The sequence below is a fragment of the Primulina eburnea genome, chromosome 8 (assembly GCF_022965805.1).
Source record: "Primulina eburnea isolate SZY01 chromosome 8, ASM2296580v1, whole genome shotgun sequence".
Lineage (NCBI taxonomy): Eukaryota > Viridiplantae > Streptophyta > Magnoliopsida > Lamiales > Gesneriaceae > Primulina > Primulina eburnea.
In genome coordinates this window covers 9437131-9581309 of record NC_133108.1, presented here as the reverse complement: position 1 = coordinate 9581309, position 144179 = coordinate 9437131, and the positions used below count along the sequence as shown (strand labels likewise).

Below are 144179 nucleotides of genomic sequence, written 5' to 3'. Positions count from 1 at the left end.
GAAAATTCTTTTGTGTACGTAGTCTGACTGATGAAAATTCTATTGTTTAACTGTTTGAATTACTGACCAAGAAAGAATGTCGGTTCTTCCATAATCCTTTTCTCGAATTTGTCCTGCATCAGTGTAGTAAACTTCTCGCACTATTTTGAATTAGTAGAACTAAAAATAATATCATCAACATAAATTTGAATTAGCAATGAATAAGGTCCTGTTAACTGAACCTATTGTAAAACCATGATCAAGTAAAAATTGTGATAAATTGTCATACCAGGCTCTTGGTACATATTTTAATCCATATAAATCTTTATTTAATCTAAATACATAATCATGTAAAAAATGATTAACAAAATCGGATGGTTATTCCACACACTTTTTCTTGTAGTTGACCATTTATAAATGTATTTTTTACATCTATTTGATAAACTTTGAATTTCTTGTAGGAAACATATGCAAAAAAATTCGAATTGCTTCCAGTCTGCGTCTTGGTGCAAATGTATCATCAAAATATGTCTTCTTCCTGTCTAAAGCCTTGTTCAACCAATCTAGTTTTGTTTCTGATCAAAGTCTATTGTAGGACCGAGTGCTTACCGCTTTACCAAAAGCAGTAACTAGTAGTAATGGTGCAACTCAAATCTTTTAAACAGGACAACAACTCAAGCACCACGGTTCGATCGCTCTACCAAGCAAGGACAATTATTGCACCCAACAATCTCCCTCCCAATAATTGCACTCCTTGCAATCAATGGGAATCGAACCCGTGACCTTGGCTCTGATACCAATTGTAGGACCGAGTGCTTACCGCTTTACCAAAAGATATAGCTAGTGGTAATGGTGCAACTCAAATCTTTTAAACCGCACAGCAGCACAAGCACCACGGTTCGATTGCTCTACCAAGCAGGGACAATTATTGCACCCAACAATCTCCCTCCCAATAATTGCACTCCTTGCAATCAATGGGAATCGAACCCATGACCTTGGCTCTGATACCACTTGATAGGATCGGTTATCACACTAAGAGTGTTTAGAAGGGGGGGTTGAATAAACACTCACACTTAAAATTGTTCTTTAAGAATATTTGAGTTCAGTTTAGTGTTAAACTGAAACTCAGAATCTTGTTGGTCAACAACAATCAGTTAAACTGGAGTAGTTGCGGAAAGTAACTGACTGAAAGATAGAATACAAAACTGAAATAAATATGCAAGATTTGTTTCTGGATGTTCGGAGAATTTAATTACTCCTACGTCACCCCTTCTATCACAAGGATAGGATATTCACTAAAAGACTTTGATAAAATACAATACTTGTACCAACCCACTTCAGTTTGGACTTACAACTGCCAAAACTGAAACTATTAGTTATACACAATGTTTTCTGTACGTAACTGATATTTGCACAATTGAGTCTAACAACTTTTTAGATAGTGCTAATAAGCTCAGATTGTAGCCTTGGTTGCTACGAGTAATTCAAATGAGAGTGAGCTGAGATTTTGACAGAGTAACAGCAAGCTTAAGATTTGAATGATTTTCACTACTTCATCTGCTGTTCTTCAGTTATATTTATACTTCTTTTTCAACGGTAACTTTGATATGCATTTGAATTCTAGTATCCGTTGATTGTTTCTTCATCATTCCTTGGGCAATGTTTTCTTCATTGATTGTGATACGGCGTCTTAAATGCAATAGCCGAAACACATTGATCTTTGTTGTAGTGATCGAGGTGCGACGCTCTTGTAATTCATTTGTCTCCTTTGGTCTTTCCCGAGATGTCTTCAGTTGAGAAGCTTTTAAGACATTCTGTTTTTAACTGATCATTTTCAACTGATCATTTTACTTCGTATCATTGTGTCAAATGTCTTCAGTTGCCGAATATGCTTGTGCACATCAGTTGATTCATATTTTGTTAATTGATTGATTTACGTTTTGTCAAACTCCAGAATCTTGTTTCCAACAATTTCCCCCTTTATGGTGTTTGACAAAACCAAGTGATTTAAGATCGGATAGTTGAGCTCTTTGTAGACTATGCAGATTAATTATAAAATAACCGGGTTTCTTGTAGATAACATAAAAACTGAAAATATAATATCTGGATTCCTTGTAGATAACATAAACTGAGAGTAATTCGATTATATCTTCTTCAGCTGCTTTGTCCAGAGAAGGGGGGGGGGGGGGGTTGAATAAACACTCACACTTAAAATTGTACTTTAAGAATATTTGAGTTCAGTTTAGTGTTAAACTGAAACTCGGAATCTTGTTGGTCAACAACAATCAGTTAAACTGGAGTAGTTGCGGAAAGTAACTGACTGAAAGATAGAATACAAAACTGAAATAAATATGCAAGATTTGTTTCTGGATGTTCGGAGAATTTAATTACTCCTACGTCACCCCTTCTATCACAAGGATATGATATTCACTAAAAGACTTTGATCAAATACAATACTTGTACCAACCCACTTCAGTTTGGACTTACAACTGCCAAAACTGAAACTATTAGTTATACACAATGTTTTCAGTACGTAACTGATATTTGCACAATTGAGTCTAACAACTTTTTAGAGAGTGCTAATAAGCTCAGATTGTAGCCTTGGTTGCTACGAGTAATTCAAATGAGAGTGAGCTGAGATTTTGACAGAGTAACAGCAAGCTTAAGATTTGAATGATTGTCACTACTTCATCTGCTGTTCTTCAGTTATATTTATACTTCTTTTTCAACGGTAACTTTGATATGCATTTGAATTCTAGTATCCGTTGATTGTTTCTTCATCATTCCTTGGGCAATGTTTTCTTCATTGATTGTGATACGGCGTCTTAAATGCAATAGCCGAAACACATTGTTCTATGTTGTAGTGATCGAGGTGCGACGCTCTTGTAATTCATTTGTCTCCTTTGGTCTTTCCCGAGATGTCTTCAGTTGAGAAGCTTTTAAGACATTCTGTTTTTAACTGATCATTTTCAACCGATCATTTTACTTCGTATCATTGTGTCAAATGTCTTCAGTTGCCGAATATGCTTGTGCACATCAGTTGATTCATATTTTGTTAATTGATTGATTTACGTTTTGTCAAACTCCAGAATCTTGTTTCCAACAATTTCCCCCTTTATGGTGTTTGACAAAACCAAGTGATTTAAGATCGGATAGTTGAGCTCTTTGTAGACTATGCAGCTGAATTATAAAATAACTGGGTTTCTTGTAGATAACATAAAAACTGAAAATATAATATCTGGATTCCTTGTAGATAACATAAACTGAGAGTAATTCGATTATATCTTCTTCAGCTGCTTTGTCCAGAGAAGGGGGGGGGGGGGGGGGGGGGGTTGAATAAACACTCACACTTAAAATTGTACTTTAAGAATATTTGAATTCAGTTTAGTGTTAAACTGAAACTCGGAATCTTGTTGGTCAACAACAATCAGTTAAACTGGAGTAGTTGCGAAAAGTAAATGACTGAAAGATAGAATACAAAACTGAAATAAATATGCAAGAGTTGTTTCTGGATGTTCGGAGAATTTAATTACTCCTACGTCACCCCTTCTATCACAAGGATAGGATATTCACTAAAAGACTTTGATCAAATACAATACTTGTACAGACCCACTTCAGTTTGGACTTACAACTGCCAAAACTGAAACTCTTAGTTATACACAATGTTTTCAGTACGTAACTGATATTTGCACAATTGAGTCTAACAACTTTTTAGAGAGTGCTAATAAGCTCAGATTGTAGCCTTGATTGCTACGAGTAATTCAAATGAGAGTGAGCTGAGATTTTGACAGAGTAACAGCAAGCTTAAGATTTGAATGATTGTCACTACTTCATCTGCTGTTCTTCAGTTATATTTATACTTCTTTTTCAACGGTAACTTTGATATGCATTTGAATTCTAGTATCCGTTGATTGTTTCTTCATCATTCCTTGGGCAATGTTTTCTTCATTGATTGTGATACGGCGTCTTAAATGCAATAGCCGAAACACATTGTTCTATGCTGTAGTGATCGAGGTGCGACGCTCTTGTAATTCGTTTGTCTCCTTTGGTCTTTCCCGAGATGTCTTCAGTTGAGAAGCTTTTAAGACATTCTGTTTTTAACTGATCATTTTCAACTGATCATTTTACTTCGTATCATTGTGTCAAATGTCTTCAGTTGCCGAATATGCTTGTGCACATCAGTTGATTCATATTTTGTTAATTGATTGATTTACGTTTTGTCAAACTCCAGAATCTTGTTTCCAACAAAGTCCCATCTTAATTCAGTTTTTTTTCTATAGACCCATCAAGTTCCGATGACTAATTGATGTGTTGGTCTTGGAACCAAATTTTATACTTTGTTTCTATCAAACTGATTTATTTTGTATTGCATTGTTTCTATCCAAATATTGTCTATTATTGTTTCATCAATCTTCTCGGGCTCCAATTGTGAGATAAAAACATGTAAGAACTCATTTAGCATTTGTTTTCTTGTCTTTGGTGGGGCTCAGTTGGGTTCTCATCAGTCTGGTTGTCAACATTCTGAACATCATCAGTCTGGTTCAAATTGGTTTTGCTAATATCAGTATACTCACAAAAAATCTCATCTAATCTAACTGATTGATCAAGTATATCTGGTTTAGGTAACTGAAGAGTTCTCTTGTTTACATTGATCTCATCTTTATTTTCATTATCTAGATTGATATCTTCCATTTGATTAATTAGATCCTTTGGGTTAGTTTGTTTGTATGTCAACTCTGTTTCATCAAAAGCAATATGCATGGTTTCTTCAACATTTAAATTCTTTTTGTTAAATACTTGAAAGGCCTTACTCATTGCCAAATATCCCAGAAAATATCAACATTTGATTTAGCATCGAACACATTCTAATGATTTTTATCATTATTATAATTGTAATATGTGGTGCATCCAAAAACGTGAAAATATGTCATGACAGAATCGATTAAGGGGATCATCGTTGAGCTACAATATCTAGGTTCTTGAAATATTGAATACCGATAAATTAAATCGAGTTTGATTTTCAAACCAAGCAAAAGACACTCAAAATAATCCTTAGTAGAAACCGATTAAATATTTTGTAAAGCATTTAAAATATATGCAAGTTGAATGAGTAAAAATATTTAGGTTGAATCATTTTATCAAACACTTGGTATGCAATATTTTGGTATTTGAAGAACACATAAAATACTTCAACAATGCATCTTTAAAAAATAGTGGAAATGAATAGTAAATACAATAAATAAATAGCCACGAATTTATTTGTGGATGTTCGGAGATTAACAACTCCTACGTCGCACCTTTTTTCCCTTGGGAAGGATCCACTAGAATACTTTGATTAATAAAACATATTTTACAAACTTATTTCAAATTAGGACTTATCTCTGGCCTAATTGAAACTCCTAGCACACTCTCGATTGGAGGCCGCAACCTCACAATCTACATAATGTTTAACGTTTCTTATGACAAGACTACAAACACAATCTTTAATGTCTTTGTGTGGAGACTCACTCAACTAAACTTTGAGGTTCAACTCTCTTGTATATGTGTGAGTGATTCTATGTGAGAAATTCATCCTTTACAGTTTACATCTCAAATGTATCCTCATACAAGAGCTTGTGCTCTCAACTAGCAGATTTCTTCATGCTAACTGTCCATGCTTTGAATCCTTTTCAAAAGAGCCTTATTTGATCTTCGAGATGTTGTATTTATAGGCCCCAACAATGATATATACATTAGACACAAGAATATGACCGTTTGAAAAGTTTCTGTACTGTTTCTGAAATTTCAAAGGTCAAATTCACCTTCTTGGACATTTTCTAGAGCTTAAGCTGGTCGTTCAGCGGTTGAAACTAGTCAGCATTGAAACAGAACTAGTCAGCAGCTCAATCTGGTGTGCTTGCTGATTTCAGTTTGTACAAAACCAGTAGTTTCATCCTCATTTATCAGCATCTTAAGCTTAAACTCAGACTTTGAATTCTAAAGATGTTTATAAATCATTTTCGTATATTTCTAACCCATAATGAATCGCTTCATTCCAATAAACGAGATGAGAGATATGGCCAAAATACTGCAACTGCTCATACCCAACTGATTGCTGTTTTCGTGCAATCAGTTTCGTCATTAAGTGAACAGTTTGGCATATATAACATCCAATTTTTTTCCCAACTGACGTGAAATACGAATTGTTCCAAATTGTTTTGATCGGTCAAGTTGGAATATTGTCATTTGAATCATCTAGCTGAGAGATATCATCAAAATACAGAAACTAGCCAGAAATTCAGTTTGGCTAAACTCAGTTTCAGTTTCCTTCTTGTGTTGATAATTTCACACTTGAGTAAATATGACTGAAACACAATAACAAGTTTTGTTAACATCAAAATAAAGATTGTGAAAATGAAATATTCTAACAATCTCTCCTTTTTTTATGATAACAAAACATGGATAAAAAATCGATTCAACTAACATATTTCTCCCCCTTTTTGTGTGAATCAAAAAATCATATTTTCAAGACATTTTAAGTACAAAATTTTCTCCCCCTCAATATTTATAAATAATCTCTTCATTAAAATTATAGTGAGTTATCCCTCTATATTTTTTAATGTTTGAAATTTATAAAAGTAGAGTAGTAACTTACCAATTTTCTTCATGGCTCATTTTCTGCTGCAGCACATGTTCTCTGCATTCAAGGAATAAACTTGTTTTTTCTCAAGCATAAATAGGCTGCAAATTTTATACGTAATCCTCTACGAGTCTAGTTTGCAACGCAAAAATCAGTTTGTCATTTGGACACTCGATCAAGGAGATATGTCATTTTCTCCACGGTCGCTGCAAGCTGCACGAAAATTCAGTTTTGCATATATAAAAATCTGAAATTTTTCGAATTTTAAACATCAAAATCAGTTTCAATGTTCTTTCAAGAACAATCCGCTCCGATACCACTTGACATGATCAATTAGGGGGATCATCGTTGAGCTACGTTCAGTTCTTGAAATATTGAACACCGATGAATTAAATTGAGTTTTGTTTTCAAACCAAGCGGAAGACATTCAAAATAATCATTCGTAAAAACCGATTAAATATTTTCTAAATCATTTAAAATATATGCAAGTTGAATGAGTATAAATATTTAGGTTGAAGTATTTTATCAAACACTTGGTATGCAACATGTCATACGAGGAAATGCCTATACAAATTTTAGGTAGGCAAGAAAGAAGGCTCAGGAATAAGATTATTCAAAATGTCAAAGTCAAGTGGTTAAATCTATAGAACCCGTAAATCAGTCTACGTATAACCCATGCATAATTCTAGATTTTTAAATTTAATTGACTTCATTGCATGATTATTTTAAATGCATTTCTTTGAAGTTAATTATTTTATTATTTCAGTTCAGTAGTTGATTTTTAGCATTTCAGTTATTTCAGTAAGACCGGACCAGAGTTGGAGTTTTGAGATAGAATTTAAGATTCGAGAAATATTTCCAGAAGTTAAATTAGTTAGCAAGTAAGTTCATTTAAGTTAGTAAGAAGGTGTGAGGATTTAATTTAAGTTGCTTGAGGTGATTAAGAAATCAGCCCATTTAAGTTGCATAATTAAGAGGTTAGCTCACTAAATTAATTAAAGAATTAGTGAGGCTTTTAGAGATTATTAATTTACTTGATAATAAAATTCTCCCCTACCTTTTAATATAGAATTTCGGCCCACCCCATAGTTGCTAGAAGACTCATTTCCAACTCATCACTTTGACCTCTTCTTGATGTTTAATTAGTAGGATAATTCTAGGATTTTTGGGAGCACCATTTAATTAATTATTAGAGCTTATCCTAGACTACATTAGCAAGCTAATTTCGGCCACTTCCCTCTAGAAGCACCCTAGTGATCACTTGATATCAAACTACAATTCAAATTCAAAATTCAAATGAGGAGACTTAGTTTTGATTCTCCCCTATATTGTGCAACCATCCCCTCACTCCCATAACCATCATTTCCACTCCCTCCCCACCGATATTCAGAGTGATATTCAGAGGTATAGTCGTGAGTTTCATAGCCAAGGAAAGGGAGAGGAAAAAAAATCGAGAGCTAGTGAGCAAACAAGAGAAGCGCTTCAATCCTCCGCGTCGCGTCGTCGTTGTTTCTTTTCGTTTCAATTTCAAACGAATCCAAGGCATGTATATACTTTTCTAAACCCCAATCAAGTCATATTAGCAAGTATTTTTCCAGTACATGATCAGATTTCATCATGCAAAAATCGAACACATATCAGATTTTTCAAAAGAAAATAAATGCAGATTTCGGCCTTCCTTGTGCAGTTCACGGTTTCCCTTTGTTTTGTGGTTTCAGGTGGATGGATCGACTCCAGGCTCCCAAGGCGACTTATAGACTTGTAGTAGGATGCATTAGGACCATGATGGTCCATTCTTTCAGCTCCCATGCTTGCTGGAAATCGAGATTTACAGCAGCTCTCCATCGGTGTCATTTTGAGTTTCATAATTTCAGTTTCTTGTCTTGAGGGTTTGATCTGATCTTGGCTGCCCCAAGGGCTCTTAGCCATGGTTGGATCACTCCCCTAGCAAGTCTAAGACGTGGCTAAGTCGCCCTTTTGGTGGCTTGGTCCATGGATCATCGGTTTTTATACAAAACGTTAGAACAACCCCCTCTCCCCCTTCGGCTTTCTCATTGTACAACACATGCATTTCGAATTGTGTGGTTTGATGTGGATCTTGGTTGGCCTATGGCCCTTAACCACGGTTCATATCATGCCCCTAGATGTCTAGATCGTGCCATGGTCAATCAAATGGCCACTGGAACGACACGAGACATCCATCGAAGTAACACACTACACACGCATACAAAAGCATTCTCGGTTGGAGTTTCGGTTTTGTTTCTGGTATGGTTCGAATTGTGGCTGGCCAAAAGCCCTTAGCCATGGTTCAAATCATTCCTTAGGATGTTGGTAAGGGTCTCTGGTCGGTGGTTCACGCCCCAATGGCCGATAGTGAAAGGGATCGATATAAGGTGTTCAAAATCGCAACGGAAGCACAAAATATTTTATTCTTCATGAAAACCGAAATTTTGGTAGAAGATTTTTCAAAAATGAACACCATGTACTAGTTGTGCAAGCATATACAAAAATCTCAACTTTCATGCATAGGGTGTTGAGAAAATATACCTATCAATCTTAAAAGATTGATGTTTGGCACCAACTTAGTTGTCAAGCAACTAAGCTCTTGATGGGATGAAGATCTTCAAGCCTCCAAGCCTCCTTCTTTCCTTCAAAATCAAGCCCACCACTAACTAGCTAGAACCCCTCATAATTTGCACTAGAAAATTAAGAGGATTTTTCAAAGAGAAGAATTTTGTTTCTCCAACAATTGAAGAACAAAAGAAGAAAAATTTTTGGGAGAGAAAAAGCTTGAAGTTTCGGCCATCTCAAGTCAAGAATGAGGGAGGATGAGTCTCTTTGGTTGTGGGAAAAGTTGGTCCAAAAAGTTGCATGCCATGCCAATTTTTTATTCAAAAGTATTCCCCAACCTTTCACCTTCCAAGCATGCATTGTGACTTGGGCTTGTAATTTTAAATTGTCTCAAACATATTTGAGCTCAATTAGACTTTACTTGATTTTACTCAAGCCCACTAGTTAAATAATTATTTCCAATTGGGCTCTACAAGGCCCAATGTAATTTAATTAATTCAACACTTGAATTAATTTAATTATTTGGACTCTACTAGGTCCACTAGTGTTTAATTAATTCAACACTTGAATTAATTTAATTAGTTCATAATAATGTTTATGAAAATCACAATTTTCAAATACATTATTCACTTGGCCAAATTTTAATTTAGGAACACTTCCATAAATCAAAATTTACATTTCTCTCATAGAAGTCATACTTCTATTTTTCCTTACGCCTATAAACTCATTTATAAGCCGTTCAACGCATTGAACTATTTTCTCCTTTATAGAAGTCATACTTCTAATTTTCCTTACGCTTATAAACTCCTTTATAAGCCGTTCAACACATTGAACTATTTTCACTTCTCAACGGGATCTAGAAAGCTAGTACTTGTGTGGCCCTCAATGGTTCATTGATACAACTAGCCGTGGGTTCACATCTCCATGTGATTCGGACTAAACATGTCCTTATATGAGCATACCCCAATTGCTCCATTCTTACTTATCAACTCCTTGATAATAAGAACGTCAGAACTCAAGTCTGATAGTACCCAACCAATCATGTTAAACGCCTAGCAGCATCGCTTACATGATTCCCTAGGTATCAAATGATAGTGCCTGCAAGAACCATTCAATTATGGTTAGCGTACAGTACGGTCCCTTCAACTCATATATCCCGATCGATTCGACAACCATTGGTCCATCGAGAGTTGTCAATGAATCGATACTATGTGTCATGTCGTAGTTGCATCAATGGTGTAATCTATGAAACCCCTTTCATAATTACAACCATACTCTGGCCAGATATTTCAACCTACATACACATGATAACACATAGGATATCCATACCCGAAGGTAAGCGGTGAATCCCCGAATACAATGCATCGACTCCTATATATTTCGACATGACACCCAACCTTGCCACCTGATGACCCCATAAGAGTCGGTAAACAAGTCAAAGTGAAATGCTAGCACATAGAGTCTCAATGTTGTCCCGGGTCATAAGGACTAATGGTGTACAACCATAAACTAGGACGTTTCCACTCGATAAGTGAGAACCACTTGGAAAGTCCTTTAATGGAGGGTTGTTCAGTGCACTCTACCAGGAGCACCTATCTGCATGCTCGGACATCACAATATCCCCTACCAATGAAACATGGTACTCACATCGCAGATACTAGTCTCTAACTCCAGCGGCCTATATCCTTCTTAGTGGCGGCTGAATCGACTAGGAACCGTTTAGAATATACAGTATTACAAATATGAGTTTCATGATACCCATCATATGAGCATCTCATATTCTTTCTACCATTTGTATATTCAAGGGCTTTATCTATGCAACTAGCATGGGTATACAGATAAAGATGTGCCAAAATAATAATTTCAAATATTACTAAAATAAAGACTGCTTATACATAGAGTTTCATTGTGAACACTCGGCAAAAACTTGGCTCGACGGGCACCTACTCTAACAGATAGACTCGAAACCAACACAAGACGAACAAGTGCACAGCTGCTGTATTTTGACAGCAAGTATGCTGCTGTTCAGAGGCGTCGTTTGAGTTCTTGGTTGGCTTTTAGCCCATGGCCTTGGACTGGACAGTGCCTCATTGAGTTAGGAAGGTCATGTTTTTGACCGTTCGTCATTCGGATCATTTTTGAGGTCGTACAAGAATTTACGGTGCGATGTGCCAAATTGACTCTCGAAAGAGCGTTTCGTGTTTTGGCCTCCATTTCACCTAGATTTCGACCCTAATCATTTTAGAAGCATTATTTCAGTATTTTTAGCGTATTTTAATCATGACTAAATTACGGTTCAGTGTTGGTTCGGGTTTGGTTCAGAGTCATGATTAAATACAAAGTCATTAGGCGTCATAGTCGCATCTTTTGTACGTAAATTTCATAGTTGGGCAAGTTTTAGCATTTGCATATTTTTCATAGCACAGTTAGGTTGCAGCGAGCCTGGGGACGATCCAATCCAATCCAGTTGGTAAATTACAGGATTTTTCATTATGCCAGTTAAATTATATTACGTGCATGAAAATAGAAAATGATTATTTTTGAGATGTATGCGATATGGCTTGTGGTTCATTCACTATGTGGGAGTGTTATTTTATACGGTCGCCAGTGACCGATCAGTTCAGTATGGTACCACCTGGTCGCCAATGACCGGCCAGCTCAGTTCAGTTTCAGCTTCCCCGGTAGCCAGTTACCGATCAGTTTCAGCTTAGTGCAGTGGCCACAGGCGTAAAACATAATCTCAACAGAAAATTTTACCAGTTATTTCAGTACAGGCTCCAAGGAGCAAACATTTTTACTGTGATTATCAGTTCAGTTATGCACGTATTATAATTGCTTAGTACAGTTTATTTTCAGCATGAGTACAGATTATTTTCAGCATGCCTCATGACATGAAATTTTATCCCATGCATGTCTTACTTCAGATTTTACTCGTTACCTGCGATATATGCATGCTGAGTCTTTAGGCTCACTAGACTTAATTGTTGTAGGTACTGATGAGGCCAGGGCCGAGGGCGGGGACCAGTGAGCCAGCTTGGGTCGGCAGTAGTGGCACCCGAGGACCTCAGTGCAGCAGTTGTTATTTTATTCCGCAAACAATTTTTATCAGTCGTGGATATTTTTAAATTGAAATTTTTGGCAAACTTTATTTTCTTCCGCTGCTTTATTTTTAAACATTGAACTGGATTTATCAGTTGATTTTATGAATAAGGCCATTTAAGTTCTTTTGAAAAGAAAAATTTTAATTTTCCGCAAATCTTCAAGCGAGGAGTTAGAGGGCCTTTACAAAATCATTCAAAGGAGGAAGGTACTTGGAAAAATGAGACGGACATGAGGAGCCGTTATCCGGAGTTATTCGGAAAGTCTTAATTTCAAGAAAAAATTTCATTTAAGGAGAGAGGAATTGTAAGGTCCAAAATACGATAACGTAATCTAACTACATGAAATTTTAAGAAAACTGAAAAATGTTTAATTAAATTATTTTAATTGTATTTATTAAATTTGGTAGGTATGTTTACATGTTAAAAATATGATTTTCTAATAGGATACATAAAACGGTGTTTTAAGTGTTATTCGAGACGCGATCAATGAACGAAGACCGGGGACCGTAAAGGAAAAATATTTTTATTAAATTATTATGATGAGACCTAGGCTCCTTTGCTTGAGCTATAGCTCCCGTGTTGTCACACAACACCGGGACAGGAGCAACTCCATTAGGAATGACGTCCAACTCTTAGACGAAATTCCTTATCCAAACAGCCTCCCTTGCTGCATCTGATGCAGCAATGTATTCGGCCTCTATGCTGGAATCCGCAGTATTGTCTTGCTTGGAACTCTTCCAAGAGACAGCAGCACCATTGAGCATGAATACAAACCCAGAGGTTGACTTCGAGTCATCGATATCGCTTTGGAAGCTAGAGTCGGTATAGCCTTCCAATTATAGTTCTCCACCCCATAGACCAAGAACAATTTATTGGTCCTTCTCAACTACTTGAGGATGTCTTTCACAGCTTTCCAGTGTGGAAGACCAGGGTTCGATTGATATCTACTTACTATAATTAGTGCGAAAGCCACGTCAAGACGTGTAGATATCATCCCATACATGATGCTACCAATCGCAGATGCATAAGGAATGCTTGTCATCGCCACTATCTCTGCATCAGTCTTGAGAGACAGACTTGGTGTAATAGCCGAGCCCAGTGTACGGTACGATTTAAGTTTCGTTTGTTATTTGGGATATTTGATTAGATGTTCAGAGTTGTATTTTTGGGCTATAGTATTGTTAGTTTTATTGTCTTGAGGTGTTAGTTGATGTTGGTTGTTCGTTTCAGCGTTTTGGTTCGATTTGAGTTGCTTGGGAATAGTGCTTTGCCGTGACCAGAGTGCACCCGCGCTCTTAACTGGAGTGCCCCCGCGGTAGAGACCGCACCCGTGCTGCTTGCGTCGCCGCACCCGCGCTGTTCGTGTTCCAGAATTTTGTGGCTGCCGAAACCATTGCGCACCCGCGGTGCTTAGAGGAGCGCACCCGCGGTGAAGGTATGGGCGAGTTTTTAAGCTACTTTTTGGAGTGGTTGGCCATACTTTCCCTTTCTTTTCTCCTCTATTCTCGACATTTCTCTCCATTTCAAGGGTTTTCAGTCATTTCTTTCCTTTCCTATCTTCGATTCAGGCGTTTGTTTGGAATTTCGACTTGAGTTCGACGTTCTCCTTGGTGCTAGGAAGCTTGGGTAAGCTTTTGGTGCGATTCTGTTAAGGTTGTAAATTAAGAGTTGTTTAGGTTGGTTGTTTATGTGGATTTATGGATTATTTAGCTTGTAATCTTGGATATTTAGTTGATATTGGTGTTATTTGTGGATTATTTGTTGTAGGTGGTGATCAAGAGCTAAGTTGAGGTGTTTGTTGTGGTTTGTAAGTGGAATTTCATCCTTTTTGCTCACATGATATTATATGTATTGTGTTTTAAAGGTTTCAAAGTGTTATTCCCTTCCATTGATTCATTGTTATGTATTGATCCCATTGATTATCTATTGGAGGCATTGATGTCTCAATTATTGTTATAAGGGAATACAAGAGAAAAGATATGGTTTCCAAAGTGACGGCTTTAAATGATATTCAGAGTTCAAATGTTTTATTGGATTGATTAATCATAGTCAGAGATTGCATGCAATATTAGATGATCATCGCCCATAGGCTTATATCCCTCAGAGTTATCGGTATTTATATCGATTTGGGATACGAGCACCCCAGAGCAGAGATACTATTGATATCAATCCCCAGAGTAAAAGAGAAATACCATCATATTTTTATGCTATTGCTATGTTATCGATATTCAGAGTTTACAGTTCAGAGTTGATGGTATTTATGATTTCAAAGATATGTTTTACAGAGTTATTGTTCATTGTTATATCAGAGTTCCACTTGCTGAGATTTATTCTCATTCCAGTTATTTCATGTGATGCAGATCAGAGTGGTGCCCCGGGACGTTGACTGTAGATCGGGGGTCATATGCATACACCGTTGGAAGGAGGATTTTTGGCATGATCATAGGAATGATGTTTTGTTTTTGTTATGTCATTTAAATGATCATGTATTTATTTTGTAAAGATATTTAAAGAAATGTATTTTGAAACTCCTTCCGTATTTGAAAAGAAAAATTTTATTTCCGCTGTGTATTTATTTTAAAAGAGAATCGGGGTGTCACACTTGGATAGGGACACGCCATGACACATTGGTAGATGTCCTCTCTTGGACTCATCCATCGAGAACCTCTTCACGATGGTATCAATGTATGTGGACTGGGTGAGACCAAGCAATCTTTTCGATCTATCTCAATAGATCTGTATCCCAATACAAAAGATGCTTCACCCAAGTCCTGCATCGAGAACTTACTCGCTAACCATATCTTAGTTGATTTCAACATTCCTACATCATTCCCAATGATTAGAATGTCATCAACATAAAACACCAGGAATGTCACAACACTCCCACTGACCTTCTTATACACATAGGGTTCCTCAGGATTCTTAGCAAAACGAAACTCTTTGATCGTACTATCGAATCTGAGGTTCCAACTCCTAGATGCCTGCTTTAGACCGTAAATAGATCTCTGAAGTTTGCATACCATATGCTCACTTTCGATAGATGTAAACCCTCCAGGTTTGAGACATGTAAATCTCTTCCTTAATATCCCCATTAAGAAAGGTTGTCTTGACATCTATCTGCCATATCTCATAGTCATACCATGCAGCTATGGCTAGCAAAATCCTTATGGACTTGAACATTGCAACTGGTGAAAAGGTTTCCTCAAAGTCAACTCCTTGTATTTGAGTATATCCTTTTGCCATCAATCGCGCCTTGAAGGTCAATACCTTCCCATCCGCCCCAAGTCCCTATGGGAACCGTTCCCTCAGGTGGATCTATAAGATCCCACACTTGGTTCGAATGCATGGTATTCAACTCAGATTCCATAGCTTCAAGCCATTTGGATGAATCGGCATCAGATAACGCTTCCTTGAAGGTCCTTGGATCACATCCATGGTTAGGCTCATCATGTCCCTCTTCAAGAAGCAGACCATACCTCATAGGTGGTCTCGAGACTCTCTCGGATTTTCTAGGAGCTTGTATCTCCTCTCTTGGCTCTTCGGGTGTGGGTTCTATAATTGTGGGTGTCTCTCGAACCTCTTCGAGTTCTATCATCTCCCATTTTCTATCCAATAGAAATTCCTTTTCCAAAAAGGTTGCATTCCTAGAAACAAACACTTTTGTTTCTTGGGGATGATAGAAATAATATACAACTTAATTCCTTGGATATTCCACAAAGTAACATAAAATGGATCGACTATCCAATTTATCTCCCACTACCTGCTTCATAAGCAGGGTACCCCCATATTCTAATATAAGAATATTTGGGAGGCTTACCCATCCATATCTCATATGGTGTCTGCCTTTGAATGGACATTTAATGGAATATCTTTCAATTTTAAGTTATAGAGATCGTTTTCAAGTTCTCAAGTACCAATTAAACATTCATTCTTGTAAATGTTGCAAACACCTTTGCTAAATAAACAAGAATATCCATCTTTATCACAATAGAAATGGAAATAATGTTTTCACCAAAAAGGTACAAACAAAACATCTCTTAAAAATTAACTTAAAATCATTGTTCAACAATAAGTAAACATTTCTTAAGGTCTTGGCAGCAACTCTTGCTCCATAGCCATTCTCAAGAAGGTCTCACCTTCCCTTAAGCTTTCTACTTCTTCCCATCACCTGTAACCCATTACAGAGATGTGAGTCATAACCGGTATCTAATATCCAAGAAGTAGAGTTAATTGAAATGTTTACTTCAATTTAGAACATACCGTTTCCAGAACTCTTTTGGGTCAGATATTCCTTGCAATTTCGCCTCCAATGTCCATGCTTCTTGCAGTGATGACAAACATCACTAGTCTTCAGCCTTAACGGGTGTGGCTGCCACAACGGGATTCGGAGATTGCCTCATCAAGGGCACGTTCTTCTTGGGACGTTGGAAAGAACTCTTCTTTCCCTTCCCATGTGGATCAATCTTCGTACCAGATAAAGAACCCACATAAAGAACCAACTTCTCTTTCTTGATGGTGGATTCAAACGTAACAAGCATGTTCACCAACTCCTCAAGGGTCGGTTCTAGCTTGTTCATGTTGAAGTTCACCACAAAAGGATCAAATGAGCTAGGCAGCGATAAGAGCAACACGTCGGTGGTCAACTCCGAAGGCAAGATCAGATCCATGCCAACGAGCTTGTCCACGAGCCCAATCACCTTTAGGCCATGCTCATGGACTGAGGCCCCATCTCGCATGCGCAAAGTGATTAGCTCCTTGACGGTAGCATGCCTAAGAGGACGTGTTTGCTCACTAAAGAGCTCCTTGAGGTGCAAATGAATGTCAGCAGCACTCTTCGCACCCTCAAAACACCTCTGCAGCTCATCATTCATAGAAGTCAGCATATAACACCTGGCTATCAAGTCATGGTCACACCATTCCTTGTAAGCCTGCAATTCCTCAGGATTGCAGTCAGTCGGAGCCTCAACAGGGGGCGACTCAGTCATTGTATATGCTACCCTTTCCGAATTCAAGACGATTTTTAGGTTTCTTAGCCAAGTGAGGTAATTAGGTCCAGTTAATATGTTTTTGTCGAGTATTACAGATATTGGATTGCGAATCGATGACATCGTCAATTTGTACTGAAAAGTAAAAAAACAGATAAATGTTGATGACATTTTAAAATATTTAGTAAGATATGAAGTTTGGACTTTTACTTCATAAATATTTGTTCCCACTGTTTTAACATCTTTCACTACCCTCTAGTGAAAACGGGAAACATCTTTCCTCAGTAGGTACGTAAGGTCCAATTAGCGAATTATGATCCCGAATAATATCAGCCAATCACAATTCCTAAAAGGTAGTTTCCAATTGCATCACAATGCAACCCTCTACGTAAACTTTTGTCTCACGTTTGATTAGGACCCAATAATATGACGTCGTTCATCTTCACGTGTCAAGCCTTACCCATCGATGTTGAACCTTAATGGACGGTCGCCATGAGTTCCCCCAATAATATGAGCCGAAATCATGGGAGTTCCACGTAGTTCACATCACCATGTCAATGGATGTCACAGCTTTCCGGCACCCAAAGCTCCCCCAATAATATGAGCCGAGCCCCGAGTACGGGTAGCGTTCATCATGCACCCATTGTCGATGGAAGACATGGAAATTATAAACAAATTTATAATTCCCCTTTTCGGGCTTGATATTAATTTAATTTTAATCTTATTCAAAATGAGGGTTTTTAATTTTGAAAGGTCTCCTCATTAATTTTATTTTAAAAGCTCGCCATGTTTGATCGTATGTTTGCCGGATTCATGCAACTTTGTTATTAACATAATAATAACGCACATACTCATTATTTATAACATATCATGCATATATTATAAACAGTAAACAAACAAGGATGATCAATCGCCCCAATACTAATGGCCCGTGTGAGCTAAACACGGGCCTAGGTCCAATCCTAGGGTAAATGCACGGGATGCAATGCGACTATTACATTAGCTTCCAATATTTACATGTCTTCGATCTTCATAATCATCATGGCCACCATCTTCCAATCTTGATCATCCACTATACTAATATTTACAAATAAATATCCATGGAAAATAGGAATACATCTCATGGGGGTGGGAACGGGCCATAAACCAAGCCCACTTTATAAATTTGATAATTATTACAATCATTCAACACAAAATATCCTAGCATACACCTAGCAAATTAGGCTTGGGCTTTTGATCATCCTTCATGCATAATATCACATATCATACACCATCAATTAATTATCACAATAATTAATTGATCCAATATTATATATCTTGATCCAATCACTAACCGCCACGATTATAAACTAAATTAACAAAGTATACAAACACCTTTGTCTACTTTCCAATTAATTTATTTATAACCGAATTTCTTATAAATCACAATTTACTATAAATAATTAAAGTCCAACTTCAATTATTTATTTTATGAGAAAAAAATTTGCAACTTTTGTAATTTTAAACTTAAGGGCCCAAAAACTTATTTTTCACCAAAAACATTTTTAGCCCATTTAAAATTCACAAACATGTTAGCCATCCAATGGCCCAACAACTCAAGGCCCATGACACTATGATATTCCAAAATACTTTTGGAAACCCTAGCCGTCATCGCCGTCGCGGGAGCTCCGTCGCCATGGATTTGGCACCAACTTAGTTGTCAAGCAACTAAGCTCTTGATGGGATGAAGATCTTCAAGCCTCCAAGCCTCCTTCTTTCCTTCAAAATCAAGCCCACCACTAACTAGCTAGAACCACTCATAATTTGCACTAGAAAATTAAGAGGATTTTTCAAAGAGAAGAATTTTGTTTCTCCAACAATTGAAGAACAAAAGAAGAAAAATTTTTGGGAGAGAAAAAGCTTGAAGTTTCGGCCATCTCAAGTCAAGAATGAGGGAGGATGAGTCTCCTTGGTTGTGGGAAAAGTTGGTCCAAAAAGTTGCATGCCATGCCAATTTTTTATTCAAAAGTATTCCCCAACCTTTCACCTTCCAAGCATGCATTGTGACTTGGGCTTGTAATTTTTACAAGGCCCATGGAATATTTAAATTGTCTCAAACATATTTGAGCTCAATTAGACTTTACTTGATTTTACTCAAGCCCACTAGTTAAATAATTATTTCCAATTGGGCTCTACAAGGCCCAATGTAATTTAATTAATTCAACACTTGAATTAATTTAATTATTTGGACTCTACTAGGTCCACTAGTGTTTAATTAATTCAACACTTGAATTAATTTAATTAGTCCATAATAATGTTTATGAAAATCACAATTTTCAAATACATTATTCACTCGGCCAAATTTTAATTTAGGAACACTTCCATAAATCAAAATTTACATTTCTCTCATAGAAGTCATGCTTCTATTTTTCCTTACGCCTATAAACTCATTTATAAGCCGTTCAACGCATTGAACTATTTTCTCCTTTATAGAAGTCATACTTCTAATTTTCCTTACGCTTATAAACTCCTTTATAAGCCGTTCAACACATTGAACTATTTTCACTTCTCAACGGGATCTAGAAAGCTAGTACTTGTGTGGCCCTCAATGGTTCATTGATACAACTAGCCGTGGGTTCACATCTCCATGTGATTCGGACTAAACATGTCCTTATATGAGCATACCCCAATTGCTCCATTCTTACTTATCAACTCCTTGATAATAAGAACGTCAGAACTCAAGTCTGATAGTACCCAACCAATCATGTTAAACGCCTAGCAGCATCGCTTACATGATTCCCTAGGTATCAAATGATAGTGCCTGCAAGAACCATTCAATTATGGTTAGCGTACAGTACGGTCCCTTCAACTCATATATCCCGATCGATTCGACAACCATTGGTCCATCGAGAGTTGTCAATGAATCGATACTATGTGTCATGTCGTAGTTGCATCAATGTTGTAATCTATGAAACCCCTTTCATAATTACAACCATACTCTGGCCAGAGATTTCAACCTACATACACATGATAACACATAGGATATCCATACCTGAAGGTAAGCGGTGAATCCCCGAATACAATGCATCGACTCCTATATGTTTCGACATGACACCCAACCTTGCCACCTGATGACCCCATAAGAGTCGGTAAACAAGTCAAAGTGAAATGCTAGCACATAGAGTCTCAATGTTGTCCCGGGTCATAAGGACTAATGGTGTACAACCATAAACTAGGACGTTTCCACTCGATAAGTGAGAACCACTTGGAAAGTCCTTTAATGGAGGGTTGTTCAGTGCACTCTACCAGGAGCACCTATCTGTATGCTCAGACATCCCAATGTCCCCTACCAATGAAACATGGTACTCACATCGCAGATACTAGTCTCTAACTCCAGCGGCCTATATCCTTCTTAGTGGCGGCTGAATCGACTAGGAACCGTTTAGAATATACAGTATTACAAATATGAGTTTCATGATACCCATCATATGAGCATCTCATATTCTTTCTACCATTTGTATATTCAAGGGCTTTATCTATGCAACTAGCATGGGTATACAGATAAAGATGTGCCAAAATAATAATTTCAAATATTACTAAAATAAAGACTATTTATACAGAGTTTCATTATGAACACTCGGCCAACACTTGGCTCGACGGGCACCTACTCTAACAGATAGACTCGAAACCAACACAAGACGAACAAGTGCGCAGCTGCTGTATTTTGACAGCAAGTATGCTGCTGTTCAGAGGCGTCGTTTGAGTTCTTGGTTGGGTTTTAGCCCATGGCCTTGGACTGGACAGTGCCTCATTGAGTTAGGAAGGTCATGTTTTTGACCGTTCGTCATTCGGATCATTTTTGAGGTCGTATAAGAATTTACGGTGCGATGTGCCAAATTGACTCTCGAAAGAGCGTTTCGTGTTTTGGCCTCCATTTCACCTAGATTTCGACCCTAATCATTTTAGAAGCATTATTTCAGTATTTTTAGCGTATTTTAATCATGATTAAATGACGATTCAGTGTTGGTTCGTGTTTGGTTCAGAGTCATGATTAAAAACGAAGTCATTAGACGTCATAGTCGCATCTTTTGTACGTAAATTTCATAGTTGGGCAAGTTTTAGCATTTGCATATTTTTCATAGCACAGTTAGGTTGCAGCGAGCCTGGGGACGATCCAATCCAATCCAGTTGGTAAATTACAGGATTTTTCATTATGCCAGTCAAATTATATTACGTGCATGAAAATAGAAAATGATTATTTTTGAGATGTATGCGATATGGCTTGTGGTTCATTCACTATGTGGGAGTGTTATTTTATACGGTCGCCAGTGACCGATCAGTTCAGTATGGTACCACATGGTCGCCAATGACCGGTCAGCTCAGTTCAGTTTCAGCCTCCCCGGTAGCCAGTTACCGATCAGTTTCAGCTTAGTGCAGTGGCCACAGGCGTAAAACATAATCTCAACAGAAAATTTTACCAGTTATTTCAGTACAGGCTCCAAGGAGCAAACATTTTTACTGTGATTATCAGTTTAGTTATGCACGTATTATAATTGCTTAGTACAGTTTATTTTCAGCATGAGTACAGATTATTTTCAGCATGCCTCATGACATGAAATTTTATCCCATGCATGTCTTACTTCAGATTTTACTCGTTACCTGCGATATATGCATGCTGAGTCTTTAGGCTCACTAGACTTAATTGTTGTAGGTACTGATGAGGCCAGGGCCGAGGGCGAGGACCAGTGAGCCAGCTTGGGTCGGCAGTAGTGGCACCCGAGGACCTCAGTGCAGCAGTTGTTATTTTATTCCGCAAACAATTTTTATCAGTCGTGGATATTTTTAAATTGAAATTTTTGGCAAACTTTATTTTCTTCCGCTGCTTTATTTTTAAACATTGAACTGGATTTATCAGTTGATTTTATGAATAAGGCCATTTAAGTTCTTTTAAAAAGAAAATTTTTAATTTTCCGCAAATCTTCAAGCGAGGAGTTAGAGGGCCTTTACAAAATCATTCAAAGGAGGAAGGTACTTGGAAAAATGAGACGGACATGAGGAGCCGTTATCCGGAGTTATTCGGAAAGTCTTAATTTCAAGGAAAAATTTCATTTAAGGAGAGAGGAATTGTAAGGTCCAAAATACGATAACGTAATCTTACTACATGCAATTTTAAGAAAACTGAAAAATGTTTAATTAAATTATTTTAATTGTATTTATTAAATTTGGTAGGTATGTTTACATGTTAAAAATATGATTTTCTAATAGGATACATAAAACGGTGTTTTAAGTGTTATTCGAGACGCGATCAATGAACGAAGACCGGGGACCGTAAAGGAAAAATATTTTTATGAAATTATTATTTTTAATTATTTAATGGATTGTATAATTAATGTGATATTTTTGAAAATGATTCTTTTGAGATATTTTTACGCGTCGAGTCGTATTTTAAATCGGTAATCGAATTTTGACCAAAATAAGGACTTTTTGGGAACTCAGATAATATTTTCGAAAATTTTCCCAAATGAAATATTTTACCTACCCTATAATGGGTCTAACGGGCATATTATAATAAGGTTATTAGGATTAAGCTCCTACCCAATTATTTATATCTAATTAGGAAGTTTTTAAACCACAAAACACTTCAACCACATGTTTAAAACACTAGAAACCTAGGGATTTTTCTCTCTCCATTAGTAGCATACACACACGTGTTTTTTTAGGCAAATCCACGTGAAGTTGAAGGGAAATTTCAGCAAGTTTCTTCCCCCGTCTCTCCGCCAATGTCCCTCGCATCAAGGATTGTTTTTTGTGCGTGAAATACGTAAAGAAATGCCTTAATCTTCCTTCACTCATCGTTCATACAATATTATGTGTATTTAACATGATTGCATGAAAAATATGATATACTTTCTTATATTTTCATTTTTATGGCAAAACATGAACAAAACTTGAGTTTTAACTTTCTAAATTCATGATTATGATGCACAAATAGGCTTCCATGATAGGGCTATTAGGAGGGACTTTTTCAACATATTTAAGGGTCCATTGATGCATATTTAAGGGCTGGACAAGATAGGGCAACATGATGAACGAAAATTTGATTTTTATGGGACTAGTTTTCGGTTTTGAGGGCTAGGAATGAGCAGGACATTTGCTGTTGTATGGTCATGTCTAGGGGTACTGATAGGGTCTATTCATGGTCCTAGATGGCTTGAGGAAAGGCTTGTGCAAGGAGGAAGGGCAGTAGGTATAAGGGTGGTCGTGCACATCATGTAGGATCGGGTTTGGGGGGCTGTGGGTTCTAGGTCCTTTAAGGTTGGTCCAACAGGGTCTCTAGGGGTCGCTCATGGTTCTAAGAGGGTTGGTTAGGGTGTGTACATGGTGGTTAATGGCTGGAGTCAAGGGACATGTCGGTTGATCAAGCTAGGGTTTCAAATAAATGAGTGCAAAATTTTCAGTAGTTGTTAGGCTTGTTCAAGGGTTTAAATTGGCTTGATTTGGGTTTCATAGGGTATGGTTAGCTGTTAATAAGCTATGGTTCAAGTTTGGTTAAGTTTTGAGTCGATTCAAGTTAAAACCGATACGTATGTTTAAGTTTTGAAAACGATTTGGGAAATTTTTCGAGGAGCTTAAGTTACGTCTAAGAAATATTTATTGGTGTATTTTTAAGGTGTTATGTTAAGTTTACATGGAATTGAGTCGACTTTTTAAGGTCCAATGGTAAATTGAGAAAGTTAGGGTTACAAGGGAAAAACGGTCATTTTACATCTGAAAAATGTTAGGCGTCCTGACAGTGCCCTGATGCTGAATTGAATGATAAAATGTTTATTTTGAAAGGTTACGGAATTTGTGATAAAAAAAATATAATTCTAAAAGACGTGTTGTATGTTTGATTTAAAAGAAAATGATATTATTGGATGTATTTTTATAAAGTGATGGAAACGAGGAAAATGTTTTGAAAGAAGTGATTTAATTGTGACGGTAAGGAAATGGGGGTTCGTGAAGGACAAGGCCCAGAGGGAGACCGACGATCGAATTTTCATCGAAAGTATATGATAATATGTAAGGTCAATGCTTAGTTGACAGGTGAGAGTGTCGCTGATTTCTCCGCCGACTATAGGCCAAGGCACATAACGGAAAAGTGGTTAACGTTGCCTCGCTGCCTGGTACCGTGGTTACAGCTGAGATTAATGAACGGAGTTCACCTTAAAGGAAATGTATATGTATATGTTTATGATGAAAGGAAAAAGAGATGATGAAAGGAAAAAACGTTGAAGTCTGCATATTCATGAAAAGCTATATTTTATTAAAAGTATCTTTCACCGTCTCATGTGAACGTATATATATTACTTGTTATCATAGTTAAGGTTTGCTGAGTCAATAGACTCACTAGGTGTTAATGATGCAGGTGACCATGATTTTGATGATGTTGGAGTACCTGATGGTTGAACTACCTGGACTGATGGCGCATATAACTCGAGGACCTTTGCTAGTTTTTCCGCATTAGTATGATTTTAAAGATTGTATGACGTTTATGACTTTTAATGCTTTTGTTGGAACTTTTCAAGTCCGCAATATTGATTTTGATGTTAACAAAACTTGTTATTTTGTTACTAATAATTTACCTTGAGTGTGCAGAAGCTAAGATCACTTACGAGGTGTCAAAATAGCAAACTGAAGACCCAACTGATCGCACAAACTTAATCAGATAAACTGATATGTCAAATGAGCAGTTCAGCTGATTGTTCAGTTGATAGGTGGTTCAGCAGGAGAACCTCAGAAACCTGGCCAGCCGAAAGAGTGTTCAACTGATGAAGAGCCCAGCTGATCAGTTCAACTAACGAGTCAACTGATTTCTCCAGCTCAATTGAAGATCAGTTCAGCTGACTAGTTCGGAGCATCAGTGAGAATCTTTCAGTTGTAGATCAAGACAAACTCATTCAAGTGGATTCCAGCTATACACAAAGGTACAAAGCCATTGTCCAGTCAAAGGACAATAATAAACGTTGCATCAGAGCATTAAAGACAAACGTTCCAGAAGGGTAGTCGAAAAGTCGAGACACAAAGTCCAAAGAACGCATTCAAAATGCAACAGATACAATAAATGAGTCTCACTGTACAATCTAGCTTCACGCCTATAAATGGAAGATGAAGATCAGTGAAGCACATATAGATACAGAGAAACAGAAATAGTGAGAGTGTGGAAAAAGAAAGGGCACGCTTATTTGCCTATCAGCTTTCAGGAAGCATTCATCCCAGAGGGAATACTCAAGCTTTATCAGCTTATTTTAGAAGCCCACTTCTCTCAGTGTGTGAGAACACCTTTTTGATGTATTCATTGTTCAGTTCTCGCACATGAACACACACCACCACTCAAATACAGTATTGCACAAAGACATTAAACTTGTGTATGTAGTCTTTCTCACATAGACGTTAAAGAAGTGTTGGCTGGAATGTGCTGCCTTCAGTCTAGACTAAGAGTTCAGTTAGACAGTGGGTAAGTCCTAAGCTGGGTGGGTTTGTACAAGTAGATGTATAAATCAAAGTATTCTAGTGGATCCTACCCGAGGTGGTAGAAGGGGAGACGTAGGAGCAGTTGAAGTCTCCGAACATCCATAAACATATCTTGTGTATTTAACTGATTAACTGCTGTTTTCAAATTGACTTGATTAGTAGAGCATCTATCAGTTCAGTTCTTACCATAACTGAAATGATATATGTGACAACTGATCCCCCGTTTTTCAGTTATTCTGTTTACATAAGTTAAAACGTTTTCTAATATAACAGTTTTCTTCACGAAGGATTACTTCGAGTTTCTTCCGCTTGGTTTAAACCAAACTCGATTTAATTCAACGGTGTTAACATTCTTAGAACACGAGCTATTGCAACTTATTGAAGAATATTGTGTTTGAATCATCTTAGAAAGTGCCAGCACACACGATCCTTCAATTGGTATCAGAGCTAGTTGTTCTAAGATGAACATTTGAAGAAAACTGTGTTTTAAACTTTGTTAATTTAAAATAGTGTTAAAGCTATTTGAAAATATTTCATACTATTTTCAAAACTATTTTAAAATGTTTATCTATCACTCATTGCGAAGGGTTGAGAGGATTGGTTCTGCAACTAACGTTGTCGCAACTTCTCTTGACTCCTAGCTTTGGTGTTTTAATCAGCCTGCAGGGTCCTGAGCATCATCTGTCAAGATGCACAGCTAAATTGCTCGGTGAACAAGATTTCAGTTGCAAGCCTACCAGTTCATCTGACAAACAAACGAAGCTTACCCATGCTGGGATGTTGGATGATTAAAATGGAAATTAATCACCAGCAGTATAACTCCGCTTCATTGATATATCAGATCAATGCGGTTCAGCATCAGTCGAGTTAATTTGAGTCTGCTCGACCAGTTAGCCTGCAAAGAGATCAAGTTCAAGGCAGTTTAACTCGTTTCTCTAGCTAACTGAACTCACGACTGGTGCAACATTTCTAGCAGTCAAGGCAACCAGTTGTTGGTATATCATGTTCTGTCATACATAAACCGACTGATAACTGATGTTATTTAAAATATGCTATTGTAGTAGCAATTTTCCTTACAACTGATGTACGTACTCCAATGTAAAATACATGAAGGAAGTTTATTTGACTAAATAAACATCATGTTTATCAGTTGTGTTTCGTTGTGACTGAATAAATAATTCCAGACTTCTTGTCTACATTTTTGAATGATTATAACCTCTGAATGGTTGCTTAGATAATTACGTCTCAAATACGAGTTTTTATTCAGTTGTTGAGGGGGTGTTTTCTTTTCTTCAACTGAAGGTGTTTCTTTTAACTCGTTTTTAATTCAGTTCTTGAGGGAAAGATTTTAGCGTCGTTTAAATGTACTCACCATCGAACTTTTAAAAGTTTTTAAAGTGTTTTAATTTTTTTGCCGCTTTAATTGATCGAGTTTTGTGATCATCAAAAAAGGGGAGATTGTTGGAACTTTTCAAGGTCGCAATCTTTATTTTGATGTTAACAAAACTTGTTATTTTGTTACTAACAATTTACTTTAAGTGTGCAGAAGCTAGGATTAGTTACGAGGTTTCTAAACCGCAAACTGAAGACCCAACTGATCGCACAAACTGAATCAGACAAACTGATATGTCAAATGAGCAGTTCAGCTGATTGTCCAGTTGATAGATGGTTCAGCAAGAGAACCTCAGAAGCCTGGCCAACCGAAGGAGTGTTCAACTGATGAAGAGCCCAGCTGATCATTTCAACTGATCAAGAGCAAAATCAGTTCAACTAACGAGTCAACTGATTTCGTCAGCCCAATTGAAGATCACTTCAGCTGACTAGTTCGGAGCATCAGTGAGAATCTTTCAGTTGTAGATCAAGAAAAACTCATTCAAGTGGATTCCAGCTATACACAAAGGTACAAAGCCATTCTCCAGTCAAATGACAATAATAAACGTTGCATCAGAGCATTAAAGACAAACGTTCCAGAAGGGTAGTCGAAAATTCGAGACACAAAGTCCAAGGAACGCATTCAAAATGCAACAGATACAATAAATGAGTCTCACTGTACGATCTAGCTTCGTTCCTATAAATAGAAAATGAAGATCAGTGAAGCACATATAGATACAGAGAAACAGAAACAGTGAGAGTGTTGAAAAAGAATGCTTATTTGCCTATCAGCTTTCAGGAAGTATTCTGCCCAGAGGGAATACTCAAACTTTATCAGCTTAGTTTAGAAGCTTACTTCCCTCAGTGTGTGAGAACATCTTTATGGTGTATTCATTGTTCAATTCTCACATACGAACACACACTACCACTCAAATACAGTCTTGCACAAAGTCAATAAAATTGTGTATGTAGTCTTTCTCACATAGACGTTAAAGAAGTGTTGGCTGGAATGTGCTGCATTCAGTCTAGACTAAGAGTTCAGTTAGACAGTGGGTAAGTCCTAAGCAGGGTGGGTTTGTACAAGTAGATGTATAAATTAAAGTATTCTAGTGGATCCTACCCGAGGTGGTAGAAGGGGTGACGTAGGAGCAGTTGAAGTCTCCGAACATCCATAAACGTATCTTGTGTATTTAACAGATTAACTGATATTTTCAAATTGACTTGATCAGTTAGAGTTTCCATCAGTTCAGTTCTTACCATACTGAACTAATATATACGACAACTGATCTCCTGCTTTTCAGTTATTCAGTTTACATCACGTTTTCTAATATAAAAATTTTCTTCACGAAGGATTACTTTGAGTTTATTCCGCTTGGTTTTAAACCAAACTCGATTTAATTCATCGGTGTTAACATTTTTAGAACACGAGCTATTGCAACTCATTGGAGAATATTGTTTTTGAAGCATCTTCGAAGGTGCTAGCACACACGATCCTTCAGCTTTTGAGATGATTTAAGACTTTTTGTTATTTTGAAAAATGCTAGTTTTAGGTATAGTTTGTTGATTTACGAGTTTACGATATGCACTGCATAATTTTGGATTTTCAAATAATAGATTGGTTGGTATTTTAAATTATGCAAATATATATTTATATGTAAGTATATTTGGCCGAAAGTATTTTAAGAAAAGAAAGAAAAAAAATTATTTGTTATATTTTAAATAAAACGAGTAGTGGACTTTTCAGATTCAGACTTTGAAGTAAGAATATGATTTGTAGATTGATATGATCGATTAACGTATCAAGAGTGTTTAGAAGAAGGGGAGGGTTGAATAAGGACTCACAATTAAAACTGATCTTTTGAATTTTGAGTTCAGTTTGGTGACAAACTGATTCTCGTAATCTTGTTGGTCAATGACAATCAGTTAAACTAAAGTAGTTGCGGAAAGTAACTGACTGAAAAATAGAATACAAAACTAAAATGAAATGCACAAGGATTGTTTTTGGATGTTCGGAGATTTCAATTACTCCTACGTCACCCCTTCTATCTCAAGGATAGGATTTCCACTAAAAGACTTTGATCGAATACAAGGTTTGTACTGACTCACTTCAGTTTGGACTTATCACTGCCAAAACTGAAACTCTTAGTATTACAAAATGTTCTCAGTGCGTAACTAATCTTAGCACTATCGAATTTAACGATTATTACAAAGTGCTAGAGAGCTCAAATTGTAGCCTTAACTGCTACGAATAAATCAAGTACGAGTGAGATAAGATTTTGGCAGAGTAACAGAAAACTTTGAATAGGGTGATCTCTATATTATTCAGCTGTTCTTCTTTCATATTTATAAGCTTCCCTTTCAACGGTAATTTGAGATATATTTGAATCTTTGTATCCATTGATTGCCACTTCATTATTCCTTGGTAATTGTTTGTTTCATTTATTGTAATGCGGCGTCTTAACTGCAATGCGTTGTTCTATGTTGTATTGATTGAAGTGCGGCGTTTCATATTCAGTTGCAGTCTTCTAGGTCTCTTTGTCGGTTGAATGTTCTTTCCCGAGACATGTTTAGTTGAAGGATACTTAGCTTAAAGGTATACGGCTGAATGTATTGTCTGTCAGTTGACGAGGAGAATAACTGAATTGCGTTTCAGTTGCGTAGATTTGTTCAGTTGCTGAGTTCAGTTTACTCGATCGGTTGCTGAGTTCAGTTGGTTCAGATTTTGTCAAACGCCGGAATTTAGTTTCCAACAATTTCCTCCTTTATGGTGTTTGACAAAACTAGGTAAATAATAACTGAATGTCTGAACTCATTGTAGATAAAATAAGAGATTGATCAACTGAATAATGTACTACACGAATTTGTAGAGATTTTTCTTCAACGAGAAGATTTCTTTTGTTGTTCTAAAGTCTCTTTGATCTCTTCCCCATTTTTGTCAAACACATCCTTCTTCATAGATAGTCTTCGAACGTCAGTGGAAAAAATTTTGACATCTGAGGAGATACTTGAGACAGCAGTTTGTAAAGAAGTCTGCAGCAATTCTATTTTATTAGAAACAGAAGTTTCCAATCGCTCAACTCGTTTGCTGATCATATCCTGAGTTGTAAATAGACTTTGAGCTAGTTCTCTGTTATTTTTCATCTCATCCACAGTTCGGTTAAGAGACTCCATGTTTGCTTGAATGGCTTTCAGTTTTGCTGAATGAGATTCAATGGAAGAATCCAATATGACAGTATGAAAAAATTGTGTGGATTGAATTTTCTTGATTTCAGTAAGCATCTGCTGCATATTGTGCTGCATGTTCTGGATTTCCTCAAGAACAAGATCCATTTTTGTGGATTGAAGAGGAGGTGACTGATCAGATGTTCTTGGTTCATGTGAGACTGGATCAAAGACCACTATGGTCCTATCAGATATTATCGTTTCAGGAACAGTCTGTGCTGGAACATCTGTTTCAGTGATTGTTACTTGGACTGGAGGAGATGAAGATTGATGTTGATCAGCAATTGGGCTTTCCTGCTGAATAAGATCTTCAGTGAGAGGGTCATGAACTGATATTCGTGCTGGTTCATCAGTTGAAAGTTTTTCAGTAGGAATCAACAATGCCTCCATATTTTCAGCAATATGTTGATTTGGTGATTGATTATGCACCATTGTTTGCTCCTTTAGTTCAGAGATTTGGTGATTGATTAGGCACCATTGTTTGCTCCTTTAGTTCAGAATCAGCAGGATGAACTGGTGCTTCTGTTGAGATAGGAATCTCTTGAGTGATTTGATCAGTTGAGTGATCAACTTCTTCAGAAAGGATTCACTAATAATAGATTCTGTCATCACTTCTTGAATAATTTCATCAATGTTGGCAAAAATCAACTCAGTTTCAGAGTACAGCTGATGTTCCACAGCAGATGATTGTGGCACATCCTGAACTGTTTCTTCAGTTGTAACAATAGTTTGTTCTGAGGGTGACCTTTTCTGTTGAGAGGAGGGTTCCTCTTCTTCTTCTTCTTCTTCTTCTTCAGAGGCTTCCTCAGTAAGAACTAACTCCTGATCCATTTCCCACATTTTTATCTGAGCTTGCAAGCTAGTAAGATCTGTATCTTGCTGAGTGATCACAGCTCGATCATTATAAGTAGTTGGATTGGTGGGAAAGTAGTTTGCCTTCAATTTCTTAAGCAGTTGAGATAGCTTCTTAGCTCGAATTTGGTCAAAAAAATAAGTTTTTCTCTCCAAAGCTTGAACAATTGTGGGAGCTTGGACTATCTTGAGGACAATTGCTTCCAGTTTGATAAACTTATTCAGCTAGGATTTCTTTTTCAGCTGCTTAGCAAAAATTTTAGTTCTGTAACCGGTCCAGGCATCATAGGATTGAAGTTTTGATGCTGCAAAATTATTGACCTGTTCCCAGACAAGGTCAATATGAGTTTGAACGGAATTGGATGGCCTGGGCTCTTCAATCAATTTGCCTTTGCCTTTTTCAGTACTGAGGATGTGTGGAATTTCCAATCCAATATGAGTAGTATCCACCAGTTCTCTAATCTTTATACCTTTGGGTCTGGCAGGTGCTAGAACAGTAGGTTGATTGATATGAATTAGAGGAGCTTTGATCCTAACTGTTTTCTTTGTTGCACCAGCTGAGATTTCTGGTGGGATGAACTTCAGGAGAACTGCTTTGATAGGCTGTTGGGCATTTGAATATTTCAGCCTTTCAGTAGGAATAGATTCTGCTGTGGTTGGTAATTTTGCCTTTTGTGTTCTTGGTTTCTTGGCAACTTTTGGAGAGGGCGTCTTCTCGGATTCGGATTCACTGATAATCAGTTTTCTTTTAACTGTCTTCAGTTGAGCCAATGTCTTGGCTTGTTTAACTGATTTGGGACCACCATGTTGCATCCCAATCTCTTTCTTGATCTTCACGAACTGATCAAAAGAAATATCTAATTTAGTCTTGGGTGGCAGAACATTCTTCCCATTGAAGATTTTGAATTTTGATAATCGCTCAGAATCATCAGCCATCAACCCTTTTACTTTCATCAAATAGCTCAGCGGCACTGAAAATCCTTTGGATTGCTTGGTGGAGGAAAACATATTCTTCAAGATACTGAAAATAAGTTGCTTCCAGTTTAATTTTCTTACAGTCATAATAACCATAATAGCTTGAAATTTTTCCAAAGTCTGGGCAGCAAATGATCTTGTCTTAGCCAATAGCCCTTTGGCTACGATATCAGCCAGCAACTGAACTTCATGCTTCAGTTCCTTCTTAAGATCGGAAACTTTGATTTCCCGTCCATCAGCAGAGAGTGCAGTTTGCATTTCTTCAATATTTGATGCTTTAGCATCAGCAAAGTGTACAAGTCCTTCAGAAGGTAATGAAAATATTTCTCCAAGAGAATCTTCAGAAATGGTCACCAACTGACCATTAATAGTAGAAATGATGTTTCCATCAGAGTCGATATTTCCATTTGAGTAGAGGTCCTGGAGTTCTTTTGGGTAAATCTTCTGCGAGTATTGCCCTAAGTATATCCTCAGCCCAGCTAATTCAAGCTTCAAAAATACATTTTTCACATCGACTTCTTCGACTGATAAAACTGATTCAAAGTTGATAGCCATAGCGTTCAATAGATGAGCAGGGATCTGATTTGCCATTGCTGAGAGTAAGGAAACTTGAAATTTTACGAAATATAAGCTCTGAGTGTATGAGATTGCTCTGACAGATGATGTACGCGTAAGAAAGAAAACTAAATCGAAGCGGGGAATCATTTATATGTATGTGACTGTTTAAATTCTGGACACGTGTCAGTCCATCAAAAATTTTGAAGAAAAACGTGTGTACGTGTGCTGTAAGCGTGTGTACAATTTAAACGGTTCAAATGCTTCCACGTTTTTTTAAAATAAGATACATCATTAGATAGCAGACAGTCACGTCACTTGATTTGGAATATAATATGATTAATTAGTTAAATTATATGAGAAAATTAGTGAAATACCCAACTGAACGATCAGTTATAAGACTGTGTCCTTTCAGTTGAGAGTTTACTAACATTTGTCTTCTCAGTTAACCTCTTAAAACCATTATTCCCCCTTAATATATGCATATGATAATGAAAGTGACGATATAAAATAAAATTAAAGATCAGAAAGATTGTCGTTTGCTGAAACATTGATGGCCCTTCAGCTTCCATGATTTTCGCCTATAAATAGAAGTAACACGGTTAGTTTCAGTCATATTAGTAAAAATATTCAAGACAAAAAGAATGGCAGATGCGAGTAGCTCGAGTGCTTTGCCGTTTGCTCTGGAGATCAGGAAGGCTGATATAGAAGATGAAGTCTTCTATCTTCACTACTGGGAAAGGTTACACAAGCTTGAGTTCCTGTATAATACTGGAGAGGCTACCACTCCCAAACTGGTGGCAGAGTTGAGAAAAGTGCGGGAGCACTTGAACATAGCTGTGTGGGTGGATGTCTTTAAGGATGGTCATATCTATCAGCTAATGCTTCGAAAAGAGATGAAAATCCTTAAGCGCATAGCTGATTCTCAGAGCTTTGTCAAGACATCTACTGGACCTTTATCCGCTTGGTTGAAAATGTGGATAAGTGTTGTAGAGGAAAAATATGATGATGTAATTCAAGCAAACGTTTATGGTTGAATGAAGTATTTATATGTTCTTAACTTTGTTCTTCTCTTTCTGCAAATGATAAATTTCATCAGTTGTTATATATGAATTGCGAACTTAAGCAGATGAACTGATGAAAGACTAACTGATATAAGTTGACTATGAACTGAAGTCAGTTAAGCATTAAGTAATAGATGACAAACTGATATAAGTTGATAATTAACAACTGATAAATAAAAAGCCTGGGTAAAATAGGAAAAACGCTTCGGTTGACTTGAGACTCTTTGGTTTCTTCAACATTTAATGTCATCTGTCTATAAATAAGACGAGAGAGAAAAAATGTGAGACAATAACAGTTCAATATGTCGGATTCAAGTAATTCTGATGCATGCAGCAGTACGCATGTTCATGTTACTGAACAATCAAGGCTTTATTTAAAGAGTTGAAGAAAAAGATTGAAGAATATGTTTTGAAGAAGGTGATGTCAACATGGTTCAAAATTCATGACTTGCAGAGGATAAGTCGTAGTGGTGCTGCTCCTTCTCGTGCTCAAGCAGCAACAACAAGAAGATATATTAATCGTTTTGAAGTTAGGCATGTTACAGACCTGGTTGATGACAATGTTCTGTTACATGCAATGCTATGGAAGGAATGACATGTGATTGAGAAGATTTCTACAACTGAATCATTTTCTAGAATCCGAATGTATGGGTTGAATGATTGGATTAGAGAATGACAAGATTCAGTTGGTTCTGAGATTTCTTTTGTAAGATGGAATCGATTTTATTCTTAATAAAGTATCATTTTCGATTTGTTGTTGTGTTCTTATTTTTTGCAAATAATTTTATTAGTAAAACAGCATCAATAATGATTTTAAGACAAGTCAATTAAACCAAGAATATTGCGAAAGTGAGAAAACTAGTCTCGGGTAATGGTTTGGTGAAGATGTCAGTTGCTTGTTGCTCAGTTGAGATATACTCCAGTCTAATGTCCTTCTTCAAAGCATGATATCTAATGAAGTGATGCCTGACATCTATGTGCTTGGTCCTTAAGTGAAGAACTGGATTATAGGTGATGTCAATTGTGCTCGTATTGTCACAAAATATGGGCGATTCATTTGTAATTACTCCATAATCTTTCAGTTGTTGCTGGATCCAGATCAGTTGTGCACAATATCTACCAGTAGCAAGATATTCTGCTTCAGTTGTTGAGGTAGCTATGGATGTCTGCTTTTTGCTGAACCAAGGGATCAGTCTGTCTCCTAGAAATTGACAAGATCCACTTGTACTTTTACGATCAAGCTTACATCCTGCATAATCTGCATCTGAATATCCAACTAAATTGAAAGTAGAGTCTTTAGAATACCATAACCCAACATTTTGTGTACCCTTAAGGTATCTCAAAATTCTTTTAGCAGCTGAGAAATGTGATTGCTTAGGATTTGCTTGAAATCTAGCACACATACAGACAACAAATACAATATCAGGACGACTGGCAGTTAAGTACAACAATGAACCTATTAAATCTCGATATAATATCACCTCAACTGATATTCCCCCTTGATCAGTGTCCAATTTTATTGATGAGCTCATGGGAGTATTTGCAACTGAACATGATTCCATGCCAAATTTCTTCAGCAGCTCCTTTGTATATTTAGTCTGGTTGATGAAAATACCAGTCTCCATTTGCTTCACTTGCAGTCCAAGAAAGAATGTCAGTTCACCTATCATGCTCATTTCGAACTTTTCCTGCATCAACTTAGCAAATTTCTCGCATAATTTGGGTTTAGTTGACCCAAATATGATATCATCAACATAAATTTGAACAAGTAAACTGTGATTATTCTTGGAAAATTTGAACAAGGTCCTATCAACTGATCCAACAGAAAAATTATGATCAGTTAGAAATTTTGAAAGAGTTTCGTACCAAGCTCTGGGAGCTTGTTTAAGACCATATAAGACTTTGTTCAAATGATATACATGATCAGGAAAGTTGTGATTTACAAAACCTGAGGGTTGTTCAACATATACTTCATCTTTTGAATCAGTTGAGAATTTTTTACTATAACCAATCCCATTTCTTCTAGCCTTACTCATATTCTTAGTAGGTTGCTCAATCAGTTTACTGGGCACAATTTGTTCTTGTACCACTGTTGCTTTGACAAAGTGAATGTATTTCCCTTTCTCTATTTTTAGCTTTGGTTGAGTGTCACTTAGATACATTTCTCCTTGAGTGTTGAATCCTAAACCAGTTTTATCAGAAAATGATTTTTGTGAATTCTGCATCTCATTCAGTGCAGTAGATGACTTGTTCCAAGACTGAATGAGCTCAGTCTGTTTTGAGTTTTCAAGAGTCATCTTCTGGATTAATGACTGATTTTTGTCTCTCTCTGTTTTTAACTCAGCAATTTCCCTTTTTAGACTCAAGCCATCAACTGATTCATCAGTTTTGGTTTTATTGTCTGTGAGAGTAGTTTTCTTTGCTTTGATTTTTTCAAATGATGGTGCAAGCTTTTGATGCTCATTTACCATGTCATGTAGCGTTAGAATGAGTTCTTCTCGTGTGAAATCAGTTGAGCTAAAATCAAATACCTGTGGGCTAGATGATTCTTCTTCTGCATCATTTGCCATCAAGCACTTGTCTTCCTCATCATCACTAGAGCTGCATGAGCTTTCTGGTTCTGACTCCTCACTGTCAGTTTCTGCCCATTTGGATTTGTTTTCTTCAGCTAAGAGTACCTCATGTTTCTTTCTGAAGGACTTCTTATCTTCCTTGGGTCTTCTTTTGTGCTAATAAGATTTCTTTCTTCTATTAGTTGAGCCTTGACTGTCCTTCTTGGGTTTAGGACAATCAGCAATAAAGTGACATGATTTGCCACATTTGTAGCAGGCATTTGATTCATCTTTCGAGCTATTCCTTGATTCTTTCTCATGAACCTTCCAAATTTTTTGATGAACAATTACAGAGCATCATTGCTCAACTGATCAGCATATTTCTTGGCTGAACTTATTGGTTCTGTTCTGACAGCAGCTAGAGCAGTTGTGGCTGTAGGAGTAGATGATTCTCTTTCTCTGGTTTGCAGCTCAAATTCATAAGCCTTTAAATTAGCAAACAGATCATGAAGTTCAATCTGGTTCAGATCTTTGGACTCCCTCATTCCATGGTCTTGACATCTCATTCCTTGGGAAGACCTCTCATTGTCTTCAGTGCAATCTCTTCGTTGGTATACACTTTTCCAAGTGCATTTAACTCATTGATGATACTGCTTACTCTTTCATCATACTCGTGCATTGATTCTCCTGCTTTCATTTTGATGTTATCAAACTTTTGAACAGCAACAGAAAGTTTATTTTCTTTGGTTTGATAATTTCTATCACACTGCTGGATCAGCTTTTCCAAAATTTCTTTGGCTCTCTTACACATCTTTATTTTGCTGAAGGTTGCTTTTTCCAGCGTCTTGTACAGAATGTCTTTAGCCACGTTATCAAGTTTTGCTTTTCTTTTATCTTCAGTTGTCCATTCATCTCTGGGATTGTTTTTGGATGTTCGGAGATTTCAATTACTCCTACGTCACCCCTTCTATCTCTAGGATAGGATTTCCACTAAAAGACTTTGATCGAATACAAGGTTTGTACTGACTCACTTCAGTTTGGACTTATCACTGCCAAAAACTGAAACTCTTAGTATTACAAAATGTTCTCAGTGCGTAACTAATCTTAGCACTATCGAATTTAACGATTATTACAAAGTGCTAGTGATCTCAAATTGTAGCCTTAACTGCTACGAATAAATCAAGTGCGAGTGAGATAAGATTTTGGCAGAGTAACAGAAAACTTTGAATAGGGTGATCTCTATATTATTCAGCTGTTCTTCTTTCATATTTATTAGCTTCCCTTTCAACGGTAATTTGAGATATATTTGAATCTTTGTATCCGTTGATTGCCACTTCATTATTCCTTGGTAATTGTTTGTTTCATTTATTGTAATGCGGCGTCTTAACTGCAATGCGTTGTTCTATGTTGTATTGATTGAAGTGCGGCGTTTCATATTCAGTTGTAGTCTTCTATGTCTCTTTGTCGGTTGAATGTTCTTTCCCGAGACATGTTTAGTTGAAGGATGCTTAGCTTAAAGGTATACGGCTGAATGTATTGCCTGTCAGTTGACGAGGAGAATAACTGAATTGCGTTTCAGTTGCGTAGATTAGTTCAGTTGCTGAGTTCAGTTTACTCGATCAGTTGCTGAGTTCAGTTTACTCGATCAGTTGGTTCGTATTTTCAGTTGGTTCAGATTTTGTCAAACGCCGGAGTTCAGTTTCCAACATACTTGCAATTTTTTTGAAATCAATAATTTATAACATTTTTTCCAAAGATATATCTTCATCATCTTCATATTAGATCTCTTTTTGTTTCACTATTATCATTTCGGGGTTGGATCATGTCATTTTGTTTGAATATTTTGGATTTTTTGAAAATATGCAATGATTTACCAATTGCTTTATCAATTGAACGATTAGATACTCTGTGGGGACCCGGGCTCTAACTCAATTCTTTTGGGATTTATTGGATCTTTGCTCGAAAATGTGGGTCAAAATTTTGTTTTTAACATTAATTCAAATATATAATCAAAGCATCACATGTCTTTATAATAATTAAACAACATCATGTACATACATGTCTGTTTAGTACAATCATACACTAGTGTTCAAATCCCAACTACAAACATAAGTAGTAACAGTCTACTAGGAAACACTAGAAATCTTCAACGCCCGAGATCTCCACGCTATCGTCAATCTCTCATCTAGCTCGAGACCCAGATCCTGCCCCACCTGTTGTCATGCACACATACAGACACGACAACAGCCGGATAACTCCGGTGAGAACATATCCCAGTATAAAACATGGATGCATGCAATGTAATAATCATGTACAAAGGCATAGCATATATCAGGTAACATGAATTAAAATCTAAACATGTAAAGGAATACAAATCTGTATTCAACATCAAATTCTTGACTCAATTCGTTTCTAATCTAGGGATCTCGGTGTGAATAAGACGGTCTGTCACCTACCCAACCACTCGGGGTGACGGTACGTCTTATTCCTAGACTTCGGTCAACTCTGTATCGAGGGTCTACACATAGAGAAAATCTGCTACTATGCGTCGTTACACCGAAACGTCTAGTTTTGGCCGATCTGCCAATATCTCCTATCTCAGGACTCAATGTAAATCAATAAACAAGACATTACATAATCAAATGTAATAACAATCTAGTATGTGATTTAGGGAAACTCGTATCAAATCTGAACCGAGTTGTGCAATCCCGTGACCAAATGAATTATACCTTTCTTGTCGAATGGTCGGCGTCGTAGTCGAAAGCTCGAACTCAAGATGGCCAATACAAATCTGAAATGGCAATGTGTAGACACCTTCTAAAAAAATATATCTCAATCAACTCAATGTACAAATCTGTAATTGATTTCAATACAATTCAACGGCGTAACGGCGTGATTTCTCGATACCGATAACTCAATCTCAACATAACAATATCACAATCAATCCCAATAACTCATAATCTCATCCAACACAAATATGTATACCGAATTCTGCATAATATTCACATAATACATGCTGTAATTTCGAAACAGTACATACGGCATCTGAAAATCGATCCGTTTACGTTTCTACAATGCTCCTAAACTCAAGAACACATATTCCTAACAAACTCACAATTCTTCCAACATATGAATTTCGAAACATGCTGAAAATAAACAATACTTACATCCTTAACTAGCTCTTGTTGCAAGGATCACAATTCCGGACTCGGAATTAAAATCGGATCACTAAATCATTCAAAGTCACAAGTTCTAGATTGAAAGAAATGGAAGTTCTCCCTTTGCATGCTCTCGGTTCTCTCTCTGTCTGAATGAGAATGAAGATTCAGCAGTTTCACATATATATATATATATATATATATATATATATATATATATATATATATATATATATATATATATATATATATATATATATATATATATATATACATGCCATGTGTCAAGCCAAGGAACAAAGGTGGCATTCCCGCATGCAGCACCGCGGGCGCGGTGATTCCCTTAGCGCGGGTGCGCTCATGCTTCGGCAGCCCTTTCATTTTCTGAAATTAGTGACCGCGGGTGCGGTGCTGTACAAGACCGCGGGTGCGGTATGGTTTCGAATAAAATTCTTATTTTCTATCCCTGCACCGCGGGTGCGGTGTTGCTTCGGCAGCACATTCACAATTCCAGAATTAATAACCGCGGGTGCACTCTTGTTCTAAGCGCGGGTGCGGTCTAGCAAACTCATAATTTCTCATGTCTTTCTCCCCTCATTGCACGTCATGCATTCTCATATATTCCGAGTCTCACGTCAATAAAGACTAATGAATCTCGAGCCTTACATTTCTCCCCCTCTAAGAAATGATTTCGCTCGAAATCGCAGGCAATCTATCAAAGCACGAACATAAGAAATATAATCAAAACTGAATATTTACTTACATCATATGAATAACTCGGGATGTTTCTATCTCATCTCTGATTCTGTCTCCCAAGTTGCTTCTTCGATGCCATGACGACTCCATTGGACTTTTACTAGCGGAATAGTCTTCGTTCTGAGCTTCTTTTCTTTCCGATCAAGAATTTGTATCGGTCTTTCAACATAGCTCAGAGTCTGATCTAACTCGGCTTCGTCAAGCTGAATAACATGAGAATCATCTGGCATATATTTGCGCAACATCGATACATGGAATACGTCATGTATTCCCGACAAAGAAGGAGGAAGAGCAAGTCTGTTAGCTCGATCGCCAATCTTTTCAAGAATCTCATACGGACCGACGTATCTAGGAGACAACTTCCCGCACTTGCCAAATCTGACAACGCCTCTGAAAGGTGAAATCTTCAAAAATACTCTGTCTCCCTGTTCAAATATCAACGGTCTGCGTCTGATATTGGCGTATTTCGCTTGCCTATCCTGTGCTATCTTCATTCGCTTCTGAATGATCTTTACTTTCTCGGTCATCTCACGAATCATATCAGGCCCCAACTCTGGTACCTCAGAGATATCATCCCAGTACAACGGAGATCTGCACTTCTTTCCGTATAAAGCTTCGAACGGTGCCATCTCAATGCTAGTCTGATAGCTGTTGTTGTATGAAAATTCACACAACAGCAATGAATCTTGCCAACTAGTACCAAAATATAGTACTACAGCTCTCAGCATGTCCTCTAAAGTCTGGATAGTCTGCTCTGACTGTCCGTCTGTCTGAGGATGATAAGCAGTGCTCAGGCATAAAGTCGTACCTAGAGCCTGCTGCAAACTGTGTCAAAAGTGAGAAGTGAATCGTGGATCACGATCTGATACGATCGACTTCGGCACACTGTGCAATCTAACGACCTCTCTGACATACAACTCTGCCATCTGATCGTGTCGATAGGTCATTCTGTACGGAATAAAGCACGCTGATTTGGTCAGTCTGTCAATCACAATCCAAATCGCGTCACAGCCCCGCGAAGATCAAGGTAACTTCGTCACGAAATCCATGGAAATGTGATCCCATTTCCATTCAGGAATAGATAAACTCTGAAGTAAACCTCCGGGCTTCTTTCTTTCTGCCTTCACCTGCTGGCAATTCAGGCATTTAGACACAAAGTCTGCAATGTCGGTCTTCATCTGTTTCCACCAGAATTGTGTTTTCAGATCAATATACATCTTCCTGCCACCAGGATGAATGCTGAACCGACTACAGTGTGCTTCTGCCATGATCTGTCGTCTCAAATCGGGAACATCTGGCACTACTAGACGGTTATTCACATACAAAACAGAATCTCTAACCTGATACTCTGATATATGACCAGCTCTGACCATATCAATCGATTTCTGAACGCTCGGATCAGTTCTCTGCGCCTCTTTGACCCTCAAAATCAAATCTGGCTCAATCTGAATCATAGCAAGTCGCAACGGTCTACTCTCTGTATCAAATGTCAATCCAGACAAGCAACAATCCTCTACTAAATTTGATACACCTACTGTCGACAAGGAAAGAGCACATACCTTTCGACTCAAGGCGTCTGCTGCTGCATTCGACTTCCCTGGATAGTACTTGATCTCGCAATCAAAATCTTTCAGCAGATCAAGCCATCGTCGCTGCCTCATGTTCAACTCTGACTGAGAAAAAAAGTACTTCAAGCTCTTATGATCGGAATAGATCTCAAATTTCTCGCCATACAAATAATGACGCCAGATCTTCAAGGCAAATACAATCGCCGCCAATTCAAGATCATGAATCGGGTAACGAGTCTCGTGCGGCTTCAGCTGTCTAGAGGCGTACGCTATCACGTGCCCTCGCTGCATAAGAACACATCCTAGCCCTCTGTGAGATGCGTCACAATATACAACAAACTCACCTGTACCTGAAGGAATCGTCAAGACAGGCGCACTAGTCAGCCTCTTCTTCAACTCTACAAAACTGGCTTCACAATCTTCGGACCATACAAATGGCATATTCTTCTGTGTCAACTGGGTGATAGGCTTCGCTATACTGGAGAAATCTCGAATAAAACGACGATAATACCCGGCTAGACCCATGAAACTGCGTATCTCCGGCACAGAAGTCGGTCTCGGCCAACTTATCACAGCCTCAACTTTACTCGGATCTACCGCAATACCATCTCCAGATATAATGTGCCCCAAAAAGACAACCTGTTTCAGCCAGAATTCGCACTTGGACAATTTGGCGTATAACTGCTCTTTTCTCAAAGTCTGTAATACAATCCTCAGATGATCTGCATGCTCAGTCAGACTCTTCGAATAAACCAAAATATCATCAATGAACACAATCACAAAATCATCTAAATATCTCTGAAAGATGCGGTTCATCAAACTCATAAATACCGCTGGTGCATTCGTCAAACCGAAAGGCATAACAATAAACTCGTAATGTCCATACCTGGTTCGGAATGCAGTCTTCGGTATATCAACGTCTCTTACTCTGAGCTGATGATACCCTGATCTCAGATCAATCTTCGAGTATACAGTAGATCCCTGTAACTGATCAAATAAATCGTCGATGCGAGGCAAAGGATACTTGTTCTTTACTGTTGCCTTGTTCAACTGTCTGTAATCAATACATAACCGCATCGAACCATCTTTCTTTCTAACGAAAAGCACTGGAGCACCCCAAGGAGATACACTGGGTCTGATATATCCCTTGGACAGAAGATCTTCCAACTGTGCTTTCAATTCTTTCAGTTCAATAGGCGCCATCCTATACGGAGCTCTCGAAATAGGAACACTGCCTGGCACAAGATCTATGCTAAAATCTACCTCTCGGACTGGAGGCAATCCCGGAATCTCATCTGGAAAAACATCTGCAAACTCGCAAATTACTGGCAGATCTGCCAATACTGGGCCCGACTTCAGTAAATCTACTGAATATACAAGAAAGCCCTCTGCTCCTCTCTGAAGCAATCTAGTCATAGTCAGAGCAGATACTAAGGGAATCCGAGATCTGGAACCCTTTCCGTAGAATTTCCACTCATCTGTCATTTCGGGTCTGAATCTGACAATTTTGTGGAAACAATCTACAGTGGTCCTGTACTTGGTCAACATGTCTATACCAACTATACAGTCAAAATCAGCTAAACCAAGTACTATACAATCTAGATCAATCTCATGCCCCTCAAACTGAAGCATACAATGTCTAACAGTAGTCACAGATATCAAGCCACTTCCCAACGGAGATGTAATAGACACTACAGTAGACATCGACTCGACAGGCAATGAATGTCTCAATGCAAAATGCTCAGATATGAATGTATGGGATGCACCTGTGTCTATCAATACATATGCAGGATAACCGCAAAGAAAACAGTTACCTGCAATGACATCGTCTGGTGCCTCCTGCGCCTGCTCTTCTGTCAGCGCAAATACCCTAGCCTGCAGTCTGGGAGGTTGACTCACTGTCTGACTACCTCCTGGTCTCTGCTGGGTCTGTGTAGATGGTGGCTGGAAGGAGTGTACAGAGGATGCCTGTCTCTCCATCTGTGGCACTGGTGCTGATGACCCTGTACTCTGGAATCGTTGTGCACCTCTTTGGGGACAAACTCTGGCAAAGTGTCCCTGTTGCCTACAAACGTTCCAGCGTCCCATAACTCCTTGACACTGCTCCGTGACATGTCGCCCTCCGCACGAACTGCAATACACGCCACTATAATCTGAACCCTGACCTCTCTGTCGAGATCCACTCGAACTCGATGAACTGCTCCCAGATCGCTTAAACTGCTTGCCCTTAGCCTTCAGAAATTCCTTCTTACCACTACTACTAGATCCACTATCGAAGCGAGGAGGAGGTGGTGGAAACTGAACGGCGGTAGATTGTGGCTGTCTCTGCCCTTGAGCACTGTAAGAAGCGCCTCGCTGCCTGATCAGGCCAGCCTCTTCTCCCTTCACTCGGTTCAGTGCCTCTGAAAAAGTATTAGGCCGTCCCGTGTTCACCAAAGTAAAGACATCTGGATTCAACCCATTGATGAACTGATCGGCCACTGCCTCGTCGTTCCATGCCACATGCAGTGCAAATCGAAGCAATGCAGAAAATTTAGCAACATACTCCTCGATGTTCCACTGTCCCTGCCTCAGATTCGCAAATTCAGCTCCTTTATCTTTTCGGTAGGAGACGGGGAAGAAGCGCTGATAGAACTCATCCTTAAAGACTTTCCACGTAATGTCAATGCCTCGGTGCTCCAAGGCTCTCTTCGCAGTCAACCACCAGCTCTTTGCAACCTCTTGCAGCTGATGCCCTACCAATTTCACACTTCGCTCATCAGTATATGCCAAAGACTCAAACAACATCTCGATATCATCAAGCCAGCTCTCGCACTCTACTGCACTCTCTGTGCCCTTCAGGGTAGGCGGATGGAAAGACTGAAACCTCTTCAATAAGGTCTCCATCGGCGTAGCGGTAACATCCATCTGTGCACCTGATGTGCTACCCTGCTCTGGCTGTGGTATACGTCTAGGTGGCATAAATCTGATTATCAAACTGATTAGTACAAAATCAATATCATCTGTCTCAGCCCTCCTCTGATCATAAACCTCTAATCGAGAATCGGTTCTGATTCAGGCTTGACAAGTATATGCTGTAAATCAATTCAGATACTACAACAACATATAATAGGGAAAGCAATAAATCATAATATGTGCTAGCATGATATAAGCAAGGAAGATGACTCGATCTACCCCGCTCATTCTATTCTATCTCAGTCTACAGAACCTACTGCTCTGATACCACCTGTTGTGGGGACCCGTGCTCTAACTCAACTCTTTTGGGATTTATTGGATCTTTGCTCGAAAATGTGGGTCAAAATTTTGTTTTTAACATTAATTCAAATATATAATCAAAGCATCACATGTCTTTATAATAATTAAACAACATCATGAACATACATGTCTGTTTAGTACAATCATACACTAGTGTTCAAATCACAACTACAAACATAAGTAGTAACAGTCTACTAGGAAACACTAGAAATCTTCAACGCCCGAGATCTCCACGCTATCGTCAATCTCTCATCTAGCTCGAGACCCAGATCCTGCCCCACCTGTTGTCATGAACACATACAGACACGACAACAGCCGGATAACTCCGGTGAGAACATATCCCAGTATAAAACATGGATGCATGCAATGTAATAATCATGTACAAAGGTATAGCATATATCAGGTAACATGAATTAAAATCTAAACATGTAAAGGAATACAAATCTGTATTCAACATCAAATTCTTGACTCAATTTGTTTCTAATCTAGGGATCTCGGTGTGAATAAGACGGTCTGTCACCTACCCAACCACTCGGGGTGACGGTACGTCTTATTCCTAGACTTCGGTCAACTCTGTATCGAGGGTCTACACATAGAGAAAATCTGCTACTATGCGTCGATACACCGAAACGTCTAGTTTTGGCCGATCTGCCAATATCTCCTATCTCAGGACTCAATGTAAATCAATAAACAAGACATTACATAATCAAATGTAATAACAATCTAGTATGTGATTTAGGGAAACTCGTATCAAATCTGAACCGAGTTGTGCAATCCCGTGACCACATGAATTATACCTTTCTTGTCGAATGGTCGGCGTCGTAGTCGAAAGCTCGAACTCAAGATGGCCAATACAAATCTGAAATGGCAATGTGTAGACACCTTCTATCAAAATACATCTCAATCAACTCAATGTACAAATCTGTAATTGATTTCAATACAATTCAACAGCGTAACGGCGTGATTTCTTGATACCGATAACTCAATCTCAACATAACAATATCACAATCAATCCCAATAACTCATAATCTCATCCAACACAAATATGTATACCGAATTCTGCATAATATTCACATAATACATGCTGTAATTTCGAAACAGTACATACGGCGTCTGAAAATCGATCCGTTTACGTTTCTACAATGCTCCTAAACTCAAGAACACATATTCCTAACAAACTCACAATTCTTCCAACATATGAATTTCGAAACATGCTGAAAATAAAAAATACTTACATCCTTAGCTAGCTCTTGTTGCAAGGATCACAATTCCGGACTCGGAATTAAAATTGGATCACTAAATCATTCAAAATCACAAGTTCTAGATTGAAAGAAATGGAAGTTCTCCCTTTGCATGCTCTCGGTTCTCTCTCTGTCTGAATGAGAATGAAGATTCAGCAGCTTCACATATATATATATATATATATATATATACATGCCATGTGTCAAGCCAAGGAACAAAGGTGGCATTCCCGCATGCAGCACCGCGGGTGCGGTGATTCCCTTAGCGCGGGTGCGCTCATGCTTCGGCAGCCCTTTCATTTTCTGAAATTAGTGACCGCGGGTGCGGTGCTGTACAAGACCGCGGGTGCGGTATGGTTTCGAATAAAATTCTTATTTTCTATCCCTGCACCGCGGGTGCGGTGCTTCCTAGACCGCGGGTGCGGTGTTGCTTCGGCAGCACATTCACAATTCCAGAATTAATAACCGCGGGTGCACTCTTGTTCTAAGCGCGGGTGCGGTCTAGCAAACTCATAATTTCTCATGTCTTTCTCCCCTCATTGCACGTCATGCATTCTCATATATTCCGAGTCTCACGTCAATAAAGACTAATGAATCTCGAGCCTTACATACTCCCTCTTAACAGATATGACCATGGTTTCTCAAAAATAAGTTTCAAATTTGCTACATTTGAATTTTTTTTAAAAACGTGGATCATTTGTTTTGTTAACACATTTTTTTTCCTACTAAAATCGAATAAAAAAATATTTTCATAATATATATTGTAGTTGTCGCCATCATAATTCACAGTAAATCTCCGTCTGTTATCCCTTTTATATGTTATTGCATTATATGTTTCAAATTGAAAACTCCACTGTCCAAACTTATTAAAGTTGTTTTATTATGGTAAGTTTGCAGATTGAGCTCATAAGTAGCCGGACAAGTGAGTGCCTGAGACATCATTTATCCGGTCAACTAGAAGCCCGAGATCTCGGATGAATTCTAGGGTTATGGCTCTCACTCGGAATGCCTCGATAATAGTACCGCACTTGAGTGTGAGAGCAGGTGATATATTATCTTGATAAGCGTGCTTGACAGAATCATTCGGATTTGACGTGATGGAAATGACAGATCGACATGACAGGAACTTTATATTAGATGGCTATAAGTGGTAAGCAGGCATTGAAAACAAAGCCATCATTATCTTCCTTCCTATAAATAGCAGGTTTGCTTTGCATTAAATCCACTCACACGTATATACACCAGTGACATTATTTTTCTGTAAAGATACATTAGTTTTCTTCATTTTCCACCTGCTGACTTGAGCATCGGAGTGGCCACGCCGGACACCTCTCCGACGCCCATTCACGTGTTTGTCTTCCTGTTTCCAGGACATCATTACAGCCCTAATCTAGAGAGATACTCTCAATTTGGGATATATCTTGGGGCTCACTTTTCACTCATCAACTTCTTATCGGATTCGGAGGATTGCCCGACCTAGCTCGTCTTATTCACTCGGATCATATCATTAGCGCCGTCTGTGGAAAATTGAGCTCAAGGCGTAGATATGGCTCTCACTAGAAGAACAAACCAAGAAAACTCTCGGGTTCCTGGAGATAACCCACATCTCTCTGGTCAAGGTGGCCCTCCACTCACTGGACCTCAACCCACTATAACTTTGTCACCCAAATAATTGGCCCGGATTGTATCCGATGTCATCGAGAAGGCCATAGAAAAAAATGACTCTTCTCATCATTCTACCCAGCCAGAGCGTGAGCAGGAGCGAGATCAAGGGGGCGGAGAAGAGGAGGTAAGAGCGGAGGAGAGCGAGTCCAGTGCTAGTTCCAAATCCCCTACTGTAGCTAAAGAACTGGAGGAGTTAAAGAGGAAAATGAAGATCTTAGAGGGGCAGGTTGGAGGTCGGAATAGTACTCGGGTAGTCACTAAAAGATGTCCTTTTTCTGATGTCATCATCTGAGAACCTCTACCAGGGCACTTCAAATCCGCAAAGATAAAGGATTATGATGGGAGTGCCGACCTTGAAGAACATTTCGCCTGATTCAAAAATATGACTATGTTACATAGTTATGGGGATATGATTAGGTGTAAAGTGTTTTTGACTACTCTGGTTGACTCAGCCCAAATATGGTTTGAAGGACTGTCCCCTCAAAGTATCCAGTCTTTTGAAGACTTCCAAAAAATGTTCTTACATCACTTTAGTAGCAGCAATAAGTACAAAAGAACCACTTTCAGCTTGTTCGAAGTAAAGTAGAGCCCTGAAGAAATTCTAAAGGCATACATCCGGAGATTCCATCGAGTCGCTTTGGATGTTCCCTCATGTGCCCCTGAAATAAAAACTACTACATTTACCTAGGGTTTACGGGAGGGAGAGTTTTTTCGGTCGTTAACCATGAAATCGCTCGGGGACTTTGAGGATCTTTTGGCCCGGGCAGAAAAGTACATTAATATGGATGAAGCACAGAAGAAGAAGCGATATGCTTTAAAAAGAGAGAGAGAGGTGATTGGATGGCCAGACCCAAGGAGAGAGTTCAGAAGAGGGTCAACTCCGGGCATTTTTCCCATCATGTGCCTCTAAAAAATTTCCGGGATAGGGATGTCCAAGAATGCAGCTCGGAAAGATCACGGGACCTGAACCCCAATCCACAATCTATTAGATCTGAAAAGAAGGAAATTTGTACCCTTCACAAAGTATGTTTTCATGACACAAGTGAATGTCAAATGTTGAAAAAAAAAATACATCCATCCTGCTGTCCCAGGATACAACCCATCAAACAGAAGGACGAGATTGCCACCATGGACAACTCAGCTTCCAAGACCTAGTTCACGAGAAGATTAGAGAGGTGCCCTGAGCAGAAGAAGAAATCAGGAACCAGAGCGGAAGAAGGCCTCATCCCCTACCTTAAGGGTGATAAAAATGATTTTTGGAGGCTCGACGGATGGTGATTCTAATCGGGCTCGAAAGGCACGAGGTAAGAGAGATTTCTTGGAAGTCAAGGGAGCAAGGAAGAATGAATTGGTCATCAGTTTTGGCCCGAATGATCTCCAGGGAGTCAGCCTTCCACATAATGACGTCCTGGTAATCCAAGCTCGAGTTTCTAACTATGATGTCTTGAGGATCTTTATGGATTCGGGTAGTTCTGTTAACGTCATCTTCAAGGAAGCCCTAGTACAAATGGATTTACAAAGGTACCAGTTAGGGCCAATAGAACCCGCTTTTTCTCGATTTTGCTGGTCACGCCGTTTACCTATAGGGAGAAATTATTTTGCCTTTGACCTTGGGCACCCGAGAAATGAGAAAAATTGTCATAACCACTTTTACAGTTGTGGATGCCCCTTCATCATACAATATTATCTTGGTCGACCGGCTATGAACGAACTGAAAGTTGTAGCATCCACTTATCACCAGAAGATACAATTTCCAGTCGAAAATCAGGTAGTAGAAGTACGGGGAGATCAACCCTCTTCTCGGAAATGCTATGTGGAAACAGTCCTGGTGGACCAAAACAAGGCAAGGCGGGAGAAAAAGGAAGGAGGTCGTACTGAGGAGGTGGAAAGGATAACGAAGAAGGGAAAAGTACATTTTTGGCAGAGGAAGAGCAAGAGGTGGTGGAGATTATGCCGGAAAAGAGATCCGGGTGGCTCGAGATCTTGGCTTATCCACCCAGATCAGTCTATTAAACTGTTTAAGAACTAACGTTATTGTTTTTTCCTGATCACAACAGGAATTGGTTGGGATTTCATCCCTAGTGGCTAAGCATAGTTTGAATATCATACCGGGATCTCAGCCTGTGAAACAAAAAAAGAAACACTTTGGCCTTGAGAAAGACAAAGTGATTGAAGTGCAGGTCTAGGAATTGTTGCAAGCCGGCCACATTCGAGAAATACAATTTCCTATTTGGCTCTGAATGTAGTGATGGTTCCTAAGGTTGCAGGAAAGTGGATGATGTGTGTAGATTTCATGGATCTTAACAAGGCTTACCCCAAGGATCATTATCATCTTCTCCAGATTGATCAGCCGGTGGATTCCAATTCTAGCTACGAATTGCTCAGTTTTGTGGACTCTTATCAGGGATACCACCAAATTCTCCTGGCCAAGACCGATCAAGACAAGGCCAGTTTTATTACCTCGGGAGGCACATTTTGCTATGTAGTCATGTCTTTCGGGTTAAAGAATGTCAGAGCAACATATCAGTGCTTAATGAATCGAGTATTTGTGAAGCAATTGGAAGGAACAATGAAGTGTACGTAGATGATATACTGGGAAATTCCCGGGAGATTTCTTGTTTTATTCCTGATTTGGAAGAAACGCTTGCCACTCTCAGCATTATGAGATTAAGCCCAACCCGGAAAAATGCATCTTTGGAGTGAAGAGTGGTAAGTTTTTGAGTTTCGTGTTTACTGATCGTGGAATCGAAGTAAATCCCAAAAAGTCAAGTCAGTACTGGACATGTCATCCCCTCGATCCGTCTGAGAGGTACAGAAGCTAACCAGGAGGATTGCTGCACTTTCCTGGTTCATATCCCGATCTGCGCATAGAAGTTATCCATTCTTGCAGATCCTACGGAGGCACAAAAATTTGGTTGAAATGAAAAGTGTGAACAACCATTTAAAGATCTCAAGAGTCACCTAGCTGAGCTTCCAGTCTTGGTAAAGCCTGAGCCTGGGGAAAAATTATTTGTTTACTTATCCACCACGAAGTATGTTGTCAGTTCGATGCTTATATGAGAAGAGGGCTCTGACTAGAAGCCTGTGTATTATGTCAGCCATGCTCTCAGGAGAGCTGAGCTCAGTTACAATGAAGTGGAAAAGATAGCTCGGCCCTGTTCATGACTGCTCAGAAATTACGACCTTATTTTCTCTCGCATCCGATCATTGTGCTCACCAAAATTCCTCTTGGGAGGATCATGACTCACACGGAGGTTTATGGAAGAATGGTAAAATGGACAATAGATCTAGGAGAATATGATATTGAATACAAGCCCAGGGTCGCCATCAAAGCACAATAGTTGTCAGATTTTCTTTCGGAAATGATTTAGCCAGATGAGGAAGAAGTATGGAGAGTATTTGTATATGGAACAACAATTCTAGTCAGATGTGGAGTCGGAGTAGTGATAATAGCACCCTCGGGAGAAAAAATTAAGTTGGCCTTGAGAATTGACTCTCGGGTCACCAACAACGAAGCAAAATACAAGGTTGTTCTCGCTGGCATACGTGCTGCCCTAGAAATAGGAGCCTCTTGAGTCATTCTTTACTCCGATTCACAATTGGTTACTCAACAGATAAAGGGATTTTATGAAGCCAAGGATGACAAAATGCTCAAGTACTTAAAACTCATTAAAACCCAGTCATGATCTTTAGTGGATAGGAGCAATGAAAACATCCCTCGAAATTAGAACGGTAAAGCAGATGCTTTGGCTAAAATGGCGGCCTCTTTGTCAGAAGACAATACTCGAGAGGTATTACATGTCACTCGGCTGATTCTCTCTACTGAGGAGGAAGTGATACCGATGCAAGAGGATTCATGGATGACAGATTTGATCAAATTCATTGCCCATAATAAATTACCCGAGGATCGAGATCAAGCCCAGAAGATCAAAAAACAAGCTCCCATATTCGTTCTTTTGAATAAAATCTTATACAGGATATCATACCAGGGACCTTTGTTAAAATTCTTAGCTATGGAAGAGGTAGAATATGTCCTCCGGGAAATACATGAGGGATGTTGCGGGGAGCATCTCGAGAGAACTGTGTTGTCCTGGGAAGCAATATTGGCCGGATTCTGGTGGACCAGCATAGGCCAAAACTCTTCCCAGGTGGTTCGAGCATGTGAATGGTGTCAACATCATTCCAACTTTCAGCACAGCCCGACCACTCCTATGAAGCCTATTTTGGCATATTGTCCCTTTGACCAATGGGTATGGACATTGTGGGACCTTTCCCAGTAGTTCGAGCTCAAAAGAAGTTTCTCTTGGTAGCAAAAGACTACTTATCAAAATAGGTCGAGGCTGAACCTCTAGCTAAAATCACCGAGGGGGAAGTGTTGAAGTTTCTATGGAAAAACATTGTATGCCGGTTCAGAGGCCCAGAAAATTAATTTAATAAATGGAAGGCAGTTTCAAGGAAAGAAGATAACGTGCTGGTGTCAAGAGATGAAGATCACTCAGTCTTTCACCTAAGTTGCTTTTCCCCAAGCAAATGGGTAGACAGATGTAATAAACTGAATTATTTTGCAGGCTTTGAAAACTAGATTGCAAGGAAAAGAAAAAGACTGGGTGGAGGAGCTACCTAGTGTTCTCTGGGCATACAGGACTACACCACGAGCGCCCAAGAAACTCCTTTCAATTTTGTTTATGGTTCTGAAACAGTATTACCCGTGGAAATTGGGCAATCTTCCACCCGGGTAGAATCTTACCCGGACGATAATGATCAAAGTCGGGCAATGGAACTAGATTTGGTGGAAGAGAAAAGAGAACGCAGATGGTTCGGATGGAAGCTTATAGGGGTCGGGTTATGAAATCATACAATAAGAAAGTCCGGATCCGGGACTTTCATATATGAGATTTAGTATTGAAGAAGGTAAATCGAGCTGGAGATGTGGGCAAGCTAGAAGCGCGATGGGAAGGACCCTTTAAAATTACTCGGAAAGTTAGCTCGGGAGTGTTATACCTAGAAGATGCTCAGGGACGCTCTCTTAAGATACCGTGGAATATGTTTCATTTGAAAAATTATTATGCTTAAGGGAACTTGGTAATGTAATTTATTCAATAAAATAAAATAATCATTCAACAAGTTGTAGCATAAAGTCCAGGGACCCGTACCCTGACTCGGAGCTCCGTTCCCCGATCCTTTATTAAGTCCAGGGACCCGTGCCCTTGGCTCGAGGCTCCGTACCCCGATTACTTATTAAGTCCAGGTACTCATACCCTGGCCTGGGCTACATACCCTGATCAATTTATCAACTTCAGGGATCCGTACGCTGACCTGAGGTTTCATACCCTGGACATTTATTAAAACCAAGGACTCATACCTCGGCTCGAAGGCAGGAGTCCTTGGTCACTTCTTAAAAATCCCGGTTATTTTCCAACAATTAGAAAAAATTATGAGATTTAACATTCCACAAAGAACAATGTATGAGTGAGAAGAATCCGATTATTTTTAAGACATGGTATTTTGAAAATCCAAGGTATTCTCAATCTATATATGAAAAAGAAGACATGTAAAAGAAAAAGATTTCATTAATAAAATACAATAAAGGGAACTGGAAGGGAAAAAGTTTACAATCCTATTCTAAAATTATTTGACTCGAGCCCGGCTGCTCCTCTCCTTTTATGTCTTCCTTCCTCTCAGAATCTTTGGGAAAAGATGTTATGGCTCGATCAAAGTTGGGAAAGTCTTCCCTATCCTCCGGAAGAAGCCTGTCCTCTTCAAATTGTTCTTGGAACTTGTCAAAGTCGGTCCGGAAGAAAGAGTAAGCATGATTCTCAATGACCATCTTGAACTTAGGAGACTGAAGGAAGGAAGCTCGCAGAGGCTGCCAGGGCAGTCTCAGCAGCAGTTTCCCGGGACATTTGGTTCTCTATCTCGTCGGTCAAAGAATCACTCTTTGACTCTAAGGCAGAGATATGCCTCTGTAATGTTTCCTCCCGAGTGAGGCCGAATTCAACGTCATCCCGGGCCTTTTTCAGATCTGTATGAGCCACTGATAGTTGCTGATGGGTTGTATCCAAAGTATCGCAGAGGCCCGCGACCATTTCTTTGTGAACTGATCGAACCCGGGACAATTCCCCTTGCAGTTGCTCATAAAGCTCTTGGGTGGTCCGGGCTTGATCACCTTCCTTTGTAGCCACCACGGTTACTTCTTCGAAAGACGAGACCATCATTTGAACACCCTGTCCAACAATAGTTAGTAAAAAAAAAGTAAAAAAGGAAGAGAATAAATTAGGAGTAGAACTTACATAAAGGATACGGTTAGATCCCTCAAAGATCTTGGGGGTTGGGAGATAACCCTTCAGATGTGCCTCCTCAGCAGAAAGAAGCATCTGCTGAAGGAGCTTGAATCCAGTGGAGGAATCTCCCTCCAAGAAAAGATTCCCTCGGATTCCTTGCGGGCTGGAGTGGAGGGGATCGGTGAGTTGTTGGGTCTGAAGAAGATGAGTAGATTGGGTTGCTCGGGAGGTGCCTTGGTCTCCGCCTTTATTGCCCACAAGGAGGACTAGCTCCGGGCTTGCCATCGCTTTTATTTTCCTCTGGATAAGAGGAACGTGATCCGTCGATTCCCCCAGAGAATTAGCTCGAGCCGTTCCTCCTTCTTTTGGAGCTTCTATCCTGGCAGCCTCTGTTTCGGCCTAGTATACGATTGAGTTTCCACTGGGTGGACTAATTTCTTCTCAACAATAGCTTTCCGAGCTACCAGTTTTCTCAACTTGGTAGATTTCTCGGCTGCCCACCTTCTTGCAAAGGCTTCATGCATTTCTGGATTATCTGCATCAAAAGAGAAAAGAAGATAAGGACAAAAATAAAGCAGACAGAAAGAATAGAAGGCGAGGAAGTGCAAGGAAAAAATTACCGGGTCGAGCGCCGATCCAGCCGATCCAGCCACTTCATCAATTACCCTGTCTATAGGGTCCTCATACTGGGCACTCAACCCGTAAGATACTAGATTCTCTTCAGTCAACAGGGAGGAAGAAGCCCACCAGCTCTTAACTCCTAATGTATGGCTCTTCAAACTTATAGCCTCGAGGGATATCGGGTTGGGTAGGAAGACTAGGCAAGAAGCCGGTTAAGCATTGGGTATGAGACGAAATAGTGATGTAGAAAAACTTACCTTTCCATCCCTTCAGAGAGGAAGGGATGTCATCAAGGAACCAGCTCTTTAATCGAGCAGACAGAGAAAGCATTTTCGCCAAAACGGCAAACAAAACAATAATGAATAACAAGGGGGTTAATGAGAAGGTTGTGCATCCTGAAAAGGATATCGGCCGAGAGAATAATTCGGAAAGAGTTTGGATGAAATTGGTTTATAGGAACTCCTAGAAAATGAGCTACCTCAACATAAAAGGAGGGGAGAGGAAATCAGAGGCGACTACGAATTTGATCTTTAAAAAAAGTGAAGAAACCTTCCGGGGGGCGGTCAGCTCGATCGGAGGGACCAGAGAGCCGGATCTGGAAGGAATAAAGGATAGATCCTAAAGCTCTAAGATCTTCCTCCGCCCTTGGGCGAAGAATGCTTCCCATGGTGGAAAACCAAGAGGCACTCAGGGCATCAGAGGGAAGGGAACTGGTAGCCAGGGCTTTACCTTTTTCTTCCTTGGATACCCGGGATGGACCAGAGGGAGTGGGTTTGGTTCTTTGAGCTTTGGTTTTTTGGATAAGCGATTGAAAGAAGGGTTTTTCTATAGAAGAGGAAGAAGCGGAGCATGCTGTTGCAGACTCGTACTCATGCGAGCCGCGCACATTTTCTCCGGAGGTAGAAGAGGTAGAATTTGACATTTTGGGAAAACGTGGAAGAAAGAAACTTACAGTGCGTGATGAGTTGAAGAGCAAGAAGTAATCAGAGACTTGAAATCGTTGGAGAGAAGAGAGTAACGCCAGAAATTGGGAGCCTGGTGCAAGGAACTACAATGTAAAAGCTCTGAATCGCGAAAAATTGTGAAAAGTAGAAGATGGTTTGATTTATATGAATAATTTGTGGTTGATCTGCACCGTTGATCATTGGGTTAATGGACAGATAAGATACCTTGGAAATTGTGCAGAGATATAAAAAGAAAGTCTCGGAAATCAAGGCATCTCAGACTGTTCGCCTCCTCGGAATTCGAAGCGTTATGGGCCGTTCAAATTCTAGGACACACGTCATCATGAAGTCATCCCTACCCACCTAAGAATACAAAACGACAAAAATTTTCTGTGACCGGGAACGAAGGAGTGATCGGGAATAAAAAATTAATCAGGACAACGAGAAAGACTATGGCCCGACTATTTAAAGGAGTGGTGATAACCCCGGAAGAGCCGGGTCATGGATGACTCGGGACAGTAAATGGATAGCCTCGATCATGGTTATTTTGCAGAAGGAGCTCATAAGTAGTAGGGCATGTGAGTGCCCGAGACGTCATTTGCCCGGACAACCAGAAGCCAAAGATCTCGTATGAATTCTTGGGTTATTGCTCTCTACACGAGATACCTGGGTAATAGTACCGCACTCGAGTGCGAGATCAGATGATATCTTATCTCGATAAGATTGACTGACAGAATCATACTGATTTGACGTGATGGAAAGGACAGATTGACCTGACAAGAACTTGATATTAGATGTCTATAAGTGGTAAGTAGACACTGAAAACAAGACCATCATTATCTTCCTTCCCATAAATAGCAAGTTAGCTTTGCAGTAAATCCACTCACACATATTGTAACGTCCCAAAAATTTGAAGGTTCACGTAAACCACATCCATGCAAGGTATCAAACTTCTTGTATGTTTAATTAAATGGATGTTTATTGCATGAATAAGTGTTTTAATTCATGGTTTATTGAAGTTTCATGCATAAGGGATTTTAGTAGTTTTTGCGCTCGAACAAGAAACAAAGACAGGGGATAATTAAGGAAAAATATTTGATATGATCTATTAAGTAGGTGAAAGAGTGTTTAGAAGGAGGGGTGGGTTGAATAAACACTCTCAATTTTCACAATCTTTTCGAATATTGAGTCAGTTTGGTGATAAACTGAAACTCGGGGAATCTTATTAGTCGATAACAATCAGTTAACAGTAATATTGTGGAAATAAACTGACTGATAGAATAAAACTGAAATAAAGACACACAGAATTTTACAGATATTCGGAGATTTCAAATACTCCTACGTCACCCCTTCTATCTCGAAGATAGGATTTTCACTAAAAGACTTTGATCAATACAAACAGTTGTACATATTCACTTCAGTATTGGAATTAACAATGCCAAACTGAAACTCTTAGTTACAACACGATTTACAGTGTTCAATCTGAAATGAAATCACTCAGCACAACTGAAAATAATAACAGTCTGTGTTTATAAGCTCGAGATATAGCCTTGAATGCTATAAGTTATATAATAAGCGTGAGCTTTGAAAAGAGTAGAAAGCTTTGTAAAGATCTCAGCAGAGTAACAACTTAGTTAATGGAATATTCTTCTTCTTAGCTGCTCTTCTCCGCTTCTTATAGGCTTCGCTTCCAACGGTAACATTCAATGTGATTTGAATCTTTCTATCTGTTGTTTGACATGTCAACATTCTTCTAACAATCGTACACTGTAGCATTTTTGAAATGTGGCGTTCATGTTGTTAGTTGCAGTCTGCTTTGTACTATTGTCGGTTGAACGTATTTTTCTTGACGTGTACAGCTGGAAGATCATATGTTAAGCAATAGCTTATAAGCTCACAACTGATTATAGCAACTGATCGGTTTCCAACTGATCAGTCAGTTGTCTGCGTAAGTTCAGTTTAGTTGGTTCAGTCGCCTTCGATAATTTGCGCTTCAATATTCAGTATAGGCGACTGTCAGTTTGCATAATTTAGATCAGTTAGTTCAATCGTTTAAACATTCAGTTTGTCAAACATCCAAAATTTAGTTCCTACAATATTTTTATTAAATAATTAGTTTTAATTATTTAATATATGGTGTATTTAAGTGTGATTTCCGAAAATGGGCCTTGGTGGAATATTTTGACTCGACGGGTCATATTTTAAACCGGTACGCAAATTTTAGCGAGTCGGATGACTTTCAGAGTTCGGGCAGTATTTTCAAAAACATACCTAGAAAAATATTTTTCAGGAGTGTTTTTTAGCTTGACGGGTTTATTTAATTGTTCAATGGTCCTAAAGCCATTTTAACCCCTTTATTTTTTAATTAAGGATCCCTTTAACATTAATATTGTATTTAATACCCTACACTCAAACCCTAATTATTCCACCCTCATTTGGCCGCCCTCTCCGTACCATTCAGCAGCAGCCTCATCTCGATTTTTCCAGCAGCAAGCCTTCGCTTATCCCAAGCTTTTCTAGAAAAGCTTCTTCATCTCTCCGGTGCATGCATGTTCTACGCGTTTGTAGCAAAGTTTTCGAGCGTATTATACGAAAAAGCACGCCTTATACCTTCTTTTTCTCATAAACCACATCATGATATGCATTTTTAATAGTTTTTGCATGATATTATGTTGATCCATTGAATTACATGGTGTTACTCGATTTTTACATGAAAATATGCATTTACTCGGTTGGGTGCTCACATTTTTCTTTATGCATGAAAGAGGTTGCTAGGTTAAGTCTTGTAAGGGCTGTGCACATTCAGATCAAGGGTGTCTAGATTCTAGAGTTAGATTTGAATCGAGCCATGAAAGAGCCGATCGAATCCTAGGGTGTTTGGTGATGCTTAGACGATCGGGTGAGGAAAAGAAGAGGGGCTCGGTTGCATGGGTTGAACCAGGACATGGTTCGGGTCTTGGTGGGTCCAAGCCGTGGTCTAGGGAGGTCCATGCATGGCTGGTTGCGAGCCGAGAGTGGAATGAGTAGGCATGCTTCGTGTAAGGGCTCGAGTGAGTTGTGGTTGTAGTATCATGCACGTCCGCGTGTATGGGGGCTATAGCCTTGGGTTGTTTGGTCCAAGAGAGGGTCCATAGGTTTGGTCTTGGACCTTGGGTGGTCTGGTTTAGGGCTGATCTGGCTTAGTGTGGGCTAGGTTCGAATATTAGAGGGTTAGGTGCATCAGGGTTTGTTGTTGGCTAAGAGCAGAATTTTCCAGCAGCTATATGGCCTTTTCTGAGAGTCTTAGGTGGTCTGAAACAAGTTTTTTTAGGGGCTTGTATGGTGTGTTTAAGGTGTGTTTGAGTGGGAAAAGTTTGGTTGAGTTTCGGGTTGATTTGAGTTAAAACCGGGACGCCGGTCCAAGTTTTAAAACGAATCATATAAGTTATGAAACGGGCTCGAGGTTATGCCCATTAAATGATTATAAATATGTTTTGAGGTTTTCGTAGGTGTTTGGTTGATTTCGGGTCGAAATTTTGAGGTCCAAGGGTAAAACGGTCATTTAGGGTTTTCAGGGACAAAATGGTCATTTTGCACGCGGGTCGAGTTAGAAGTCCTGACAATGTCCTGATCAAAAATTGACATGTTTTAAATGTATACGATATCATGAACATGACTTTTTATGTAAATATGAAAAATACGTTGCATGCTTGATTTTAAGAAAATTTACGTATATGCGTGATTTTTATAAGTGATGTATACGATGACATATTTTTGAAGGAAGAGAGTTGGTTGTGACTAATATGAATATGATAATACGATGACATGTAAGGCCAAGGTTCAGTAGATGGGTAATACAGTCGCTGATGTCCTCGCCGTCGGGTACCACGGTTATACGTAGATAAATGCATTGAATAGAGCTGATACGAAAGTCACAACTAATGAACGGGATTCAAATAAGAAAACAAACACGTATATGATGATATGTTGAGACATGTTTTGACACGCTATGCTATGATACGATTTGTTTAAAATCATGTGTAGAGCCCAAAATCATTATACGTAAAACCCGTGCATTTATTTAAATTGCTAAATTATTTATTTAGTTTTAAGATGATTTTTAGCGATGTATGATAGATTTTTTTGCATTATTTTAAATTTTTACATGTTTATTTGATGCACATTAAAATTTTTTCTTTAGTTTTATATTTCAAACGAATATTCGATGCGGGATTGAGAAAAGAGACCGTGACGATTTAGGTGATTTATGAAAATGGGGTATTTTATTGTTCAGTCAAGAATTTAGTATTTTAAATGATTTATGACGTTTTTAGCATTTTTTAAAGCCAAATTTATTTATTAGGTGATTTTAAGATTTTAAATCTTTCAAAATGCTAAATTGACTAGTTGTAGATTTTAAATTTTTAAATATTTGTTTCTTTTGTATTTTATTTAAATTAGAGTATTTTAGTAAATTTAATATTGTATTAGAATTTTATTAACTTGTTAATTGGTTTAACATTTTAATTAACATGATTAATTAATTAATTAAGCAATTTTTCCATAATTAACACACACGTTACAATATACTCACCCACTCGGCACACACAACACACACACATACATGTTCATTTTCTTTGAGGGAGAGCAAGTGTTCTTTGATTTTTCAGCAGTCACCACCTCATCCCCTTCTCCAATAAATTCTCAGCAGATTTTCGGTCATTTTTCTTCAAGAAATCGCGCAGCAAACGTCACCCGATCGTCCCCCGAATTCCACCGCGCTGGTATTCGTCATCTTGGAGCGTTTAGACGAAAAAGCATGTATATTATTTCGTTTTTGCATCGATCTTGTCATATTATATGTTTTGATGTTTATTGTGTACAAAAATCCATGTATGTTATGCAAAGTTTGAGCAAAAATGATTGGATCGATTTTGGAACGATTTTTTTTTAGATCTAAAAAACCGAGTTTGCTGTCATTTTGATCATTGAGAATTTTCGGTCGATTTTCTGGAAAAAAATCTTTCAACATATAAAACATAGTACTTTTTTATACCTTCTATTTGACAGTAAATTCGTAATTTTTGGACAAGAAACGAGTGAGTTATGATTTTTCTCGTGTGACTGCTCAAATTGTGTTGTTATGAAAACGTGTTCTTTACGTGTTCTTGAGTATTATTTGTTGCAGGCTTCAATGGGACCCGTTGGTTGATCGTTGCTGTATTTAGGTATATTGGGTATGATGGTGATTCGTTTTGTGTCGTCAGTCACTTGATTGCATTAGAAGTCGTAGGAAGAATTTTGGTGTCAAAAATTCGTGTTTATGGGTTGTGTTTCTTTGTATGTTGTGCGTCGTTGTTTTGGGGCATTTTTGTGAGTTTGGTTCATTGCCATAGCGTCCTAGGATGGATCTTGTTGCATCGGTTAGAGTTGATTGGGCATGGCTTAGAGTTTGCATCAAGATTGTTCATTTGGGTTCGAGTTTGCGCAAATTTAGCGCCACAGCGCTCTATGGGGAGCGTCGCAGTGCCCAAATTTTGCAAGCCTAGCGCCGTGGCGCCACAAAGCCTCGCGCCATGGCGCCACGGCGCTACCCTTTTGGCGCCACAACGCTAGAGCTGCGGCCCTGCTAGCGCCGTAGCACAACAATGTCCAATGCCTAGGCACTTGTCCATGATTTCAAACCACTATTCTAGGACCATGTCTTTCATGTTTGGGGAAATGTTCGCACTTCATATAGAGATTGTTTCGGGGTTCGATGTAATTTTTTAGTACGATGATTAAACGAGGTCAAGTCCCGAGTGATTTAGAACGTCATAAGTCAATTTTTTATTTCGGTGGTTAGCACGACTATTACATCTCAGTTATGGAAATTAAGTGCATGAAAACGTGTTAGTATGTGGAGCAGTAGCCCAAGCGAGATCCAACAAATCCCTCAACGCAATGTAAGTATTTTTGAAGTGCAAAAGAAAATGTTTATGTTTTTGAGGTATGTGAAATGTCTTGTGATCAAATATGAACGGGTTTGGAAGCCAGTGAACGTGGCCGAGGACCTCTTCACCCCGGTAAAGCATGACCGGGTTTAGATCAGGATTGAAATGCGGTAAAGTATGACCAGGGACCAATCCACCCGGTAAAGCATGACCGAGGATCTCATGTATGTGGTAGTGGACATCCCTGCCTGCCCAGTACTGTGGTTTAGTCTGATCAGGTGCATTTATGTATGGGTCACTTGCTTTGAAACATATCTCTACGCAAAATGATGATGTTTATGTATGTCCAAGTATATATGATGCAATCATGTTTATGTAAAGTTTTACGATATGATGGCACGTCTATATTTATGTAACTACGTTCAAGTTTAAGTATGTACGCTCTATTTTAAAATACATGTGGTTTTATTATGTATTATTTGATATGCTCGGTTTATACATATTGAGTTTTAAGACTCACTAGACTTGATCGATGCAGGTGAGGACGAGTATGTAGAGACGAGAAGTGGGACCAGTGAGTTGGCTCGGATTGGACGGAGGCTAAACCGAGGACCGTTTACATTTTAAGGACTTTATGCATGTTTCAAATACGTTGATTTTCATGAGATTATTTTACGTTGTTTAAACAAATACTTTTTGCAGACTTTGTTGGTAATCATTTTTTTATTTCAAAATTTTCAAACGAGCAGTTTATTTTTATCGCAATGTGAAAGATTATTATCTATTTAAGAAAATTTTATTTTCCCGCAAATTTCAAGTAGTTAAAAAAAATACCGTACATTACGGTTGGTATCGGAGTGGTGTTCTTGTAAAGGGTTATGCCTACTGCCAGTTGCGAGAAGCTCACGAAGTCACACCTCAAGTCCGTAAGTTTTAAAGTTTTAAATTCTTTCATGTAGTAAGCACCAAGTCTTAATTTCAGCATGTACATGTTTAAGTTCAAATTACGTGCATCTTATGATATTGATATTATGACGTTGCGATAGGGAGACAGCAGCGTGGCAGAATTTTTCAGGAAGTTTGAGAGGGGGTGTCACTTCGTGCCCCTGATTGCAAATTATGCCCGGGTGAAGCTGAGGCATTTTATTGATGGTTTGCTGCCAATCTTGCACCGTCATTTTAGAGTTTCTGGTCCTACCACCTATGCTATCGCCATGTCGAGAGCCTTGGCGGCAGATCATGATCAGAAAGACATTGAGAATGACAGATAGAGCAAGAGGCCCTATCAGGCACCTCAGCAGTAGCAGCAGCAGTTTAAGAGTCCTTTCTAGGGACAGCAGGGGAAGAGACCGTTTCAAGGACCGCCGAAAGGCAAGGGTCCTATTCCGCAGAAGAAGACTCTTTAGAGGCCTAATGAGTACCCGGTGTGCCCGAAGTGCAACCACCAGCATGCGGGACCGTGTTTATGGGGATCGGGCAAATGCTTCAAGTATGGAGCCAGTGATCATATGGTGAAGGACTGCCTGCAGTGGTGACAGCCGACCCAGGGGAGAGTGTTAGCCATGCAGACTCAGGACGCGAACCCAGACACGACTCTTCTGACCGGTAACCTATTTAATTTAGCACCATATTATTTCTGCTATGTATGTTTCTAATTTGTTTTGAGATTATTAGTGTGATGTTTCGTATTTTTGGTGACATGGGATAGAAATTTCCAACTACGCATGAGGTTAAGATTTTTATTTGGAATATAAGTTTTAAGTTTTTGTGTGTTGTGCTAACGTCTCTCAGGAAATATTTTCATAGAGAGAGTCACCACGAAGGCCTTGATAGATTCTGGGTCCACTCACACTTTTATCTCAGAGACGTTCGCTAATCATTTGGATGTCAAGTTCATTGGACCCGACGTGAACTATTTAGTGACAGTCCCATTAGAGGAAGAGTTATCAGCTACTAGCGTGGTCAGAGACATTGATCTTGAACTGCAGGGCCACCTAGTTTATGCCGATCTGATTGTGTTGCCGATGCCAGAGTTTGACATTATCTTTGGAATGGGCTGGCTGACGAAAAATAGAGTTCTTGTTGACTTTCAGAAAAGGTCAGTGTTGGTAAGACCGTTGGGCATGGAGCAGTTTCTTTTTGAGCCAGACAGATGGAGAAGTTTCCCTCACATGATCTCTTGCATGCAGGCGCGGAGAATTATTCACAAGAGGTGTCATGCTTTGTTGGCCAGTATTATTTCCACACCTAACGTACCCACTCCGTCGATATCTGATGTACCAGTAGTCAGAGATTTTCCTGACGTTTTTCCTGATGACGTCACTGGACTTCCACCAGGGAGAGAGGTAGAGTTTGCCATTGACCTTGTGCCAGGCACTGCGTCAATCTCTAAGGCACCATACCGTTTAGCTCCAGTTGAGATGTTAGGGCTCAAATAGAAAATTTAGGAGCTCCTAGACAATGAATTCATCCGCCTTAGTTTCTCACCATGGGACGCACCATTGCTCTTTGTAAAGAAGAAAGATGAGAGCATGAGAATGTGTATCGATTACTGAGAACTAAACAAGGTAACGATCAAGAAAAAATATCCACTACCAAGGATCGAGGACTTATTCGATCAGTTGCAGGAAGCTACAGTGTTCTCTAAAATAGATCTACGATCTGTGTATCATCAACTGAAGGTAAAAGATGCAGATGTTCATAAGACAGCCTTCATAACCAGATATAAGCACTACGAGTTCTTAGTAATGCCATTTGGACTGACGAATGCTCCAACGATTTGTATGGACCTGATGAATCGAGTATTTCAGCCCTACCTAAATCAGTTCATCATAGTGTTCATTGACGACATTCTTATCTACTCAAAGATCCATGAGGAGCACAGTCAGCATTTGGGTACAGTTTTGCAGGTCTTGCAGAGTCGCAAGTTGTTTGCAAAATTCAGTAAGTGTAAATTCTGGTTGGAGAAAGTAGCATTTTTGGGTCATATAATATCTAGCAGTGGCATTGATGTGGATCCAGCTAAGGTGCTAGTAGTTAAGGAATGGGTTGAGCCGAAGAATGCGTTAGAGATCCGCAGTTTCCTATGCTTGACAGGTTACTACATGAAATTTATTCAGAGATTTTCCTCGATTGCAGTGCCACTCACTTCATTCACTAAGAAGAATACTAAATTCGTTTGGAGCAATGAGTGTCAGAAGAGCTTTGATACTTTGAAGCAAGCTCTTATCACAACACTAGTTTTAGCCATGCCATCAGGGCAAGGTAATTTTGTTTTGTACATCGGTGCATCTAAGCTCGAATTAGACACAGTTTTGATGTAGCATGGTCGGGTTATAGCTTACGCCTCCAGACAGTTGAAATTGCATGAAAACAATTACCCGACTAATGATCTCTAGTTAATTACCGTTGTCTTTGCATTAAAGATTTGGAGACATTATTTGTGCGGCGAGAAATGCCAGATATTCACGGATCACAAGAGTCTCATTTATTTCTTCACGCAGAAAGAGTTGAACATGAGACAAACACGGTGGTTGGAGTTAGTAAAATACTGCAATTGTGAAATTAGCTACCATTCACGAAAAGCTAATGTTGTGGTAGATGCTTTGAGCATAAAGGTAGCAGGTGCAGAATCTCTTCAGTCAGAGATTCAGAGATTTGGCCTAGAAGTTTATCCTAAGGACAGAGTTCTCAAATTGTCTAATCTGACAGTCCAGTCTTCTTTGCTAGACGGAATCCGTAGAGGTCAGCATTCGTATGAGCAGTTACAGAAATGGAGACTGAAAGATGAGGCCAAGAGAAGTGTACTCTATACAGTGTCTGATGGTATTGTGAGATACATAGGAAGGATGTGGGTGCCTAGTGTTGATTCGATCAGAGAGGATATTTTGTCAGAGGCACATACATCTCCATATTTCATCCATCCAAGAGCTACTAAGATATACAAGGATTTGCAGATGCTGTATTGGTGGCCAGGTATGAAGCGGGACATCCGCCGATTTGTATCTGAATGTCTCACTTGTCATCAAGTGAAATCAGAGCATCAGAGGCCAACAGGAATGCTTAAGCCGCTCCCTATCCCCGAGTGGAAATGGGAGAATATCACCATGGATTTCGTTGTTGGTTTGCCGAGGTCAGTCAGAGGATCCAATGTCAATCGGGTTATAGTGAATCGACTTACTAAGTCAGCACATTTCTTACCGGTGAAGTCGACTTTCTCCATGACTCAGTATGCAGAGCTTTATATCAGGGAGATAGTCCGATTGCACGGGATCCCAGTTTCTATTGTGTCCGATAGGGACCGAGATTTACATCGTCCTTTTGGAATAGTTTACATACATCCATGGGGACGAAGTTTTTATTCAGTACGGCATTCCACCCACAGATAGATGGCCAGCTGAGCAAGTGATTCAGATTTTGGAAGATGTACTGCGAGCTTGTGTGATAGATTTCCATGGGAATTGGGAATCAAAACTACCTCTAGTGGATTTTACCTACAACAATAACTTTCAATCATCTATATGTATGCCTCCCTACGAAGCACTGTATGAAAGGAAGTGCAGATCGTCGATTCATTGGGATAAAGTCGGTGAGAGAACAGAACTTGGCCCAGATATTGTTCAGCACACTGCAGATGTGGTGGTCAAGATCCTAAGTAGGATGAAGACCGTCCAGAGTCGTCAAAAGAGTTATGCTGACAAGAGGAGGAGAGATCTCGAATTTACCGTAGGAGATCACGTATTCATAAAGATAGCACCTATGAAGGGTGTTATGAGGTTTGGGAAGAGAGGAAAGCTGAGTCCGAGATTTATTGGGCCATTCGAAATTCTTGATAGAGTTGGGACACTTGCTTGTCGTGTAGCCCTACCGCCGAATTTAGTCGGAGTACACAATGTGTTTCATGTCTCGACGCTGAGGAAGTATAGCAAACCTTTCGCATGTTTTGAGTTTTGAGCCATTACAGTTGGCTCCAGATCTGTCATATGAGGAAAGACCAGTCTAAATCCTAGACAGACAGGAGCGGAAACTTCAGAACAAAGTGACCAAGTTGGTCAAAGTCCGATGGCTGAATCAATTAGTGGAGGAGGCCACTTGGGAGGCCGAAGCAGATATGAGGAGCCGCTACTCGAAGTTGTTTGGTAAGATTTAATTTTGATGAAAAATTTATTTAAGTGGGGGTGAAGTTATAGATCCCAAAATCAGTACATGTAAAACCCGTGCATTTATTTAAATTGCTAAATTATTTATTTAGTTTTAAAATGATTTTCAGCGATGCATGATGGATTTCTTAGAATTATTTTAATCATTACATGTTTATTTGATGCACATTAAAATATTTTGTTGAGTTTTATGTTTCAAATGAATATTCGATGCGAGTCGAGAAAAGAGACCGGTGACGATTTATGAAAAATGGGGTATTTTATTGTTCAGTCAAAAATTTAGTATTTTAAATGATTTATGAAGTTTTTAACATTTTTGAAAGCATAATTAAATTATTAGGTGATTTTAAGATTTTAAATCTTTCAAAATACTAAATTGACTAGTTGTAGATTTTAAACTTTTAAAGATTTGTTTCTTGTGTATTTTATTTAAATTAGAGTATTTTAGTAAAGTTAATATTGGATTAGAATTTTATTAACTTGTTAAATAGTTTAACATTTTAATTAGCCTGATTAATTAATTAATTAAGCAATTTTTCTCTAATTAACACACACACACACACGCGTATTACAATATACTCACACACTCAGCACACACAACACACACACACACACACGTTCATATTCTTTGAGAGAGAGCAAGTGTTCTTTGATTTTTCAGCAGTTGCCACCTCATCCCCTTCCCCAACGAATTCTCAACAGATTTTCGGTCATTTTTCTTCAAGAAATCGCTCGGCAAATGTCACCCGATCGTTCCCCGTATTGCACCGCGCCGATATTCGTCATCTTGGAGCGTTTAGACGAAAAGGCATGTATATTCTTTCGTTTTTGAATCGATATTGTCATATTATATGTTTTGATGTTTATTGTGTACAAAAATCCATGAGTGTTATGCAAAATTTGAGCAAAAATAATTGGATCGATTTTGAAACGATGTAGATTTTAAAACTTTTAAAGATTTGTTTTTGGTGTATTTTATTTAAATTAGAGTATTTTAGTAAGATTAGAATTTTATTAACTAGTAAATTGGTTTAACATTTTAATTAGCATGATTAATTAATTAATTAAGCAATTTTCCCCTAATTAACACACACACACATGTTACAATATACTCACACACTCAGCACACACACATACACGTTCATTTTCTTTGAGGGAAAGCAAGGGTTTTTTGATTTTTCAGCATCCACCACCTCATCCCCTTCCATTACAAATTCTCAGCAGATTTTCGGCCATTTTTCTTCAAGAAATTGCACAGCAAACATCCCCCGATTATCCCCTGTATTCCACTGTGCTGGTATTCGTCATCTTCGAGCGTTTAGACACAAATGCACGTATATTTTTTCGTTTTTGTATCGATCTTGTAATATTATATGCTTTGATGTTTATTGTATACAAAAATCCATGAATGTTATGCAAAATTTGAGAAAAAATAATTAGATCGATTTTGAAACAATTTTTTTTAGATCTCAAAAATCGAGTTTGCTGTCATTTTGATCACTGAGAATTTTCGGTCGATTTTATGAAAAGTCTTTCAACATATAAAACTTAGTAATTTTTGATACCTTCGATTTGACAGTAAATTCGTAATTTTTTGACAATAAACGAGTGAGTTATGATTTTTCTCGTGTGACTGCTCAAATTGTGTTGTTATGAAAACGTGTTCTTGAGTATTATTTGTTGCAGGCTTCGTTGAGAACCATCGGGTGATCACTGCTGCATTTAGGTATATTGGGTATGATGTTTGGACGATTTTTGGTGATTCGTTTCGTGTCGTTACGCACTTGGTTGCATTAGAAGTTGTAGGAAGCATTTTGGTGTCAAAAATTCGTTTTTATTGGTTGTGTTGCGTTGTATGTTGTACGTCGTTGTTTTGGGGCATTTGTGTGAGTTTAAATCATTGCCATAGCATCCTAGGATGGGTCTTGTTTCATCGGTTTGAGTCGATAGGACGTGGCTTAGAGTTTACATCAAGATTGTTCATTTGTTGTCGAGTTTTCGCAGAGTTAGCGCCGCAGCACACTATGGGGAGCGCCGCGCTGCGGCGCTAGAGTTGTGGCGCTGCTAGCACCGCGGTGGCAATAAGCGCAACAATGTCCAACGCCTAGCCACTTGTCCATGATTTTAAACCACTATTCTAGGTCCATGTATTCTATTTTGGGGAAATGTTCGCACTTCATATAGAAATTGTTTCGGAATTCGATATCATGGTTTAGTACGATGATTAAACGAGATCAAGTCCCGAGTGATTTAGAACGTCATAAGTCAATTGTTTATTTCGGTGGTGAGCACGACTATTACGTCTAAGTTATGGAAATTAAGTGCATGAAAACGTGTTAGTATGCGGAGCAGTAGCCCAAGCGAGATCCAACAAATCCTCAACGCAACGTAAGTATTTTCGAAGTGCAAAAGAAAATGTTTATGTTTTTGAGGTATGTGAAATGTCTTGTGATCAAATATAAACCGGTTTGGAAGCCAGTGAACGTGGCCGAAGACCTCTCCACCCCGGTAAAGCATAACCGGGTTTAGATCAGGATTGGAAAACAGTAAAGCATGACCAGGGACCAATCCACCCGGTAAAGAATGACCGAGGATCTCATGTATGTGGTAGTGGACATCCCTGCCAGCCCAGTCTTTTGGTTTAGTCTGATTAGGCGCATTTATATATGGGTCACTTGTTTTGAAACATATTTCTACCCAAAATGATGATGTTTATGTATGTCCATGTATGTATGATGCAAGTATGTTTATGAAAAATGTTACGATATGATGGAACGTCTATGTTTATGTAAGTACGTTAAAGTTTAAGTATGTATGCTCTACTTTAAAATACATGTAGTTTTATTATGTATTATTTGCTATGCTCAGTTTATACATGTTGAATCTTTAGACTCACTAAACTTGATCGATGCAGGTAAGGACGAGTATGAGGAGACGAGAGGTGGGGACCAGTGAGCTGGCTCACGTGTTTGTCTTTCTGTTTCCAGGACATCATTGCAACCCTACTCCAGAGAGATACTCTCGATTTGGGATATATCTTGCGGCTTACTTTTACCTCATCAAATTCTTATCAGATTCAATGGATTGCCCGACTCGGCTCACCTTATTCACCTGGATCATATCACCTTCAAAAAATGATATATTACTCTTAATAAACTTATTGCATATATAGACTTATTCAAAAATATATTATATTTTTTTCAAAATAAATAAAAATTTTAAAATATCTATACAAATATTCAAATATATAATCATTATTTTAAGAAATCTCTTCAGACATCTCTCATTATTTCCAACAAAACATTTTTTTAAAAAAAAAATTTGTCATATCTTAATAATTTTAGTTTTATTTTTAAAAAAACATAGAAGTAAGTTTCAGTGTTTTTGTAACATATATCTTTTAATTGTTCATAATGAAAAATTTATCAATCCCACACTTTTATAACTTCAAATTCAAATTCCATATATCAGTGTGTTAATTATTTATGCACATTGTTTGTCTTTTGTCCTCATATTTAGGTCATTAGAAGACAAATGTACATCCCTTGCAAATCTAAAACCGGATTTCCGCAACAGGTTTGTCAAAGTTTTGGTCTCTGAAAAAACTCCGATCCGTTTTTTGAAATAGGGAAGACAGCAAAAGCTTGTTCTTGTTGACAAATAGGTAAAATGCAGTGTTTTTTCTTCAATGACATTTCAGTCTGGAATTGCTTTTTATTTTACCTATTTATTTCCATAGAATGAAAGCATGCAGGGAATTATCTATAACCAAGATGTTGAGCAATTAAACAGGCTACTTCAGTTATACAAAACATACTACATTTGGAATGCCAAAATTAAAAAAATAACTAGCAATGCACCAATTTTCGCATCTCTAAAGTACCAAATGTTACTTAAATGTTGCTTAGTAGAGGTACTTATATTATGCTTGCAAGTGAGGAAGAACAACTACCTACCGACCATGCTTACCAACTGACAATTTTTGCACAATGCCCTGAACTAGCAGACATGCCCACTAAACAAATCAGCTAAGCTCTTAGCTGATTACTCCAACATTCTTTCACAGCATGCAGCTAAATTATATTTAGATTTATTGACACGCTTTATTTTTCAGATTTATTATGCAGTGTGGTACATGTTTTTCTACCACGGTTTGTTGAAAAAACAAAAAGAAATTTACAAGAATTTGTTATTGTCAATGAAGAGTAAGTTTCTTCCTAAAAATTTCCATGATATTAATTGCTTTCCTTCCTTTTTTAAGCAATTATGGAGATTAGAAAATAACAAGTTCCTTATCTTGGTAGATGCAGACCATTAATTCTGCCTTATGGGAAGAATTTCTCCAAACTGAAGCATTTTTTTTTTTGACTCAAAATGTTCTGTGATATTAGGGATGCGGCTTCCTGTCAACACATTTTACGGTACAATCAGCTATATTTAATGTTAACTCATAGTTAGAAAAAGTAATTTCTTTAAGGTCATATGTATTATTTGATATATTTAAGTGACTTTTAGTTAACAAAGCTTGCATGAGATGAAAAAAAAATATAATATTACTGTAAGTTTATCAATTGATACACTACCAAATAGTACAATTCTGTTTGACCCTCCGATACAACAGATGTCACGCCCCGAAACTCGGAGTTGACACCGGCGTAGTTTACAATCACACAATTTAAAACGACAAGCCTTCGTAGCACAGTTTAAACCGAATCCAGTTTATAAATCATAATCTCAATAAAATTGTCTTTACAATAACGAAATAACTTAAATGACAGAATTCAATGCGGAAGCGTAAACTGCATAACAACAATAATAAACTTAACTCTATCTAGACTCTTGAGTCATCACCATCCCCAGAATTGTTCGGACTCCTCGTCCTCGACCGGTTCTTCGGGCTTATCTGGGAAGGGTTGTAAGGGGGTGAGTATTTGGGAATACTCAGCAAATGGGGGAAAATCGAGCACAATAAAGGCAACATGCATAAAATTTCGAACATAAAACATGAGTTTCATACGTACTTCGTAAACATGCATAACATTGACACAGCACTGCGACTCATCTACTTTCTACGGTTTACTGACGTCAGTCCCTAATTTTTACTCCTCTAAGGGGGCGAGGCCGTATAGCGGTTATGTCCCCCACCGCGTAAGGGTACGTCGTGGTTGGGATTCCCTCCCGTATACAGTCGACTCCTCACAGTGCTTTTAAAATCGTATGACAATACAAGAAAAGAGTAGAAAGAAGATTTCACTCGACTGTTTATTTTCTTGTAAAAATCGAAAACATGCATATACTGATTCGAGATTTTAAAGTTTTAAAAATAGCCCACTTACCGTGTATTGGATGCTAAAACGTAGGTACTTGGCTTCGGGATTTGGATCGCTACTCGTTCTTCGATCGGGCGGTGCTTCGGCTTGAATTTTTGGACGGTTTAGAGACGATTTTTCAGCAGGGTTTCGCCTTGGTTTTCAGCTCAAATTTCGAGAATTTGAAGGGTGGAGAATGAGTAGGGTGATGGGGTATTTATAGGTGGAGGGAAGGGTGTTAAATATGGTGCTCAAATCATGCCATAAATTTGCATAATCTCTCAATATTTGACTTTCATTCCCTTGCCATAGATGTTGATTCATCTTCTAAATTTCGAAAATTTATCTACTTAAGTTAGGAGATTCACACTCTAATCCAATGGTCTAGATTAATTCATATTTTAGGTTACCAGATCCAACGGTTGTGGTGCAAGGTTGAGGATTCTTTTCCAAGTTAACCTAGCATCTAATCCTCACCAATCTTGGAATTTATTCTAAGGGTAATTTTCGAAATTCTTGTATGATATTATACCTTAATTCTTTAACTTGTGAAGGATATCCCCATCTTGTAAAAAAAATCTGCTCATTATTTCGAAAATATGCCTCCTAAATTCGAAAATATGCATGCCCTTTTGTAGGTATCTTTGACTTGATTTGTATCTCCAATTTATTCTCATATAGAAAAAAAATATTCTCCAAAGTGTACACAATAAAATCTTATGCTAAAATTTTCTTACAATTATTTAATTATATGGTGAGAAAATCCTAGTTCTTACATCCCTCCCTCCTTATGAGAAGTTTCGTCCTCGAAACTTGAGTTGGCTTGGTCTCCAAACAGATAAGGATATTCCTTTCGCATCTTTTCCTCAACTTTCCAAGTTGCTTCGCGCTCCGTATGGTTGGACCACTGCACTTTGACGTAAGGAATGATACGTCGCCTGAGAACTTGTTCTTTGGTGTCCACGATTCTGATAGGGACTTCTTCGTATTTTAGTCCTTCTCACAAGTTCCCTTCCATTATGAGTGGTTCTACTTCCAGAATGTGGCTTGGGTCTGGGACGTACCTCCTTAGTTGAGAAACATGGAACACGTTGTGGATCCTTGACATGTTTGGTGGTAATGCCAGTCTGCATGCTAGTGTGCCCACTTTTTCCAAGATTTCGAAAGGTCCAACATATCGAGGATTCAGTTTTCCAGCCTTCCTGAATCGGACAACTCCTCTCATCGGCGATACTTTCACGTAAGCCTTCTCGCCCACGTTGAACTCTACAGGTCTTCTTTTCAGATCTGCCCAACTCTTCTGTCGGTCTTGAGCTGCCTTGAGCTTTTCCCGAACGATCTTAACCTTTTCCACTGTCATCTGTACTAGCTCGGGTCCCACCAAGGCTTTCTCTCCCACTTCGTCCCAATAAAGTGGTGATCGACATTTCCTGCCATAAAGAGCTTCATATGGAGCCATTCCGATGCTGCTGTGATAACTGTTGTTGTAAGCAAACTCAATTAAAGGTAGATGAGTGCTCCAATTGCTACTGAATTCGAGAGCGCATGCTCGCAGCATATCTTCCAAGGTTTGTATGGTCCTCTCAGTTTGTCCGTCGGTTTGGGGATGATAGGCCGTACTTAGAGTTACTTTTGTTCCCATGGCCTCTTGAAATCTCTTCCAAAAGCGCGAGACGAACCTCGGGTCTCTATCAGATAAGATGCTCACTGGCACTCCATGAAGTCTGACAATGTTGTCCATGTATAGTGAAGCCAACTTATCGAGATTGTAATTCATGCGGACGGGTAGAAAGTGTGCAGTCTTGGTAAGTCTGTCCACGATCACCCATATACCGTCGTGGCTTTGCCTAGACCTTGGCAATCCTACCACGAAATCCATGGAGATATGCTCCCATTTCCACTCGGGGATTTCCAGAGGTTGCAGTAATCCTCCAGGTCGCTGGTGTTCTGCTTTGACCTGCTGGCATACCTAACATCTGGAGACAAATTCAGCTACATCTCTCTTCATGCCATTCCACCAGAAGCTATTCTTGAGATCCCTGTACATCTTCGTACTGCCTGGGTGGACTGAGAATTTTGACTTGTGCGCCTCTGCCATTATCTCTCGGCGAAGGTTATCACTGTCTGGCACACACAGTCTTCCTTTCATCCATAAGATTCCCTTGTCATCAATTTGATGATCCTGAGACTTCCCTTCTCTGACTTGCTCCTTAAGTCTGGTCAGTACCGGGTCTTGATCTTGGTTTAACTTGACGGTCTCCTGCAGACATGGTTGGGCCGAGAGGGAAGCTAGAGTCATTTTTCCTGGGCCCTTTCGACTTAGCGCATCAGCCACCTTGTTTGCTTTACCCGGATGGTAGCTTATGGTCAAGTCATAGTCCTTCAGAAGCTCGATCCATCGCCGCTGCCTCATATTCAGTTCCTTTTGGGTGAACAAGTACTTGAGGCTCTCTGATGGTCTGTGAAGATTTCACATTTAGCACCGCTAGAGGTAGTGCCTCCAAATCTTTAAGGCGAAGACAACCGCTGCTAGTTCCAGGTCATGAGTAGGATAATTCTGCTCGTGCGGTTTCAACTGTCTTGATGCATATGCGATTACTCTTCCTTCTTGCATGAGTACGCATCCTAGACCGTCCTTAGAGGCGTCACTGTAAATAGTGAAATCTTTATTCTCTGCTGGCAAGATCAGCACTGGTGTGGATGCGAGTTTCTCTTTCAGCGTCTGGAAACTTTTCTCGCAATCCTCACTCCAGGTAAACTTTGAATTTTTCTGTGAGCTTCGTCAGTGGCACGGCTATCGAGGAGAACCCTTCGACGAATTTTCGGTAATACCCTGCCAATCCAAGGAAGCTTCTGATATCGGTGGCGTTCTTCGGTCTCGGCCACTCTGTAATCGCCTCTACTTTCCTTGGATCCACTGACACTCCTGTTCTCGAGATCACGTGTCCTAGAAATGACACACTTCTTAGCCAGAATTCACACTTGCTAAACTTAGCATAGAGCTTATTCTCTCTTAAGATTTGCAGAGCAAGGTGAAGGTGCTCTTCGTGGCTCGCCTCGTCAGGAGAATAGACGAGAATGTCGTCGATGAATACCACTATGAACTGATCCAGAAATGGCTTGAACACTCTGTTCATAAGGTCCATGAATGCTGCCGGCGCGTTGGTCAGACCAAAAGGCATCACTGTGAATTCATAATGCCCGTATCTGGTTCGAAAGGCTGTCTTAGGAATGTCTTCAGCCCTGACCTTCAATTGGTGATATCCTGTCCTGAGATCCAGTTTAGAAAAGACGGCGGCTCCTTTAAGCTGATCGAACAGATCGTCTATCCGAGGTAGGGGGTACCTGTTCTTGATTTTGATCTTGTTCAATTCCCTGTAGTCGATGCATAATCTCATACTTCCGTCTTTCTTCTTTACGAAGAGTACAGGAGCTCCCCACGGGGACACACTTGGTCGAATCTGTCTTTTATCTAGAAATTCTTGGAGTTGTTCCTTTAACTCCTTGAGTTCGGCTGGCGCCATTCTGTACGGTGCCTTAGAGATTGGTGCCGCACCGGGAACCAGGTTGATCTCGAACTCCACCTCGCGGTCCGGGACTGTCCCTGAGAGTTCTTCTGGAAAAACATCGGGGAACTCTCTCACTATCGGGATGTCTTCCAGTTTCAGCTCGACTTCTTCTGTTACCTCACTGACCATTGCTAGGTAGATATCTTCTCCGGATTTCATGGCCTTTCAAGCCTGAGATGCTGACAATAGTGATTTACGTCCCTTGGATTTACCGTGAAACACGACTTCTTCCTGATTTGGGGTTCGGAGTTTGACTTCCTTTCCCTTACAATCTACTACTGCACTGTTTCTCGCTAACCAATCCATCCCTAAGATGATGTCGAAATCGACCATGATCAACTGTATCAAGTCGGAGCTAAAAGTCTGATTATTAATACTGATTTCACAATCTCTGTAAATCTCCTCAGTTTCTATAGCTCTACTCGTAGGTGTGGCTATTCGGAAAGGTTCAGTTAGCTTATCAGGCCTACGTCCTAACTTCTTAGCAAATCTCTTAGACATAAAGGAATGGGTAGCACCGCAGTCAAATAATGCATAGGCAGGTACTGATTGAATTAGAATGGTACCTGACACGACTTCAGTTGCGTCATCAGCCTCTTTCTGAGTCATGGCAAAGATCCTAGCATTGGGTTTATCCTCTTTTGGTTTACTAGGGCCTGCTCCCGGATTTGGCCCAGTTCCTCTGTTTGACCCTGCTGGTCGGTTGGCAGCGGTAGGACATTCTGCAATTCGGTGCCCCGCTTTCCCACATCCAAAACACACACCGCTTGCCCTTCGGCATTCCCCAGAGTGCTTGAAGCCACATGTTGAGCATGGCTTGAGTCCTTGGTAGTTATCGGAGGGGAATTTCCCTGAGGGAGGTCCACCCGACTGATTGGGCCTCTTGAACATTGGTCTGCCCTGAGAAGGCTGGTTGACAGGGGGTCGCTTGTTCCTGTTTTCCCCTTCTCTCCGACGAATATCAGCTTCGGATCGGATAGCCGCACCCATCAAGTCTGAAAAGTTGGTAGGTTGGTAGACTGCCAGAGCGGATTGGATTCTGCTGTTCAACCCCTTCTTAAATCGGTGCAATTTCAGAACTTCATCCGCCATAATTGCAGGAGCATAAGAACCAAGGGCATTGAACTGAGAGGTGTATTCCACTACTGACATATCCGGGGCCTGACTGAGATTCTCAAACTCACTTAACTTCTGCAGTCTGACCTCTGCCGGGTAGTACTGCTTCAGAAATGTTTCCCGGAAGATTCGCCATGTGATTGGTCCAGCAGCGGTCATGGCTGGCGAGACTGCTTCCCACCATTTAGCTGCCTTGTCTTCCAGGAAAGGCACTATCACGTCCACTTTTAGTGCATCTGGGACTTCCAATAGTCTTAACTGAGTTTCCACACTCTTGAGCCAGCTCTGGCTAACTTCAGGGTCGGCAGCGCCACTGAAAGTTGGACACCTGTTCTTGCGCAGAGACTCGTAATGAAACTTGACCCCATGCTGTGGTGGAGGTGGGGGCTGCTGATTAGCATTGGGGTTCACTAACCCTTGAAGTGTCGTCGCCACGATCGTGGCTATCGCCATTAGGTCCGCTTGATTGAGACTGAACTGAGGTGGAGGCCCGTTGCCTTCTTCATCAATGTTGTTGTTGTTGTTGTTAGCATAACGGGGGTTGCGATTCTGCCTTGGTGGTCTACCGGCCATTTCCTACAAGTTAAACGCTTCTAAGAATTTGTTGTATAAATCGACAAGATTGAATAGATAGGTTATGCTGGAACAACTGAGTGAATAAGCAAACATAACTTGAATATAGATGTACGACTGAGATAAATAATAATCATACTTTATTAATTTTCGAATTTAAAGAAACAACTGACTGAACAAATTGTACTGAATGGAAATAAGTAATGCTGACTGAAAATAACATAGCAACAATGGAAGGATAAACTCCTAGTAATAAGGAAAGGTAACTAAGATGATCTGATCGTCTATCTCTCCATCTCCTACTGCAGCTATCGGCTCATCTATCTCAATAGGCTCCTCTTCTTCTGGCTCTTCCTCCGGCTCTTCCTCCTGCAGTACCTCAACCATGAGGGTGAGATTGGCGTTTTCTGTACTGAGCTGTGCGTTTGCTGTGTTAAGCTGGGCCACCTGCATCTTCCACTCATGAGCATTTTCCTCTGCCTCGTCCAACAGATCTACGGTACTCTGGTAGCGTAGTAGCTCGTACCCCTCCTTATTTTCCTTGATCTTATTCTTTAGGGCTTCAGCTTGCTGGACCAGGCGCTGGTTCACATATGCTAGACTGTTCATGGCCTCACAAGAATTTTCTAGCCTTCTCTTACCTCTGGCATTCTGCTGTTTCTCCTCTTCAAGTTCCTTGCGGCAGCGATCCGCATCCTCTTGTAGCTTCCCATTTTGATACTTACACTGTTCTATGACGTCCCGTAGGTCCATGTTATCTCCCCTAACTAGTTCCCCCTGATAGATAGACTGATTAAGGCGGACCTGAATCTCTTCTTTCTCGGCGGTCAAGGTTTCGACCTCACCTCTCCTTTCACTTAATCGGGCTCTAAGTCGCCTAATCTGGCGTGACTGGTAGTGAATAGCAAGCTCCTTCAAACGAAGTGCAGCTTGGACACGAGTACGGGGTCGCAGGGGAGTAGATGGAGCCATTTCCTGAAATCAAAAATGGAAATGCTCAGAATCCGAAATAGACAGTATATAACAAGTGAAAATATGCAATACATATGAAATTTTCGAAATTTAAATAAATATTTTTTTTTTCGAAAATGGAAAGTTTGGAATTAGACATATGGGTTCGAAGCATATGTCGAGAGAATTCCAGAACAGTTGACGGAATCAAATTCGGAGTTTCCTACGAAAGGTTCTAGGGGTTACAAAACTTTCCTAAAACGGCAAAATCGAGGTTTCGGAGGCCTAAACGAAAGAATTTCGCGATTTTTCGCTGGACCTCCCGATTGGGGTCGGGAGTCTTGATCGTTGGGCCGTTTCGGAGGGGATAGCATCGGCCTCGAGTTAAAATTCCACCGAAAATTTTTAGGGTTTTTTTTTTTTTGAAAATCGATTTTTCCCAACCGGACTATGAACCTGGCGGCTCTGATACCACTAAAATGTCACGCCCCGAAACTCAGAGTTGACACCGGCGTCGTTTAAAATCACACAATTTAAAACGACAAGCCTTCGTAGCACAGTTTAAACCGAATCCAGTTTATAAATCATAATCTCAATAAAATTGTCTTTACAATAACGAAATAACTTAAATGACAGAATTCAATGCGGAAGCGTAAACTGCATAACAACAATAATAAACTTAATTCTATCTAGACTCTTGAGTCATCACCATCCCCAGAATTGTTCGGACTCCTCGTCCTCGACCGGTTCTTCGGGCTTATCTGGGAAGGGTTGTAAGGGGGTGAGTATTTGGGAATACTCAGCAAATGGGGGAAAATCGAGCACAATAAAGGCAACATGCATAAAATTTCGAACATAAAACATGAGTTTCATACGTACTTCGTAAACATGCATAACATTGACACAGCACTGCGACTCATCTACTTTCTACGGTTTACTGACGTCAGTCCCTAATTTTTACTCCTCTAAGGGGGCGAGGCCGTATAGCGGTTATGTCCCCCACCGCGTAAGGGTACGTCGTGGTTGGGATTCCCTCCCGTATACAGTCGACTCCTCACAGTGCTTTTAAAATCGTATGACAATACAAGAAAAGAGTAGAAAGAAGATTTCACTCGACTGTTTATTTTCTTGTAAAAATCGAAAACATGCATATACTGATTCGAGATTTTAAAGTTTTAAAAATAGCCCACTTACCGTGTATTGGATGCTAAAACGTAGGTACTTGGCTTCGGGATTTGGATCGCTACTCGTTCTTCGATCGGGCGGTGCTTCGGCTTGAATTTTTGGACGGTTTAGAGACGATTTTTCAGCAGGGTTTCGCCTTGGTTTTCAGCTCAAATTTCGAGAATTTGAAGGGTGGAGAATGAGTAGGGTGATGGGGTATTTATAGGTGGAGGGAAGGGTGTTAAATATGGTGCTCAAATCATGCCATAAATTTGCATAATCTCTCAATATTTGACTTTCATTCCCTTGCCATAGATGTTGATTCATCTTCTAAATTTCGAAAATTTATCTACTTAAGTTAGGAGATTCACACTCTAATCCAATGGTCTAGATTAATTCATATTTTAGGTTACCAGATCCAACGGTTGTGGTGCAAGGTTGAGGATTCTTTTCCAAGTTAACCTAGCATCTAATCCTCACCAATCTTGGAATTTATTCTAAGGGTAATTTTCGAAATTCTTGTATGATATTATACCTTAATTCTTTAACTTGTGAAGGATATCCCCATCTTGTAAAAAAAATCTGCTCAATATTTCGAAAATATGCCTCCTAAATTCGAAAATATGCATGCCTTTTTGTAGGTATCTTTGACTTGATTTGTATCTCCAATTTATCCTCATATAGAAAAAAAATATTCTCCAAAGTGTACACAATAAAATCTTATGCTAAAATTTTCTTACAATTATTTAATTATATGGTGAGAAAATCCTAGTTCTTACAACAGATTGAACTACTAAAACGATGGTTATTCATATTCTTGTTATTAGTTATTTTGTCACATAGTTTTAGATTGATCTTTAATGAATCAAAATAAATCTGCTACATGAAATGCCTTTCCTCCAACTTTTAAATCATAGTAAATAATGCTTTTTTCCTCTTCCTAATTTGTTTATAAATTCAACATTTACTTTTACAAAGCATACAAGCCAAAAAAAAAAAATTATTCCTTTACGAATTATGCCTATATAGTTCTAATCCTACATGCTCAAATCTTAAAAATAATAGTTGTAATCAATTGTTAGATTTTGGTATGCACATATTATCTTTCTTGAATACCCAAACGTAATGATAAAGTTCTTGAATGAGATTTTTTAAGTATGTTTGGTTAAGTTTTTGTTTCGGAAAAAAGATTTCAGCCATTTTTCCCTTAAGTCAAATACAAATATGAAGACACAAAAAGTTGGCAACTTCTCTAAAAAGCCCCGGCCCCGTAATCAAAAGACAACTCTTCCATTTCGGACACATAACTCAGAAAGTGGGCAGTGCCCTCGAAAAGGCAAGAGGTTGGGCGAAAGCGCTACAAACCCCGAGATATTATTATGGCATCCCGGGCCATCGCACGGAAAACTATAACCAAAAAGGACATCTCACTGCTTCCGCCTTTGGATCAAACAGAAGTTCTTCAGGAACCAGCCTAATCTCTTTTCTTTTGGCTTAAGTTCCTTCCTCTATCAACATCGTTTGGTAAAGTCCCGAGAGATCCACAACCGTCTCTATTAGGGAAGGCTTGGCTTGAAGAAGATAAGGGCTAGAGGATTTTCAAACTACTCTTAGTTAGCCGAGTAAGAGGAGTCAGGATAATAATTAAAAAAACATTTCAAAAACTTAGAAATTGTAAGAAATAAGGAAATATAGTGTTGTCTCTCTTCCAAACTTGTTGTAACAATTGGTTCTTCGTAATTACTAAGATGCTTGTTAACCATGTAAAAAAAAATGACACTGCTTACATAATATCCCATAACTTAACATTATTATGATATCTTATATATCAACAAAAGAACCATGGTAGACTATATCTCAAAATTAGATAACAAATATCTTCTACATTTCAAATATATTTTCTATCTTGTATACTGTTGAACTATAAACTTGGTAATTAGATTTTTGGTTTTTAATTATAAAAGGACTCCATATTAAATCAGGATATTGACATGAGTAGGTCTAATGTGAGATACTCTTAGTATAAAAAGTAATACTTTTTCATGGATTATCTAAATAAAGATCCGTCTCACAAAATACAACCCATGAGACCGTCCCACACAAGTTTTTGCCTATTGACATATCATTGTATTGTTTTGGATGAACTTATAGCTAACAATTAACAAACGGAGACTTCTGCTAAAGAACCATCTATCTTGCTATCTTCACTTGTTTTTTCCCTGTGTTTACGTGTCTATTCATATTTCTCTTATGTTTTACCCTATTTCACATATTCCTAGAAACATATAACTAATATTCACCTTTTTTTAGGATGCAAAACAATAAACAAACCAGAAAATAGACCAACCATTTGACTCCCAAGTTCGAAAAATCAGCCAGATTCTGAGTCTGAACGAAGTAGTAAGTCCATATTTACTCACCCATTGCCTTACCTAGATTTAGAGTTAACAAACATTTTAAAACGTCTACATATTTTGATTTGCTAAGTGAAATCATTTTGGATAAAAGCTAAGATAAAAATTAAAAATTCAGAGGACTCTGTATATTTTCTAGCCTGCCCAGGTTGCTTTAAGTCTTGCAGAGCTTCATACAAATATGAGTTTACAAGTTTTTATTGCAACCATGATTTTCCTGGCCCAAAACCACTGTAAGTGATTAATATGCTTTGAACATATGTGCTCATTAGAAACATGTTATCTTAACTCTGATATACATATAGGTTACGGTTCTAAGCAGAACTATTTGATGGTACTGGGAATTTGTCTGCTTACGTTGAGCCCAAAGAAGCAAGTATGTTGTTATGTATGTCAGGAGAAGACATAATTGAGGCAGAAGAACAAGTACATCTATTTACCAATTATTTTTTGTTTAAATTTTCTGAATATGACCAATCTTAATGATCCCAGGAAACACCTTTTAATCCTGATATATTCAACCAGAAATCGAATGATTTACAGTTCCTTTTCCAACTAAGAACATCATGGAGTAAAGCAAGAGGCAAAACTTTTGTTCGAAACACAGTGATTGCATGTATACCAGCAGTTGAATCGTCATCAGCATCACACAGTTACGAAGATAAAGGATCTTCTTCAAAAGATCAAGGATTGATACAAGGTGATGTGGCTGCAGCTGAATCGCAAGAGAGCAGTTCTGCAATGCAGGAATAACACTTTGAAGCAGATCTTAAAGCACCACAACCGAGTCCAACAGGTAAAAGAAGATTGGAATGCGTAGAGGTATTACATTGAAATAAAAAACATGTGAAACAAGACTCACTACAACAATAAATGGCTATTGTGACACTTTTTTGTAGACACTTTTAATTAAATGTTGTTACAAATACTTAATAATGACATTTGTAAAAAATTAATAATGTGTAAAATAAAAAAACATATTAGATTAGTTATCATGACATTTTTAATTGATGTCATCTTTTATATGGAGGGAAACAATTACTTTTCCCACATCGTAAAAAATCATTAAAAAACTAAAAAAATTCACTATAAATAAGTGTGAGAATATTTGGGTTAGATAAATATTGGAGGAGGGAAAATAATTGTCTCCCTCTATATAAAAAATGACATTAATTAAAAATGTCAGGATAACAAATCTAATATGTTTTTTTATTCTCACATTTATTTTATCTAATTTTCCCTCCTCCTATATTTATCCAACCCAAATATTCTCACATTTGTCATCTTATAATGACATTAAAAAATTTCAGTAAGTTTAAGACGACATTAGAATAGATGACATTTGTTGGAGGTGTCATTAAAACTTAAATGCCACTAAATATTGATATATTCTATTTGTTAGTACTACGTTAACATTTTGTCTCAAGAGTAACATATTTACTGTTATTCGAAATTCCAACCTTGCTTTAAATTATACCTATATACATCTTTTACATCGTATTTTTTTTTTTTTCAACCATGCATGCTTTAATTGCTAAAATATCATTCACTCTAATATATAAGCTTATTATTATTCTGAAAACAAGTATATAGTAAAAAATTAAAAATAAAATTCTTTTTTATACATCTTTTACATCCAACCTTGCTTTAAATTATACCTATATACATCTTTTACATCGTATTTTTTTTCCAACCATGCTTTAATTGCTAAAATATCATATGCATTTTCATTAATTTCAACCATTTTCCTTCACTCTAATATATATATAAGCTTATTATTATTCTGAAAACAAGTATATAGTAAAAAATTAAAAATAAAATTCTTTTTTTATTTTGTGTTCAATTTAGTATATTTACTAAATATTGAATTGCGAGAGAAAATTTTTTACTCTTAAGTAATAAAAAATATATATAAAAATACATTCTTAAAATAATAATAAATATAACGTATTATCAAAAAAATCAACTGTAAAATGTCTGTTAAATAATTTCATACTATGCTATATTATATCTAACGCTTTCCAACTTATTTATATGGTATCAATATTTTATCATCAACTTACAACAACCTACTGTTATATTATTTTGCTAAACAATAAAAAACATTAGCAATATCCACTCTACAAAAACAATTTCGCCAGGGAAAAATGCACATGCATTTATACCAACAAATTGTGGAATGAAAATTAGGCAACGAAATACACGTTCCAATACTATATAAAAAGGAGGAGAGCGGAAAAACCAAATAAAGCCTTCTTTTATAGTAGTTATCGTGCAATTAAACGCTTTAAATCCACAAATACATGCACTTTAGGTACACAGATCTATATACAGACATGAACTAACTTGTAAAATGGCGCAATCTACAAGTAAAATAATGTCAAGAGGCTGTGTGCGCTTGCAGGATAAACACTTGCAAACGTGCGCATCCCTTCTAAAAAAACCCCAAAGCATGCGCGTTGTTACGCGTTATACCCGTGCCACAAAATACAGAGGTAGGCATGGCATTGCGTACTATATCATGTCACACACAGGCACGTTCACTACCTCCATAATTTTATAGATTTAGCATCGCATTAACGCATTAAAAAAGCGCAGCAGCGCACATCCTCTTCTGGGAAAAAAACACACAAAAATAGTGTTTTCCCTCTCATTCTCACAAAAAATCCCCCCTTTTCATATACCCTTCTCTTCTCCCCTTCAGCAGCCGCCATTAAAATTCCATCTTTCCGCTAACCCTACAGCTGAGAAAGACCCGTTCAACAAGCCCAAACATCGACCGCTCAACACATCCTTCAAGATTCCCGTACGCAGCACCGTCTACTGGAACTTCAGCTTTGTTGCCCGCCTCCTTCCAATAACATTTTCTAAAATAAACCCATCTTCTTTGAAATTTTATATACAAGATTTAAAGGTTTATGCAATATAATGTCTTATAAATTTTTGGGCCTGAATGTTGCTATTTTTCGAAATTATTTAATAAGAATTATGCCTCCAAAAAAAAATCCAAAAGAAATGCTTCGTCCTCATCTCATAACTATGATAAACACAAATTTTGGAATGCGGAAGCTTAAAGGATTCATGAAAGCACGTTAACTCAACCTATCACTACAAAAAAGGCTAAAGACAACGGCGAGTCTTGTAAAACTGTTGTTAAAGGTCATGTTGTTAAAGGGTGCGTTGGAAGACAACGATTTTTATCCGTTGTTGTAGCTACAATTTGTGACGATTTTAAAATTAGCGACGGATTGATGCAAAACCTTCGCTAATTAGCGAAGGTTTGCTATCCATCCTGAGAACGGTAAATGAGGTGACTTTTACAACATTCATAGAGGCAGCACTGACATCAGGTTTAATAGAAAGTGATAACATTGCTGAAATGTGTATTGAAGAAGCTGCTCGTTATTTAATGCCTCATGCTTTGCGACAATTATTTGCTATTGTCCTCGTTTTTTGTTGCCAAAAAAATCTCTTTCAGCTATGGTTAAAATTCCAAGATTTATTCTCAGAAGACTTTGCTCAGAATAAAGATTTTGCTCCAAAGATGATTAGTAAAAAAGTTTTAGACATAGTTGACAACTACCTTCATTCCATGGGAAAAAAATTGAAAGACTTCTTTCATACAGACAAAGATGTAAGCTTAGATCCTAACGATATATTGACAAAAGATTTACAAACTGAGCGTGACATTTATATACCGACAAAAGATCTTTTGGTTGTTGAACAATTAAATATAGAACAAAAAAATGCTTATAATCAAATATTATATTATGTTCGTAATGATTTGCCAAGTGCTTTCTTTATTGACGGTCCTATAGGTACTGGAGAAACCTTTTTATATAGAGCACTTCTTACTACAATTCAATCAAACGGTGATATAGCAATTGCGACCACAACTTCAGGAGTTGCAGCATCTTTGCTTCTAGGAAGCCGCACTTCCCATTCGAGATTTAAAATTCCTTTAGAGGAAAACAATATCAAATCATGTAGCATTAGTAAACAAAGCACATTTGCGACTTTAATAAAACTAGGCTACGATAGCTAGGCGTGATGTTATTGAATAGTTCAATGAAATGTCTAGCGACGGTTTGCTATCCGTCCAGATAACGATAAATGAGGTGACTTTTACAACATTCAGAGAGGCAGCACTGACATTAGGTTTAATAGAAAGTGATAATATTGCTGAAATGTGTATTGAAGAAGCTGCTTGTTATTTAATGCCTCATGCCTTGCGACAATTATTTGCAACTGTCCTCGTTTTTTGTTGCCCAAAAAATCCCTTTCAGCTATGGTTAAAATTCAAAGATTTTCTTTCAGAAGATTTTTCTCAGAATAAAGATTTTACTCCAAAGATGATTAATCACAAGGTTTTAGACATAGTTGACAACTACCATCATTTCCATGGGAAAAAAATTGGAAGACTTCTTTCATACAGAAAAATATGTAAGCTTAGATCCTAACGATAGATTGACAAAAAATTTACAAAATGAGCGTGACATTTATATACCGGCAGAAGATCTTTTGGTTGTTGAACAATTAAATATAGAACAAAAAAATGCTTATAATCAAATATTATATTATATTCGTAATGATTTGCCAAGTGCTTTCTTTAGTGATGGCCCTGGAGGTACTGGAAAAACCTTTTTATATAGAGCACTTCTTGCTACAATTCGATCAAACAGTGATATAGCAATTGCGACCGCAACTTCAGCAGTTGCAGCATCTTTGCTTCCAGGAGGCCGCACTTCCCATTCGAGATTTAAAATTCCTTTAGAGAAAAACTGTTGTATAACCAGAATTAACAATTTACTCAAGATGATTTCGATATCTAGCACACATGCAGCAATTCAAGAAAGCTTAGAATACACTGCAGATTACGTGGTTCGGCCTTTCGGCTTACGTCCACGGGAGAAAAACCTGTTGCTTTTATTTATCACAGCAAAGATACACGAATGGAAATTACAGAAGAATTCACGCACACACTATCACACAGAAACTCTCTTTGTACAAGTCCCTATTCTCGTGTGTGTTTCCTATCAGTATTCTTCTCTCATGTTAGTCAAGTTTCTTCTCTCTCTCGTATATATATATCTCTCCCATGCAGAATTAAGAGATCAATATATATCTCTCCTTGATCCAACCGTAAGTTTCCTTCCTTTACTGCTGGACCCCCAAGGTTGGTTGAGTTGTTGCAACCAACAATAACTCCTTTCCCATCCTTGACTTATCTCAGAAAGAAGAGACCTCACGCGCCTTACATTTGGGAGACACTTCCCTCAACAATCTCCACCTTGTCTTCCAAATACAGGCTGTTCTCCAATACTCCTTGAGTTATTTAGACTCCACCACATTAACCAAGTTCATGCAATGCTTAAATTTAGCTTGTGGCAACGCCTTTGTCATCATATCAGCAGGGTTCTCAAGTGTTGAGATTTTCTCTACTTTAACCAGGCCCTTTGTCGTGATGTCCCTTACAAAGTGTAGTTTGATGTCAATGTGCTTGCATCTTTCATGAAAAACTTGGTGTTTTGTAAGGTGTATAGCTCCTTGGTTATCACAGTGGACTGCTACCCACTGTTGTGTAATCCCAAGTTCTTCTAGTATTCCTTTGAGCCATATAGCCTCTTTTATTCCTTCTGTAAGTGCTACATACTCTGCTTCGGTTGTAGACAAGGCAACAACTGGTTGGAGAGTAGCTTTCCAGCTGATAGCAGTTCCATAGAGCGTGAAGATGAATCCAGTAAGTGACTTCCTTGTATCCAAGTTCCCAGCATAATCTGAGTCCACGAATCCAACAAGTGGTTGTTTCTGATTCGTCTGCTGTCTGAACATCAGTCCCAAGTTTGAGGCCCCTTTCAAATATCTCATCGTCCACTTTAATGCCTCCCAGTGTAACTCTCCTGGGTTGGCCATAAACCTTGATTCCACACTCATAGCATATGCGAGATCTGGTCTGCTGCATACCATGCTATACATTATGCTCCCTACCCCATTGGCATAGGGTTTATTCTTCATGTTTTCCTCTTCTTCCTTACTGGTTTGAGAGTTCTCAGTAGATAATTTGAAGTGTTGGCCAATCGGTGTACTTACTTGTTTTGCTTCCAGCATCCTAGCTCTTTGAAGTACCTTCTTTATATATTGGCTTTGGTTTAGGAACAAGGTTGCATTTCCCCTGTCCCTATTGATATTCATCCCAAGTATTCTTCTTGCTTCTCCTAGTTCCTTCATTTCAAACTCAGAGCTTAATGTTTTCTTGAGTGCTTGTAAATCAGTTCGGCTTTTGCTTGCTACAAGCATGTCATCCACATAAAGTAGCAGGAAGATCTTGGGTTGATTTCTGTCACTTCTCATGTACACACAGCTATCAAAGTTACTTCTCGCAAAGTGTATTTGTGTCATAAACTCATCGAACCGTTTGTACAATTGTCTGGGACTTTGCTTTAGGCCATATAACGATTTCTTTAACAAACACACCTTTCCTTCATTTTCAAAGGTTCTAAAACCCTCCGGTTGTTCCATGAATATGGTTTCTTCCAAATTTCCATGAAGGAATGTTGTTTTAACATCAAGTTGCTCTAATTCAAGATCAAATTGATTAACCAATGCCAGCAAAATTCTGATGGAAGTATGTTTGACTACCGGGGAATAAATCTCGTTGAAGTCAATACCTTCCACTTGTGTGTATCCCTTTGCCACCAACCTGGCTTTGTATTGTACTTCACCCTTATTAGTTCCAGATTCTTTGAGCTTGTATACCCACTTGCATCCAACCACTCTTTGTCCCTTTGGTCTAGTAACCAGCTCCCAGGTTTTGTTCTTGTTTAATGAGTTCATTTCTTCATTCATGGCTACAAGCCATTTATTCTTCTGTGGGCTGGTCATGGCTTCTTTATAGGAGGTTGGCTCTGAATATTCAATATGCTCTGCAATATTTAAGGCAAAAGAGATCATGTCTGCTTGTCCATATCGCTGGGTTGGTTTTATTTCTCTTTTCTTCCTGTCCCTGGTCAGCATATAGGAGTCATTATCCTTTTCAGTGATTGATTCATTCTCGGTTGAATCTGCACCATGATCAGTATCTGTATGATCTTGAGGAACTTCATTTGTATTATTATTAGAATTCTCCACCTCAATCTGTGTTTCCAAGGAAAGGTCACTTGACAGATTTGATGTCTCTTTATGTTGGATATACCCCATTTTTCTTCATCAAATATTATATCCCTCGAAATGAAGCACCTGGGACCCTTATCTTCTAGATTCCACATCTTGTATCCTTTCACTCCATTAGGGTATCCAATGAAGATGCATTTTACTGCTCGAGGCTCAAGCTTGTCTCTTTTGATGTGAGCATAGGCCATGCAACCAAACACCCTTAGATTTGAGTAGTCTACGGGGGCACCTTTCCACATCTCCATAGGGGTCTTGAAGTTTACTGCACTTGAAGGACACCTGTTAATCAAGTAACAGGTTGTAGTCACAGCTTCCCCCCAAAAAACCTTTGGTAGACTTGCATTTAGCAGCATGGATCTTGTTCTTTCCAATAGTGTTCTATTCATACGTTCAGCCACCCCGTTTTGTTGGGGTGTTCCAGCAACTGTCTTATGCCTCACGATTCCCTTCTTTGCACAGAATTGATTAAACATATCTGAGCAGAATTCTAATCCATTATCAGTTCGAAGGTGCTTTAGTTTTGTATCCAGTTGATTTTCATACAATACTAGCCATTCCTTGAACTTTGAATATGCTTCATTCTTAGTTTTGAGTACATATACCCAAAGCCTTCGGGAGTAATCATCTATGATTGACATAAAATACCTCCCTCCCGCATGAGTGGCTGTCCTTGAGGGGCCCCATATGTCCGAGTGAACATACTCGAATGGCCTTGAGGTAGTATGTTTGCCGGGCTCAAAGTTCACTCTCTTTGCTTTCCCTAGTATACAGAATTCACAAGTTTCCATTCCTTTGATGTTGTCTCCACAAAGTAGTTTTTGTTTAGATAGTTCCATTAGACCTTTTTCACTTACATGGCCTAGCCTTTTATGCCCAAGCCATGTTCTATTAGTCTTATCTTCTGCCACGGCTGATTTTCCCAAGACTGTATTCCCCAGCAAGATGTACAGGGAGTTCTTCCTTACAGCCTTCATAATCACCAATGATCCCTTGAGTACTTTTAATTTTCCATTTTCTGATTTAAAGGAGCAACCATTTGATTCCAGTGTACCTAGGGAAATTAGATTCCTTTTGAGATCTGGTACATATCTTACTTGCTGTAAGATTTTATATGAGCCATCATCCATTCCAAGTTTTATGGAGCCTATACCTTTTACTTTGCATGATCTGTCGTTCCCTAGGATGACCACTCCCAAATCTGTTTCATGGAGAGTTTCAAACCATGACTTTGTGGGACACATATGAAATGTACATCCAGAGTCTAAAATCCATTCATTTGATGTTCCTTGATCTGATATGGCCAATGCCTCTGCCGTGTCATATCCATCAGATGTCACAGAGGCTTCACCATCTTCATAGCCTTTTCCTTGATGATTCTTTCTTCTTTCTGGACAATTCCTTTTGAAGTGTCCTTCCTTGTGACATAAGAAACACCTATATTTGATTTGACTCTTGGATCTTGATCGTGAAGTGTTCCTCCTTTGTTGTCTTTTAGCAGGTCTCCCTCGTGTATTTAGACTTTCTCCCTGCCCATGACCATGAGAATTCATTCCCTTCTGTAGTTCTTTGGCCCTTATAGCTGATTGGACTTCCTCCAATGAGATTGATTGCTCCCTGCCGTAGAGAAGTGCATCCTTGAAGTTTTCATATGAAGTTGGAAGAGAGTTTAACAAGATTAGTGCCTTGTCCTCTCCTTCCAATTTAACTTCTATATTTTCCAAGTCATCCAAGATTTTGATGAATTCATCAATCTGCTCAGAGATGTTCTTCTCGTCAGTGATCTTGAACGAATATAACTTTTGTTTCATGTACAACCTGTTGGCAAGGTATTTAGTCATGTAGAGTGATTCGAGTTTGGTCCACATAGCTGCTGCTGATACTTCCCTGGAGGCCTCACGCAAGGGTTTGTCTCCATGACAGAGAATGATTGCACTTTGTGCCTCTGCAAGATTTTGCACCTTTTCTTTCGGATCACCCATCATGGCTTCTGTTCCTTTTAATGCTTCCTCCAATCCTTGTTGTATTAGGATTGCTCGCATTTTGATTCTCCACAGGCCAAAATCGTTCTTCCCTGTGAACTTCTCGATATCAAATTTTGTAGAGCCCATCTTCTTGATTGTTATTCGTATCGTGTCGTGGCTTCGCTTCCCACAGACGGCGCCAATTGTTGCATAACCAGAATTAACAATTTACTCAAGATGATTTCGATATCTAGCACACATGCAGCAATTCAAGAAAGCTTAGAATACACCGCAGATTACGTGGTTCGGCCTTTCGGCTTACGTCCACGGGAGAACAACCTGTTGCTTTTATTTATCACAGCAAAGATACAAGAATGGAAATTACAGAAGAATTCACGCACACACTATCACACAGAAACTCTCTTTGTACAAGTCCCTATTCTCGTGTGTGTTTCCTATCAGTATTCTTCTCTCATGTTAGTCAAGTCTCTTCTCTCTCTCGTATATATATATCTCTCCCATGCAGAATGAAGAGATCAATATATATCTCTCCTTGATCCAACCGTAAGTTTCCTTCCTTTACTGTTGGACCCCCAAGGTTGGTTGAGTTGTTGCAACCAACAATAACTCCTTTCCCATCCTTGACTTATCTCAGAAAGAAGAGACCTCACGTGCCTTACATTTGGGAGACACTTCCCTCAACAAAAACAATATCAAAACATGTAGCATTAGTAAACAAAGCACATTAGAGACTTTAATAAAACTAGCAACCCATTCGAGATTTAAAATTCTTTTAGAGAAAAACAATATCAAACCATGTAGCATTAGTAAACAAAGCACATTAGAGACTTTAATAAAACTAGCAAAACTCATTATTTGGGATGAGGCTACGATGGCTAGACATGATGTTATTGAAAAGTTCAACGAAATGTCTAGAGACGGTTTGCTATCCGTCCTGAGAACGATAAATGAGGCGACTTTTGCAACATTCAGAGAAGCAGCACTGACATTAGGTTTAATACAAAGTGATAACATTGCTGAAATGTGTATTGAAGAAGCTGCTTGTTATTTAATGCCTCATGCTTTGCGACAATTATTTGCTAATGTCCTTTATGGTTAAAATTCCAAGATTTTCTTTCAGAATATTTTGATCAGAATAAAGATTTTACTCCAAAGATGATTAGTCACAAGGTTTTAGACATAGTTAACAACTACCTTCATTCCATGGGAAAAAAATTGGAAGACTTCTTTCATACAGACAAAGATGTAAGCTTAGATCCTAACAATAGATTGACAAAAGATTTACAAACTAAGCGTGACATTTATATACCGACAGAAGATCTTTTGGCTGTTGAACAATTAAATATAGAACAAAAAAATGCTTATAATCAAATATTATATTATGTTTGTAATGATTTGCCAAGTGCTTTCTTTATTGACGATCCTAAAAGTACTGGAAAAACATTTTTATATAGAGCATTCTTGCTACAATTCGATCAAACGGTGATATATCAATTGTGACTGCAACTTCGAGAGTTGCAACATCTTTGCTTCCAAGAGGCCGTACTTCCCATTCGAGATTTAAAATTACTTTAGAGGAAAACAATATCAAATCATGTAGTATTAGTAAATAAATCACATTAGTCACGTTAATAAAACTAGCAAAACTCATTATTTGGGATTAGGCTACGATGGCTAGACGTGATGTTATTGAAAAGTTCAACGAAATGCCTAGCGACGATTTTATATCCATCCTGAGAACGATAAATGAGGTGACTTTTACAACATTCAGAGAGACAGCACTAACATTAGGTTTAATAGAGAGTGATAACATTGCTGAAATGTGTATTGAAGAAGCTGCTTGTTATTTAATGCCTCATGCTTTGCGACAATTATTGGCTAATGTCCTCGTTTTTTGTTTCCCAAAAAATCCCTTTCAGCTATGGTTAAAATTCCAAGATTTTCTTTCAAAATATTTTGATCAGAATAAAGATTTTACTCCAAAGATGATTAGTCACAAGGTTTAAGACATAGTTGACAACTACCTTCATTCTGTGGGAAAAAAATTTGGAAGACTTCTTTCATACAAACAAAGATGTAAGCTTAGATCTTAACGATAGATTGACAAAAGATTTACAAACTGAACGTGACATTTATATACCGACAGGAGATCTTTTGTAACGTACCGTACTTTTACTACTTCAAAATTTGCGTAAAAATTAAAAATTTTCTTAAACATAAAATTTCATACGGTCGTCACTTGTCATTTAACTTAATAATATTAAAATCAACATTCCCAGCTAATATTTTCCAACAAAGTACTTATTTCAAATCATCTCACATCCAACATAAAAACATAATATTTTAAAGTTTTCATAAAACATAAACATAGTGGTCCTCGGGTTTAACCTTCCGCTCAGTCCAAGCCTGCCCCTTGATCGCCACCTCCTATCTCCTCCTCAACATACTCACCTGCATCGATCAAGTCTAGTGAGTCTAAAGACTCAACACGTATAAACTGGAATAACGAGTACTACATAATAAAATCACATGCAAATTAAAAATAGAACATACATAACTTGAAACTTGAACTTGCATAATAAACTTGAAACTTGCATAATAAATTTAAAACTTTCATAATAACCTTAAAACTTGAACATACATACTTTGAAACTTGAACTTGAATAATAGCTTGAACTTTGCATAATAACTTTGAACTTTGCATAATGACTTTGAACATACGTACATACATACTCTGACGTGCCATCATCATAAACTTTCATAAACATACTGCATACTTGAATATACTTGAACATACGTAACTTCATCATATTCGTAGAGGATGTTTCAAAGCAAGTGACCCATAACATAATAAATATCTTATCAGACAAACCACAGTACTGGGTTGACAGGGACGTATCCACTGCCACATACATAAGATCCCCGTTCATAATTTAACGGGCTGGTTGGTCCCCGTCCATAATTTAACGCTTTCCAACCTTGATCTAACCCGTTCATAATTTAACGGGCGGATTGGTCCCCGTTCATAATTTAACGCTTTCCAATCCTAAACATAATTTGGTCACAAGACATTTAGCATACCTCAAAAACTTAAAATATTTTCTTTGCACGTCAACATACTTACTTGGTGTTGAGGGATTCGTTGGATCTCACTTGGGCCCCCTACTGCACATACTAACATTATTTAAATACTTGAATTGCATGTCTTAGACGTAGGTACTTGAGCTTACCACCAAAGTGAATAATTAGCTTATGACATTCTAGTTCGCTCCGGACTTGACCTCGTTTAATCATCGTACTAAACCATGACATAAAACCCCAAAACAAATCCTATATTTTTACATAAATAAATTTTTAACCATCGTACTAAACCATGATATAGAACCCCGAAGTAAATCCTAAAAAAAAATAAAAAAAAAAATTTTTAAAATTTTTTTTTAATTAGTGGGTACACGGACCCCGTGTAGGGGTCCGTGTACGGGTCCGGGTAGACTCTAGAATTTCGTACTTTTGAAGGAAAACGGACACGGACTCCGTGCCGGGGTCCGGAAAGAGGTCCGTGTAGCCTCTGGACGTGGAAATTCACTAACTTAATGATTCCTTCTTCCAACTCAAGCCTAAGAACAATGAACCAACACCTCAAGACTCATCCTAGGATGCTATTACCTTGATTCAAACCCGTACAAACACCCCAAACGTCCCCAAGCATCCACAAGCAACTTCAATACAACAATAACTCATTTTTCGACATCGTTTCGCTTCCTACGAGTTCTATTACATTCCAAGCCAATCCCGACCCAAACGAACCACCAAATAACACCTAAATACATCCCATAACATATCTAAATGCAATATCACAAGCCCGACGATGCCCAACGAAGCCTGCAACTCAAAAACTTCAAAACATGATAACCATCATTTTCTTTATGTCGTAGGTTTGAGCAGTCACACAAAAACGACCATACCTCACTCGTTTCTTGTCCAAAAATTACGAATTTTATATCAAATCGAATGTATCGAAAAGATCTATGTTTTTGTTGTTGAAAGTTTTCTCAAAATCTCGACCGAAAATTCGCAGTTTTAAGAAGAACAGAAAAACGTGATTTAGATCTAAAAAATTTTCTCCAAAATCGATCTAATCAAATAACCGCTCAAACTACTACACATCATACATAGATTTTACGCATAAAAACAACGCAACACATACTATGACATGATCGATGCAGCAACAACAAAATATACGTGCCTTTTGATATTTAAAATACCGTAACGACGATACCGAAGCGGAGACGGAGCGATAGACGATCCGGGACGAACGTAGCTCGATTTTCTTTAAATAACCTCAATGAAATGATGCTGGAAATTTTCAGAGATTGTACGCTTGTTTAAGGAAAGGGAAAAAAGGAAAGAAATGGAGACAAGAATTGATAGGGAAGTGTTTTAGAAACATTTCTTTCCTTAGTCAAAAGTTGGATTGAAATATATATTTTGTTTGATGTGTATATATAGTATACGTGTATATGTATGTGTGTAAGTTTAAATTAAATATTTGAATATGTGTATGTGTGCATTAGGAGAACAAATGGGTAATGTGTTTGACTAAGAATAAAATGAATAATACATGTGTGTAGAAAATAGTCAATTATTAGGTAATTATAGTTAAGGTTTTAAATTAATAATTAACTTACTAATCATTTTGCTTAAAAAAATAACTAAAATACACAAATTACTAATCCATAAAAGTTTTAAAATTATAATATCACATAATAATTAAATTAGACTTTTAAAATACTAAGAATTAAATAAATCATTTAAAATACTTAAATCTTATCTTAAAATAATTTGTCTCCATTAAAATTACTAAAAAAAACATCCCGGTCTCCTTTCCTCGATACCGCCTCGAATAATCGCCTGAAACATAAACTCAAGAACATTTTAACATACATTAAATAAACATGAATAATTAAAATAATAAATTTCATAAATTAAATGAAAGTATGCATTAAAATCATCTAATAAAATACATAAGGATTTTAATAACTTGCACGCACGTGATTCATATGGACTTAAAATTTTCGGGACTTCATAATCTATCCCCCTTAATTTGAATTTCGTCCCCGAAATTCGCTAATCCTCAATAATCCAAAAGTTTAGATTCTTAATTCTAGTATTCCAAAAATCCACGCTACCGCTGCGCTATTCTGATAAATCAAGTTTTATGTTGTCCTTACTTCTCTTCAATCCTAATTAAATTTCCTACCAAAAACCTCGGTTGCGATTCACAACTTAAAACGACTTATGGAGACTTACTTTTACTTTACTATGATCTCGACTTCTAACTTTTCTCGATGTTCCCAGTATTAGAAATGAAGGTTCAAGCTTATCGTATTTTACTTTTCTTATACTATACTCGTAATGTTGATCGAACTAATACATTAGCATCAATGCAGTTTAGCCTAAGAAATCTTAGCACCAAAATTTTTCTGATCAACTTCTATCCACGGCAATACACTTAAAAGTTAAATCTTATCTTACCTCATAATAATATTGGCCTACAACTCTTGAATCGATTCTTTCCTTACAATACTAAGCTTATGTAACTTAGCTATTTACAATTACGTCCCAAATATAAAATTGTTGCCAACCTTTAATTTCGAGTAAGGAATACGACAAGTATAAAAGCTTATAAGATTTTTAAACAAAATAAATTATGACATCTCATTATAATAATGAGATATGATATACATAATTATTTAAACATATCTAATATTATATACACCATATTTTTACCATAAAATTATATAAATACATACATATACCAACGGTCATAAAACGGTAACAAACGGCTATATTTTTTTTTTCTCTCTATAAATACCATCTCACAAATACATTCAATCACTCCAACTTTCTCTTCTTCTCTAAAACTTATTCTTCATCAAATTTTTCGAAGAAAAAGAAGATGGCTCTTGCAAAGTTATTTTAAATTATTTTAGTTATTATGTTTACGATTCTTGTATTTATCGGAGAATATCCTCCTCATGTTTTTTCTTTATTTTTACGATTACTTGTAATTGTTGTTTATCCATTACTTTGTATTGCAATATTCATTAATTAATAAAATGCATCGTGATTTGTAGTACCACCATGTCAAACTTTTAGATTTCTTACTCAATAAAAATCTTAATATTCATTGATTGATAACTTATGTTGAACACCACTAATTCCCTTTTTGTATTTATTTCACCCACAAAAATTTTTTCCGTACTAACAAATATCTCATACATTTTAAATTCGACTTACGCAATCCAAATAGTTTTAGATAATATAATTCCACACACATATTTATTTATTCCCAATTTTCTTAATAACTTAAAAAAAAAAATTCTCAAGACCATATGTCTACTTCAATCTTTTCATACATCTATCGAGTAACCTAACCATCGATCATACCCAACTTTCACAAAAAATCAAACTCCAACAAAAGTATAGTCCTAGCTGTTAAGATCATTGATAAAAACTTATAACACATCAATCTTAAGTTCCCAAAAATTTTGCTAACTCATTGTCTACCCTTATAACTTAGTTAATTGAGCAACTTTACCTCAAATCGTTATCATTCTAAATTCTTAATTTGCCACAACATTAATTCACTAGCGCCTAACTTTCTAGCCAAATATCAATTCATCTTACAACTCCCTTGATTACCATTTCTTATAATATTATAACCCAAATACTTCAATGTTCTAATGATCTCTTCGAGCTTAAATCCCCGAGATTTCTATCATTTAAACCATTCAATTCTCATTTACCGCTAAACTAGTTCTCCCAATTTCTTAAAATTGTAGCATAAATTCTTAATTTCCTAAAAAAATTACCCAATTGTCCTAAATTTCAAAAATTCCACAATTACCCATAAGTTGTTGGCATTCTTAATTCCATCTTATAAGTTTCTCGTAACATAAAGTTCGACAATATTAAGCTTATTAAACCCAAAATCAATTTCCATAACATGTCTTACATTTCTATTAATATTTAAAATCCCAAGTGTTCCTCAAAAGTTCGTATTTAATCCTCAAAAATTTCGGACTTTGCAATTTGGCCCTTAAAGTTCCCAAAATTTATATTTTTGGCCCTACAACTCTTTGAAATTTGCATCTTCATACCCATAAATTTTTCGACTTAACCCCATTAACCTTAAAATTCTTGAACTAAAAATTTAATCCCAAAATTTGGTAAATTCGAAAATAATCCCTTAAAATATTGCTTTGCACTTAGGTCTTTAAAATTTTCAATTCGTGCAATTCAATCCTTAAATCCAACTTGGAAGACATGCATCCTAAATAAATTCTACGTCTTTATATTTCTAAAGATCGTCGTAGTCCCAAACCATTAATCCTTTAATGGAGTTCTAAAAGAATAAACTCAGCTAACAACCATGAATCATCAGAAATTTCTTATAAAATCTACAAGTCCCAAAAGCATTCATCATTATCAAGTTTAACTTATGACCCACAAGTATAACATCAGTACTACTAACCAAAAATTAAAATAGACAAATCATTTTCAACTTTTCCAAACGCCCAAAAGTAAAATTCTTACTCATGTCCAAGTCCACCACACCAACATGCAAGAAATTAATTACTTTCTCATTTCATGTCATAACATACATAAAAATTTTAAAGATCCAATCTCAATACTCTGAAACGTATGTCATGTAAACATACAGGTAATAGAATTTAAAGCATACACATACTGAAATCATGACTTGATGTTCATTACTTAAAAGACTTTAAAACTTACAGACTTGAGGTGTGACTTCGTGAGCTTCTTGCGACTGGCAGTAGGCATAACCCTTTACAAGAACACCGCTCTGATACCAACTGTAACGTACCGTACTTTTACTACTTCAAAATTTGCGTAAAAATTAAAAATTTTCTTAAACATAAAATTTCATACGGTCGTCACTTGTCATTTAACTTAATAATATTAAAATCAACATTCCCAACTAATATTTTCCAACAAAGTACTTATTTCAAATCATTTTCACATCCAACATAAAAACATAATATTTTAAAGTTTTCATAAAACATAAACATAGTGGTCCTCGAGTTTAACCTTCCGCTCAGTCCAAGCCTGCCCCTTGATCGCCACCTCCTGTCTCCTCCTCAACATACTCACCTGCATCGATCAAGTCTAGTGAGTCTAAAGACTCAACACGTATAAACTGGAATAACGAGTACTACATAATAAAATCACATGCAACTTAAAAATAGAACATACATAACTTGAAACTTGAACTTGCATAATAAACTTGAAACTTGTATAATAAATTTAAAACTTTCATAATAACCTTAAAACTTGAACATACATACTTTGAAACTTGAACTTGAATAATAGCTTGAACTTTGCATAATAACTTTGAACTTTGCATAATGACTTTGAACATACGTACATACATACTCTGACGTGCCATCATCATAAACTTTCATAAACATACTGCATACTTGAACATACTTGAACATACGTAACTTCATCATTTTCGTAGAGGACGTTTCAAAGCAAGTGACCCATAACATAATAAATATCTGATCAGACAAATCACAGTACTGGGTTGACAGGGACGTATCCACTGCCACATACATAAGATCCCCGATCATAATTTAACGGGCTGGTTGGTCCCCGTTCATAATTTAACGCTTTCCAACCTCGATCTAACCCGTTCATAATTTAACGGGCGGATTGGTCCCCGTTCATAATTTAACGCTTTCCAATCCTAAACATAATTTGGTCACAAGACATTTAGCATACCTCAAAAACTTAAAATATTTTCTTTGCACATCAACATACTTACTTGGTGTTGAGGGATTCGTTGGATCTCACTTAGGTCCCCTACTGCACATACTAACATTATTTAAATACTTGAATTGCATGTCTTAGACGTAGGTACTTGAGCTTACCACCAAAGTGAATAAGTAGCTTATGACATTCTAGTTCGCTCCGGACTTGACCTCGTTTAATCATCGTACTAAACCATGACATAAAACCCCAAAACAAATCTTATATTTTTACATAAATAAATTTTTAACCATCGTACTAAACCATGATATAGAACCCCGAAGCAAATCCTAAAAAAGAAATAAAAAAAAAATTTAAATTTTTTTTTTAAATAGTGGGTACACGGACCCCGTGTAGGGGTCCGTGTACAGGTCCGGGTAGATTCTAGAATTTCGTACTTTTGAAGGAAAACGGACACGGACTCCGTGCCGGGGTCCGGAAAGAGGTCCGTGTAGCCTCTGGACGTGGAAATTCACTAACTTAATGATTCCTTCTTCCAACTCAAGCCTAAGAACAATGAACCAACACCTCAAGACTCATCCTAGGATGCTATTACCTTGATTCAAACCCGTACAAACACCCCAAACGTCCCCAAGCATCCACAAGCAACTTCAATACAACAATAACTCATTTTTCGACATCGTTTCGCTTCCTACGACTTCTATTACATTCCAAGCCAATCCCGACCCAAACGAACCACCAAATAACACCTAAATACATCCCATAACATATCTAAATGCAATAGCACAAGCCCGACGATGTCCAACGAAGCCTGCAACTCAAAAACTTCAAAACATGATAACCATCATTTTCTTTATGTCGTAGGTTTGAGCAGTCACACAAAAACGACCATAACTCACTCGTTTCTTGTCCAAAAATTACGAATTTTATATCAAATCGAATGTATCGAAAAGATCTATGTTTTTGTTGTTAAAAATTTTCTCAAAATCTCGACCGAAAATTCGCAGTTTTAAGAAGAACAGAAAAACATGATTTAGATCTAAAAATTTTTCTCCAAAATCGATCTAATCAAATAACCGCTCAAACTACTACACATCATACATGGATTTTACGCATAAAAACAACGCAACACATACTATGACATGATCGATGCAGCAAGAACAAAATATACGTGCCTTTTGATATTTAAAATACCGTAACGACGATACCGAAGCGGAGACGGAGCGATAGACGATCCGGGACGAACGTAGCTCGATTTTCTTTAAATAACCTCAATGAAATGATGCTGGAAATTTTCAGAGATTGTACGCTTGTTTAAAGGAAAGGGAAAAAAGGAAGGAAATGGAGACAAGAATTGATAGGGAAGTGTTTTAGAAACATTTCTTTCCCTTAGTCAAAAGTTGGATTGAAATATATATTTTGTTTGATGTGTATATATAGTATACGTGTATATGTATGTGTGTAAGTTTAAATTAAATATTTGAATATGTGTATGTGTGCATTAGGAGAACAAATGGGTAATGTGTTTGACTAAGAATAAAATGAATAATACATGTGTGTAGAAAATAGTCAATTATTAGGTAATTATAGTTAAGGTTTTAAATTAATAATTAACTTACTAATCATTTTGCTTACAAAAATAATAAAATACACAAATTACTAATCCATAAAAGTTTTAAAATTATAATATCACATAATAATTAAATTAGACTTTTAAAATACTAAGAATTAAATAAATCATTTAAAATACTTAAATCTTATCTTAAAATAATTTGTCTCCATTAAAATTACTAAAAAAAAACATCCCGGTCTCCTTTCCTCGATACCGCCTCGAATAATCGCCTGAAACATAAACTCAAGAACATTTTAACATACATTAAATAAACATGAATAATTAAAATAATAAATTTCATAAATTAAATGAAAGTATGCATTAAAATCATTTAATAAAATACATAAGGATTTTAATAACTTGCACGCACGTGGTTCATATGGACTTAAAATTTTCGGGACTTCACATCTTTTGGCTGCTGAACAATTAAATATAGAACAAAAAAATGCTTATAATCAAATATTATATTATGTTTGTAATGATTTTCCAAATGCTTTTTCTATTGACGGTCCTAGAGGTATTGGAAAAACCTTTTTATATAGAGCATTTCTAGCTATAATTCGATCAAACGGTGATATAGCAATTGCGACCGCAACTTCAAGAGTTGCAGCATCTTTGCTTCTACGAGACCGCACTTCCCATTCGAGATTTAAAATTAATTTAAAGGAAAACAATATAAAATCATGTAGCATTAGTAAACAAAGCATATTAGCGACTTTAATAAAACTAACAAAACTCATTATTTGGGATGAGGCTATGATGGCTAGGCGTGATGTTAGTGAACTGTTTGGCGGAAAATGGTTGTTTTCGGTGGAGATTTTCGCCAAACATTACCAGTTATCTTAAAAAATATGTTTTTCTTCAATTGTCATATCACCGTTGTAGAACCAGTTCAATAAAATAAAACTCCAAAAAAACATGTGCGCATTATCTGATTCTATCTTATCATCTTGGCTGGTAAAAATTGGTGATGGCCTTGAAAATACTAATGAAAATAATGAAATCCAAATCCCATCTCACATTAATATTCCATTTGCCGATGATATTACTTCTTTGACTACATTAATAGACATGGTTTTCCCAGACATTAATGCTTCAAATTTGGATTTTTCTCTTTATTTGTAAAACACGTCATACTTACAACAAGAAACGAATTTGTCCACAAAATAAATAATGTTCTTATTAACAAATTTCATGGCGAAGAAACAACGTACTATAGTTGTGATGAAAACACAAGTGATTGTGTTGTACCAGATCAAGAAGCTTTATTCGACTGTTTAACGACTCAAGGGCTTCCTCCACACAAGCTAACTTTGAAAATAAATTCGCCAATCATATTGTTACGAAATAACAATCCAACCGAAGGACTTTGTAATGGTACATGTTTACTTTGTAAGGGCTTTAACGCAAACATTATTTATGCTGAAATTTCAGTAGTTACCCATGCTGGAAAACCTGTATTCATTCCTCGAATAACATTAGAATCCCCACATGACGATTTTTCATCTATTCCATTTAAATGAAAACAATTTCCAATTCGTTTATGTTATGCAATGACAATTAACAAAGCACAAGGGCAAACTTTAGATTTTGTTGGTATCTATTTAAAAGAACCAGTTTTCTCACATGGACAACTTTATGTCACATTATCACGAGCTAAGAATATAGATCAAGTAAAAATTCTTATTAGACCATCAACACCATTAGTTCAAAGTATTAGCTACACAAAAAACGTATTACACCGTGAGGTTTTGGACGCTGCACATCCTTACTGTCAAGTAAATTCTTATTTTGTTTATTTTATTAATATGAAAATCACTACGTATAAAGTTATATTAAATATTTACATACATACATTGTAAAGTTTGTTATGATAGATTTATTAATTTTGTTAAAAAAAATTGTATGCTCCCAGCTACACAATTTAATTTTAGAATTATCTTTTTATGCAAACATGTAGCTTTAATTACAGACTTGAGGGGATTTAAAAAACTTTGACTCATACTTACATGAGAATCTTACCAAGCCCATGAGCTGTAATAATTTTTATTATTTGTCCATACGCTGCTTGAAATTCCATATATCAGTGTGTTAAATATTTATACACATTATTTGTCTTTTGTCCTCACATTTAGGTCATTAGAAGGTAAATGTACATCCCTTGCAATTCTAAAACCAGATTTCTGCAACTGGCTTGTCAAAGTGTTGGTCTCTGAAAAAACTCCGATCCGTTTTCTGAAATGGGGAAGACAACAAAAACTTGTTTTTGTTGACAAAAAGGTAAAATGCAGTTTTTTTTCTTCAATGACATTTCACTCTGGAATTGCTTTTTATTTTACCTGTTTATTTCCATAGAATGGAAGCATTCAGGGCATAATCTATGACCAAGATGTTGAGCAATTAGACAGTCTACTTCAGTTATACATAACATACTACATTGGGAATGCCAAAAGTAAATAAATAACTAGCAATGCACCAATTTTCGCATCTGCTAGACATTAGTTTCTTATTTTAAGTGTTGATAGAGTAAACTTTAATGCTAAAAAAACAAAAAAATAATAATATATATTTAAATTGTGGTGAAATTGTAATTAAGAAGTTCTGATCTTGTAAGCAGTTGTATACATGAATGGGATTTGGAAAATTAATAACAGATTTAGAGTCATTTAATAAAAAAAATTGTTTGGCATTTGATAGTATTCCTTAAGTATTTTTCCTAGATTTTTTTAGGAACATATTTTGCCAAGTTTGAAATGTTAAATATGTAAACTGCTGAAACAAAAGGAAGTGACGGTATATACTTGATATATTGAGCGCTAGGAGCTGTTATTTAAGTCATCATTGTCGGCATCATGGATATCCTCATCTATGGATTGGCGTGGTGAGGTGTACTGCAGTGGATGCCGGGGTGCCCAAAGTGGTGGTGGAGGGAATGGTGTATCTGCTGGAGTGTTTGGTGGAATACGTTGTGCAATGGCTGATGTAAAAATAACCATATAAGTCATGAACGTGATTGTTGATAGCATGTGATATGCTAGTTCCTCACATTGTGCTCTGATATCTTGTTCTATTTTTGTTATTCGGTCTCCTAGACATACTTTGCTCAATGCCGGTAGTCGTGGTCCTCGGCGGTCTTTGGCACGTTGATTGTATGCTGCTCTTTCTTGGCGTCTGATGTTTTCTGCTAGTCCATGGAATAGAATAACATGATATACAATGATTGGTGCTTTTTTGCTTTTAAAATTAAAATTTGCTCATCTGAACCTCATGTTACACCAGCACGATGGCACAGCTCAGTCACAATATACGGACAAGGGATACCAGTAGTGATGAGACTTGTACTTGTACGCATTATTGAACCAAGAATGATTTACCTAAATCCACTGATTTACCTATTGTTATAGCATGTACCAAAGCAACTTTGTCTCTTGTAATTTCTGTTTGATGCGTCGAAGGTAGTAAGTATTTTCGCAAGAATGAATAATGCCCAACTATTTGGGTCACTATGCATCTCAAATTTTTTTAATGTGACTGGGATTTCCTGATTTGTTCGTCATTCTGCTCCATGTACACATAAGTAATTTTTTATCATCACAGTATAATCTAGATTTCTAGCTATGAATTGAGTATATTCATCTTCGTCGAGAATTGGTAGATTGTAAACCATGTTTACGGTAGTTGAGTCAAATGCTACCATTTTGACTCGGACCAAAACTTGATGACCTTCATGCTTCACACGTAAGTTAGCGTAAAACTCATGAACGATCTAAATTACAGCGTTTACTGTTGATTTGGCCAATTCTACCCTTCTTCGTTTTACAATCTCTTCCACTAAACATTAATCAGGGCTGGACATGTCTATTCCTCTTCTTTAATACACTACAAGAAAAACAACATTCAACAACGCACCTACGACAACGATTTTTACTAAAACAGTTGTCGTATGCTTTTTAAAAACGATTTTAGTGAAAACCATTGTCGTAAAATACAACGGTTTTATAAAAATCGTTGTCCTTTGGGGGTCAAAAACAACGGTTTTTAGGGTCAATGACAACGGTTCTATAAAACCGTTGTCTTTGAGCGTTTTTTTAGCGTGTTTTTTTGACAATCGACAATGGTTTTCTTGATTAACGTGTTTTTTGGACAAAGAACCCATATTTAGCGACGGTTTAGCTATTTAAAAATAACGACGGTTTGGCTTAAAATCGTCGCTAAAGCATTTTTTAAATTAGCGACGGTTTTTCTAAAACATGCGACTGTATATAGCGACGGTTTTAAGGAAAACTGTCGCATGTTTTAACCGTCGCTAATTTTAGCGATGGATTTAAGCCAAATCGTCGCTAATTTATAAAACAGTTGCCTTTTGCTTAATAAACGCACATACGACAACGGTTTTCACTAAAACCATTGTTAAAAAGCATAAGACAACGGTTTTAGTAAAAACTGTTGTCGTATGTGCGTTGTTGAATGTTGTTTTTCTTGTAGTGTATTAAAGAAATAGGAATAGACATGTCCAGCCCTGATTAATGTTTAGTGGAAGAGATTGTAAAACGAAGATGGGTAGAATTGGCCAAATCACCAGTAGACGCTGTAATTTTGATCGTTCGTGAGTTTTACGCAAACTTATGTGTGAAGCATGAAGGTCATCAAGTTGGCCCGAGGCAAAATGGTAGCATTTGACTCAACTGCCATAAACATGGTTTACAATCGACCAATTCTCGACGATGATGAATATACTCGATACATAGATGGAAATCTAGATTATAATGTGATGATAAAAGACTTATGTGTACATGGAGCAGAATGGCGAACAAATCAGGGAATCCCAGTCACATTAAGAAAATCTAAGATGCTTAGTGACCCAAATTGTTGGGCGTCGTTCATTCTTGCGAAAATACTACCTTCAACGCATCGAACAAAAAATACAAGAGAAAAAGTTGCTTTGGTACATGCTATAACAGGTAAATCAGTGGATTTAGGTAAAATCGTTCATGGTTCAATAATGCGTACAAGTACAAGTCTCATCACTACTGGTCTCCCTTGTCCACATATTGTGACTGAGATGTGCCATCGTGCCGGTGTAACATGGGTTTCAGATGAGCAAATTTTAAAAGCAAAAGCACCAATCATTGTATATCGTGTTAGTCTAACTCATGGACTAGTAGAAAACATAAGACGCCAAGAAAGAGCAGCATACAATCAACGTGCCAAAGACCGCCGAGGACCACGACTACCGGCATTGAGCAGAGTAAGTCTAGGAGACCGAATAACAAAAATAGAACAAGACATCAGAGCACAGGCAATCAACAATCACATTCATTACTTATATTGTTAACTTTACATCAACCCTTACACAACGCATTCCACCAAACACTTCATCAGATACATCCTTCCCTCCACCACCACTCTGGCCACCCCAGCATCCACTCCAGTACACCTCACCACGCCAATCCATAGATGAGGATATCCATGATGTCGACAATGATGACTCAAATAACAGATGCTAGCGCTCAATATATCAAGTATATACTGTCCCTTCTTTTTTTTCATGCAGTTTACATATTTAACATTTCAAACTTAGCAAAATATGTTGGTAAAAAAAATCTAGGAAAAATACTTAAAGAATACTATCAAATGTCAAACAATTTTTTTATTAAATGACTCTAAATTTGTTACTAATTTTCCAAATCCCCATTCATGTATAGAACTGCTTACAAGATCAGAATGACGGATACATTCAATACCTTCTAAATTACAATTTCATCACAACTTAAATATACATTATTATTTTCTGTTTTTTTATCACTAAAGTTTACTCTATCAACAGTTAAAATAAGAAACTAATGTCTAGCAGATGCGAGAATTGGTGCATTGCTCATTATTTCTTTAATTTTGGCATTCCTAATGTAGTATGTTTTGTATAACTTAAGTAGCATGTCTAATTGCTCAACATCTTGGTCATAGATTATGCCATGCATGCTTCCATTCTATGGAAATAAACAGGTAAAATAAAAAGCAATTCCAGACTGAAATGTCATTGAAGAAAAACACTGCATTTTACCTTTTTGTCAACAAAAACAAGTTTTTGTTGTCTTCCCCATTTCAGAAAACGGATCGGAGTTTTTTCATAGACCAATACTTTGACAACCCAGTTGCGGAAATCTGGTTTTAGATTTGCAAGGGGATGTACATTTGTCTTCTAATGACCTAAATGTGAACAGAAAAGACAAATAATGTTCATAAATAATTAACACACTGATATATGAAATTTCAAGTAGCGTATGGACAAATAATAAAAATTATTACAGCTCATGGGCTGGGTAAGATTCACACGTAAGTATGAGTCAAAGTTTTTTAAATCCCCTCAAGTTTGTAATTAAAGCTACATGTTTTCAAAGATAATTCTAAAATTAAATTGTGTAGTTGGGAGCATACAATTTTTTTAACAAAATTATTAAATCTATCTTAACAAACTTTACAATGTATGTATGTCAATATTTAATATAATTTTATACGTAGTGATTTTCATATTAATAAAATAAACAAAATAAGAATTTACCTGTCAATAAGGATGTGCAACGTCCAAAACCTCACGGTGTACTACGTTTTTTGTGTAGCTAATACTTTGAACTAATTGTGTTGATGGTTTAATAAAAAATTTTACTTGATCTATATTCTTAGATCTTGATAATGCGTCATAAAGTTGTCCATCTGAGAAAACTGGTTCTTTTAAATAGATACCAACAAAATCTAAAGTTTTTATTTGTGCTTTGTTAATTGTCAATGCATAACATAAACGAATTGGAAATTGCTTTCTTTTAAATGGAATAGATGAAAAATCGTCATGTGGAATTCTAATGTTATTCGAGGAATAAATACAAGTTTTCCTGCATGTGTACCTACTGAAATTTCAGCATAAATAACGTTTGCGTAAAGCCCTTAAAAGTAAAAGTGTGCATTACAAAGTCCTTCGGTTGGATTGATATTTCGTAACAATATGATTGGCGAATTTATTTTCAAAGTTAGCTTGTGTGGAGGAAGCCCTTGAAGAGTTAAACAGTGGAATAAAGCTTCTGGATCTGGTATAACACAATCACTTGTGTTTTCATCACAACTATAGTACGTTGTTTCTTCGCCAGGAAATTTTGTAAATAAGAACATCATTTGTTTCATGAACAAATTTGTTTCTTGTTGTAAGTATTGCGAGTTTTACAAATGAAGAGAAATCCAAATTTGAGGCATTAATGTCTGGGAAAACCATGTCTATTAATGTATTCAAAGAAGTAATATCATCTGCAAATGGAATATTAATTTGAGATAGGATTTGGATTTAATTATTTTCCTTAGTATTTTCAAGGTCATCACCAATTTTCAGCAGCCAAGATGACAAGATAGAATAAGACAATGCGTGCATGTTTTTTTGGAGTTTTATTTTATTGAACTGGTTCCACAACGGTGACATGACAATTGAAAAGTCTGATATTTTCTTTCATACTTTTTAAGATAACGGGTAATGTTTGGCGAAAATCTCCACCGAAAACAACAATTTTTCCGCCAAACAGTAAATTTGAATCTATTATGTCTTGTAACATCTCGTTGAACTTTTCAATAACATCACACCTAGTCATCATAGCCTCATCCCAAATAATGAGTTTTGTTAGTTTTATTAAAGACGCTAATGTGCTTTGTTTACTAATGTTACATGATTTGATATTGTTTTCCTCTAAAGCAATTTTAAATCTCGAATGGGAAGTGCGGCCTCCTGGAAGCAAAGATGCTGCAACTCCTGAAGTTGCAGTCGCAATTGCTATATCACTATTTGATCGAATTGTAGCAAAAAGTGCTCTATATAAAAAAGTTTTTACAGTACCTCCAGGACCGTCAATAAAGAATGCACTTGGCAAATCATTACGAACATAATATAATATTTGATCATAATCATTTTTTTGTTCTATATTTAATTATTCAACAGCCAAAAGATCTTCTACCTGTATATAAATATAACGCTCAGTTTGTAAATCTTTTGTCAATCTATCATTAATATCTAAGTTTACATCTTTGTCTGTATGAAAGAAGTCTTCCAATTTTTTTGCAATGGAATGAAGGTAGTTTTCAACCATGTCTAAAACCTTTTGACTAATCATTTTTGGAGAAAAATCTTTATTCTGAGCAAAATCTTCAGAAAGGAAATCTTGGAATTTTAACCATAGCTGAAAGAGAATTTTTGGGCAACAAAAAACGAGGACAGTAGCAAATAATTATCGCAAATCATGAGGCATTAAATAACAAGCAGCTTCTTCAATACACATTTCAGCAATATTATCACTTTTTATTAAACCTAATGTCAGTGCTGCGTCTCTGAATGTTGTAAAAGTCACCTCATTTATCGTTCTCGGTGATTTAAAAGAAGTTGGTTTTCTGACATGCATCGGCAACAACTTTAAATAAAACTTTTCACAATCCGAGGGTCGAAAAGTAAAAATTCGACCTATGACCTCTTTTTTCCTACGTGGTTCCCACTCTTTGAAATCATTGTGCCAAGTAAAAGATTCAGAAAACTCAACACAACATACAAACAATTTAGGCTTTGAGCGTAACTATTGTATTTGTTCATATGGAAAAATTGTTTTAACATAGTTTTCTTAAATATTGGGTTGTTAACAATACTGTACAACACTTGATTAGCAGCAAATGTCACAGCTTGTTCATTTTCAAAATGCACTGGCAAGCATATTACAGCTGGATGTACATGGTTCAGATCAAATCCGAAAATGCGCCAGATGGATTCAGGAGGTGAGATCCATCTTGCAGATTGGAATTTTTTTGCTTCATCAATAATGTGATCTTGTTCATCTCCAAGTAATGTATACAAAATCTTGTCATGCCCCTTGTATATATATTTCTAGATATATTTTATTGCTTGAAGTGTTGAACATATTTCAACATTAATATGACAATTAAATTTAGCAAGCAAATATGGATTGTAAGGAACCCAACGATTGTCAAGTTGCGAACTCCTTATAGTAATAACACGCTTGTCAGCACAACAACGATATATTGGGTATGAATTCGTTCCATATTTAGTGTTTTCTGAGTATTCTTTAGGATAATTATATTTACAAGAGTTCTTGTTCATGCAAGGACACGTTGGATTAAGCAAACCACATGGACCATGCATCATATGTTTGACCACGATTGAAAACAAATATGGTTCATTTTATACATCGCGTACTTATGCACAAACAATTTTGTCGAATGCCTTAGGATGAAACATTTTTTAAGCTTAATTAAAAATAAGTAGGAAATGGGCACGGGGTAAGCCTCTTTTTTGGAATTCTATCACGCTAGTGTAGGCAATAATATGCCCAAAGATATTTTTCTTGAATAGTTCTTCTCTTAAAACTTGAAGCTTCGCATAGAAAATCCTAGAGATCAAATCAAGTCTTCATCAGATGGAAGGCAAAGAGATTTTCAGGCCAATTCGGATTCGAAGTTATAGTCAAAAAGATGTCAGGCTTCCCATAACGTTGAACTAACGCAATAGAATCCATGTATATTTTACGCATATCTCTAGGACCTCCAATGAATGACGTAGGTAATATTACATGTTTTCCAACATCAGAGCCTATCTCAAACCCCTTGTGTAATGTTATCTAGTAACCCATTATAGGCCTCATTTCGCAAACGATTTTGCATGCTTGGAATCCTAAAAAATTATTATCTTGATGTTTCAATTTTAATATACATCTCCACTATATATTGTTGCAAAAACCTACCAATATGTGGTAAGAAAGACTTGTCATTTTTTCTTATTTGCAACTTGTAACAGTTGTACTCACGACACGAGACCGTTGACCTTTTTGTGCTGCTTTTTTTCGAAACTACACAAAGAAAAGAGATTTCTAATTGTAAAATATTTTATTTATAATATAATACAATTTTATTTTTAAATGAAAATTACCTTGAATTTCGGTGTTTATAAAAAAATCTGCACTTGCAGAATTTTCTATGCAATTGATTCTTTCACCGTCACAAGTTTGTCTATGATACATTTTTGTTTTTGTTTTTTATCTAATCTTTTAATATTTCGATGCCAACCAGATTCTCCATTTGCGAATATAAAAAAGTATTGCAAAGGATCATAACTACCGAAGTAGTGTTTTATTATCTGGGGGCTGCTGTTTTTTGGATATACTTGAATATGTTATCATGTATTTTGATTTTCATCGCTAGATTCTAACCATATGCCAGTAATATGAGACATGGTAGGTTTGTTAAAAACTCGTCGATCAGTAGCAGGGTCAGCTTGCAAAGCAATTTTATATTCGTCTAATTTGTCAACGCTATTCAGACCTCGAAAAAAATTTCTAATTGGGGCTTTTGATAAGATATAAATTATTTTTTGTTTAAGATTTTCGTTACCCTTTGGACTAATGCACAGGCGGTTAGATAGTTCATGTTCAGTATCAAAGAAATATAGTTGTAGATTTTTTGGGTTGTCTGACGGTATTAATTGGCCAATAAAATGATAAAGTTGAGCTTTTACACGGAACATATAAATTCCAGCATTCTTTTTAGCAAAAGAAGTATCACAATGTACTCCCATTGATGTGAAGGCAAACATTTTATTGTAACTACGAATACATGTGTTGAACTCTTTTGCATCATCAGCATTACCAACATACAGTTGTACTATATCATAAATCAGAAGGCATTTCTGAAGGGAAAAGATTTATTTCTCCTAACGAACAACAAAATGTTGGTGGTTCAGCATATATGCGCGTTGCACCACAAAATTTACAATCCACCATATTAGGCAGCACATCTGGAGTACTCGCTATGTCCATCAATGGATCAGCTTTATTTTTTTTTACATCAAGCCTTTGTAAAGCACATGTTTTACGTTTTTGTTTTCGACGCATGTTTTTTTGCAACCTACCATCTTCCAAGCAAGCATATTTTCGTTTGCGAGTATTCTTAATCTTGTTGGTTTCTATTGCATTGTCATTGTCTTTTCTTTGTCGTGCCATCGTTGTTATTTTATTAGATCAAGTAGATCAAAATGCTAATCTTAATATTACTTGGTTTCCTGGTCTACGAAATTTTTAAGCAAAGCTGGATATGTCACATTCTTTAAAAGAAAGTAAGCACACAAAAACGAGCTATAACCTATAGTTTGACATCACAAAAGCTAATAGTTAAAATTTGCCTACGGCAATGAAAATAAAAAAAAAATAAAAGAAGTATATACTAAAAAAAACAAGAACACTAAATGGTAAACTAATAAAATTGTAAATAAAGGCCGAACCTGTATGGAGTGCGCAAGGACAAGCTCGCCATAGTTTTAATATGTTGATTCTTCTTATTAATTGCAAGTCAAACCAATCTTTGTGGAAGCAAATCAGCACTGTCAAGCTCAGTGGATAAACCAAAATAATAGAACTTAATAAAGCGAGGTACTTGTTGATGTTTAGATAACTCTGTATAGCTTTGAAAATTGTGAATATTCAACAAAACCGAGCCTCTAAGGTTTTGCCTAGATTTAACATCAACTCATTTTTTACAACTAAAACAACAATTTGTTTGAGAAACATGATGTTTTATCCTTGCAAAACAGAAAAAGGCTATACGATTTCTTGGTGCAAAAGAGAAGTTAATAAAATAGTTAAAATGATTTGTTGTTTCGAACAAACCAAACGCCATTTTATTTAGACCAACAGCTAGATCAAAACCCTTTCAAAAGCAGGGCAAAATCCGAAAAGCTGTTGTCTAAGCAAGATATTAACAAATGAAACATAGGGCACCAATACGGTTCACTCGACCCCACCCCTGCGGGCACTGCCCGCAAGGGTCGATCCAATGGCTCAGATTTTTCTGAGTCAATTTTTTTTTTTTACATGGAGGTGGGCCCAGATCACTCATGTGGAGTGATCTGGGCCGTTCATTACCCGTGGAGGCAGTTCCTGCACGGCCAGGTTGAAACAAACCCACCAATACATATTGAAACAATGCTAAAGGGGAAAAAATAAAAGCAAAGTAACCTAGGAAAAGATATCGGGGGCAAGGAACATAGAGCATCATAAAGACAAAAGCAAATGTCCTAGAAAATCACCAAAATCAATCAATATGGCCATCCACACACCCAAAATAAGGGCAAACAAAAAATAAAACCAAGCACGTAATAGGTAATAGAGAGTGAGAAACAAATCAACCCAAAGGAATTTCCAAAAACCTTTTATTATCTAGGCAAAGATTTATAAAATTATTTTCTTTAGTAGCTCAATTAAACAACAAAAGGCTGAGAAGGAAAAACCAAGGGGCCTTCGCTCAAACAAGGAGAAAACGAGGGACTTCTAACAAGACACGGGAGAAGCAACACCAGAATAAGGCAGACGGGGGCTGGATGAAACTTCCCAACACCATTACTATACTTGCGAGGAAGGGAGAAAAAATGAAGAATAACAAGGCCAAACAGATTTGAGGGGAGCACGCACGTAATCTGTAAGAAAGAAAAATCAAGGGCTCTCCGCTCGGGCACCAAAAAAAAAAAGAGAGACCCCAACAAAAAACAGTGAATTCAATGTCAAACTAAGGCAATCGGGGTGCCGAACGACACTCCCCAACCTCCCCAACGCGATTAACATAGCTTACAGAAAGGGAAAAGCACATGGAGAACCGCAAAATCAAAAAAACACGCAAAAGAGCACGCACCTATCAACGCTTTGTAGCTCTGAACCGGCAGGATGAAGGAGCGAGCGGAAATTTTAAGGGGAATGAGCACAGCACAATCAGGTGGAGAATGGAAGAGAGACCCAACAACAAATGTAAATGTTATAATTTGTTCAATATAATTAAATAAGATAAAAAGATAAAATCTTGATTTCATAACTGCCACATGCAGTTTGTAATTTTCAGTTTTTTTTAAAATCAAACAACGTGTCTTTTGGCATGTAATTTTTTGGAAGAGATGTCATCAATTCATTGTGGCTTTTGGAGGTGGCTTCTCGGTGACTACAAATAATGCATGTGATTGTGAAAACAATACAAGAATGACAACCTATTTTGAAACCCATTATTTCAACTCAATACACAATTCCAAGTTCTAGATATTTTCTATTGTTACTTGTAGAAATATTGCAAAGGCTTGTCATATCCCAAAAACTATTTGTCAGATTCCTTAAGTAACATTGAGAAGGGACAAATATAGTTTTTAGGAAAACGTATTCCTACGTGTTTCAAGTCTTCGATCATTTGATTATTTGTTCGTCGGTTTTCGGGATCGCTCTCTACAAGTATTTTCTCAACAATCTAAAAACTATATTTTGTTGCAATCTGAAATTCATGAAGATGGAGAGTGGAACAAACATGGCAACATTGAAGTTTATGAATCAAGACATGGTCAAACTTGATAGGTTTGATGGTACGAATTTTACGAGATGGCAAGACAAGCTTAAATTTCTACTTACAGCAATGAAGATCTTCTATATTCTGGATCCAAATTTGGAAGAAATTCCAGCACCTACCGATGGAGAAGATAAAGAACTAAGGGCTAAAAGAGAGAAAAGGCAAGAAGATGATTTGATGTGTCGCGGTCATATTTTAAATGCTTTGTCCGATCGTCTTTACGATCTCTACACAAACACCACATCTGCTAAGAAAATATGGCAAGCATTAGAAAACAAGTATAAAGCGGAAGAAGAAGGTACAAAGAAATTTTTAATTTCAAAGTACATTGATTTTAAATTTCTTGATGATAAACCATTGTTGCCTCAAGTACATGAACTGCAAGTTATTGTTAACAAAATGAGGGCTGTTGACATCGAGTTACCGGAATCCTTTCAAGTGGGTGCAATCATTGCAAAATTGCCATCTACGTGGAAAAGTTACCGGAAAAGGATTCTTCATAGTTCTGAAAATTTTTCCTTGGAACAAATACAAAAGCATATGCGTATTGAGGAAGAATCCATGACAAGAGATAAGAATGAAAATTCTTATGAAGGCACATCTAAAGCCAACGTCATAAATCAGCCTACAAAATTCAACAATAACAATAAAAGGATAGGAAATCCATTTGGTCCGAAAAAATCCATAGATAAACTCAAAAGGAAGTCCAAGGGAGCATGCTTTGTTTGTGGAAAATCCGGGCATTATGCTCGAGATTGCAGGTTTAAAAAGAAACCAAGTGATAAAGAGGCAAAGGTTAACTCCGTGGAAATGAACAACATTGTGGCAACTATAAGTCATGTTAATGTTGTTCAAGGAAAAGTTCTAGGTTGGTGGTATGACACATGTGCTACAGTCCATGTTGCATATGATAAGTCATTGTTCAAAAATTATCAAGAAATTGAAGATGGACAAGAGATTCAAATGGGAAATGAAGGGCGTTCCAAAGTTGTTGGTAAAGGAAGTGCAGTTTTAAACTTTACTTCAGGAAAAACAATAACTTTGATAAATGTTCTTCACGTTCCGGACATGAATCGAAATCTAGTGAGTGGTGAACTTCTTAGCAAAGCAAAGATTAAGGCTGTATATGAGTCTGGAAAATTGACTCTTTCAATGTCTAATAACTTTGTTGGGAAAGGATTTTCTTGTGATGGGATGGTCAAATTATGTACTAGTGACAATAAAATAAATAAATGTATTTCTTCTGCTTACATGATTGACTCTATTTCTTTATGGCATAGTAGATTAGCACATATAGGAAAATCTACAATGAACAGAATGGTTAAATGTGGCCTTATATCTTGTGATTTAAATAAATTTAAAAAATGTGAAATTTGTGTTAAATGCAAGATGACTAAGAAACCATTTCAAAATGTTGAAAGAAATACTCAAACTCTAGATCTTGTTCATTCGGATATTTGTGAACTAAATGGAATGTTAACAAGAGGAGGAAATAGATATTTTATAACCTTTATAGATGATTGTTCGAGGTACACTTTTGTTTATTTAATAAAACATAAGGATGAAGCCTTTAACATGTTTAAAGTATATAAAGCTTTAGTAGAAAACCAACTTAATAAAAAGATTAAAATACTTAGGAGTGATAGAGGTGGTGAATATTTCTCAAACGAATTTAATTTATTTTGTGAAGAAAATGGAATTTTGCATCAATGTTCCGCACCTCGAAATCCCGAACAAAATGGTTTGGCGGAAAGAAAAAATCGAACATTTGTAGAAATGATAAATTCTATGATTTTAAATGCAAAATTGCCATTTATGTTATGGGGAGAAGCATTGCTAGCTGCATGTCATATTGTGAATCGAATTCCTCTAAAAAAGAATAATATATCACCTTATGAGATATGGAAAAGAAGAAAACCAAATATAAGTTACTTAAGGGTGTGGGGGTGTCTTGCTTATTGCAAAAACACCAACCCAACGAGGACTAAATTAGGTCCAAGAGGAATTAAATGTGCATTTGTTGGATATGCTACAAATAGTAAAGCATATAGACTTCTAGATTTAGAATCTAACGTTATAATAGAATCTAGGGATGTTGAATTTTTTGAAGATTCACTCACTGTGGAAGATAGTACTAAATTAGTTCTATGCAATAAATCTCAAGAGAAGATTGTAGATGGATCACAAAATGAAAAATCTACTAAGGTTATTGAAAAAACCTTTGAACCTAGAAAAAGCAAAAGAACAAGGAAAATAAAATATATAGATCCTAATGAGATTGATTCTCAATTAATATCTCTGTGCTTGGTAGAAGGAAGTAGAAAAGAAATAGTGAGAACAATCCCAATTGTATTACAGATTGAAAGTGATCCTATGACATATAAGGAAGCTATGTCTTCAAGAGATTCTAGTTTTTGGAAAGATGCTGTAGATGACGAAATGAATTCTATTTTATCAAATCACACTTGGGAACTTGTTGATTTACCTTATGGTTCTAAGCCTATTGGTTGTAAGTGGGTGTTTAGAAGAAAATATCATAGTGATGGAACACTTCTAACATTCAAAGCTAGACTAGTAGCTAAAAGGTATAAACAACAAGAAGGAATCGATTATTTTGACACATATGCTCCTGTTGCCAGAATTACAACCATAAGAATTTTATTTGCATTAGCCTCTATTCATGATTTAATAGTACATCAAATGGATGTAAAAACGGCATTTCTTAATGGTGATCTCGATGAGGAGGTATACATGGAACAACCTGAAGGTTTTGTTCTACCAAGAAATGAGAAGAAAGTATGCAAATTATTGAAATCCTTATATGGTTTGAAGCAAGCCCCAAAACAATGGCATGCAAAATTTGATAATAGTATTATTTCAAATGGTTTTGTTCACAATACTGTTGATAAATGTCTTTATCATAAATGTTTTGAAAATTGCATCATATTTATTTGTCTCTATGTTGATGATTTGTTAATAGTAAGTAATAACATGAAAGGAATATTTGAAACAAAGAGGTTTCTATCTTCGATATTCAAAATGAAGGATCTTGGACAAGTGGATGTTATACTTGGGATTAAAGTTACAAGAAACAGTGGGGGTTATGAACTAAACCAAGCACATTATATTGAGAAAATGCTTGATAAGTTCAAACATTTGAATATCAAAGAAGCTAGTACTCCAATTGATCCAAGCATCAAACTAATCAAAAATAATGGAAGGACAGTGGCACAACTTGAGTATGCAAGTGCAATTGGTAGCCTAATGTATGCATTGCAATGTACAAGGCCAGACATTGCTTTTGCGGTTAGTAAATTGAGTAGGTTTACCAACAATCCAAATAGTGATCATTGGAAGACTATTGGAAGAGTTTTTGGTTATTTAAAGAAAACCAAGAACCTTGGATTGCACTATTCAAAATTTCCTGCTATATTAGAAGGATATACAGATGCTAGTTGGATATCGAGTGTTGGAGACAATAAATCTACCTCCGGGTGGGTGTTTACTCTTGGAGGAGGTGCAATATCTTGGAAATCCAAGAAACAAACTTGCATAACACATTCCACCATGGAGTCAGAATTTATTGCATTAGCCGAAGCAGGAAAAGAGGCAGAATGGTTACGCGATCTTTTGTGCAAAATACCTTTGACTTTAAAAACTATTGGTTCAATATCAATATTATGTGATAGTCAAGCCACTCTTGCAAGGGCATATAATGAAATATACAATGGAAAATCTAGGCATATAAGCCTAAGACATACTTATGTGAGAAAATTAATTAAAAGTGGAATTATTTCTCTCACATACGTGAAATCTAGTGAAAATCTAGCAGATCCTTTTACTAAACCTCTTACAAGAGAATTAGTAAAATCTACATCGAGGAAGATGGGATTAAAACTCCTTGATTGAAATAAATTACCAATAATGGCAACCCTACCAAATATTATTATTTGAATAATATAAGGTTCAAAGGGTAAGAACAAATTATTGATTGTGAAAGTATGCAGTATTTTATTAAAAGTGACCCATCTTTGATGAAAAGGTACTGGATGTTACAGTTAGATGGTTGAACATAAATTGTTCTTAATAAGATTCAGTTCAAGAAACAAGTATCTCAATGTAACATAGATACTGGAAGAATCTTACCTATATGAACTTAAAGATGGTGCCGTCTTAAAAGGAAGTTGAGAGTTGCTTTCTGAAAAGTTCATAGAATGGATGAGTGCAAGGCCTATAAAAGCACTGAGCAAGAAACTGGAACTTGTGAAAATGAGTGTTTATGTGTGATTAATTCACCGATATTGTAATATGAAATTGTGATTCAAAGCTATTAAGCTATCATTAATTTTACATTTGTTTTGTGATTTTTTCACTAAGGTGTGATTCAAATCGAAAGATATCATACTGTATTAATAAACACCGAGTATGAGTTGGATGCTAAATTATTTTGAACAAGTGGGGGATTGTTATAATTTGTTCAATATAATTAAATAAGATAAAAAGATAAAATCTTGATTTCATAACTGCCACATGCAATTTGTAATTTTCAGTTTTTTTTAAAATCAAACAACGTGTCTTTTGGCATGTAATTTTTTGGAAGAGATGTCATCAATTCATTGTGGCTTTTGGAGGTGGCTTCTCGGTGACTACAAATAATGCATGTGATTGTGAAAACAATACAAGAATGACAACCTATTTTGAAACCCATTATTTCAACTCAATACACAATTCCAAGTTCTAAATATTTTCTATTGTTACTTGTAGAAATATTGCAAAGGCTTGTCATATCCCAAAAACTATTTGTCAGATTCCTTAAGTAACATTGAGAAGGGACAAATATAGTTTTTAGGAAAACGTATTCCTACGTGTTTCAAGTCTTCGATCATTTGATTATTTGTTCGTCGGTTTTCGGGATCGCTCTCTACAAGTATTTTCTCAACAGTAAATACTGAGCAAAAAAAAGAAAACAAAAAGATAGAGTTCAAAAAAGAAGGAAGAGGTGGAAGGAAGCAGTGGAGAAGATCGCTTGTTCTCCTCTTGACAGCACGAGCTCTTCATTGTTGGAGAAAGTCATGTCTGACGCGTGTTTTTTTTTTTCCACCGGCAACCGTACCTAAACTGGTCAACCTAAACTTATTTCCACTTTCATATAAATAAATACGAGTATTTAACCCGTGCGATGCACGGAATGATATTATTAAAAATTAGTGAAAAATAAATAGATATTTAAATTTAAAAAACAATATATTTATAAAAAAATATACAAAAATTAATTTTTCGTTAATTTCAAAAACTTTCTTAAATATAACACATGTTGATTAATTTTTTTGGGCTAATAATCACTATCATATATCAAAATTTTAGATTATGTTGGCCTAAGGCAATGACATGATGCTTATCGTTTTTAGTGTACTGATGTCGACCACCAACCTTAATACATATTTAATTCTTTAATTTTTGAGAAGTTACCTATTATTATTTTTAAAATGTGAAAAAATATATTTTTAAATCACATTCAATAAAATTAATGAGAAATAATTTTTTAAAAATTCAGTAATTTTGTATAAATCCACATTCATAAACAATTTTGTAACAAGACATGTGTTTGACACATTTGAATGATAACAATAATTGTTTCATCAATGTCTTTGTCCATATGTGTTGTGATTTTATTTACAAAACCTCTTCATAATATACACAACAAACTATTATTCCGAATGAAAAATGAAACTTGTGATCATAAGTAAATTATGTATAAATCAGAATATTTATTTTATTAACATTTATTATGTGTATTCCATAACAATGTCAATAAATTTTATAATGTCTCTTCTAATCAGATGCTTACTTTCTTTAGAATTGGTTTAATCATTTACATTATGAGACATTTTATATTACCATGTATCCGTGAACTTTGTAATATAGAAGAAAATTATCACATTAGTAATATGTAATAATTAAAATTTTGTACAAATAGAAAAATAATATTTTTTACTTTTCGATTATGAAAGATAGATTTCAAACTTAATGTCTCGTTGTTCTCGTTGTTTCCATATGTATGTAGTTCATAACAAAGAACAATCTAAATTTAAACGAACATTACAGCTTGGAAGGATTCAACTCATATATGGTGCTGAAAAGAGAAGTCGTTTCAGAATTCAATTTTGGAGTAGATAAATTTAGTAAGATAAATAGAATAAAATTGGTTTCTAATGTAATATGCAATATTGCATTATTTATAATTTAAAATTCAAATAAGACATCACAATTGGACAAAAATTATACATTGGATGCTTCTGACAGAATTATATCATACATTAACTATTTTCAATTATGAAATCTCGAATTGCATGCATTGGGTATCAAAGATTTCTGATTATTGAGGGTACTATACATGCTTATTTAGAGTAATTTAATGTTCATTTGAAACTCTTTTGAATCTATCTTTTTTAATTTTCTTGTGCTTTCTAATTTGAATTTTTAAGAAGACATATGGTTTTGGAAGAAAACTACAAATTATTAGTTCTTTCAAATTAAGGTAATTTCGAAATAATATGTATTTAAGATTAAAAAAAATTATGATTATTAAATGATAACTTAATGTCTATTGAAAAACCTTGTTGTTGTGATAACTTTTAACACTCAACCAATTTTATTTTTAGAAAAAATAAATAAACTAATTAAATATTTTATTTATTTTTTAGTAAGTAATTTGGTAGGAAATTATTTCAAATAACAAAATGTATTTTTGAAAAATTACCTCGTGAGTGATACCGAACATTGCAATTGTATTTTAAATTTATTTATACAGTTTTTAATTAAACTGATTGATATAATCAATGCAAAAATTTTAATATAGTTTACGTTTTCAATAAAGTTTAGTTTTAATTTGAGTAAAAAAATAAAAAAACATATAAAAGATAAATTACATTTGAATTAATATAAAAATTATTTTAAATTCAAAATTGAATTAAGTGAATTGTTACAATCAATGCAAACAATAATTAAAGTGATAATTTATTGCAGTACATATATTTCAATATTTTTCCTTTTTAGAAATGACATTTTGGCGGGAAATTACTATTTTTAAGAAAAACTCTGCTTTTATATATATAGATATATATATAATATATATGTATTTAAGATTAAAAAAAAAATTATGATTATTAAATGATAACTTAATGTCTATTGAAAAACCTTGTTGTTGTGATAACTTTTAACACTCAACCAATTTTATTTTTAGAAAAATAAATAAACTAATTAAATATTTTATTTATTTTTTAGTGAGTAATTTAATAGGAAATTATTTCAAATAGCAAAATGTATTTTTGAATAAATTATCTCATGAGTGATACCGAACATTGCAATCAATTGTATTTTAAATTTATTTATACATTTTTTTAATTAAACTGATTGATATAATCAATGCAAAAATTTTAATATAGTTTAAGTTTTCAATAAAGTTTAGTTTTAATTTGAGTAAAAAAATAAAAAACATATAAAAGATAAATTACATTTGAATTAATATAAAAATTATTTTAAATTCAAAATTGAATTAAGTGAATTGATACAATCAATGCAAACAATAATTAAAGTGATAATTTATTGCAGTACACATATTTCAATATTTTTTTTTTTTAGAAATGGCATTTTGGCGGGAAATTACTATTTTTAACAAAAATTCTGCTTTTATATATATATATAGATAAGATATATATTATGTTTTTTATTTTTGTGGGTCTCATGTGAGATCGTCTCACGAATATTAATATGTGAGACGGGTCAAACTTACACATATTCACAATAAAAGTAATACTCTTAGCATAAAAAATTATATTTTTTCATGGATAACCCAAATAAGATATATGTCTCACAAATTCAATCTGTGAGAGCGTCTCACACAAATTTTTGCCTTCTATTTTACATGGCTTTGTCATAGTAATTTAGTTTACAAAAACATCATCAACTATTTTTTAAGGTTCTTTTGAAATATATGAAATCAAGTACAAAGTTGACAATTCAGAGTGTAAAACTCTTCGGGACAATTGGAGAAAAATCCCTATTCAGAAAGTGAAATTTGTGTTCAGTCCCTAGGTCAGAATTATTTTGGCTGCACTACCTGACACATCAAAAATTTAATTTTACACTTCCTACTTGAAAAAAAAAATATCGTATTTAGCGACGGGTTAAGACAAACCGTCGCTACATGTAGCAACGGATATAAGTACAACCGTCGCTAAGTTTAAAAATGCGACGGTTTTTGGTTTCCGTTGCTAATTGCAACGGTTTAAACGAAACTCGTCGCAAATTGGTCCATTTTTAAATATTTTTCCGTACTCTATTGTGTACATAAATTGAGAATTCGAGCATATATTCTGAGAGAAACTACTAAACAAAAACCGTCGCAAATTGATCCTTTTTTTAATATTTTTCCGTACTCTATTGTGTACATAAATTGAGAATTCGAGCATATATTCTGAGAGAAACTACTAACAAAAAAATGCAAAATCATGTCTCGATTTAATGAAGTAAGAGTTGGGAAATCAACTATTTACCATGGTTTTAATCCACCTAACACAAGTCAGTAGCATAATAATTTCCAGCATAAAATAGGTTAATTCAAGCATACAATCACAATAATTTCAGTATATTTCATACACTATTGAGCACATAAATTGGGAATTTGAGCTTATATTCCAAGGAGAACTACTAGCATAAAAAATCAAACTCATATCTGAATTTATTGAGTAAGAGTTAGGAAATCAACTACTTACCATGATTTTAATATACCTAACAAAAGTTGATATCATAATGATACTCAGCACAAAATAGGTTAATTTCATCACACAAACACAACAATTTTAGTATATTTCGTACTCTATTATATACATAAATTGAGAATTTGAGCACATATTCCGAGGGGGACCACTAGCATAAAAAAGTAAACTCATATATCAATCTATTGAGTAAGAGTTGGGAAACCAACTCCTTACCATGATTTTAATCTACATAACAAAAGTCAATATCATAATAATATTCAGCACAAAATAGGGTAATTTCACCATACAACCAAAACGATTTCGGTATATTTCATATTATATTAGGTACACAAATTAAGAGTTTGAGCATAAATTTCGAGGGAAACCACTAAAATAAAAATGCAAACTCGTGTCTTATTTTAATGAGTAAGAGTTGAGAAATAACTCATTACCATGATTTTAAGCTATTTAACAAAAGTAAATATCATAATAATATTCAGAACAAAATAAGTTGATTCAAGTATACAACCACAACAATTTCAGTATATTTCGTACTCTATTGGGTATATAAATTGAAATTTTGAGCATATATTACAAGGAGAACCAGTAGCATAAAAAAGCAAACTCGTGTCTCGGTCTATTGATTAAGATTTGAGAAGCCAACTCATGTTAGTCATGAATTTTATTGTGGCGATGTTAACTAAAACCAGCAGACCAGAACAGTAGACTCACTTATCAGAAGCTACTGGTCTAGTAAAACTAAAGCAGCAGAAAGGATAGAAATACAGAACCAGTAGAAGACGTTGCCTAACGTTACCACTTTAATTGTTACCGTTAAAGTTCCTAGTACTAGTATTAATTGCAGCATTAAATACTATACGGAGTCATTTAATGCACTTTACCCAATTAAGTATAAAAAAAGACTGATTGTTTTATAGCTTTTTTGCAGGAACTTCTTTTGGTAATAAAGCTGATTGTATCAGTTATCTGGAGACATCCTCTGATTGTGAACGTTGAACTCAGTCGATTATATATACATGGATCAAATCCTTAGACGACCACACTTCGCTTAACATCATCTTTCAAGGATCAAAGCTATTTTCACTGATAAGACGATCTCGAAATTCCTTGAGTACTTAGAGTTCAACACAAAGAAAAGTAGCACACGCTTCATAGCTAATATCTGATCTTTTGAAGATCATCTTGTGCTACTGATTCTTACACTCTTCACAATCTTTACATCACTTATACTTTTATCAGGAAGAGTTTGTAATCTGAAAAGAGTCTTTTCAGAACTTTGTTTATCACATTATTTGTGAGTTGAGTAACTAAGAGTTTCAGTAGGCTGAGGTGTAAGTCATTCTGAAGTGGGTGTGTACAAGAGTTGTACTGTAATTTCCAAAGTCTTTTAGTTATACCTTCTGGAAACAGAAGAAGGGGAGACGTAGAAGATTTTATCTTCGAACTTCCATAAACAACTGCTGCCTACTATTTTTATTGTCTTTCAATTACCTCATCAGATTGTTTCCGCACGTTCTATTGTAATCTAGGTGAAGGTATACGTACAAGATAAACTACTATCTCTAACAGGATTTTAGTACCTCATCAGAAGAGAAAGAAAAACGAGTAGAGTTTATTCACCCCCCTCTAAACTCAACTTCGATCCTCAACAACTCATTACCATGATTTTAATCTACCAAACAAAAGTCAATATCATAATAATATTTAGCACAAAATAGGGTAATTCCACCACACAACCACAACAATTTCAATATTTTTTTATGTATTATATTGGGTACATGAATTGAGAATTTGAGCGTAAATATTTAGAGAAACCACTAGTATAACAATGCAAATTCATGCCTCAATTTTAATGGGTAAGAGTTGAGAAACCAATTTTTTACCATGATTTTAGTCCACCTAACACAACAATTTCAGTATACAACCACAACAATTTAAGTATATTCCGTACTCTATTGTGTACATAAATTGAGAATGTGAGCATATATTCTGAGAGGAACTACTAACAAAAAATGCAAACTCATGTCTCGATTTAATGAAGTAAGAGTTGGGAAATCAACTCTTTACCATGATTTTAATCCACCTAACACAAGTCGGTAGCATAATAACTTCTAGCACAAAATAGGTTAATTCAAGCATACAATCACAATAATTTCAGTATATTTCATACTCTATTGAGCATATAAATTGGGAATTTGAGCATATATTCCAAGGAGAACTACTAGCATAAAAAAGCAAACTCATATCTCAATTTATTGAGTAAGAGTTAGGAAACCAACTACTTACAATGATTTTAATCTACCTAACAAAAGTTGATATCATAATAATACTCATCACAAAATAGGTTAATTTCATCACACAAACACAACAATTTTAGTATATTTCGTACTCTATTAGATACATAAATTGAGAATTTGAGCACATATTCCGAGGGGGACCACTAGCATAAAAAAGTAAACTCATATATCAATTTATCGAGTAAGAGTTGGGAAACCAATTCCTTACCATGATTTTAATCTACCTAACAAAAGTCAATATCATAATAATATTCAGCACAAAATAGGGTAATTTCACCATACAACCAAAACAATTTCAGTATATTTCATATTATATTATGTACATAAATTGAGAATTTGAGCATAAATTTCGAGGGAAACCACTAACATAAAAATGCAAACTCGTGTCTCAATTTAATGAGTAAGAGTTGAGAAACAACTCATTACCATGATTTTAAGCTATTTAACAAAAGTAAATATCACAATAATATTCAGAACAAAATAAGTTGATTCAAGTATACAATCACAACAATTTCAGTATATTTCGTACTCTATTGGGTACATAAAGTGAAACTTTGAGCATATATTACAAGGGGAACCAGTAGCATAAAAAAGCAAACTCGTGTCTCAGTCTATTGATTAAGATTTGGGAAGCCAACTCATTATCATGATTTTAATCTACCGAACAAAAGTCAATATCATAATAATATTTAGCACAAAATAGGGTAATTCCACCATACAACCAAAACAATTTCAATATATTTTTGTATTATATTGGGTACATGAATTGAGAATTTGAGCATAAATTTTTAGAGAAACCACTAGCATAATAATGCAAATTCATGCCTCAATTTTAATGGGTAAGAGTTGAGAAACCAACTTTTTACCATGATTTTAGTCCACATAACACAAGTCAATAGCACAATAATTTCCGGCACAAAATAGGGTAACTCCAGCATACAACCACAACAATTTCAGTGTATTTCGTATTATATTGGGTACATAAATTAAACATTTTGACATAAATTCTGAGGGAAAACGCTAACATAAAAATGAAAACTCGTGTCTCAATTTAATGAGCAAGGGTTGAGAAATCAACTCTTTACCATGATTTTACTCTACCTAACATGAGAATTTGAGCATAATTGCATAAATATGTAGAGAACATTTTGTTGTCTTATCACTAACTCATGTGGATATTTGATGAGTAAGAGTTGAGAAATGAATTTATTACCGTGATTTTGGTCTACAAAATACAAGACCATATAAAAGACACAAAATATAATAATTCAGGCATAATATCTCGAAAATATGGTATAATTTGGTTACAAATGAGAATAAAACATGAGAATTTGAGCATAAATATATAGCGAACCGTTCATAGTAGCCTAATATCTCGACAGATTTTAATTAGCGACAGTTTAATAAACCGTCGCTAACGGCAGGTTCATGAGTTCCGTCGCTAATTGTAGCGACATTTAATTCATGATTTCCGTCACTAATATTTTCAATAAAAAATAATTTTAATAATTTAATAAATCTAAAAAAACTTACAATTTGAATAGGCTAACAATATTAATTATCTTAACTAACACTTATCAATTTGCGACGGTGTTTGGTTAAATCGTCGCTATTAGCGACGGAAACAAAAACCCGTCGCAATTTTAAACTTAGCGACGGTGTTACATACAACCGTGGCTATATTTAAATAGCGACGGGTTTTCTTAAACCGTCGCTAATTACGAATTTTTTATATTACGAAATTTGTAAATAAACGAGTAGGGAGTGTAAAATAAAGTTTTTGATGTGTCAGGGAGTGCAGCTAAAAAAATTCTGACCTAGGGACTGAACACAAGTTTCACTTTCTGAATGAGGATTTTTCTCCAATTGTTCCAAACTCAATAATAGTGTATATGAATAGAAAAAATGTTAAGTATTAATAAAAGTTGTGAAAAATTATAAATAACAACATTGACATTTTTCATCACTAAATTTTGTAATTATCATTAATAATAGATTTATGTTTTTTTACCATTGTAAAAATATTAATATTCATGCGATGTTTTTTTATTTAATTATAGATATAGATATAAATTAATAATATCAAGTTGATTTGATCTTACTTTTTAGATATAAATATTGATATAGATATAGACATAGATATATATTAATAATAAAAGTTGATTTGATTTTACATGTAATCCTATAAAATTATACAAAAATTTTAATTTTACCAAGTGTTATAGATATTGTTACTTGTAGTAATAAATGTTAAGGATAATTCAATATGTTTATAATGGTAAAAGCAACATTGACATATTATTGATGATAATTATAAAATTTTAGTAGTAAAAACAATGTCAATGCTATTAATATTAGTTCTATTAATATTAGTGTCGTCGTCAGTAGCAGAGCCACATGCATCTATACCCAGATTTTAGCCTAGGTGGCTCAATTTTTTAAAAAACAAATTATATGTAAATTTTGTATAATTTTGGAATAATATGATATTAGTTCAAGTAGATCAATTTAAAATATTAAAAGATTTTTAGAGTCTAAAATTCTAGCCCGGACAAAACTATATTTCTAATTCCTTCACTGGTCGTCGTTGATTTGGTTTTACATGTATGTTCTTCTCATTTTGTGAATTTTACAAGTATATTAATCTTCTTTAGTATTTTCCAAGTTATGTGAATGAAGGGTCATGTGGACTTTTCACAACTGTATTCTTCATCCACAAAATATAAATTGTAGCATTTCATAGTGAACTTCCCGTAAATAATAATAATAATAATAATAATAATAATAATAATAATAATAATAATAATAATAATAATAATAATAATAATAATAATAATAATAATAATAAGTTTTGATTATTGTATTTAACTGCGAAATATGTTTTGGTTTTTAATGAAGAAAATACTTAAATCAATGTTCTAAAATTCTTGAAGTGTGACAAAACATTAAATTTAAGCTTAAGAGAATTTAGTATGAGATTAATCATAAAAAAATGTTTCCTTTTTACTGTAATTTGATCATATAAAATCAATCAATTTAAGAATATATATCATGCAAATTTAAGAACACGTGTATAAATCTTAGATTTTTTTTAATATGAAGAGTATCAAATAAAGAATATTTTGGCACATTTATTTTAGTTAAAAAAATTATTTTATTAAATATTTAAAGCTTAATTTTTATCAAAAAATATTAAAATTTGACTCCTAGCTTTCTTAAACAAAAACTAGAAGTTAACTTAATTTTTATATATATATATATATATATATATATATATATATATATATATATATAAAACTAATGTTTAACATGGTCAACCAGAGGTTGACGGTAATGGTGTTCAAACTTCGGAAAAACCGAAAAAACCGAAAATTCAAACCAAAAAAACCGAACACCGAACTGCACCGAAAGTCGAGTTTTATAATTCAGATAAAATTTTAAAACCGAAGTTTATTTGATTCGATTTCGGATTATATATGTCAAAACCGAAAAAAACCCGAAATTTCATTATATTAATAAAAAAATAGATTTTTATTTATATTATATATTTTGATATGATATTTAGTGAATGAAAAACCATTTTAAACAATTTTTAGTTGATTGTTGTTTGTTTAATTAATTTAGACTTTGTATTTAAATATTTTACTAAGAAAACATGTACATATTATATTTTACAATATATTTATATTATTAATTTAAATAATTATACCAAAACCAAATTGACCGACCGAAATAACCAAACCGTTTTGGTAGAAAATCGAACCGAACGAAGAAAAATGGTTCGGATATCGGATTATATATTTCTAAAACCGAAAATCAAAATAAAAAATCGAAAATCGAACCTAATCGACCAATAAACATCCCTAATTGACTGATATTTCCAAGTTTTTGCCCCGAATCAAATTTTAGAATATTGCTTAAAAATTTTGAAAGCTCAAGCCCAACTCATCAATGGTGTTGGGCCACGCATTTTAGTTTTTTTTTTTAAGACAACAATCTGTGTAAGACACGTTATGTGATATTTTCAATATGTTAATTAATACTAATTGTGGTACACCCAATGAAGGGATGTAAATGAACCAAACGGTTTGCGAGCTATTCGAAGCTCGGCTCGATAAAAAGCTCGTTTGAGTTTATTAATCATATCAAACCAAGCCCAAGCTCGATTTTGAGCTCGAAAATTTAATCAAACCAAGCTCAAGCCTAAGGATATTCGGCTCGTGAGCTCGCAAACATGTTTGATAATAGGCTCGCGAGCTCGAGCTCGGCTCGTTTAGATGGCTCGTACTCGAGCTCGAGCTCAGCTCGTTTAGGTGGCTCGCAAACATGATTTTGGAATGTTCAATAATATACTTATTTATGTTTTTTTTTTTTTTTTTGCAGGTGGCTCGCAAACATGATTTTGGAATGTTCAATAATATACTTATTTATGTTTTTTTTTTTTGCTCTTATTTGTGCCGTTTTGGTTATTTATGAATGAATTTACATTTTTATGTATGATTTAAAATTATTTTATAGATATATTTAATTTTTAACAAGCTCGATTCAAACTCAAATTCGATCTCAATCTATGTTTATCGGGCTCGAAAACGAGACGAGCTCCAGTCAGGCTTGTTAAACATGTTAAACGAGCTATTAATTAATCAAGCTCGAGTCTGGCTTGATTAACATGCTAAACGAGCTTTTAACGAGCCGAGCTCGAGCCCGGCTTGATTAACATGCTAAACGAGCTTTTAACGAGCCGAACTCGAGCTCGAGCTCGAGCTTTTAACGAGCTCAGTAATTTCAATACAAACCAAGCTCGAGCCTGATAATAAAAGCTCGAATCGAGCTCGAGCTCGAGCCTCAAACAGTTTTAAACAAACCAAGCTCAAGCCTGATACTGTTTGGTTTGGTTTGGATCGTTTACATCCCTAACCCGATGCGTCTACGCAGAGCATATTTGTAAAATAAAAAAAAAACTATTATTTGAAGCTCGTATGAAAATTAATAAGCACAAAATCAAGAGTGATTTTGAATGAGATCTTTCTGCAGCCCCTCGGCTCCTTATGTATTTCCAATTTGATTTTTCATGTTTTAAAAGGAATAATAATTAAAACACGTAAAGCAGTTTATAACATTCAACTGCTTTACACAATTTACATGTACGATCATGGATAAAAGAGAAGGGGCTTGCAGTTTGGAAGAAGTAAAAATAATTATTAAAACTACTATTAAACTCAATAGTTATATTTACATCACATTTTTAAGGCAAAATTGGAAGAATAAAACAGTTGGTATAATGTACTTCACAAAATTTGTGGTCCAGTAAATCCAGCACCTCCACTATGTGAAAAATGAAATTTTACTTCGCCAGACGTTACTTCGGCAATAATAATTTACGAAGTAATACATTACCAATAACTTAGGTAATAACACAAGCGAAGTAAAATAATATATTTTACTTCGGATGTTTAAAAACACGGGCTTCACTATTTTTTATTATTATATTTTACTTCGGTATTTCAATGTTGATGAAGTAAAAAAGAAGAAAAATAAGTTAATGCCGAAGTAATAAGATGAACCGCGCTGAACATTTGGTGAGTGTTGACATTTTGCGACGGTTTTTGAACCGTCGCCGATTCGCCGATCTCGTCGGCGACGGTTGTTAAAAACTCTGTCGCTATTAGCGACGGTATTTCAAAAGCCGTCGCTATTAGCGACGGATTTTGTAAAAACCGTCGCTGAGTTATATCGATTATATTCATAGACGAGCTCATTAACGCGCCACATTTTCCACTCACCGCCATTCTCGCTTCGAACCGCCAACACCACCGCCGTTCAACTCACCGAGATAGAAGCAAAACACCACCACCACCACCACCACCACCGTAAGTCTAGTTATTCCGTCCCTGATTATCTTTTTTCCAATTAATCTGTGATTTGAAGTCTGTACTGGTTTTGATTTGGCATTCATGTTTTCACATACGTTTTCTGTAACAGTACCTACTTGCTTTAAGATTTATAATTTTATGTTACCTGCGGTGCGATAATTTTTAACCAGCTGAGTTGATTTTACATGCGTTGGTATTTGGCCTTTTTTTTGTTTGTTTTTATCAATTTTATTTTGGGTACGGTCTTGCTTTGAAATCTTTTCTTTATCTTATTGGCTATTGCCCCTCAACTGAAATGGTTATACGTTTCTGAGCTGAATCATAGTCATGTGCTTTGAATTTGTCCTGTAATATTTAAGGTTTTTAATGCAGTTACCTGTTATCACCATGATTATAATTGTTTTGTTGATTTGCAGTCACATATTACTTGATATAATAATATGCTACTTATCTGCTTCCGTGACATCCCATTGCAATGTTTTTCTACTATGACCATAAGTTTTTGTTGAATATTCATTTTTGAAGGGGATTAGCAAATGCTACCTAATTAGATTATTTGCTTTAAAGAACACTTCCTGTACCTGCTTCCCTTTGATTCCATCTTCTTTCATTTTTACTCTTACCAGATTTTTGGAACTTCAGCTTTTGGTGAAAAAATTGATTGCAAGTTTTAATATTCTGGTTGTTTGGATTTAGAAGCTATAAGAATGAACAAGTAGACTTTTAAAAGGAACCGAGCGGAATTCAAACTTTAGCAATTACCACATCTTTTCTCATTCTTACTTTTCCACTAAGCACTAAATTATCATTTTATTTCTTGTTAGTCATTGTCTCCGTCGATTTTTTTTTGTTTTTCTAACTTATATGCATCTGTGTAGTCTTCTTTTGTTTGTTAATCAATAGTCCTTTCGTTTTTTTTTTTGCGCTCAACAAATTAAATTGAAAATGACATTATTAAATGTAATATTTTCAGGTTTAGATCAAATTCATTGTTATATATTTCTGGTATTTTGCTGTATTGAAATGGATAAATCTTGGATTCACTCGGATGGAAGGTCAAAACAGTACGAGGAGGGTGTGGAACTGTTTATCAGAGGTTGTTTAGAGAATCCCCATATTGACCCCAATTTAATTCATTGCCCTTGTTGCAAATGTAAAAATCTTAAAAAAAGACCAGCTAAGTCCATTCGAGAGCATCTTTATTTCCATGGTTTTAGTCAAAATTATGTGAATTGGATTTGGCACGGTGAGTCTGCTGAAAGTGACAAAGTAAATTGGAGCACGAACAAGGAGCCAATTGGTAACTATCACGGACACTTTGAAACCACTAATATGTGTGAGGCAGCATATGATAACTATACAGAAAATCCAGAAGCGTTTATGGAATTTTTGGAGGAAGCAGAGAAACCTTTGTATAGTGGTTGTAAGCGTTACACAAAGTTGAGTGCAATTGTGAAACTATACAACACCAAAGCAAAGCATGGGACGAGTGACGCTCTATTTTCCGATCTACTAATGGATTTTGGGGATATGCTACCAGATAATCACAACCTGCCAACCAAAATGTATGATGTAAAAAAGACATTGAGTTGTTTGGCGTTGAGTCATGAAAAAATTCATGCTTGTTCCAATGATTGCATTCTTTATAGGAAGCAATATAAAGACTGCGTAAACTGCCCTAAATGTTGCTTGTCACGGTGGAAGCTAAACAAGAAGAACGTTGAGAAGAAAGGTGTTCCTGCAAAGGTGTTGTGGTATTTCCCTCCCATACCAAGATTTAAGCGCATGTTTAAATCTCTACATACCTCGAAAAATTTAACATGGCATGCAGAAACCACAGGAGTTCCCGGTCAGTTACGTCATCCAGCTGATTCACCATCTTGGAAGTTGGTGGATCATATGTGGCCCGACTTTGAAAGTGAACCAAGAAATCTTCGCCTTGCACTTGCAGCTGATGGCATTAATCCTTATAGCAACCTTAGTAGTCGGTACAGTTGCTGGCCAATTATGTTGGTCACCTACAATCTGCCTCCAAACATGTGTATGAAGAGAAAATTCATCATGCTAACTATGCTCATTTCAAGGCCTAAACAGCCAGGAAACGATATAGATGTCTATCTTGATGTGTTAGTTGAAGATTTGCAACAATTGTGGGATGGAGTTGATGGTGTCTATGATGCTTATCGTAGACAATTTTTCACTCTTAAAGCAGTCTTACTATGGACCATCAATGACTTTCCAGCCTATGGTAACCTTAGTGAATGCACTACACATGGTTATTATGCATGTCCAGTATGCAAAGAAGATACTTGTGCAAAGCATTTGGAAAATGGGAAGAAAATGTCATTTGTTGGTCATAGACGATTCCTACCACGGTTTCATCCATATCGGAGGCAAATGAAAGAGTTCGATGGTATGGAAGAACATGGAGAATCATCTACACCATTATCTGGGGTTGCTTTGTTTGACAAGCTTTCTGATATAAGGTGTGTTTTCGGAAAGAAGATTATTGTGAAAGGTAAAAAGAGAAAGAATGCAAAGGACAATAATTTGGAAGATAGTAAAGAAGAAAAAGATTTTGGATCAACAGATTTCAGAAAATGTTGGAAGAAAAAATCAATTTTTTTCAATCTTCCTTATTGGAAACACCTGCATGTTAGGCATTGTCTCGATGTGATGCACATAGAGAAAAATGTCTTCGAATCTCTCATTAATACTTTGATGAATGTTAAAGGAAAAACCAAGGACAATGTGGTAGCTAGGTTGGACATGGTTCAAATGGGAGTTAGGCCTGAATTGGCACCTAAATTTGGTGAAAAAAGAACATATCTTCCTCCTGCTGCATGCTCATTCACAAAAAAAGAAAAGTTACAAGTTTGTCAGTCGATAATGGATATAAAAGTCCCAGAAGGTTTCTCATCGAACCTGAAAAATCTTGTGTCCTTGTCTGAGTTGAAATTGATTGGCTTGAAATCTCATGATTGTCATGTTCTAATGCAGCATTTCCTTCCAATACTCATACGTGATGCATTACCAAAACATGTTAGATATGCCATTATAAGACTATGTGTGGGGCCCTTAGCTCCTAATCGTTATTACAATGCAATCAGATTAGGATTTAATTAATCACAGCGGAAAACGGGTTTAAAATTTCTTTACGACGAGCCCAAAATATCTCTTCTAGATTTATAATACTAAAAATAGTATTTAATCTCAAATCATAAAACATGCCCACACGAAATCAAAACCAATCATATACAAACAACTCATATCCTCGGGACATGCCCCGGTATATAGATACATATACATATATACTGGGAACAAGACATAAACAAAAACCTCAGCCGAAGCTGTGGCTTCCTCCAGAAGTGCCCTCTCTGGCCTCCTGATATCCTGGAGTACCTGCCATTGTCCACACACAAAGACAACAACAGCCCCCCTTGGGGGTGAGCAAAGCTCCGTATGGAACAACCAATCATATATACCACAGATATCTAAACAATGATATATGGTATGCAATGCATGTATGTCGTGGAGGTATCAGGTCAAATGCCCATCCACTGAGCACATGCCAGAATCAATCGAATCGCTATCAAATCAAATCAATGCTCGAGCTGGCACACCGGCCGATATGGGAATACACATATGATAGCGTCGACGAAGCGCCATCAATCCCACATCTCATATCCAATCATATGGGGCCACAATTGTCTATGCTTTACGGGTCATATAATACCCGCATAGCGATTGTGTTCACAAACCCCGGAATCCAATCCAATCATATCAGGGTATCCAAGGATAATAGCTCAACGTGCATGTCATGTATCGATGTATGCATAAAATGATGTGTGTTAACAAAACATTTATTTTGTACATCGATACTCAAATCTCAATGTCATGTATGCCACATCAAATCAACAAATAGGCATATAGACACGTATTCCAATCCAATCAATCAAATCAATCCAACATATATCATAAAATACAGATACCTGTCGTATGTTACCCGGTCGCAACATACCTCAATTCTTCGATTCCAATTGATGTAGCCCGAAGATATTGATATAACGCTTTATCTACATCAATTACATACTCATTTCAATCAATAACATACTCCAAAATCATTAATATGAGTTTCAAATATCATTTGAAACTTCAAAAATTCATATCAAATCAAAATCATATCATAATTTAATTCCGACTTCGAATACAAGTTTCCTGTCGGTTATTCTACTACATATCAGAAATTCAACTTCAAATACATGCTATTCCAGCATCCTGATATTTAAAGCTGCTGGAATCACAAGAAAATTACCTCAATCAGAAGCCCTCGACGCGACGATCACAAATATATAATTTGTTTCGCGTTTGGACAGCGTTTCGAAGTCGATTTGGAAGAAAGAAAATCGGAATCTCTCGTTCCTTCTCGAACTCTCTGAAAACAATTGACGAAAGAAAGAACGAAATTTCAATTCTTATCCTCATCTTAGTCGCGCTCGGGCGGTAGAATTCTCGCGCCCGAGTGCGAGAAGTTCTGCCCCCGGCCCTCAAATGCACCGCGCTCGAGCGGTTGCAAATTACCGCTCGGGCGCGGCAAGTTCTGTCCAAGAACATGCCTTCATATACCCTGGCGCTCGGGCGGTAATTTTCTACCGCCCGGGCGCCACTCGTACTGTACAAATGTTTTATTTTTGTACTATTTTTGGCGTCCGGCCTCCAATCGAGCTCTTACAACGTCAATTCATATCCAATATTCATTCTCAATTCCATTGTCACGATATACATCAAATACCTAATCCATGACAATTTCATTAATTATCGATAATCAACATAAGATTTACGATAATACGATACACGGTCCTTACACTATGCTTCTTCTTCAAAGATATTTGTTGCAAGGTGATAGATGTAGCCAAGTTAGATAAGCTGCAATCTGACTTGGTTGTTACACTCTACTTATTGGAGCAGTATTTCCCCCCTTCTTTCTTCGATGTCATGCTTCACTTAACAGTTCATCTTGTTCGAGAAGTTCGATTATGTGGACCAGTGTACTTCCGGTGGATGTACCCGTTCGAAAGATCCATGAAGGTGCTTAAGAGTTATGTAGGCAGTCGTAAACATCCTAAAGGTTGCATTGTGCAGAGATATTCAGCCAAAGAAGCAATTGAGTTTTGTTCGGAATACCTAAATGACCTTGATCCTATTGGGTTGCCTCAATCAAATCTTGATCCCAAATCAAACATTGTAGCCTGCAAAACACCAATTGTAGTGCCACAAGTTGACCTTCAACAAGCACATTTGACTGTGCTGGAAAATACAGAAGAAGTATCTCCATACGTTATGTAAGTGTATTGCATTATTCTATAATTCTGCACCCATGTGATTGTCAATATTTAATATCCAACACAAATTGCTATATAAATATTTCCACAGTGAACATAAATATTTCCTGAAGTCAATGTTTCCGAAAAAAGAGAAAGATGAAAGGTGGATACAAGATGCTCACAATAAGAAGTTCATTGACTGGTTTCGTGCAAAGGTTAGGTGGATAAATCTGCTTTATGCATTTTGCGGTGAACAGTTTGGAGCAAGTATTTTAATCACCCTATTCTAATTGTATAAATGTCAGGTGGATGCTGAAATAGATAGCTGCAATGGTGGAACGACATCAACATTGACATGGCTGGCTCATGGTCCACGTGGGAAAGTCATTAAGTATAGCAGTTACGTGATAAATGACAATTTATACCAAACAAAGGCACGGGATGATGAGAGAGTTTGCCAAAACAGTGGGGTTTCTCTAGTTGCTACCACCATGCTTGTCTGTAGTGCCAAAGATAAGAATCCCTTGATGACTGATGTGACTTTCTATGGAGTGATTGAAGAAATATGGGAGTTGGACTATCATCAATTTCAAGTTCTTCTTTTCAAGTGTGCGTGGGTTGCAAATGACAAAGGAGTTATCCACAATGATGAATGTGGATTCACCTTGGTCAATATGAACAAAATAGGGCACAAGAATGACTCATTTGTCCTTGCAAGTCAAGTCAATCAAGTCTTTTATATTGATGACCCATTACAAAAAGGGTGGTCAATTGTACTCCCTCTGCCAAATCGATGTTACGAGGGAGATGATGATGGTTGGACTAGTATTCCTGATTCTCGACCAATTGATGATGTTGATACTCATTGTATTCCGGCTCATGAAAGTTACTTTAGATCAGAAACTGAGGGTGGCTGGGAAACGAACAAGAAAAAATGATGTGTTTCACTTTCATGTCATGTTTTTTGTTATGCTATAAACATAACCTTATTGCTATTATTTATGTCATGTTTATTATTTATGTCAGGTTTCTACAAGTCATGTTTATTATTTATGTTATTATTGTTTGTGTTATTATTTATTTCATGTTTATACATGTCTTATTAGAATTATTGTTTATGTTATTTTAATGGTTAATGTTATTGTGTAGGTTTTAACATTTGTGTCATTAATGTAAATATGTAGAAAAAGGCTCAATGGGTCGTAAAAAAAAGGGCACAAATGCTACAGTTGAGATGATACAAGGAGTACATGATGATAAGCTAAAGGAAGTTACTAATGCAGAGCACCCTATACTTACTGATGAAGAAGAACATCTTGTAGATGTGCAGAGGAACAAGCGAGGCCCTACGTTGATGGGTAAACTAATTGCTACTGCCAGATGGGGGAAAAAGCAAAGATTGATTATGATGACATGGGGCGGCCAGCATACAATGCAAATGGAAGGGCTTTACAATCATACATTGGTTCTATTGCAAGAGCCATGGTGCCAATCAGTATAAAGTCATGGCCTGAAGTTCCAGAAACCATAAAACAAAAACTGTGGGAAGAGATTTCGGTAAGTACAAGCTTCAATTCGAATTTACAATCATACTTGCACCTCAAAATAATCTTTTTTGTTGCAGAATGTCTTTGAACTAGCGCCTGAAAGTCAGTATGCTGTGATGAATTCAGCATCTCAGAAGTGGAGAGATTTCAAAAACAAATTGACTAGTAGATTTGTTTGGCCGAACAAAGATAATCCTGAAAAGTTGATTTCTCCACCAAGTCAGTATCAACTTCCACTAGCGGATTGGAAAGAATTTGTGGATGCGAGACTGGATCCATCATGGGAGGTACTTTAATAATTGATATGTTTCCTCACGAATGTATTAAATTCAATACTTAACTGAGCCAACATAATGATGCAGGTTACTCATGAAAAACAAAAACAACGGACCATGCATTGTAAATATCACCACAGAATGTCTCGCAAGGGTTACATCGGATTGGAGGCTGAACTGGTAAGAAACAGAGCAATATGTTTGTAATTTTTAGCATGTTCTTCATGTTATTAAACATATGAGTTTTAAAATTGTAGCGGAACAAAAAATTGGTTGCTGAAGATGAGGAAGTTGATAGATCTGTGCTTTGGCGTAAAGCTCGAGAAGACAAATCCGGCAACATAACATGTTCGGAGACATCCGAAGTAGCTGAAAAAATTGTAAATGTTTAGTTTTATTCAATCGCCATATTGCCTAGATAAATAACACTGTAGATTGTGAATTGATTTGTCATGTCTCCAATTGTAGGATGAATTGTTGGAAAAGAAAGGCAAAGGAGAGTTCAAATCTTCTGGAATGAATGACGTGTTAACCGCTGCCTTAGGAAGCCAAGAACACTATGGAAGGGTTCGAGGTGTGGGAGGCGCTAGTTCAAAGACATTCTGCAACAAAAAAGATTATTTTGAGGTGCAAGTATGATTGTAAATTCGAATTGAAGCTTGTACTTACCGAAATCTCTTCCCACAGTTTTTGTTTTATGGTTTCTGGAACTTCAGGCCATGACTTTATACTGATTGGCACCATGGCTCTAGCAATAGAACCAATGTATGATTGTAAAGCCCTTCCATTTGCATTGTATGTTGGCCGCCCCATGTCATCATAATCAATCTTTGCTTTTTTCCCCCATCTGGCAGTAGCAATTAGTTTACCCATCAACGTAGGGCCTCGCTTGTTCCTCTGCACATCTACAGGATGTTCTTCTTCATCAGTAAGTATAGGGTGCTCTGCATTAGTAACTTCCTTTAGCTTATCATCATGTACTCCTTGTATCATCTCAACTGTAGCATTTGTGCCCTTTTTTTTACGACCCATTGAGCCTTTTTCTACATATTTACATTAATGACACAAATGTTAAAACCTACACAATAACATTAACCATTAAAATAACATAAACAATAATTCTAATAAGACATGTATAAACATGAAATAAATAATAACACAAACAATAATAACATAAATAATAAACATGACTTGTAGAAACCTGACATAAATAATAAACATGACATAAATAATAGCAATAATGTTATGTTTATAGCATAACAAAAAACATGACATGAAAGTGAAACACATCATTTTTTCTTGTTCGTTTCCCAGCCACCCTCAGTTTCTGATCTAAAGTAACTTTCATGAGCCGGAATACAATGAGTATCAACATCATCAATTGGTCGAGAATCAGGAATACTAGTCCAACCATCATCATCTCCCTCGTAACATCGATTTGGCACAGGGAGTACAATTGACCACCCTTTTTGTAATGGGTCATCAATATAAAAGACTTGATTGACTTGACTTGCAAGGACAAATGAGTCATTCTTGTGCCCTATTTTGTTCATATTGACCAAGGTGAATCCACATTCATCATTTTTGATAACTCCTTTGTCATTTGCAACCCACGCACACTTGAAAAGAGGAACTTGAAATTGATGATAGTCCAACTCCCATATTTCTTCAATCACTCCATAGAAAGTCACATCAGTCATCAAGGGATTCTTATCTTTGGCACTACAGACAAGCATGGTGTTAGCAACTAGAGAAACCCCACTGTTTTGGCAAACTCTCTCATCATCCCGTGCCTTTGTTTGGTATAAATTGCCATTTATCACGTAACTGCTATACTTAATGACTTGCCCACGTGGACCATGAGCCAGCCATGTCAATGTTGATGTCGTTCCACCATTGCAGCTATCTATTTCAGCATCCACCTGACATTTATACAATTAGAATAGGGTGATTAAAATACTTGCTCCAAACTGTTCACCGCAAAATGCATAAAGCAGATTTATCCACCTAACCTTTGCACGAAACCAGTCAATGAACTTCTTATTGTGAGCATCTTGTATCCACCTTTCATCTTTCTCTTTTTTCGGAAACATTGACTTCAGGAAATATTTATGTTCACTGTGGAAATATTTATATAGCAATTTGTGTTGGATATTAAATATTGACAATCACATGGGTGCAGAATTATAGAATAATGCAATACACTTACATAACGTATGGAGATACTTCTTCTGTATTTTCCAGCACAGTCAAATGTGCTTGTTGAAGGTCAACTTGTGGCACTACAATTGGTGTTTTGCAGGCTACAATGTTTGATTTGGGATCAAGATTTGATTGAGGCAACCCAATAGGATCAAGGTCATTTAGGTATTCCGAACAAAACTCAATTGCTTCTTCGGCTGAATATCTCTGCACAATGCAACATTCAGGATGTTTACGACTGCCTACATAACTCTTAAGCACCTTCATGGATCTTTCGAACGGGTACATCCACCGGAAGTACACTGGTCCACATAATCGAACTTCTCGAACAAGATGAACTGTTAAGTGAAGCATGACATCGAAGAAAGAAGGGGGGAAATACTGCTCCAATAAGCAGAGTGTAACAACCAAGTCAGATTGCAGCTTATCTAACTTGGCTACATCTATCACCTTGCAACAAATATCTTTGAAGAAGAAGCATAGTCTTATAATGGCATATCTAACATGTTTTGGTAATGCATCACGTATGAGTATTGGAAGGAAATGCTGCATTAGAACATGACAATCATGAGATTTCAAGCCAATCAATTTCAACTCAGACAAGGACACAAGATTTTTCAGGTTCGATGAGAAACCTTCTGGGACTTTTATATCCATTATCGACTGACAAACTTGTAACTTTTCTTTTTTTGTGAATAAGCATGCAGCAGGAGGAAGATATGTTCTTTTTTCACCAAATTTAGGTGCCAATTCAGGCCTAACTCCCATTTGAACCATGTCCAACCTAGCTGCCACATTGTCCTTGGTTTTTCCTTTAACATTCATCAAAGTATTAATGAGAGATTCGAAGACATTTTTCTCTATGTGCATCACATCGAGACAATGCCTAACATGCAGGTGTTTCCAATGAGGAAGATTGAAAAAAATTGATTTTTTCTTCCAACATTTTCTGAAATCTGTTGATCCAAAATCTTTTTCTTCTTTACTATCTTCCAAATTATTGTCCTTTTCATTCTCTCTCTTTTTACCTTTCACAATAATCTTCTTTCCGAAAACACACCTTATATCAGAAAGCTTGTCAAACAAAGCAACCCCAGATAATGGTGTAGATGATTCTCCATGTTCTTCCATACCATCGAACTCTTTCATTTGCCTCCGATATGGATGAAACCGTGGTAGGAATCGTCTATGAGCAACAAATGACATTTTCTTCCCATTTTCCAGATGCTTTGCACAAGTATCTTCTTTGCATACTGGACATGCATAATAACCATGTGTAGTGCATCCACTAAGGTTACCATAGGCTGGAAAGTCATTGATGGTCCATAGTAAGACTGCTTTAAGAGTGAAAATTGTCTACGATAAGCATCATAGACACAATCAACTCCATCCCACAATCGTTGCAAATCTTCAACTAACACATCAAGATAGACATCTATATTGTTTCCTGGCTGTTTAGGCCCTGAAATGAGCATAGTTAGCATGATGAATTTTCTCTTCATACACATGTTTGGAGGCAGATTGTAGGTGACCAACATAATTGGCCAGCAACTGTACCGACTACTAAGGTTGCTATAAGGATTAATGCCATCAGCTGCAAGTGCAAGGCGAAGATCTCTTGGTTCACTTTCAAAGTCGGGCCACATATGATCCACCAACTTCCAAGATGGTGAATCAGCTGGATGACGTAACTGACCGGGAACTCCTGTGGTTTCTGCACGCCATGTTAAATTTTTCGAGGTATGTAGAGATTTAAACATGCGCTTAAATCTTGGTATGGGAGGGAAATACCACAACACCTTTGCAGGAACACCTTTCTTCTCAACGTTCTTCTTGTTTAGCTTCCACCGTGACAAGCCACATTTAGGGCAGTTTACGCAGTCTTTATATTGCTTCCTATAAAGAATGCAATCATTGGAACAAGCATGAATTTTTTCATGACTCAACGCCAAACAACTCAATGTCTTTTTTACATCATACATTTTGGTTGGCAGGTTGTGATTATCTGGTAGCATATCCCCAAAATCCATTAGTAGATCGGAAAATAGAGCGTCACTCATCCCATGCTTTGCTTTGGTGTTGTATAGTTTCACAATTGCACTCAACTTTGTGTAACGCTTACAACCACTATACAAAGGTTTCTCTGCTTCCTCCAAAAATTCCATAAACGCTTCTGGATTTTCTGTATAGTTATCATATGCCGCCTCACACATATTAGTGGTTTCAAAGTGTCCGTGATAGTTACCAATTGGCTCCTTGTTCGTGCTCCAATTTACTTTGACACTTTCAGCAGACTCACCTTGCCAAATCCAATTCACATAATTTTGACTAAAACCATGGAAATAAAGATGCTCTCGAATGGACTTAGCTGGTCTTTTTTTAAGATTTTTACATTTGCAACAAGGGCAATGAATTAAATTGGGGTCAATATGGGGATTCTCTAAACAACCTCTGATAAACAGTTCCACACCCTCCTCGTACTGTTTTGACCTTCTATCCGAGTGAATCCAAGATTTATCCATTTCAATACAGCAAAATACCAGAAATATATAACAATGAATTTGATCTAAACCTGAAAATATTACATTTAATAATGTCATTTTCAATTTAATTTGTTGAGCGCAAAAAAAAAAAAAAACGAAAGGAGACTACCTATTGATTAACAAACAAAAGAAGACTACACAGATGCATATAAGTTAGAAAAACAAAAAAAATCGACGGAGACAATGACTAACAAGAAATAAAATGATAATTTAGTGCTTAGTGGAAAAGTAAGAATGAGAAAAGATGTGATAATAGCTAAAGTTTGAATTCCGCTCGGTTCCTTTTAAAAGTCTACTTGTTCATTCTTATAGCTTCTAAATCCAAACAACCAGAATATTAAAACTTGCAATCAATTTTTTCACCAAAAGCTGAAGTTCC

The 144179-nt window shown here is 36.6% G+C and overlaps 6 protein-coding genes and 3 long non-coding RNA genes across 9 annotated transcripts; 6 read left to right on the top strand and 3 right to left on the bottom strand.

Annotated features, from left to right (window-relative positions):
- The first annotated feature begins 49231 nt into the window (after positions 1-49231).
- Positions 49232-50685, top strand: LOC140838992 (uncharacterized). The gene is made up of 4 exons (XM_073205621.1): positions 49232-49891; positions 50040-50162; positions 50243-50428; positions 50497-50685. Exons 1-4 carry the CDS (start codon positions 49232-49234, stop codon positions 50683-50685), a joined length of 1158 nt encoding a protein of 385 aa, XP_073061722.1.
- A 1052-nt stretch (positions 50686-51737) lies between these two features.
- LOC140838991 (uncharacterized) lies at positions 51738-52721 on the top strand. Its single transcript, XM_073205620.1, has 2 exons — positions 51738-52232; positions 52551-52721. The coding sequence occupies exons 1-2, from the start codon at positions 51738-51740 to the stop codon at positions 52719-52721; spliced, it is 666 nt and encodes a 221-aa protein (XP_073061721.1).
- Positions 52722-53816: 1095 nt separating this feature from the next.
- Positions 53817-54853, bottom strand: LOC140838990 (uncharacterized). The gene is made up of 2 exons (XM_073205619.1): positions 54273-54853; positions 53817-54206 (listed from the first exon to the last, which is right to left on the bottom strand). The coding sequence occupies exons 1-2, from the start codon at positions 54546-54548 to the stop codon at positions 53817-53819; spliced, it is 666 nt and encodes a 221-aa protein (XP_073061720.1). The 5' UTR covers positions 54549-54853.
- A 15569-nt stretch (positions 54854-70422) lies between these two features.
- On the top strand, positions 70423-71262 carry LOC140838857 (uncharacterized). The gene is made up of 3 exons (XR_012119668.1): positions 70423-70563; positions 70639-71104; positions 71204-71262. It is a non-coding gene; the product is annotated as an uncharacterized lncRNA (long non-coding RNA).
- A 4680-nt stretch (positions 71263-75942) lies between these two features.
- On the bottom strand, positions 75943-77466 carry LOC140838989 (uncharacterized). The gene has a single exon (XM_073205617.1). The coding sequence runs from the start codon at positions 77464-77466 to the stop codon at positions 75943-75945; it is 1524 nt and encodes a 507-aa protein (XP_073061718.1).
- A 4582-nt stretch (positions 77467-82048) lies between these two features.
- Positions 82049-82524, top strand: LOC140837781 (uncharacterized). Its single transcript, XR_012119457.1, has 3 exons — positions 82049-82228; positions 82301-82421; positions 82488-82524. It is a non-coding gene; the product is annotated as an uncharacterized lncRNA (long non-coding RNA).
- A 21725-nt stretch (positions 82525-104249) lies between these two features.
- On the bottom strand, positions 104250-114378 carry LOC140838856 (uncharacterized). Its single transcript, XR_012119667.1, has 4 exons — positions 114267-114378; positions 112864-112962; positions 107617-107762; positions 104250-107542 (listed from the first exon to the last, which is right to left on the bottom strand). It is a non-coding gene; the product is annotated as an uncharacterized lncRNA (long non-coding RNA).
- Positions 114379-131503: 17125 nt separating this feature from the next.
- On the top strand, positions 131504-139447 carry LOC140838986 (uncharacterized). The gene is made up of 4 exons (XM_073205615.1): positions 131504-131906; positions 138858-139067; positions 139143-139235; positions 139313-139447. The coding sequence occupies exons 2-4, from the start codon at positions 138897-138899 to the stop codon at positions 139445-139447; spliced, it is 399 nt and encodes a 132-aa protein (XP_073061716.1). The 5' UTR covers positions 131504-131906; positions 138858-138896.
- LOC140838987 (uncharacterized) lies at positions 132933-138171 on the top strand. The gene is made up of 4 exons (XM_073205616.1): positions 132933-134951; positions 136809-137251; positions 137343-137448; positions 137539-138171. Exons 1-4 carry the CDS (start codon positions 132933-132935, stop codon positions 138169-138171), a joined length of 3201 nt encoding a protein of 1066 aa, XP_073061717.1.
- Positions 139448-144179: the final 4732 nt, after the last annotated feature.

Coding starts and splice junctions, on each gene's coding strand:
- LOC140838987 (XM_073205616.1), top strand. CDS start 132,933: ATGGATAAATCTTGGATTCACTCGGATGGAAGGTCAAAACAGTACGAG. Junction 134,952..136,808: donor GTGATGCATTACCAAAACAT/GTTAGATATGCC, acceptor ATTTGTTGCAAG/GTGATAGATGTAGCCAAGTT. Junction 137,449..137,538: donor TTGACTGGTTTCGTGCAAAG/GTTAGGTGGATA, acceptor TATAAATGTCAG/GTGGATGCTGAAATAGATAG.
- LOC140838986 (XM_073205615.1), top strand. CDS start 138,897: ATGAATTCAGCATCTCAGAAGTGGAGAGATTTCAAAAACAAATTGACT. Junction 139,068..139,142: donor GACTGGATCCATCATGGGAG/GTACTTTAATAA, acceptor ATAATGATGCAG/GTTACTCATGAAAAACAAAA. Junction 139,236..139,312: donor TCGGATTGGAGGCTGAACTG/GTAAGAAACAGA, acceptor TTAAAATTGTAG/CGGAACAAAAAATTGGTTGC.
- LOC140838991 (XM_073205620.1), top strand. CDS start 51,738: ATGGCGGCCTCTTTGTCAGAAGACAATACTCGAGAGGTATTACATGTC. Junction 52,233..52,550: donor ATTGTCCCTTTGACCAATGG/GTATGGACATTG, acceptor ATTATTTTGCAG/GCTTTGAAAACTAGATTGCA.
- LOC140838989 (XM_073205617.1), bottom strand. CDS start 77,466: ATGGCCGGTAGACCACCAAGGCAGAATCGCAACCCCCGTTATGCTAAC.
- LOC140838992 (XM_073205621.1), top strand. CDS start 49,232: ATGATTTTTGGAGGCTCGACGGATGGTGATTCTAATCGGGCTCGAAAG. Junction 50,163..50,242: donor ACAAAGTGATTGAAGTGCAG/GTCTAGGAATTG, acceptor ATGGTTCCTAAG/GTTGCAGGAAAGTGGATGAT. Junction 50,429..50,496: donor CCAAGACCGATCAAGACAAG/GCCAGTTTTATT, acceptor AAAGAATGTCAG/AGCAACATATCAGTGCTTAA.
- LOC140838990 (XM_073205619.1), bottom strand. CDS start 54,548: ATGGCAAGCCCGGAGCTAGTCCTCCTTGTGGGCAATAAAGGCGGAGAC. Junction 54,207..54,272: donor GATCTAACCGTATCCTTTAT/GTAAGTTCTACT, acceptor ATTGTTGGACAG/GGTGTTCAAATGATGGTCTC.